The 106256-nt window shown below is 36.9% G+C and overlaps 1 protein-coding gene and 1 pseudogene across 5 annotated transcripts; one reads left to right on the top strand and one right to left on the bottom strand.

The window, feature by feature from the left end:
* Positions 1-5398: 5398 nt before the first annotated feature.
* Positions 5399-71412, bottom strand: PPP4R1 (protein phosphatase 4 regulatory subunit 1). Of its 5 annotated transcripts, none has more exons than XM_016120949.2 (20): positions 71322-71412; positions 68796-68840; positions 47530-47665; positions 46591-46697; positions 39360-39502; positions 38720-38866; positions 36032-36139; positions 35831-35896; positions 34612-34770; positions 32760-32887; positions 25665-26188; positions 20069-20241; positions 18811-18906; positions 16785-16970; positions 14082-14243; positions 11554-11654; positions 8151-8271; positions 7919-8053; positions 7276-7417; positions 5399-6575 (listed from the first exon to the last, which is right to left on the bottom strand). In XM_016120949.2, exons 3-20 carry the CDS (start codon positions 47586-47588, stop codon positions 6412-6414), a joined length of 2721 nt encoding a protein of 906 aa, XP_015976435.1. In that variant the 5' UTR covers positions 47589-47665; positions 68796-68840; positions 71322-71412; the 3' UTR covers positions 5399-6411. The 5 variants fall into 5 exon arrangements, with proteins under 5 accessions (XP_015976435.1, XP_015976434.1, XP_015976432.1 ...); XM_016120948.2 differs by lacking the exon at positions 71322-71412 and adding an exon at positions 69610-69704; XM_016120946.2 differs by lacking the exon at positions 71322-71412 and adding an exon at positions 69610-69628 and having other exon boundaries at positions 47530-47614.
* Positions 18201-18316, top strand: LOC118610090 (annotated as a pseudogene).
* Positions 71413-106256: the final 34844 nt, after the last annotated feature.

Raw genomic sequence — 106256 nt, 5'->3', positions numbered from 1 at the left:
TATTTGAGGATCCTGTTTTGGGGGGATGTTTTTTGAGCCCTTTTGCCTACAGTAGAGCCCTCAATAACAAGACTTTTCTGGCTTTTCTCTCCTTTTCTGTATTTTTAAGTCTATCCACGCTGCCTTAGTTTCAACTAGCAATGGGGCTGATAATGGCTACTACAAAAGGCAAAGTGATCCTAAATAATGTACAAATCAGTTATTACATGAAACAGAAGAGGACCCTATATAATCAAATGTAGGACAAAATGCATGAAAAGCTGACAGTATTAAGTAGGTGGAACTGCGGAGAAGGAAGGATTTATAATTTTTAATGAGGATTTATAATTTACCAGATTTGCCTCTGCCTCAAGTGTGGGGACACTCATTAAGTACATGACACATATTCTGATGCTGATACCTGTGGGTGGCATGTTATTTGGGCACTAAAGGAAACAGCTCTCTAATAAAAGATAACCCAAACAACAGTCTAGGCAGCTAGAGCAAGCAGCTTCACTGATCCTATGACCCTGTACCTGGTGAGTCCTCGCTGCAAGGTGGGTCACCTGCAAGAAAGCTGCCCTTGGATATTCCCGGGCTTTGGGCTTATATGCCAGCTCAGCAGGTAATGCTGCCCATCACCGCTGATGTGGTCATGACCACTTGTCACGATGTCCAGTCACCAAGTGGGTGTCAACACAGTACATCTTAAAGCATTCATTTTTAAATGAAATAAAATGCAAAAATGAATCTTTTTGATTACTGTACTGTTGGAGTTAAGATATCAAAATTATGGAAAGAACATTAATATGGAAAAGGTAAGATCCTACACCAACTGATTCTAATAGGGCCTTGTAAAAAAAATTTCACCTTATTAGGAGTGCTGGGTCTCAGACTCCACCCTCGACCTGCTGGATCACAATGTGCATTTTAATAAGACCCCAGGTGACAGATACACAGTAATACTTGAGTAGCATTGTTCTAAGTTACCAATATTTTACTAGAGATATTTAAAAGTCAAAACCCAGAATAATTTCGGAATACATGACCACCCAAATATTGTTAGAAACAAATACAGCGAAGTTGCAGGATACAAAATCAAGACAAAAATCCATTGCATTCCTACATACTAATAATGAAGTATCAGAAAGAGAAATGAAAATAATCCCGTTTATAATTGCAACAAAAAGGAGAAAATACCTAGGAATAAAAAGAAAGTGAAGGATCAGTACACTGAAAACTATAAGACATTATTGAAAGAAATTATAGAAGACACAAGGAAATGGAAAGATAGTCCATGTTCATGTATTAGAAGAATAACATTGTTAAAATAGCCATTTTACCTAAAGCAATATACAGATTTAATGCAATCCAAATGGCATTTTTCATAGAAATAGAACCACAAAAATCCTCAAATTTGTGTAGAACCTCAAAGACCCTGAATAGCCAAAGCAATCCTGAGGCAAAAACAAACAAACAAACAAAAAAACAAACAAAAACTGAAGGTATCATATTCCCTGACTTCAAACTATATTACAAAGCTACAGTAATAAAAACAGTAGAGAATTGGCAGAAAAAGACACAGAACAATGACACAAAATTGAGAGCCCAGAAATAAATCCATATGCATATGGGCAACTAATTTTTGACAAAGGTACCAAAAACATAACAATGGAGAAAGCCACGTGCAAAAGAGTGATGACCATACACAAAAATTAAAATGGATTAAAGACTTGAATATAAGACCTGAAACAAAATACATGGAAGAAAACATAGGCACTAAACTTATAGATCTTGGTTGCAGAGGGGTCTTTGTGAACTTGACTCCTAAGGCAAGGGAAGTACAAGCAAAAATAAATGAATAGGACTAGAGCAAACTAACATACCCAAACTAACATATCCAAAATAATGTAACTAATTCATACAACTCAACCACACACACGCACACACAAGCAATTCAAAAATGGGCAGAGGATCTGAATAGACATTTTCCTCAAGAAGACATATGGATGGCCAACAGAGAGGCACATGAAAAGATGCTCAGCATCATTAATCTGAGAAATGCAAATCAAAACCACAATGAGAAATCACCTGTTAGACAAGAAATGTGTTGGCGAGGATGTAGAGAAAATGGAACCCTCCCACACTGCTGGTGGGAATGTAAATTGGTGCAGTTACTATGGAAAACAGTACTGAGGGTCCTCAAAAAATTAAAAATAGGAGCTACCATATGACCCACCAATCCTTCTTCTGGGTATTTACCCCCAAAATGTGAACATGTTTATTCGTAAAGATGTACATCGTGTTTTTTGCAGCATTATTCACAAAAGCCAAAACATGCTAAGTGTCTGACAGATGATTAAATAAAGATATTGTACATACATATGATGGAATACTACCAGACATAAAAACAGATGAAATAATGCCAAATGTGACAACATGGATGGATCTTGAGAGTATCAATCATGCTAAATGAAGTGAAATAAGTCAGACAAAAAGGGACAAGAACCATATCATTTTACTTATGTGGGATATAAAACAAAAAGCAACAAATGATCAAAAAACTCAGATACAACAGAATGGCAGAGGAGGAATGAGTTTGGGAGGGAGAGAGAGGAGGGGAAAGGGGATCAAATACATGGTAATGGAAGGAAACTAAGCTTGGAGTGGTGAGTACACAATAGACTACATTACTACATAATACGGTTGTCATAGTATAGTTTTGACCTGAAATTTGTTAACCAATGTTACCCTAATTAAAAAATAAAGACAGCTGATTAGAGTGAAAGAGTCGTATGCTAAAATTACTAAAAACTCCAAGCAATGAATTTTGCCAAATTTAAACCAGCAAAATTTGACCTAAAAAAATAAATGACTTGGTAGAAAGAAACCTACAATAGTGCTGTAAAGTGCCACATGGACTTTTCCGCCTGCTCCCTGCCTCCGCATCCTGCTGGCTCCTGCCAAGCCAGTGCCACCCTCATCTCCTAGCCACCATCTTAATCATTGGGAGATCTAGGACGGGATGTGCCTGGAGGTAGAGGGAAGATGGTAAGTAGGAGGGTCACATTGATGCTTTGCTTGTTCACTGACGGAAGTCCCTTCAATGGAAGCCTGAGAGCGAAGGTACAGTAATTCCAGTGTTGACATCGTCAGGAACCATCATTTGCAGGAAATCAGCTTCACAAAAGAAGCCTACAAGAAGTCCATCAGAGTACATGAAACTGACCAAAAGGAAACTTTGAAACCAGAAAGAGTAAAAACTTTCATGATGGGCTGCAGAACAATTCAAGCGCATCTTGCTAATTTACAAAGAACTACCAGCTTGTTATTGGTGAAACATGAATCCAGACAGCATGTGTTCCCTGGGGGACTACCTGTGAAGATCATGTGACCCCATGTGTGTCAAGTTTTCTAGGTAAACAATCCCCGCCTCAAATAATTTGTTAAAACTAAAACTAGTTTAATTTTTTGTAGAAAACGGGAATCAAATTGGCTTGAGGAAGTCCCCCACAGAAAATCCCTTCATCAAAAATTTATCTGTTGAAATTTTTGTTTATAGTCAAGATGTTCTCTAAGTCACAAACTCCACTGGGTCAAAACAGTCATATTCAAAGGGTCACAAAATTTCCTTAGTTGTGGAGTTTCTGATGGATTTGAGAGTTGGCCTTCTTCCTCACCCTCATCTACAAAGAAATCTGGCATTCCAGTGGGGATATAGGACTCTGCAGGCCCTGACCTACCCAGGTCACTTAAAAACCATGAAAGGCCTCGCCACCCTTCTTGTGAGGTTCCCTGGTCCATCCATCCATGTACTCCAGTGCAAGGAACAGATGGGGGCATGGGCCCAGCCAGCCTCCTTCCTCCATTGGCACCTCCCTCCTGTGGCCAACTCTTTTGGGGGGCCTGCTAGACCTTCTACATCTAGCATGAGTTTATTATGGCTTACGGAAAAAATTCAAAAATTTAAGAGAAACCACAAAGTCTTGCTTACTCTCGTTTATTTCCAGATTCAACTTCTTTTCCTCTGATTTGAGTCAGAGGATAATTAATTTTAAAGAGGCCATTTACTTTGAGTTGCTGGGAGGGTCCTTCTTTTCCTACCTTTTGCTCACTACTTGTCTCCTGGAATTTTGCACAGAATTGTTACCATACACGGAAATGACCACGTTGAGTCCTGGAGCCTGTGATGCAGCACTTTCCTCTAGATGGTCAGTTTAAAAGCTTGCAGCTCTCTCCTGCTGAGGCGCATCTGCGTAGCATCACACCCTCCTGCTTCCCAAGCACCCTGCGCGTGCCTGGTGCTTCAGGCACTCCCTGTCCCCCTGGAAAACTGGCACTGGAAGGGACGTGAGATGCTGGACACGTTTCTTTTGGTATATTCAGCTTCCAGTGCACCGGGAAACACTTATCCCAACAGAAAGTGGGATCTGGACTGAACGATTCTGAGATCAGTAACCGCAGTGCACACAAGTGCCTGCTCAGCAGAGTGAGACTCAGCCAGGACAGTATTCCCTGACAGGACACCGGCAGCTGGGTCAGCTCTCAGGGTGTTAGCACGGTAGCTCTCTCAGAACTCAGCACTTGCCCAATTCAGAGTTAGAGGGTTCTAGAAAAACTACAGGCATCTGGCACCACAGAAATATCCCCATGTCTTATGGACAAATGTCACAGGTAAAAAGGTGACTCCCAAACCACTCCACTGAACAGTCAAATAGGAAGTCTGGGGGCTGGGTAAATTCAGCAAGGGACACTCTGAAAACCCACAAAAGCTTGAACATATTTCTCCCAAAGGGAAGGGCAGCAGAGGCCACAACCCACAAGGCAAGCAGGCTGGTGAAGGGGGTGGAGTGCTCCATGCAGGCCTGTGTGTGTGGGGTGGGAAAGTGGGGGCGCTGGGGCAAGGAGGGGGACTCATCAGTGACCAAGTACACTGGCTGAGGAATAGCTCTAAGTTTTGAAAAATGGTTTTCCTCTTCATCTTGGTTATTCAAAAGTCCCAACACCACAGAATATCTTCTGAGATTAGCTACCCAGTATTAAATACCTATGAGGATAGAATTATTACCACTGTATTCATTTTTTCTACTGTGAAGTTAATACTTTCAGTATGAACTGTTTTGCAGTTTTTGTTTTTGCTTCTTGGGGGATTTCAAAGAACTGGTGAATCATCAATTTTATGATTTGCTCGCTTTTATGATTTGCTGCTTCTGTAAACCCACTTTTTTCCCTTAGCAGATCTGGTATAACGAAAAGCTGCACATTAGACAGGATCCGATGTCCCTTGCTGTTCCCAGGATTTGGCCACCACAGCTCTGTAACACAACCCACGAAGGACGAACCACACCTTAACCAGCCTCAGGGAGCTCGGTGCCCAAAACGCCCCTGGGGTACATATGGACTTTGAAGAAATTACTAATTACAAAACAAATATTTTAATCTAGTTTTCCCATTTTATACTAAATCATTAATGCAGGTCTCAAATTGCATTTATTCGCAGACATCTAGAAAAACAATCAAAAGTGTATATATCTCTCTATACAGATCTTATGAATAAATTTTATTTGGACAAGAGAACTTGTGCCACAACAGTTTTAAACAGCATGATTAAAGACTGCAACACTCCCAAGAGTGGTCACAGACATGTACAGTATATGAAGAAAAAGTTGCACCTCAGAGCTGATCATGATCAAGTTAAAAACACCTGACATACAGTATACGTGCTAATAAATTTCATTCAGGTCATGACCAGCATGAAAAAAATTCATGACATAGATACTCAGCAAACGTTCTGTAAATGTGTACAGCAATATGCTGCATTTAAGAGTTAAAATCAGATTCTACTTTAGTGTTAGCATCAAGCCCTTAGGAGAAATGCAAAAAAATCTCCTTTCCCATTAACACGCGTCAGAAACTATTCACACTTCGGACTGAACCTGGCCACGAGCCACAGGGCCCCACAGGTCCGCACCTGTGTGGGAACAGTGAGGGCTAATACTGAAGGTCTCTCACATCCTGGCTCACAGCCGCCTTCTGGCTATAATTCCATCTATCAGTCATTAAATAAAACCAGGAGAAAGCAACGCAGATCTCCAGGAATCTCATCCCTTCCATAAGGAAAATGCTCTGCCAATTCAAGTTTCATTCGGTCAGGAAGACAGAAGGATTTAAGGCTTCGGTGACAATTATAATCCTCTGAGAAATTATTTTCCCTTAAAGTCAAGATAAGATAATAGTGTTTACTGTACTTTCTCTTGACTCTTAAAATCCCTGGTGTTGGTGTAGGCAACTTGCACCTGCAATTAAGTCTGCAAGAGAGGAAGGTCTCTCCTCCCTAAGGTTGTCCCCACTCATACACGTGTGGAACACGTGTCGAATATGTGTCGAACCTCGGCTTCTAGGAAGCAGGAAAGACACCGAGGTTTAAGCTTTCTAGTATGTTGAGGAAGCTGTGCTCATGGCATCTTCAGAGATTTTGGTACTAGCAGGGTGGATGCTTGCAAAATACTTGACGTCACTGTCACGATCCATCTGAAGAGCCATGACGGTCTGTTCTACAGCTTCCTGATGACAGCTGGCAGAGGTTAAGAAATATTCTGGAAATGAGAAGTGCACAATACAAACAAAATTAGTCTAACATTTCACAGTTTTGTCAAGTACAAGTACACGAAGTTCTTAGTCATTATAAAACATGGTTTTTCTACAAGTATAAACACAGGCTATGTTGAATTATAAACAGTAATCCAAATTGACTTGTTGTATGAAAAACATCCCCGAACATGAGAGAATTATCAGATTTATCTCAACTGTTTTTATAACAGGTTCATGCCTTCAAATATTAGGCATTTTGGGAGGAATTACAATAAATAAAACCACCCAAATTTTGAGGTGCTTATAATTTATAGGACATTTATCTTCTGCCTCATGAATGTAAGGGAGGAAACAGGAACATGCCTCTTAGTCCCCAAACAACATGACAGATGTCACAGGGAGTGTGCCAAAGGCAGCAACTTTTCATAGTCATAAGTGAATGTCCAATTTTTCAAACTACTAAGTTTTAAATTATAAAAACAAAATGAATCAGAACAGAAAGGCAAATAGTTCACAGTCCCTTTCCATGTCATTTAATCTTCTGTGTCCTCTTGCAGAGGGAACCACTATTAACTTACAACATACTCTTCTACCAGGTTATTTCCACGAACATATTACACTTCTGCTTAGGTACTCATCTATTCACGTAGTCTATGAACCTCCTCCCCACCACAGACACTTTTCCTAAAAGAGTCACCTACCTACCTTTTTCTAGTAGAGTTTGTCTTAATGTCTTTGCAAGCAGCACCCTAACATTGGGAACCCTATCATTTGCTAAGGTTAGCAGATGTGGCATCAGATGCGCAGCAAATTGGTCCATGGGAAGGCAATCATCTTCAATGACAGTCTGGGGAAAGGAAGTTAACGGCTTTAGATTTGCCAATTTAGTATACCCAAGCCATAATACTAATTAACAAAGTCTTTCAGTAACAATGTAACTGCTACAGATTATAGTTACTGCTTTTAAACAATATTTCAGGCCCTTGGGAACTCAAAACAAAAATGACGTAACTAAGCCCCCACTGAGAGACAGTTTTCAATGACTCCATGGAAACCTGCAGTGTGCAGTCACATTTGTTTCACGGCTGTGCTGTGGGCCACAGACCCCGAGTGCCCTCTAGGGGGCCCCTGTGAATGTGCCAGCTTTACGAAGAGCTCAGTGGACAGTGGTGAGGAAGGCTGAGCCTGGCAGACGCACGGCTGAGAACAGGGGATTCTGCAGCCAGCCAGCCGGGTGCAAAGTCCTGTTCCTTAAGGACAAGAGTGGTGTTGAGTGAGGCAAGGAGAGAAAGAATAAGTGTAGATCTAGATAGAAAATGTGCCACAAATGGATTAAGTCCTCACTTACCTGGCAGACAAAGACAAAGGCTTGTCGACCAGACCACTTGGGACATCTACCAAAATTCTCTACAAGCTCATTGATGAGGTCCACTCCAAATGTTGGTGGTGTCGCCATGTGCAGCTTCTTCACCATCTCACTGACCTAGAAGGGTGAACAGGGAGAAGTGAGAAACAGTTTCTGTTTTATAATCTTATTAAATACTTTGCTGACCTAAAATTGTAAAAATTTTAACACATACCAACTTGTAGGAAATCCAACGAACCGAAGAAACTTTATCTGCACATAGATTCAGAGCAATGGGACGTAAATAGTCATAAACATCTCTGGGGCTATATAATTCTAGAAGTAAAATCAGCTGTCTACAAAAATGAATTATAAAAATTAATTAAAATTTTAAAATAAGATAAATGAAAATAGGTTAATCATCTGAATAATTTGTAACACTGGATATTATCTCTAAGATGACCACATACTAAGACTAGTGGTTAACCTGGTCTCTTGTGCAGAGAATTAACTCCAGTCTCTATATATCTGGAAATGCATTTAAATACTATGCAAATTCAAGAAGTATCTCTTCTCCTTAGAGAAGAGGTAAAGAAAAAAGGATGCTGTAGAATTCTGTGTCCACAGGGACTGAGGCAGAGCAGAGCGTTCCCTAGTACATTCCACTGGAGCATGGAACACATTTTTCCCATAGTAGCTGTTGAGAATGTGCTGAGAAACCTAAATCAGTTACCTAAATAAGAAAGTTCTAGCAGTTTATGGTAGCCTAATGAGTTGTCAAGGCTCTAAGCAGCTTCTAAGGGAATGACACATTTACTGGAACAACATAAGTAAGTGGTCTTCTGCCAACTGTTTATATGATGCCCGATGAGGCCTGAAGACTAATAGCATCTACCAGGCTAATTTGAGTAGATGCAACAACACTCATGAAGAAATATCTTGAACAGGCATGAAACTTTTGCCTTTCAGATTTTATGTTTAAGATTATTTACATTTATAAGCAGGATATGAACTGTGGTAGCCCCCACTTATCCACAGTTTCCATGGTTTTAGTCACCAGCAGTCAACTACAGTCCAAAAATACCAAATGAAAAATTCCAGAAATAAACAATTCATAAGTTTTAAACTGCATGCCATTCTGAGTAGTGTGATGATATCTTGAGCCATCCCATTCCTTCTTGCCTGGGACATGAATCATCCCCTTTGTCCAGCATCTCCAAATTATTTGCTACTTTATTCATTTAGTAGCTAGTTATCAGACTGATTCTCGTGGTATCTCAGTGATTGTGTCCAAGTCACCATATTTTACTTCATGATGGCCTTAATGCACTATAGTAGTGATGCTGGCAATTTGGATACACCAAAGTGAAGCCATTAAGTGCTTCCTTTAAGTGAAAAGGTGAAAGCTCTTGACTTAATAAGGAGAGAAAAAAATCATATGCTGAAGCTGCTAAGATCTACAGCAAGGACAAATATTCTATCTGTGAAACTGTCTAATTTATAACTTTATCAAGGATATGTACATATAGGGAAAAAAAACAGTACATTGGTGGGGTCTGGTACTATCTCTGGTTTCGGGAAGCCAATGGAGATTTTAGAAAGTATCCCTCATGGATAAGGGGAAACTTCTCTACAATAGCAAATACCAATAATGTAACAATGACAGATGTACCTGCGTATATTCTTAAACAAATCCTCTAAGAGAAATGCACACCTATTGACTCTATTTTCAGACACTGCAAACTTTCTAACTGGCCTCCCTGAATGTACGAAAACATCTGGGGTCAGGAAAGGAAATTGGGTAAGGTGGGCAGGCAGAAAGTGACTAACAGACCTTGGAGGACAGGCGTGAAACACCCTGCACTCCCCTGGGTTCTTCTCTCAGTCAGCACAAAAACCTTAACCTGCTGGTGGAGACATACTGAAGCTGAGGGCAGAGGAAAAGAAAAAACTCTCTAACCCAGGGAGAGGAGCAGCAAACCTTGAGCTAAGACCCCACACTGACACCAAGCAGAAGTCTTTTCCTGCTAAGGAGGGCCAGGAAACCTCTGCCCAAGACTGTCCACAGAGATTACAAGACAGAGACTGGACGCCAGAGGGAAGAGGCAGGAATTCTAAGAGAGTCCTGGCCCACCGGGCTCCCCAAAGACTGAAGCTGAACCACAATAACACAGATTCTCCCCTTTCCCAGCAAAAGCATACCACATTGTAATAGTGGTCTACAGCTTTGGGAAGGGCAAGAGGCCCAGTTGTTTCGCAAAGGTGTAGGAGCAGCTAAAAGCTGAGGCAGAACAGTAACATATGAAGAGGTCTAACAGCACTCCAGCTCCCAAGCTCAGCAAGAAGCAAAGCAGTCCACAGATAGAATTAAAGCTTATGGTGCACTGAAGATAACCACAACAACAAATCTAAATTCAGCCTGTTCCTGACTGGATGGACTCAACCCTCCACACTAATGGTAACAAAGGAGTGTGCCCATTTCTAGTAAGATATCAGGCAAGAAAGAACTCAATGGAGTGACACCTTTAATGTACTGAAAGAGAAACTGTTAAGCCCCAAATTCTAAACCCAGCAAAAGTATCTTTAAAAATGCAGGTGAGGTCTAGAATCCAGAATATATAAAGAATTCTTACCACTCGACATCCCAATTTAAGGCCAACAACCCAATTTATAAAAGATCAATGGACTTGAACAGACATTCCTCCAGAGAATATGTACAAGCAGTCAATAAGCACATTAAAGGTGCTCAACATCACTAGTCATTCAGGAAACACAGGTCAAGACCACAATGAGATGATACTTCACATCCACTGTAATAATGACTATCATTTTTTAAAAAGAAAATAGCAAATGTTGGGGAAGATGTGGAGAAACTGGAACCTTTGTGCACTGCTGGTGGGAACAGGAAATGGTACACCCACTGGTTCCTCAGCAAATTAGACAAAGAATTACCAATGACTCAGCTAATCCACCTCAAATTGAAAACAGGTGTTCAAATAAAACCTGTACATGAATGTAAACCTGTACATGAATGCTCAGAGCACCATATTCACTCATATCAGCCAAAAGGTAGAAACAACCCAAATGTCTATCAATGGATGAATGAATTTTAAAAAATGGTATATTCATGCAATGGAGTATTATGCAATCATAGAAGTAATAAAGCTATGAATAAATTTTGAAATCATTGTGCTAAGTGAAGAAGCCAGACACAAAAAGCCACACATTATATAGTTCCATTTATATAAAATGTCCAGAAGAGGCAAACCAATAGACAGAAAGTAAACTAATGACTGCCAGGGGCTGGGGGTAGGCGTTTCCTTTTGAGATGATGAAATGTTCAAAAATAGACTATGGTAATGGTTGTTTAATATTGTGAGTATGCAAAATGTCACTAATGGCAACTTTGGCTAAGTGTACTTTGCCACAATTTAAAAATAGAAAAAAGAAGAAATAGACTTTGAAAAAGCTGAGAAAATTCACTGCTGGCAAGACCTGCATTACGAGAAATGTTAAAGGAATAGGGTACCAGATAGAAACCTGGATCTATAGAAATTAATGAACAAATCCAGAAAAGGTAAAGATGAAGTAAATATACATTCCTCCAAAACACAGTCTAATAAGTTGTTACAACTTACTCAGCCAGTTCAGCCCGAAAACGCCAATTTCTACTATTATCTGTCACCAAAAACTCCTGAAGTTGATAAAGATATTCTCTTCTTTTGTCAATATGAAGAAGCTGAAGTAACAAAATAAAAATATTCACTAAGACAAGGTACAGACATTACTTCTTTTACCAGACTGCTTAAAAATGCCTAAAAATAATATGGATAATTCTTCTGAAGGGAACACATGTAGAAGGTACAGTTGTTTTAAAAACTGGTATTGAGTTCATTTTCCGATGATAATCCCATTTACCTTCAAGAGTCATTATCTTCTTTTGAAAGATATGAGTCTTAAGCCAGTGCGTGACCTCCACTGAACTCAGCAGTATCTCTGCACAGCTATATTGTAGCACTCATCCACTTTATTCGTGACACTCCCATTACCACAAACTCTTCGAAGATAGTAACTATGCTTATTCATACATGTGAGCCCAGTGGATGGTACTATGATGGCACATGGTAGGTGCTCGATAAATATTTTTGCATGAAGAGAAGAAATTTATCCCAATAATTTCTCTATAAAATTTTAAAAGCAGGTTTATAGTCAACGGGAGGAAACCCAAAAACCTGATATAAGCGAAAGCAAGTAAACATATATAACTATATATCCAATAGATAAGAATCACACACCCAAAAAGTTTAAGTTTGAACTTAGTGCTCTGACCATACATCTTGATTGAATATGTTTTAAGGACAGAAAGTGCTGAAGGAAATCTTGAATATTACTACTCAGTTGATTTGATGTTAACATTATTATTGGCAAAGTAATTCTGAAACTATTTCATGTACGTAGTAGAATCAAATGACTAAATATATTAATGCTCTTAACAAGAGTTTTTACTATGACAGAAAATAAAAAATACAAAGTGAAAAAAGGTATTGGACTGTAAGTGGAGATATCAATACGATCTCAATAATTAAAAACAAACAAACAGCTCTGCCTAGCTCCTACCCACCGAAAAGGCCTAAAAGAAATGACACCCCAGGAGCAACGCGTACAACTAGTGCCTGAATCTTGGCTTCCAAATACTACTCTACAAAAAAGACAAGAGCTCATTGAAGAAAGAGCTGAGTCCAGTCTGGGGTTAAAAAAGAAGGTGGGCCTGAAAAGTAAGGCTGTGTTTAAAAATGAGAAAACAAGTCAAAAAAAAAATATAGGAGGCAGCTTTAAGGGGTTTCTGTCAGCCAAATTTGATGCTCAAAACAAAAGACAAAAATGAATTATATTACACTGAATAAAACACTAATTCCAGAGACCACAGTGACACTAAAAAAATTTCAAAAAAGGAGGAGAAAAGGGAAATGTTATCTTTACATGAGGAAGACAACTTATAAATGCAGAAGGAATTATAAAAATAGAAAATCAGTATTTTACAACCAACACAGTTAACAACCGATTCAGGCAAGAACCGCATATAGATGCATGGATGCAAAAAGCTCTGGGTGAAAGACTTGGGCAGGGGGAAGATGTTCACAGAATTTGAAAGCATCATCTCATCAAGTTATTAACCACAAAAGTGAAAAGTCATTTTATAATGGAGAAAGTGAGCCAAAACCACTATAACCAAGTGACTGACTCAGCATTCCCAGTGTTCTTAAGAGCGAACATCACTTTAGTCCTAATGTGATGCATTCAGAAAACACCTAGTGACCTATATAGACAGGTAGTATTCCTGCAAAGAAAATTTGCTTAACTTGGATCTAACTGTGTAACAGCATTCAGAAAATTACAAATTGAGGGGCATTTCATAAAACAACTAGCTTAGCCTCTTCAAAAATGCCAATGACTTTTAAAGACAAAAGGGGAAACTGTTCTAAATTTAAGAGGACTAAAGATACATGATATTTAAATTCGATATGCAATTCCTGATTGGATTCTGAATCACGGAAAAGAAAAAACTATAAAAGAGATTATTGGGACAGTTATAGAAATTCCAGTATGATCTATATACAATATAACCACATAGTATCAATGTTTTTAAAAAGTAGCATTACAAGAGGTCAAACCTTAGAACTGTGAGAGAGGTAATTTTAAGGCTAAATTCTAAGAAACAATAGTACTCCAGGATTAAACAATCTGTAAAGTTAAGGCTGTTTACCTTAGACACCAAAGATCCCACATCAAAGGAGTGAGGACTAAGGGTAAATTTTTAGCCTCATGAAACACTACTAAAGCCTTTAAATTTAATGTTCATGAAATTTTGTTAACATATATTTAATTCAACAATTTTGAAAAAAAGTACAGATATTTGTAAACTTGTTTTAATGTCATTTAAAAATGAAATTTAGCATAACTATTTTTAAATTAAAAATTAAAATGACATAAGCAAAACTGATCAGAATGGAACTATTTCTTTTTAAATCACAGCTCACTATCAATTTATGGCTACATTTTCTCATATAGAGCATACAGAACCAATCTTGGTGGTAGCGGAAAATCAAAATTTTAGCTCTACAGTAGAATTTTAGTGTGTTTTTATGCAAAAGAATTTAAAAGTTACCTTTAGAAAATCATGCAAGTGTTTAAGGACACCTATCCTGACTTCATCGAGGTCTTTTAAAAATCCATTAAAAATCGGAACCAGATCTGCAGCTGTCAACTGATCTCCAAGAATAACTGCAAGCTCATGGATGGAGAAGGCTAAAGTTCTTCGAACTTTCCACTGCAGAAATAAAAATAACTGCATTAGTAAGGTAATCACAAGTACTTAGTACTTTAACTTTTAGAAAACAATAGTAATAGTCCCCCTCCCCCCGCCCCACCTTATCTGCAGTTTCACTTTCTGAGGTATCAGTTCCTCTGGTCAGCCAGAGTCCCAAAATATTACATGGAAAATTCCAGAAATAAACAATTCATAAGTTTTAAATTGAGTACCATTCTGAGTAGCATGATGAAATCTCACACCATCCTGCTCCATCCCACCTGGGACATGAATCATCACCCCTCAGAGTCCAAGTCTCCACGCTGTGTATGCTCCCCGCCTATTAGTTACTCAGTAGCCATTTAGGTTATCAACTTGACTGTCATGCTATCCCAGTGCTTGTGTTCAAATAACACTTATTTTTACTTAATAATAGCATCAAAGCACAAAAAAAATGATGCTGACAATTTGGATATGCCATAGAGAAGCTGTTAGTGCTTTCTTTAGTGATAAGATGAAAATTCTCTTAATAAGGAAAGAAAAAATCCTATGTTGAGGTTGCTAAGATCTATGGTAACAATGAATCTTCTAGCCATAAAACTGTGAGAAAAAAAAAATTGTTAATAAGCTTATGCTGAAAGCACAGTCAAATAACTTATTATTGTTATAATTGTTCTATTTTATTTAGTTATTACTGTTAATCCCTTACTGCGCTTAATTTATAAACTAAACTTAATCCTAAGCATGTATGTATAGGAGAAAACAGTATATATAGGGTTCACTGCTTTCCATGGTTTCAGGCATCCACTGGAGGCCTTGAAATGTAGTCCCCATGGATAAAGGGTGACTACTGTATATAAAGGCTAATTTATATCTGAATGTTATTAATCTCAAAAAATTAAATCAGAATAAAACTAAGTTATAATAAATGCTAAGTTTTAAGTGCTTACCATGTATCAAAAATTGGAAGAAAAAATTAAAATCTCTGCACAGTATGTATTATCTCCCTTTCACTTATGAAGAAAAAATGTTTGCAAATTTTTACCGGCATAGTTATTTATTTAGTTTATTGAATACTGGATCCCGATTTACTGATGTCCCATACTGACAAAAGGTTGGCTAGTATTATCTTTGCTTTATTATTTTCCTTCTGATTCCTGTACAGCCAATTTTGGATTTAAAAAATATGAAACTAGTTTCTAAGGAACTGGCAATTTAAAAAAGGCAAGAATAGGAAAATCTTTTGTGGACAACCCTGGAAAAGAACTCCTATAAAAAAGTGCCTTACATTTACAGGAAACTTTATGTTAAAAGCATCTTTTTCTTCATGATGCCTTAATTTACAACTTTTTACTATTATTTTAAAAACTCTACCTGATGAGAAAATGTTTATAGCAAAGGTTTTATGCCCACCACAAATACTAGAACCCAATCCTGAAATAAAATTTTATACCCATGTTCAACATATCCAAGAGATGAAGGCAGAGATGTTTTGATGGAGGGGAGGGGACAGGAGGCATGAATCCCTGCCCATCCAGAGCCTTCTTAGTCACCAGGAGCCCTGAGGTACCTGCCCCACAGGAACCCCAAGAGTTCAATGGAATAAAGGTAGAAAACCACTAAAATACGGGATAAAGCACTCTATGGAAACTGGGTCTCCCATCCTATGCCCAGCTCCCACCGAAGAAGTGTGTGAGCATGGGGTAAGTCCGCTTCACCCAGATTCTGGTTTCTTAACCTCACAGGTCAGACGAGGAACATCAGTTATGGTCTCTCAAGGTTACTTTCAACTTGCTGACTCAACAGCACTGATTCCTTAAAAAGTATAAGAATTACTAAGACAAATAAGGGAAAAAACATTCAGATCTCAGTATTAACAGTCTAACAAGACTGCTTTCTTAGAAACAGATTAAATTCACGGAAGGAATAGGTTTTGTGGAAGGCAGAGAAAATTTTGGTATATGGAAATTAGACCTAATGGCAGGGAAAGTTAAGTCAGCAAAGCCTAGGAAAAGAGCCACAAAAAGTCACAGGTATCCAGACAAATGACCTAGAATTAACGTTTCACATGTTGTGCTCTTTCAGAGGGTGTGGCGGTGCGTGGGACGGGAACACACACACACACACACGTTAGCCTTCGCCCACCTGTACAGCAATACTCACGGCACTCTGGACCCAGAACTCAGCAGTGCTGCTAATGCACTTCTATTAAGGTTTTAAAGTATCAAGAAGTACTTACAACACTGTTTTTAGGAAGAAAACTAAATCTTATATTAAGAATTAATCTACACATAAACTTTAGTCAATGGCACATTTGTACATTAGAAACGTAAGATGTCAACTGTGATCATCTCTAATACTTTAAGTAGAAAAGCCACCAAACTGTGGAACTTGGACCATGCCAAAGAAAGCTCTTTGGTGTTACTTTCAAGCTCTTCTGCACATAATTTCCTATCATTTCAGGTACTGGCTAGAACATGAACAGAAAGTCTACTAGGTTTTGAAGGGCAAAATATGCTTTTCATATGCACATTCTGTTAAGTACTTGGCTGCTTCACTCACCTGCATGTCTGATGCAAGAGTCTCATAAGTCTCTCTTAGGCAGTGCCAGTTCTGCCTGCCAAGAGTAAGGGCCACACCTGGAAGGCTGTATGCACAGTGCTTAGCAATTTCAGTATCCACCGTCTGTGCACGAGAGGGGTCAGTCATAGATAAATACTGATCTAAAAGAGCCTGAGGCACAACATCCTAATAAAGAGAGAGAAACGACAGTGATGCATTTTGAGCACTTAGATATAAATTAGGTAAACTTATTTTTAAATATATGAATTTAACACAGCATTTCAAATAGTAGAGAAAAATCAATCTCAAATGTTCAGTTATCTAATAACTGAAAAGAGACAGAAAAAAACATACTAAGGGGAATGCATATTAAAACAAAAACAATTCAAGGAGAAAATAAGATCATAAAATAGAAAACAGCTTAAAAAACAATTAGAATTGATTACTAAAATTTAAAAGATACATTAAAAATAAGACTAGCACCTTTCAATGTTGGCAAAGATGATAAAGTCTGATGTAATCTAGTGAATGTGGGCACTATTACCAATATGTATTTTTAAAAAACCAGCATCTGCCTTCAGATGGAAATTTAACAATTATCTATAAAAGTTTAAAATGTATCTACACCTACATATTTGTTTAAATGTGAGAAAGAAGAATGTATATACTACCTTGATTATGTATATATAATATAGCTTTAGAATGATTTACAAAAGAAAGGTAAAATTGGTTGCTTTGGGGGAAGCAAAATGGATGGTGGAGAAAAACTGAAAAGGAAACATCACTCAACGCCTTTGTACCTTTTGAATTTTGAACTATGTAAACTTATCTATTTTTTAAAATAAATTAAAATGGAAACAATTTCATTAAGAAATTTAGACAATCCATATACATTGACCTGAAAGTATATCTAGAATATAAGTCGAGAAAGCATGTTTTAAAATATCATGAATACTGATTCCACTTTTAAGAAACAGAACCAACAAAAATAAAGAACATATGTCATTTGACCTAGGAAATCTCCTTATAATACGTATAGTCCCAGAAGCAAACAACATGCACAATCATGATGCATTAACATTGCTTGTAATTTCATAACCAATGCTGGAAGCACACAAGGAACTACTGCAGTTACAGCACTTTCTTCTAATGAAGTACGACACCAGGCAGTACGGATGCTGTGCTGCTGTGGGGAGGAGGGAGTCCCTATGTGCTCATACAGAGTGATTTCCAAGACACAATTTATGTTTAAAAAGAGAAAAAGGCAAGACAGACTATCATATTCCAATGATTCCATAAGCATATTTTCCCACAATTAAAATCTCTAGGACTTGGTTCCATAGTGTAACGGGTTAGCATGTCTGCTTTACACGCAGAAGGTCCTGGGTTCATGCCCCAGTGCAGCCATGGTCCATGGTCTATGGCCACGCCACCCTGAACAAGCCCGATGTCTGATCTTGGAAGCTATGCAGAGTTGGACCTGGTTAGTACTTGGATGGGAGACCACCTAGGAAGACCAGGTGCTGTAGGCATAAATAATAATAATAAATAAAAAGAAAACAAAGAAAAAAAATCTCTAAAACTGGAGTGCAACTTATCACTGATGGCACTTAGTAATGGCTTGAAGTCATTTTTTTTTTTTTTCATGTTTTCATCTCTGAAATCGAGCTGTATGTATCTTAGAATTCTTGGCAACTTAGGCATGATGAAATACTTTGGGATCATGGTATGATTCTGTTTATCTTTGAAAGACAAAAAGGGGTACATATATGTTTATATACCCACAATAAACTTATAAAGAAATACAGAAGGAACTGTGATCTGTGGTAACTCTGAATGAAGAATAAGATCAAGGTGAGAGGAAGAAGATTTCTGCTTATAGTTATTATTTTAATTTTCTTATTGAAAGCATGATGTACTAGTCTTAATGTTTTAAAAACTCATTTATAAAAGCAAATTCAATGAGAAATGGTTTAGAAGAGGAATTAACAACATCCACATTAAATAAAGAGTTTTTGACACTTACTTGTACTTTAGATCTTCTTTCCTCATCAGGACTAAAACTATTATTGGTACTCAAGTCTGAATCGGTGTGAATATAGTGAAGGGTGGAGTCCATATTCTGTTAGAAAAAAATATTTACTTAAAGAATTGTCCTGTAAGTTTCCTTCATTTAAACTATCTTACTAAGTTACTTACCTTACTTCCTCTACCTTAAATCAAACTTGCTAAATGTATGAATTCCAGAATGAAAGTAATTAAACATTTAGAAGTACTTTTGAAATGACCCAAATATCTAAAATTAGTTAATTTATAAAATAGTACTTAGAGGGTGCTTTCAAGTCAACTGTTTTAGAGGTCTTGGGATGTCGTATATAGTTCTACTGTTTCAATTCTTATCTGTTTCTAATTTCACAAGTATACTTTTTTCCAACAGCCAATACCCCTCAAAAAACTCCCAAATGAAACACCTTCCAAAATGCAGAGCTATCACTGTATTCAAAACTCCAATGATAATAAGCAGTCAGGGTTTCATTCTGAATCACAGATATTATAACAAGATTTCTAACTATACTAGATGTCATCGAATGGAAAACAAAACAGAAATCCACTAAAAGTCTGAGAACCCTTTTGCCATCCCCAATGTATGTTATGTAGGCACTCTTTTCATTCAAGCCACTACAATATGTAATCATTTCATTCTGGCATTCAGTGGCATATACCAAATGATGCTGCCTTGGTGGGATATAGTAGGAAATTAGGGAAGGATCATACAGAATAGCTCCAAGTACATAGCAAGGATGATGCTAGGAACAGTACCCACCCTCACACTCCACAGTCCAGATAATGTCACTGGCCCTCCGCAACATGGCCTCAAGTCTTGATCTTCTGCTCAGAATACTGTGTTGCTTGCTGCAGTGAAATGGTCCCATCAGAAACAAAGCACCTCTCCAAAAAGAAAAGGGAAGAGTTAATTATTCTTGATAAAGGGCTTTGTTTCCAGTAAGACTATTTCACTGCAGTAAGCTACATTAACATTGAGGCTACTAAAGTCGTCATGTAGACAGGATTGGGATTTACTTTTCGAAGCACTGAACATGACTCTAATGTCACAAAGATAGGATGTGGTGCCAATTACTTTTATTTGATGCAAAAGAGAGAGCTGAAAAAATCAGCAACAAACAGAATGTACTAACTAGAATGTGATTAGCTAGAACTAGTCCCCAATGAAACACTTGATTCAAACTCCTCTCGGGTGATAAATGCTTTACTGAGTTTGTTACCTCAACAACATTGCTGATTAAAGGCACGGAGGCATCATGATTTATTCTACAGTTTGGTAGCTCACTGACGCCCAGCTCATCCTGCATGTCACTTTTCTTTTCTGCATTGCTGGTCTCTTCGTGAGCATCCAGACTAGAAGCGCGGAGTGCGGCAGACAGCACATCCACTTGTGCTATTGGCAGAATAGGGAAAGGCAAATAAGCAGCAGAATTACAATATGCATGTGAGTTCTTTCTCTATTTGCATTATGTTATAAATGAAATGTATACTTTTTTGACACTGCCACCAAAAAGCTGAAAAAAAACCTCTACTGTGGTAAATCATTAGTCCTCCAAAAGAAAAAGTAAAACACTAATATACTTTCATAAGATTAAAAATGTTTATCCACTACAGAACATTATTCCGCGTTAGTATGAAAAGTGCTATCTAATTTTGGAGAGAACTCCAATTTATTAAAAAGAGTCAATTTCAGTGTAAGTTAACTACATTTTGGTAGTGCGTGAATTGAACTTACAAAGCTTACTTACTAAGCTATTTTAGCAGAAGAGCAGTCACACAAACCCTGCCAACATAAAACAATGGTAATTACATAGATTTTTGTTGCAGTTACATTTAAGCATGTCATATCCTATTCCAGGTTATTTTTCTCTCACCCTTTTTGAAAATGAAATCAGTGACTAGTCCCAAACACAGGGATCCCAAATGAGCATTGTCTTGCTTGCGGCAAGCCAAAATGACAACTTACCAAGTGGTTCTTAAAGCTGGCAAATAGCACTGTCTATGTTTTGAGTTTACACCTTCTTTATAAATGATTCAAAACTAAGATAAAGCATTCTTCCTTCCTTCCAAATGAGAAATTTATCAAAAAATATTGCTTAGCTTTACTTCAAATAACAATCTGCCTAGATGTTGAAAATATAAAAACTTATGAAATTTTAACTTCAAGTTCATTTGGTACAAAGATTAGAAAGTGTGCCCCTACTAATGATAAGAAAAGCAATCAGAGTAACCATTTTAATAAGGTAACTACTGCTATACTGCTACATTTATGAAATTCTAGTATATTAGGTACCTGGCACAGGAAACACACAGGATGAGTTTCTATTCTATTAGGTCATTATTTGCTAAACTAAATAAGTAAATTGAAGGTGTTTAATCATGAAAAGTTACTTATGAAAAGTGTTCTCATTCTTTAGAGAATTTCAGCTGCAGTGAGTATGAACCCTTTTAATCACTTTAGCTATTCCTTTTGGAATCTTTTTAAGTTCCCCAAACGAAATCAAAATAGTATTAAAGGAGACTGCACAAAACATAAAGGTTAAAATGTTTTGTCCCACATGAAATGTATTGTGTGTGTGTGTGAGAGAGAAAGAGAGAGAGAGAGAGGGAGAGAGAGAGGGGTGGGGGAGGGAAGGAGGGAGGGAAGGGGAAAGGGGAAAGGGAGAAGGAGAAAGAAAGAGAGGGAGAGGGAAAGGTCAATCCCTAAGGCATCGTGATTCTGGTCCTGGGAAAGTAACTAATAAATCAGAGCTTTTCACAGAAAACGCTTTACAGAGATCATTTATCTCTAAACGAAATACTCTTTTTTTTACATTAATCTTCATTTTTAAATATGTACATCCAAAAAAGTTTGAATTACTTTGAAGTTAGTTCTTCAAAAAATTGACATAAAGATCATGAAGACAGAGACTTGCTGATTCTTCAGACAACCTGATGCTTAAATTTTCCAGCAGAGAATGAGGTGGAATCTAATGCTTGGCTAATGCTGAAATTTTAGTAAGATATACCACCGATTTTAAGAAAACTGAATACATAGGTCTTTATCAAGATCTCCATTTTAGTATAAGCTATATTGAAGTCCCAGAAACCAGAGCTCATTTAACCACAGATTTGTAAAGAAATACAGTCCACAGTGATTCATACTCAAAAATAGAAACCACCTGGAAACTCAATTTTACTTCGAACCTGAGAAAGCTGGTACAGCTGAGCTAGGCCTTTATAATCTCCAACTCTTCCACAAAAATACTGGTGGTTAGTCACAAATTCCTAACAATTTATTGATTTCAGTCAGTAAACAATATGATTTTTCTGACCACAACTGCAGAAGGGACCAATTCTTCCACTGGGCTTAAACTGGAAATAAATCTGTATTTTGTGAGCTTAGGCAGTTTCTCTCATGTAGTCTATGAACCTAACCGTGGTAAAGATCAAGCTGGCATCAATAATTCTACTTTGTCACTACTCAAGTTAAATTCTGAATCTTCCAGGGATTTGAAAATGCCCTGAACAAAGACAGAAAAATCTTAAATTCCCTAGGCAAGTACTTTTGAAAAGAGGATCATATTTCACCACTTCCCTTTTTGGCCTTGTCTGTAGGATCTATTTCTATTCTATAATTGAGAAAGGATTTTCTTTTTCTAACAGCAATATCTCATTCTAGTGCATGGAAACACTTAAATTTTTTGGCTAAAAACTCACCAAAAAAAAATAAAGCCCATCAATGCTTCAAGCAAGGTATGAATGAGATTAGCAAGACTGCAAAGCAAAGCCTGCCTTAAAAGAAAAACACCTTAAGTCTTGCTATATTTTCCCATGACGTTTCCCACCAAACAGTGATGGGGGAAAATAACTAGTGGTACCAGGCTTGCAAAAGCTGAAATTTGCCCTCTGACAGGTAAGCCTAAGGGTGGTTTCTCTGGGCAACACCTCCCCTGATCTTACAGGCAACTGTCAAGAAAAAATTTACACGCAACATAACTAATTTAGTTCCAAGTCAGAACTTAGTTTCCAACTTTGGATTCAAGTTCTGCTTTTCAAAAATGTAGACATTTTCTGACAGTTTGAAGGAAATAACTGCCCACATGGCAGATTTAAAAAAGATATCCAAAACTAAAGGTATAGCCCTTTAAAAAATCGAAACACCCTCTATCTAATACTGTGGAAAATTAAGACATAGTAAATTTCCAATTAACTATGAAATTAACATGGATTAAAAATGCTCTCAGATTTCAATAAAATCAAATACTTAAGAATTCTGTAGCCTAAGCAGAAAAGCCCCAGCACCGCTCATCTATGCTTTTCTGTAGAACATTTAGCAAATAGGCAGTTTCCATACTGTCTCACCCTTCTGTGCTCTTTGGAGCTGGGATTTTTGTCTGCTTTGTTGCTGTTATATATCTAGTACCCAAGGGAGTATCAGGAACAGGTAGGTGCTCAACAAGTAACGCTGAATGAATAAATCAATCAATGAAATATGTTATGAAAATATCTCAATGAACAGAAAGAACATGACAAATTTAGAACGTAGCAGGTTTAAGAAATTAGAAAGAGAATTGATTAAATCACAATATAGTATTTGTGTTGAAATCCCACAACTGCAGCCTGTAAATTTACAATACAATTTTAAGTTAAACATGGTATCAGTCATCTTCTGAAAAGCAAAGTCATACACTAAAACTTTTAAAAAAGCAAATGATGTATATTACTTTTAGGTTATTTGTGGGAAAAAAATAAAGTAGCTAATTCAATATTTCAGTATTAAGTGCCTACTACGTGTCAGAGAATTAGCAGGTATTATAATACAGTGAGAGCTTCTAAATAGGCTCAAAGTCTTTTTCCATAAAAACAGAGTGCAAGAAAAAGTATGAAAGTCATTGAAATTTGATCAGCTGAATAACGCTTAAGGTGATAAATGATCATAAAATTTTATTTAAGCAAAAAGCTGAACACTGAAAAGGCATTTATCAAGATCTGATTATACTCAGCCGTGAATATCTTAGTTTTAAATGTCATTCTCTGTGTCTCAATTCTCATCTAGGGGTGGAAGAGAGCGAAGGGATGGAGGGAGATTACAAAGGCAAGATTCTGATGAAGATTATAATTTATCAAATAAAACAAAACCTCAGTACTTGCTATATCATCAAGTTGTCAGAAAATGCAGAATGCTGTTTCAACAGGGTAAAAATCAATGATAGAAGCCACAACTGAGGAATAAGCAAAGAAAGTGAAGTTGTGCGGTTTTCATGAAAAATAATCTACCATAAGAGAGAAAAAATAGGATATGCTATTGAAAATAGCCCTCTGTTCTTGTTTCAGAATAAAAAGGAATGAACTACTGATACATGAAACAAGGATAAATCTCAAATACAGTAAGCTAAGTGACAGAAGTCATCAAAAAGGTTTGTATCACTTGCGTCTATGTGGCATTCTGCAAAAGGCAAAATCAAAGGGACAGAAAACAGATCAGAGGTTCTAGAGGTTGGGCATGGAAGGAAGGATTGACTATAAAGAGGGACAAGGGAATATTCTGGGGTAATGGAACTGTTCTATAACTCGACGGTGCTGATTACACACAACTGCCTGTGTTTATCAAATCTCACAGAACTGTCCACTCAAAAGAGTAAACTTTATCGATATAAATTATGTCCCAATAAATCTAAAAAAAAGGTTAAAAAAAATGAAACTGACTACCTGCCAGTTAAATTAATGTTCAACATCAAGGATTTAAATTTGCCTTTAATCAAATCATTTAATTTTTCCCCAAGTATAAAATTATAATAGGAAATCTTTAAAAATTCATGATAAATTAAAGCCAAATAAAGATAACTGCTAACGTAAGCACTGCTGATACAATTTTAAAAGTTTAAACAGGAGGTTTTGTATGTTTTAGAAGGATACTGAAGATATCACTTTATCTGCTTAAAAAATGGGTATTTACTAAGACTGAAAAAACCAGTAAGTTTACTGATTTTAGCTTTTGGAACTAACAAGGCCAAAAATAAAAAAAAACATCCACAAAGAGATAGAAATTCTGAAGACTTGTAATTATAGAATTTTTCAAAATTGTTTCTGTTTTAAATAACATCTCTGATTCCACTGCATGATGTTATAAGAGTCACTGGAGGGCCTATCTCTAAAGAAGCAGGCCGCATCAGGTTCTAGCCCAATACCTTAAACCACTTCCCAAGCCCCCAGCAAGCAGAACCATGGAGATTGCTTCACGATGCCCCATTTCCCACGTGGACTAATGAAGACCACATAATCCTCTTTTGATTTTAACACAGAACAGGCTTCAAAGCTGTCATTCACAATGAAAGAAGCTGGGTGATACACACGTAACCCAACTGAAAAAAAGTCACACCTGAGAATGTCATCTAATTGACTCTTGATGTCCACAGCTCTTAAATCATCATATTCCATAGGAAAAAAGTATCTTTGTCTACTGTTAATAAAATGTAGTCCTTTCTTAAAAAAACAACACTGTGTCCACTGCTATTTTATAAAAAAGCTCATGAGACCCAGAGTAAAATAGTTAAGGTAGGACAAGATTTAAAATTGCAATGTAAAACACTGTTTGAATGACAGAAAATTTCAGAGAGTGATTTGTGAATCAACAATTCTGTATAATACTATAGTTATTACACAGTGGTGAGCTTATCTAAATGAAATTTCCTAAAAATCGAAACATATTTATCAAAAGACATAGTGGCAATGGTCAAGATAAATTTTTAAAAGGCAAATTTTTGGGCGAAAAAAGGTCAGAAAATATATTTTATATCAACTTAAGAATAAAGAACTTGATTGAATCTTCCATACCTTTAACATCTGGATCATCAATATGCGGCTCTAGATTTTCTATCATTTCTTCAAGCTCCTTTCTGGTGGCCATACTGATGTTTGAAGAACCTGGCATGGTGACTTCAGTTGCTTCTTCTGATCTCTCTGGGCTGAGTTTATCCCCAGAGCCCTCCTCAAGCTCTATGTCTAGATCTATTTCAGGAAGAGGAGTCCTCCAGAAATGGAAGGAGTTGTACAATTCCTGATCTAAGAAAGCTGAATCTTGTGAACTGGTGCCAACCTCTGGCCATAATGTAGATTTGTAGTTACCAGGTTTTTTATCATTCTCATTACTAGCTGCTTCCTGATGAGAGTCTGAGGACAAAGTACAAAGAAAAGACCTGTCCATTGGAACACTTATTTCACCTGGAGATTTCCTAGATGTTTCAGCACGATCTTCCATTGTGTTTTCCAGTTTGACACTGGAATTATTAATACTGGAATCTGAAGGAACATCCTCTGGCCTGATCTGTACATCTTCTGGGACTTCTTGATCTCTGATCCTTTTATTGTTTCATTTGGGGGTTGGGAAGATAAAAGTATAAAAACAATTACTGAAAAAAAATCAATGAAAAATACTAAAGCATTTAGACAAGTTAAATATTAAAAATTACAGATTACTCATACAAATTTAGTTTACATAAATTACTGATAATGCTTCTTTTTCCATTAGTTGTTCTGTGGTCAGAGATGTAAACATCTGTTAAACCTAAGTCTAGACAGTAAAGCATTAAACATTAGGTGGAGAAGATAACATTTAAGAATCTTGGGATTCTACAATACCATAATAATTTCAATAGTAAAAAAAACCCTACAAAATAGTTGAAAGATAAATTCAGACAATGCATTTTAAGATAGACACATTTTTAAAAGTATCTGAATTTTTTAGGATTATGGTATTGCCACTTTGCTTCAATGACATTGAAAAGCTGAGAATTAAAACCTCTATACAGTATTACAAAAGATCTTATTTACTGTCTCACCAAATATATTACAATCTGCTTAAGTTTTTTTAAGGTATTTTATTTTTTCTATACTTTCCAGTGCTATTCTCAAAAGTTTTCCCAAAATATAACCTAATTGATAAGGATAGTTTAAGTTCCTAAATTAAAACTCACTAATTACCGCCATTATTATAAAACTAAAGCACTATGATAAGTTTTGATATTTATCTCTTCCATTTTGTAAGACTCAATTAAATCTAACAAATATGTACTGAGCACCTACTAGGAGCCAGGAAATGAAACGAGTACTGAGGATTCATATGTGAGCAAGATATAGATCTTGCTTGAGAGATTACAATTAAGAGGCAAATAGGAAAAACAAGCAAATAATTGTCAGATACAATGGTAAGTATGTACACTCAACACAGGAAGTAGAGACGAGAGTTGAAATTAAAAAGCTTTAGAGGAAATGACATGAGTTGTGTTAACAAGAACCAATAAATGTTTATGAAGCTAAAGGGAAGAAAATTTACTGAAAGAATGAGCATATGAAAAGGCAAGGGTAATAGAGGAGGTATATAACATTCAGAAAACAGCAATGAGTTTATTATGGCTAAGAGAAGGAAATAATGGACGATAAGGATGGAAATTTTGCAGAAACCACTGTATTCTATACTAAATACCTTTGGAATTTATCCTACGGCTACAGGAAATAAAGTAGGAATTAAGAGACTTACATTTTTAGATGTGTTATTTTTGAAAGACCATTCTGGAAGCAGTATAGAAAATTGGTTGGAGGTGAGACAGGAGGCAGGAAATATAGAAGAGCAGGTGAAAGATAGTGATGACTTTCTGAATGAAGGCAGTGTCTGTGGGGCTACAGAAGAAATAAACACATTTAAATGAAGACAAAATCAATAGGATTTGTTCACTTATTGCATGCTGGAGATGAGAACAAAAGAGAATTTGGGAAGATTTCCAGATTTCTGGCTAGAGCAACTGATCACATGCTGGTAGCACATAAAAGTGAAAAATGCAGGAACAATTTAATGAGAAAGCTATTAAGTTCCAATTTGGACAGGCGGAGTTAGGTATCTATGTTGGAGGTGGTGGTGAAATCTATGGGAAACTGGTCAGACAGTGGAGACAGATTTGTAGGTCATCAACTCAAGAAGGACGTGTGTAGGGCTTAGATGTGTTTGAAGCAAGAAATATGAATGAAGGAAAACAAAGAGTGAAGGCACTTTTTTTTGTATAAAAGGATGGTTGAAGATGAGCATATTTTTAGGCTTGGAGAAAGTAGTTATAAGAGATGAAGAAACTGGAGACGCAGAAGACTGATGAAGTAACTGATAAAGCAGAAAGATTACGGGTTCAAGAATACAACTGGACAGATAAAGAGACACCTCTTTCTAAGAAATATGAAAGAGAAGTAAGGATAGATATGTAGATAAATTTGTAAGAGGAATGTCGAGGAAAAAAAAAAGGTATTGGTTTGAAACATTATGACCTTTATATAAACACAATGAAAGATATTAAATAGAAGGCCTCCAGGACTGTGCAAATGGAAGGTGTGACATTAACACCTATGTAATATCCCAACTGAACAGCCACCATACCTTCTCATGAAATTATTAACTTCTCTTTCATAAGGCTTTATCTCATAGCAATGTTCTCATTATTTTCAAAAAACACTTTTTAAAAATACATGCTGGTTATATTTTAGTTTTTAAATACAGATAAAAATGTTTAATAAGTCATCTGAAAACATCAATGATAGTATTTTAAATTGTTGCCCTTGCATTCTTATAATTATACAATATATAGTATGCATATATAATAAAATTCTGTTAAGACTATGAAAACACTGAAGTGCAAAAGTTCTTAAAATTCTTATCCCAGCATTGTTACTACATTAATATAAAACTCTAAGCCTTTTTGGGCTCAGATCCACATTTACTCCTTATTCATAAAAATTAGGGACTGGCCTAAAAGATTCTTTCCCTCTCCAAAATAGTTCTCGAAGCTAGTGCTGTTATGCAAAATAAATGTCTTCTATATGTGTATGAGTTATATATTTTCTAATGTTGTTCTTATTAAAAGATAGTCTTTTATTTTAAAGAAAGTGGCATAATTGGTAAAATCTGAATAAAATCTCTAGATTAGATGACAGTATTGTATCTATGTTAATTACTTAATTTTGGTATTTGGACTGTGTGGTTATGTGTTAATGTCTGTGTTTTGAGGAAATACAGCAAAATATTTAAGAAAGGTGAAAGTAATATTATGTCTTTTTAGGGAGTCTTAGCTACATAAAACTTATTCTCAAAGAATTCAGAAAAAATGAGTAATAAAGGAAATAGGTGCAATGTTAATATTTGGAGAATCTGGGTAAAGGGTATATGTGATTCTTGGAGTTTTTATGATAGCTTACAAATTCAATTTTAAAAAGTATGGTAACAAGTTATTTGGTGGAGGTAGAAAGAAAATGGGTAAAATCTGTAAGACTTCATCTATTATTTGATGAAGTTAAGAAAATACCATTTAAAATACATGAAAGAACCCAATTAAAAGGCCAATCAGTGCATAAAACTATTTCAAGGGCCTGAAGTTCCTTGTTCATTATTTCGCCTTAGCATTCATTTAATTTTAATATTAAAATTAATTAAGAATATCAAAATTTAATATTCTTAGCAGAAAAAAAAGAAGAAGAATGGCTATGGCATTCTATTTGATTAATGCAAAATTACTAGTTTGTCCAAACAAAGCTCCCAAAACAACTTTAGAGACAAAAAAATTTCCCTAGTATTAAATTCTTAGAATTACTATATGCATGAATAACAGTTGCTTCAAACTGTCAAAAATATAAATTCTCTAAATATAGATTTCTAGGTTTTTTCTGGAGCTGGATAACAGTCAATTCAAGATTAAGCTGCTAAATGCCAAAATTCTGATCTTAACTGTCTTAACATTATACAAACAAAAACTTTTGAAAAATTGAGATACGATTCTGATTAATGAGAATTATTCTACCTCCTAAGAGGCTATAGGTAACAAGAGTGACTGAAGGTAAAACAGAAATTTCTCTCAAAAAGAATCTTAAGTTTCCTTTACTGTCTACATAAATTTAGAATATCCTCAGAGTTCTTCCGTAGAGACTATGGGCCTAGAAAAATAAGTCTTTGTACATATAGTTCAAGGAAAAAACGACCTACAGAACATCTGGTTAAAGAAGAACACTGTATCCTGAGATAAAAGCAAAGAATAATCTCCAAGATATATCTTTTAGGTACTGCAAATTAACTAACTGAAGTTTTAACAGCAGTGAAATACTTCTGAATTTGTACCAATAACAATCAATTTTAATTTCAAATATTAGCATTAAGCTAAACTGACAAAAAACTAGTGCAAGTGGTTCAGTAACTTAAGGTTTTTGAAATTAAGTATTATTAATTTGTTATTTTCTTATAATAATTAATTCAAGATTTATCATGTGCCAACTATGTGCCAGGCCCAGGGAAGGTGGTGGTATATATAAAGATAAATAGCTGTTCCGAATGGACTTGTCATCTACTAGGGTGATATGTACATATACACAACTGAAAAGATATGATTAAAAATCAGTGTTCTCATTCTAGTCCTACTAACAGTCAAGATGCAAACACTGTGAATTTCCTGCAAAACTCGGGGGAAAGAGTTTTGGAGATAGTTGAGTTTAGAGACGGTAAACATGCTGACATCAACTTTTTTAAATGAAGTATGAATGGAAAAGGAGGGGTTCCAGAATAGAAAAAAAGGAGAGCCCAAAGAACATAATATATTCAGAGAACAATATAATTGTTGGTTTGACTAAATAAAAAAGAGAATGCTTATTTTACATAATTTAGAAATGTAAATTTGAACATTTAACTCTGCTTCTGAAGTAGCCTTCATTAACACCTTCAAAGAATAATTAATAGCCTGATCTAGGGTGAATGAAAGATAAATTCTGTATATAAAGCAGATGTTTATAATCAATAAATGTTTCATGAAGTGTTAAGTGATAGTAAATGTCTCTAGGATCAGATGAAACAATATATAATCAATAGTAGTGGAAGTATATTGCCAAAAACTTGCTTGCTTTGTAAGATATTTAGAAATCTGAATTCTATGAAACTGAGAGGATCTTGAGAACAGGAACCAAATTCTCTATTTCCATTTATAAGGAGCTGGTTCTTAGGAGGTGCTCAATTAATTTTTGCATAATCAATCAATTAATCTTAAATAGCAAAAAAAGACAACAAAAAACCCCACCAGTTTTAACAAAGCTGAAAACAAACACCAGTGCAGTATTTAAGAGAGGGCAAACAAACATATGGTTCTGAGATTAATAATATACAGGACAACTCTTTTTGAAGCTCAGAAGCAAAACTATATAATATACAAAAGCTTTTACAACATTTAGCACAGACTTCTTTCCTAGCCAGGAACTTTCTCTTCTCTCCCTTATGCCACTAACACAATTCAATAAAGTCTAATAATAAAATGAAAATCCAATGCTACAAATAGTATTGACTTGACATTAAGACATACCTCACTACAATGGAAGAGAAATTCAGGTTTGTAGCTAAAAGATAAATTACCTTTAAATAGCTTTCCATTAACGTCCTATACTGGCAGTCAGAAAAACTACTGGCCATGATATCCCCACCAACTATTTTAGTCAGTAAAGAAAGCTTTACTGGAACAGAGACAAACCCATTGTTTATGTAGTGTCTATGGCTGCTACATACTGCAAAAGCAGAGCTGAGTAGTTGTGATGGAGACAGAAAATATTAAGTATTTGGCCTTTTACAGAAAGTCTGCTGATCATGTCCTACACAATTCTGTAATTTTTTTTCACTTACTATACTCTCTCTCGACTTACAAAATAAATGTCACATAATAGTCTGCACAATTAGATAGTGAAAAGGTATGCTGACTTCAAAAATGAAAAACAGGTAACACCCCTCCACCCCCAATCATTATTTTTGTCAAACTCCTTTTGCGGCTGTTTTCAAAAGAACTGACAGACTTTGCTTACTAGGAAGGAAGGTTTAGAGTGATTTTTCTTCCTTTACAAAAAACAGTACCTCAGGTTTGTTTGGCTATTCAGCAGGACAGTAGGAGAACGGGCAAAAAGGTAAAACAAGGCAGCAGAGAAGAAAGAAGAACTGCCAAATCAAAACACCAAGAAAGCAAATATCACAGTATCAAGACCTACAGAAGAAAATGTCCATTAGCATCATGACAAGGGAGGGATAAGACACTACGGTAACTCAAGCATTACAGTTGGGACTGTTTCAAAAACAGGTACTCAATTATTTTAAGTGTACACCTGTAAAAGTTTATGTTTGTTTCCCATGCACCAAGTAAAGTTTGAATTGTTTTTTCCCTAAGTATATATTATTATAAATTTAAAAAACTAAAACTCTATTAAATCTTTTAAATGCAAAAAAATAAAAATCAGAGTTGTCTTTTTTAAGTTTCATTTTAAAATCTGTGGCCCAATTAGATTAATACACTTAAAACTGATATTCTAGCTAGTTAAGTACACTAATTTGGTGCTAATCATTAAAATATTTTCGTTCTCAGTTGAGAGATTATAATCATTATTCTGTAGACAAAAGATCCAAGATACACAATTAAATTTACTGACTGGAAGAAAAAATAATAGTAGGAAATGGACTATACACTAAAACAAACATATCCCTAACTTAGGTTTTACTCCTTAAAAAATTAAACTCTTTAAATGGTATAACCATCATCACCTTATATATTCTCAATGTCGACAGATAGTTTACTAGGAAAATAATTTATTAAATAAACTTATTCCAAACTAGTATCAAGTCTACCACTTAAAGAGTTTTCTATGTGCCTGGCATCAAGCTCAGTGTGTCATGTACATTTTCATCTACTCGTCTAATATAAAACCAATCAAAATGACATTTAACAAATGTATTTAAAATAAAACTCTACGAAAATATTTACCAATTTGTATAATTAAGAGAAACAGTAAACTCTCCAAAAAGAACACTTATTCTAAAATAGTGAATATGAAAAAAATGTTCCCAGGCAGTAAAACTGGAAAGCAAGTTTTAAAAAATTATACCTATTTTTGTCTTCTACTGATGTATCTTCTGAACTTTTGTTTTCTTCTTTAAAATACTGGCCTGAGCTAGATGGATTGGCAAAAGTAGATATGAAAGGTCCCAGAGACTGAAAAGCTGCTTGGCGAACCTATGAAGAAAAAAAGGACAGTAATAAAACATAAATAAACAGGATTATTAATAACCTACTTTGCATATACTGAATGAAGTATGTTTAAGATATAATTTTTTCTAAAAGAAACCCAGATTCAGGAGGTGGCTTCATAATGTAGTGGTTAGCACATCTGCTTCACATGCAGAAGGTCTTGGGTTCGTGCCCCAGGTGGAGCCATGGACCATACCCCGGGTGTGCCCTGTGAGCCTGTGAGAAGAGACGCCCCTCCTTCAGTGAAATGCGAGGAAAAAAAAAAAAAAACCCACCATTCGACACTTCTGAAAATGGTCTTAAGGGCAAAAAAACAATAAGGAGTATCTATCTATTCAAGAAAATCCACAAAAATTCAGTAAAAAAGCTCAGAGCCTGTGGGACTGAACCCAGACTAATTCAGGGAGGCAGAGCCTATACTCCAGACTGCTGCATCCACGAACAGGAGGATCCCTCCTAGCTCCCAGCCGGGGAGCTTTCAATAGTTTCTCACCCTGCCCCCAGCTACTTGTTGCTTCCTGAGCAAGTGTGGTCGAGTGGTAGGGGCTCCCTTCTTCCATCTAACACCCATTAGTGGAATGGAGGCTCTACTTGGACGAGGCTCATAATATTGAGGTTCTAACAGCTCATGTCACAGCTTGTGAGGCCAGGAGAGACAAGCCAAGAGAACTTCAAGCTGCTGTCCCTCCCACGCCCACCAAAACGCTATCACTTCAAGGGTGACTGTGGGCATATCCAAAGCTCAGCCTCCTGGAGTGAGGCGGGGAAATAAAAGTCCACTAAGGTATTCCAATAAGCCAAAATATTACAAGGTATGGAAAGGAAGAGAAAGGAAGAGAAAAATATAATCTATATACTGGAAAAAAAATTAGGTAACAGAAATTGTGTGTGAGAGCAATAAGATGTTGGACTTGACAAAACTGGCAGCAAAAAAAATTACTGAACTCAAGATATATCAATATAAATTATATAAACTAAAGAACAAAAAAAAAAAGAAAATGAGGAAAATGAACAGAGCCTCAGAAAAATGTGGGATACCATTAAACACACCAATGTATGTGTAATGGAAATACCAGAAAGAGAAGAGTTAGAAAAGACAAAGTATTTGGAAGAAACTGATAGTTTGGATAGACTTATAACAAGAGATTATAGAGAAATTAGTAATAAAAAATGACTACCCACAAAGAAAAGCCCAGGCCCTGATGAATTCAATTGCTGAATTCTAATAAATATTTTAAAAAGTATTACTACCAATTCTTCACAAATTATACCAAAACATAGAAGACTAGAGAATACTTCGTAACTTGTATTTTGAGGCCATCATTACCCTGATAACAAAACCAAGTAAAAAATAAAAATAAAAAAAGCCATCAAAGAAAACTACAGACCATTATTTCTTCTAATATGAATATAAAAATCCTCAACAAAATACGAGCAGAATCTAGCAACATATAAAAAATTATTACACTATGACCAAGTGAGACATCCCAGAGATTGAAGGTTTAACATCTAAAAATCAATGTTATATCATAACAGAATGAACATGATTTATATTTATAGAAATTTTGTAATACAACTGTCTATTATCTACTCTTAGAAGTATTAATAACATACCTTAAATTATAAATTATTTCTTAAATTATAAAATCAAAATCATGTTTGCTATAAAATGTATTATTTTATAAAAATAATATTTAACAAAATCCTACCCAACGTGAAGGATCACTGATCAAATTAATAAACAGTGCTGACAATTTAGTCCGTCGGATTTCTTGACATGTTGCACATGAAACTGCCATGAAGCATTCGGCACAAGCCTTCCGGACTCCCCATACGTTATCAGAACAAAGTTGGAAAAACCTGGGCAGCTATGCAAAATGATAGTGTTTTGTTAGGCAGATTAACAGAGTAAGTCTTAGTACAAACATACCTCATTTTCTTATGCTTTGCTTTACTGTGCTTCACAAATGCTGTGTGTTTTTTTTTTGTTTGTTTGTTTGCTTTTGTTTACAAATTGAAGGTTTGTGGCAACCATGTGTCAAGCAAGTCTGTTAAGGGCCATTTTTCCAAAAGGTTCAGATGATGGCTAGCATTTTTTAGCAATAAAGTATTTTTTAATTAAGGAATCTACACTCGTATTTTTTTTAGATATATTAAGTATGTTATTGCACACTTAATAGACTACAGTATAGTGTAAACATAACTTTTGTATGCACTGGGAAACCAAACAATTCATGTGACTCTCTTTACTGTGATACTTATTGTGGTGGTCTGGAACTGAAACCACAGTATCTCCAAGGTATTCCTGTAGTTACTTTTATTTTCATTCACAGTATTTTAAAATATTAGATTTTCTTAACAAAATGTAGAAGACCTGCTTAGTATTAATATTCAGTAATTTTAAATAAATTACACCCAACTCATAATATTATTGGCTATGGAAATGCAAAACAGTGCCAACAGATAGAGCTTGAATATTATCCAAGAGCATATCTAAACTTATTTTGCGTTAACAGATGGTTTCAGAAATTCTTAAAAATGTTAACTTGTACATTAAACATATATATCCGACATACTAACCATTTAAAAATAACCTGCTGTAGATTTAATTTGTCCCTAAAAGACTTGAGGATTGCAATAAAATTAAAGTTTCATTTGAATAAGAATGGATTTGTTTGATAGAAATGGAGAGGTAAAAAGGATCAATGGTCCTTAAACATATCTGCATTTTAACAAACCTTCTTTATCAAAACACAGTGAAGATTACAGAAATTTAAACTCCTAAACTCAAAGTCTTATTATCTTTCTGGTTTATATTCATGAAATTGTGTTAATAAAATTTGGGGGTAAATATATGCATTTGAAACTTTATGTGCTACTTTGTAATGCACTGCTTACTTTATTATTCCTTGTTTCTGTAATACTTACCAACATTTCCTCAGTAGCTTGCTGGCCAACTACACTGCAAATATCTCCAAAATTGGCAGCACAGACCTGACAACAAAAGCATTACTGACATTTCAAAATGTTGCACATAAAGTTCTTTAAAAATAATTTTTTAAATTTCACATATCAATACTGTAACTGCTAGAACCATGTGTTCGTAAACAAAACAGAGACTAAAAATACCTTTCGAACATGAAACATCCTGCAATCACAGCACATCTCACAAAACCTAGGGAGGATAAGACGCTCTGTAATGTCCTTCCCAACCATAGGAGCCATTTTGCACATTATCTAAAACAAATAAGAAAAAAACACACTGAAAATATCTTCAAACTAAGACTTTTCCAGTTAAGTGCTAACTTATTAGAGTATATACTTTAAGGATACATAAAATGATATGGCATCATCATACCACATACATTACAAAAAAAACATCCACCTTATTTATCTGAGTTGAAGATGGAAAAATAGGCATTAATTACAACCAATAAAATCAACTAATAATTACTAAATGCAGAGTAAACCCAGAAAAAAACCCTAAAAATTTTGTTTTTGTCTATAGTTTCAATCTTAATCATTTTGCCTGATAACCTGAAAAGTGAAAAAACTTTACATTTTCCCAATAAGAAAAATAAATGGTGACTGATCCAAGGGAAAGGTTTTCCACAAGAAGGATCCAGAATTAGTATATCTGTATTGTTAAGAATAGAATACACAGAGGCAGTCTTTACCTTGCAAAGTACCTGTTTTAAATGAAACTTGTGCCTGTTGGAACTGCGTCCTTACTTTGCAAAGTCTAGGTTCCAAGAAGTGCAAAGTTAAGGACACGGTTCCAATATGCACTCGTTTCAGTTAATGCAGTACCAGGCAAAGCAAGGATGAACTATGTTTGACAATTAGCCCAACATTATTTAAATTCCCCCCATAGTTGGTATAGAAAGAAATCTGATGATCTGTCATCATTTATCTGTTACATCTACTCCTAGTCATGCAAATATGACAAGTAAAAGGCATACATATTGGAAAGAAAGCAAGCTCTATTCATTATGACATGATTGTCTTCATAGAAAATCCCAAGGAATCGAAAAAGAAGCCACTAGGAAAAATAAGTGAATATAGGAAGTTTGCAGGACATATGTCAGAATACAAAAATCAAATGCATTTCTGCAAATCAGCAATGAACAAGTGGAAACATTTAGTTATTCACGATTGAGTTAAAAATATGAAATCTAACAAAATATATGAAATCTAACTATATATATATGATATCTACTGAAACTATAAAACCTTGATGAGTTACGTAAAAGACCCAAATAAATGGAGAGATCTACTATGCTCATGGATTGTTAGGCTGGCAATTATCCCCTCATTGACCTAGAGAAGAGTCAACACAATCCCTATCAAAATCCCAAAGCCTATTTCATTTTTTGATGCCATAATGTCTTTAAGCATTTCCAAGCTTAGGTTAAAGATCTAAAGTTATGCTGTATCACTGATTCTATCATAATTAAATTTATTAGAACAAATTATTCTCTCAATAAAAAACAGATAGGAAGCCAGGGAATGAAAAACATGACAAAATAAACATAAACCAACTGTAAAGAATCATGGGTTTCATACTAGCACTGGATATAGTATTTTTATTGTAAATATAACATTTTACTTGTTAAATCCCATCAAAAATTATAATAGAGCAAGTTTAATTCTGCTCCATATAAACAGTGATGCCAAAACTGATTTCCCTTAATGAGAAACTTGTGAAATTTAAAAAAACAAATCTGTTTTAGAATTTGATAGAAGTGGTGGTTGTACAACATTGTGAAAATACTAAATGTACTTAACTGTACTTTTAAATGGTTAATTTTATATTATGTGAATTTCACGTCAATAAAAATGATATCATTGGGGAAAAAAGTACCTAAACTTATTAACTGGTACCTGAGCATCTAAAAATAAAATAATGAAATCAGAGAATTTTCCAGGAAGAGAGACTAGAGAGATGACTGAATTCATCCTCCAAATGATTCAGAAGCACTGTGAATTTTTGTTCTAATTTTTTTCTTATCAATAAAGATACAATTATTTAAGGTTTAAACAGTAAACTCTCAATATGCAAATAGATTTGAATAAATTTTCAGACAGATTTACCACTTTTCTAATTTATTATCAGAATTCTTATTGTCTGAACTCAGGAACCATAGATGTGAAGTATATAGATATTACTACTATATATGCCAATTCATGCCCTATTTTTGAAGACTATCAAAATATTTGCTAACCATGTCAAAAAACCCCAGGAAATTTACTATTATTATACTTGACTTTATTATGTGCGCAATGAACTTAATCTGTACATTTTTCTAGTAATCATAATTTATATCATATCATAGTGAAATTATTTGCCTGACTATCCTTCTCCCAAAGCCATACTGCCAGGGGCAGGAACTCCAAGTATTATTTTTTTTTTTCTACTGAGCTTACACGAAATTGTACCTAGAAAAGTGTTCAACAGCAGCAATCAAAGGGGTTCAAATGCTTCTTCATTCAATACAGGTTTTCTGTGTGTGTGATTTTTGAACTGCACTGGTTATTTCTCCCATCTGATTTTTCCATTTTGACACAATAATGAATTTAGTTAGTTTTCTTGCTGTATATCCTGCTTTTCAGAGCCCAACAATAGACCCAACCAATTCCTAGTTACTTGGCATAATAGGGAGCCCACAGAAAATGCACCTATGTCCCTTTCTAACCTGGCATTATATTTTGAATTCAATGATTTGTGGCTATGCAGCATAATATTTAATGAGCACCTCCAATTAGTCAATTTCGTGACTAATTTTTACCTAAATTGAAAAGTCATGTTCTACTTACAGCCACAGCTTCTGTTTTTACATCGTCGTTGCTATCTGGGGCAGTCAGCTCTATGAGGACGGGGCACACTTTGGTCTCCACATCAAATCGCTCAATTAACTCCTGCTCCAACAAAGCCAGCAAAGCTGCCTGACTGGTTTTTCTTACCTAGGAAAAAAATTAACAGTATAAACATAGTACATACACAATATAGTAAAATTCTATTACTGGATTTTTACAAAATTGAAGACTTCTCAACTTAAAAGGGATTCATTATTGGTAAACCATGTAAATAAAAATCTGTGGCTATTTTCTTCAAGTACTACAAAGATAGAACCTGGTAGGTTGTGTTATAAAGAAGTGAAACAAAAAAGACATCTTGCAAAAGATGTTTCACAAAGGACTTTTTGAGGGATACCTTGAAGGTACCACATAAGGATGCAGCTATAAGGCATTGTCTGTAATGGCACTAAGGAGACCTCCTAGATTTGCCAGACTCAGCATATCTTGTCTAAGATAAATGGTAGTTTTGAAAAACAGAATAACAAAATAACAAAATCAAAGAGGAAAAAACATTCAAATGAGACCACCTAGGGTAGGCCATTCTATATACATCATACTACATACATTTCCATTAAGAGCATGTGAATGGCACTCTTACCTGATTATTCTGATCTGCAAGATACCTAACCACAATAGGTAGTAAGTATTTGGAAAAAGCATATGGGATTGAAGGCCGGTTTTCTTGACAAAACAATGCAATATGGGGCACCTGTTCCATCAGCTCTGCTCTCACAGTTGGTTCTATAGAAATAAAAGAAATGTGAGCAAACTCTCTTACAGTAACAAAATCTCTGCCTGGGCTCAGGACTATTTAGAAATAGGCTTTCATCCTCAGCATAAAAAGGACTCATAAGATGTTCTCTAACTCTGTGATCCTTTACACAATTGTGTATACATGGGTCAACCCATGAGTTAAAGGAGGAACTTAGCCCACATCTTAAGCTTGTATTTTCATGGAATACACTGAGTATGCAATCATTTCTTATAATGACTGAATTTATTCATAACCACGGTGTGCTAAGGGCGAAACATCCAATATTCACATCAACTATAATATGGTATTATTTATAAACTCTACTATTTAAAAACCTCCTAGGATAAATCATAAGGACTAGCTTAGCTTAAGTTTAAACTTATCTAAGTTAAGTTTAGTCAATGAATAGAAGACTTATAGTTAGATATAACTGACTAAAAAGGGTAAGTGAATATTAAAGTATTAAAGGAGACAGATTTAAAAAAAAAAAAACCTGAAATGATCCAAGTATATGCGGCATATTTAAATGTGAAAAATATGGCATTTCAAAATTCTGAGTTTCAAAATAATAAACTACCCAATAAGTACTGGTAGCAAAATCAGCTAATTATGCGAGAAAAAAAAAGGTAATGCATTGTACATTTAATTCTAGCTGAATTAAAGTTCCAAACTTTCACCTGTCAGAATACCTATCACCAATAAATCAAAAAACAACAAGTTTTGGCAGGGATGTAGAGAAAAGGGAACTGTTGGTGGGATTGCAAATTGGTACAGCTACTATGGAAACCAGTTTGGAGGTCCCTCAAAAAATTAAAAATAGAACTACCATTTGACCAAGTAATTGCACTTCTGAGTATTTATCCAAAGAAAACCAAAACACTAATTCATAAAGATCTATGCACCCCTATGTTCACTAAATGTTCAACAACAGACAACTGGATAAAGAAGTTGTGGTACATATATACAATGGAATATTACTCAGCCATAAAAAAACCTTATGATTTGCAACAACATGGATTGATCTAGAGGGTGTTATGTTGAGTGAAATACGTCAGACAGAGAAAGATAAATACCATGTGATTTCACTTATATGCGGAATCTAAGGAACAAAAGGAACAAACTAAATGAAAGCAAGACTCACAGGTACAGGAAACAAAATGATGATTGCCAGATGGCAGGGGGTTGGAGGGCTGGGTGAAAAAGGTGAAGGAATAAAGAAGTACAAATTAGTTACAAAACAGTCACAGGGACGCAGATTATAGCATAGCATAGGGAACATAGTCAGTATTATTGTAATGGCTGTGTGTAGAGCCAGATGGGTGCTAGAGTAATTGGGAATCACCTCATAAACCATATAAATGTCTAACACATTGCACTGTACACTTGAAACTAATATATTTCCAAACTTTTTAAAAAAGATCAAAAGCACTGAAAGACAACATTAAAAAAATGTTTAAGCTTGAGGTGGAAAGTCCTTTCAAGACAAACAAATCGAAAAACCAACTAAAAGACAAATTTCACTTTATAATAACTTCATTATAAACAACAGATACTATACTCAGTTAAAAAGGCAAAAATGTCTGGGAGAAAATATGTGTAAAGTATTAATACCTAAATATACCAAAAACCCACTATTCAAATGAATATAAGAAAGAAAAGGATACAGATAGGCAATTCACAGAAGAAATGCAAGTGATTGACACACACACAGACATGATTTTCAATACAAGTCATTACATCAGACTTAATTATTACTGTGGCACCTATTAATGATATTAAAGAAGTTACCTTAAAGTAAACGTGCATAAATGTGTACAGAGGAACTTTAGATTTCAACAAACAAAAATTAATAAAACTATCATAAAATGTACTAGCATTTTCCAAAGCTAAGAGTCTTATCGACAAACCAATATTTGAACAAAATAAGTGTGCTGACCTAATATTTAAATATATTATGAAGCAAAAGGAGGTGACAACTTAGTTTTAATTAAAAATAAAATCAGTAACTTTTCTTTTTTTTGAAGCCCTGCTTAGGCAAATAGACCAATGGAACAAATAAAGTGCAGAAACGGACCCATGCACATACAGACAACTGATTTACTAAAAGCTGAAAAGAGAAAGATGGTTGTTTCAATAAAGGGTGCAGAGTCAACTAGATACCCACATTTAAAAATAGAAACAAAAAGAAACTTGTCCCCTACTTCATATCATACACAAGAATAAATTCCAGGTGGAATGTAGATCTATACGTCAAAAGAAAAAACAATAGTTTCTAGATTAGATAATATAGGAGAAAATATTCATGACTTTGAGGTAAGAAATTTTTTAAGCAGGACACAGATAAATAGTACCACCTATAAAATAAAATAACTTATTTAACAAGCACCATTAAGAGAGTGAAAATATAAGTAGCAGAGCAAAAAAAAAAAAAAATCTATAATACACATACAAGACTTAAGGCTCATATCCAGAATACAGAATTCCTGCAAATATGTAAGAAAAAGACTGCCAGTTTAAAAAAGGGGGAGACAGGAAGAGATTTAAACATTTATTGCAAAAAGGATGCCCAAATAGCCAATAAGCATATAACCAGGTACTCAGCTTTACTGTTCACTGAGGAAATGCAAATTAAAACTATAATGAGATATGAATTTCAACCCTTACCCTTTCAGAAAATTTAAAATAAACAAGTTTTTGTGACGATGTGAAAGAAACCACAGGAACTCTCATACATTGTTAGTGGGACTAAAAATTGTTATACCACTCTGGAAAACATGATGGCATATCAAAGATGAATATATGCTACCCTATGATACAGTAACGCCAATTCTAAGTAAATACCACTGAAGTGTGTGCACATGTGCTCCATGTGACTCCTTGGCTCACAGCAGTATTAAGAGCCTAAAGCTAGAAGCAACCTGTATATCTACTAACAGAATAAAGGATAAATAAGTTGTAATATATTCATATAGCACTGCAGTACATTCACACAGTAATCACTGTATAGTAAGCTTTTGGTATAACAACTTTTAAAAAATCTATAAATATAGTTACATGCAACATAATGAGCTTTAGAAGTATAAAAAAGCTAGACACTAAAGAATACATTATGATTCCATACAAAGTTTAGACAGGCAAACCTTTACATTTAACGGAATAAAAAAGAATAGAACCGAAACTTGGAGGTGAGATGATTTCTGGGATGCTCATTCTATTTCTTGATCCAAGAACTAATTACATGGGCCTTTGTGATACTTTGTGATACTTCAGGGAACTGTACATTTTTAGTTCATGTACTTTTTATAGTGTTATATTCAATATTAAAAGAACTGAAAAAAATCTGCTTCAAGTATGTTATTTCTAAAACCCTGAGAATATACTTTTAAGTGGTTTGAGTTCCAAATTATATACCCAAGAATAGTTTGAAAACTGCCCCCTCCTCCTTCTTTCTATCTTCTCCCCGCTCCCCAAACAATTACAAACACGTGCATGCACACACACATGAGAGAGAGAGAGATTAACACAGAATTTAATTTCTCTTGGTTGCTAACAACCCTGAGCCTGGTAGAACTCAAAACCACTTGAGGGACACTTCCACGATGAAGGCTGACCCAAAGACCAAATACCTATGAATTCAGACCAACTAAAGATTATTAGCTCACAATCAAAAAAATAAAAAATAAAAAATAAAAAGACAAGGAAATGATCTTTCAGTAGCAAAAAGATTAAGATACAACAGGATTATAACACCAAGAACTTCAGCTACTATAAACGATTTTTAGATGTTATATTAAAGATTCTATTTTAAAGATATAATAAAAGGAAATACACTGCAAAGAAACAACACAGAAAGAAAAACAAGAGGTTATAAAAACAAAGCCCTTTAAGACTCTTGAAAATAAAAAATAGAATTAATGGCAATGAAATATTCAACAATCAGATAAGAGGTTAGAATTTGGTAACAAATATTTTGCAGAAGGGAGATAAAGGACTGGAAAGGAACAAGTAACAGCTATGGAAAATACATTTATCTAATAAGAGTTCTATATTCTGAACTACGTACAAAATATATACTCAAACAAAAAAAGTTTGAGATGAGTGAGTGGTAATATTTAAAATGGTATAGGTTGAAAGTTTCCCCTATCTTAGGGAAAAGATATGAATCCTCAATTTCAAGAAGCAAGGCAAAATCCTGAGTAGAATAAATAAAAATAAACCTGAAGAATGCCAAGAAAAAGAAGTCATAAAAACAATCGGGAAGGAAAAATAAGATTACTACAAGGACTAAATTAGATTAGAAGACTTCTCAACAGTAACAAGAATAAGATGAGAACAAAATAATATTAAAAGTATCAACTAGATTTTTACACTTGGCTAAATGATAATTTAAGAGAAATGGTGAAATAAAATCATTATCAGACAGGAAAAAGGATATGTCACTGTCAGCTCTCATCGATGCATGTTCCCTCAGAAAGGGGAAAGTGAACCAGAAAAGTATCACATAAAAGATATACTGAGGGGGAAAAAAATTGGAGTAAATTTCGTAGTAAATCTAAACAAGCATTTACTATACACATATCCTAAAAATATGAATGTTAAATTTATGGAAATAAAAAATCAAAATACAAGTTGATAAAAATAAGGCAGACAGAACAAAAAATTAAAGGTTCTAAACTTTTTACTTCTTTAGGAGGATAAATAATATGCATTAACTTTAGAGCTGTACATTTTTCAACTGTCTTTATCTTATTTGAACATCACAATCGACCCAGCCTACCAAGCAAGTTAGAACCCTCAGGATCAACTCCTCTCTTCCTTCACTCCCTTCACCCATCACAGTAGCTCTGAAATCCCTTTCTAACACTTTGATTACTCTCAACAACTCATAATAATTAGTAGTAGAGTCTCCTGACTAGTCTTCCTGTTACCGATCTTTTTTATTAAGTCTATCCATACTGCTATATTATTTTCTAAATCACAAAAAATATAAAGTCTCTAGCATGGCACAGTATAAACCTTTATAATCTATCCTTCAATTATTTTCTTTAACAGCCTCATTTTTCTAAAACTGTAGCTTCAGTAAATGCTATTGAACAAATGGACCAACATCTTGAACTCCTCAAGCCTCTACACCTATCTTTTCCTTGCCTGAGTATGTATGCTCTTTCTCCTCTCTGTCTATATCTCATCATTCCATTAAATCTAAACTCAAGTCACTAATTTTCTGAAGCCACTCCCAGCCCACTCCATTATAATTTATTGTTTATATGTTGGTTGCATTCATTAAACTGTTAATTTGATGACAGGAATTTCTAGAACCTGGCATAGAGTATGCACTATTTTATGTTTAATGAGTGAATGGAAAGTATAAATGTCAATAGAGATATTTACCATAAACTCAACAACTTGAGAACCTATTTTTTAAAAATATGCACACACACATTTTATAAAACCCAGCACTATGGTTGGTCAACAGGTAAAAGAAGATAAATATAAATTCCTTCTTAAAAAACACCTATGTTTTTACTAAAAAAGGAGTAACCACAATGGGAAGTACCGTTGCCAAAAATTTAAGTTAAATTGTACCTCTGCCAAATAATACAAATTATAGTTCATGAAACTTTCCTAAAACCATTCTGGAATAAGCATATACATTGAGCAATTATGTACACAGAATGTCATAATGAGAAAGATTATTAGGAAGCTTACCCATGTTTTTTCCACCTTATAAGGATATAAAATTTAAGACTTGTGTAAATAATAAATATATTCCCATAAAATAAAAAAACTTCTCACCAAAAGATGGGTTCATCTAAAAATAAAAAGACTGCTGACATGCCAAAAAATTCATTAGAAATTGTCAGATACCATATTTTCATGAAGAGATAATGGATTTAAGAAAAAAATTTTAAATTTATTTTTGAATTGTTTCTAAAATCAAATATAAAAATATGCTTGACACTTAGCATTAGATTAAAATGGTAAATTTTGTTATGCATATCTTACCATAATATTTTTTTAAATAAAACTTAATATAACTGTATCATAACCCTCAAATCAAATTCGTCTCTTTCTTTACAATAGCCAAGATATAGAAGCAACCTAAATGCCCATCAACAGACAAGTGGATAAAGAAATTACGGTTCATATATATATAATGGAATATTACTCAGCTATTAAAAAAACTGAAATCCTACCATTGGCAACGACATGGATGGACCTAGAGGTTATTATGCTGAGTGAAATAAGTCAGAGTAAGATAAATACCATATGATTTCACTTATATGTGGAATGTAAGGAACAAAAAGAACAAACTAATCAAAAACAGACTCACAAATATAGTGGACAATTTGGTGACGGACAGAAGGGAAGGGGTTTGGAGGGCTGGGAGAATGGGGTGAAGGGTTAAAGAAGTACAAATTAGTGGTTGATGGTTGGTCACAGGGATGGGGAGCACGGCAGAGGGAATGCAGTCAGCATTAATATGATGGCTAGGTGGACGGCCAGGGGAGGGAGGGAGCAGTTGAGGGGATCATTTTATGAACTATATAGATGTCTAACCAATGTACTGTATACTTGAAACTAATTTAAATAAATAAAATTTAAGAATATCAAAAAAAATCAAATAAAATTCATCTCTTTCTTAAGCAGACCCTCCTATCTTCACTTTGGAGACAAACAGCTTTAGTTTTATAATGGGAGATTAACATTTGTTGCAAGTGAGAAAGCACACAAAAAAGAAAACATTTTATATATGCTTACAAAAATTTGTAGCCCACTCCATCCCTTTTAATTTATTCAAAATAATTTTTAAAATTTTTATTAATCCTAAAATATTAACATACATGATGCAAAGCAATGTTCCTAAGATTTTTCTGTTGGGAAATTTCCAAAATTAAATGAAATGGGCCTACTATAAAATGTCTGGGTCTTAGTAACAGGTTTTTATTTTCTTGTTACTAAAATGTTTGATAATTAATATAGGAAAAATTTTAAAGAAATCACATCAAGTTTTTCATTAGTTTTAAAAACACATTTTTTGGTAAAAGAAAACTTTCTCTACATAAACATATACCTGAATCATCAGCTAATCTGCTAATTCTTTCCAAAACAGCAATACAATCTCTTTCATCATCGCAGACTTCCCTCAATGTATCCAGCAAACTCCGGGCCACCATTTGTCTACACACAATAAATAAAATTATATAGTGTTCAGAGGCATCAATAGTTAATATTCAGAATTTCGAAAGGCAGAATGCATATAGTTTTAAAAAAAAATTTTCTTATATATAACATATATCAAGTTCCTAATTTACAAAGTGACAAATGTCAGCATGGATTTTATTTTAACAAGAAACTGAACATTTACTCAACCCTTTTCATCTTTATCTAACTGATTTAACAAATTTCCAAGGTGACTGAAAATTCATTTCAGTTATCTTCAATTATAATAATGGCAAAATTTACTCATTCTTTATTATATAGAACATTATTTTTATACATTTTTACTAAATGAGTTTTATACACATACACTCAAAAAATTTAAGCAAAGACTTTCAGATTTCCCAGGAAAGTCTGATATAGGTGGTCTTGGGACCATAGTTAAAGAAACAATGCATTTGGAAGAATGTTAGCCTTTGTCACTGTCACTGCCATGTCCCAATCCCCTTGAACATTATCTGGCAAACAGTAGGTATACAACATTATCTGCTGGAATAATAATATACTCCTCGGTAATCACTTTACATGAATATCAAAATTACGCCTAACAGTAAAAACCAATAGTTCGGTTTTGTTGCCAAAATGCAAAAAAGAGTGCTTTATAGTTATTAGGATCAAGGAGTAAAAAACTATAAAAGAGGATGGCTGGGATTATTAAGAAAACCTGGTAACTCAGACTGCATATGTTAATAAAACCTACTTTAAACTAAGTAATTTTATTTTCCCTACTGAAATTAATATAATAAAAAATGATCCTTCCACTTCCACTTTAAAGAGAAGAATATGTACATACCTGTTAAATACGTTCTCACTTGCAGCATACTTGTCCAATCTCCCCAGTGGCGTCAACATTTCATCTTGTGAGACAAAGTCCAGGGCTGAAGGTATAATAATCACATCAGACTCTGAGCTGTAGTCATCCACACCAACTATCAGAGACATCAGAAATACTCCTTATAACACTCTGAAACTAAAAAGTACCCCTTGTTTGTCTGAAGCATCTGAAGTAAAACTGCCCTTAATGAATCTGGACTGGTACAAAGAATCATGGGAGAATCTTAGAGTTAATTCAGGAGCCATGAATGAGTGGAGGATGGTTCCTCTGCCTTTTTTACATTCTAATTGCCTCTAGAAGCACAGGGGTCAGAGGCTGTAGAAACTCAGTATGGGGGTTATCACAATACAGAGTGATCAGAAAAGAGTGGTTAGAGACCTGAGAGAACTTACATGTTCAATCAGAATACTAACAACTTGTAAATAAATAAAATGTCAAACACTAATAGTTAATTCTTCAATGAAGTCAAAGAAAAGCATTATATACAGAAGAGCAAGGAATTACAGCAAATTTTTCATCAGAATATAAGCCATAAGACAGTAGAGCAACATCTTTACAGTACTGAAAGAAAAAAACAATGTCAACCTACAGCTCTATGCCCAGTAAACAAATCTGTCAGATATCTTTAAAATTAATATCTTTTAAATGTAAAGGTCAAATAAAGACTATTCAGACATATAAAAGCTGACAGACATCATCACCAGCAGACCTGCACTATAAGATTAAAGGAAGTCCTTCAAGCAAAAACAATTTTTATCAGATATGAAAATCTGGATTTATAACAAAGAAATGAAGAACATCGGAAATGGTAAATATGTGAGTAAATGCAAAAGCCTTATTTTTAAAATCCCTTAAAAATTGAAGTAAAATGTCTGACTACAATAGCACAAGGGTAGGAAAAGTGTAAAGTATACTGTCCAAAGGTTCTTACACTGTATGTAAAAGAAACATATTACTTGAAGGTAGACTGTAATAAGTTAAAGATATATACTAATTATAAACTATTAGCATTCATTAAACATTCAAAAAACCAACCAAAGACATATAAGGCCAACAAAGGCCATAAAATGAAATCACAAAAAATATTCAACCCAAAAGGCAGAAAAAGAAGATAAAATGAGGATGTAGGATAAATAGATGGAAAATAGCAAGATGAGAGATTTAAACCCAACCATGTCAATAATCATATTAAGTGCAAATGGTCTACATAGCCCAATTAAAAGGTGCATTTTCAAACTGGATTAAAAATAACATCTAAAATGAAATAATCGCATTTAGTACAGATAAGTTTTATACAGGTTATTCTAATCTCCAATAGCAAAGCACCTTAATTATGAACTAGAATTGTAAAAAACATTCAGATACTCTCATTTGGCCTCCTGTAATGTGAAAATGTTGAGCTATCATGATCTTGAAGGTACCTTATACAAGTTCTAAAATTCTATAATTATGACCGAACTGTTCCATCAGTCTCACACTTGTTAATCTTAAAGATAAACATTAATAATATTGATCTGGTCTATAGAAAGCCAGGAGCAGTGGGGAAAACTCTGAGATCAGTGGTTGTCAAACATAACTATTTAAGACGAGCTTGGAGCACTTACCTCTAAAATGCAGATTTCCCAGATATCACATGCAGACACTGATTATTCAGGTTTGGAGTAAGGCCCAGGAGCATTCATTTTCAATAAATACCCACACTAATTCAAATGCTGATTGCTGAACAAACATATTTGAAAAACACTCCTAGAGGGTAACAAAGTCATATTTCTGCTTCAACTTTTGTCTCCACTGTCTATCATGGTTGACAGCTACTTTGATACAATAGGAGATGTTCCACTCTAGAAGAGACAGTGGGGACAAAGGTTCATTTCTATTCCCCAGTACTGCCTGTCATTATCTTTGGAATCATTCTGGCCTAAATCATCTGTTTTGAATTCAAGATTTCCTCATCAATTCTTGATTGGACTAATAAAGCTCTGGATTTCATCTTTATGGAGGCCACAAGGATACTGCACACTTAAGCCTTACACAGTCATCCTGCAAATGCCTGACACAGTTTACAAGGGGAAACACACACACGATCATCATAATGTAAATCCTACAGCATATACCCTAAATGATGGCACAGTCGATAATATCCTCAGATAAAATACACAGCATAGGAGTAAATTTAGCTATACTGCTACGAGGATCCTACAGCTTACATAAAGTTGTACATTAACTTTAAAAAGATATGATAAATTAAAGATGCAAATAACTATGTAGGAATAATTTCTATAACATGCAAGAAAGGATAGCTAAAGTGCCAATAGAGGAATTAAATGGAATACTAAAAAATAGCATGTGCAGCATGATGAAATCTCAAATTGGTCCTGCTCTATCCCGCCTGCTGTATCCATGTTGTATACGCTTTCCAACCACTTAGTAACCTTATCATCAGGTCAATAATAGTCTAATACTATCTCACAATTCATCTTCCTTCATCTCATCATATAGGCATTGTATCAGCTCACATTATCACAAGAAAAAGGGTGAGTAAAGTACAATAAGATGTTTCGAGAGAGAACTCCATATTCACATAATTTTTATTATACTATGTTATTACAACTGTTCTACTCTATTACTAGTTATTGTTGTTAATCTCTTACTGTGCCAATTCTTAGAAGATACAGGAGTTTGCCATGCAGGACAGAGGGCTGGAAGAGGGCATTCTAAGCAAAGAAATCCAAAGACAGGGAGTTGAGAAAAACCATGTCACGTTTAGAAAATTACAAGTAATTTAGTACAGGTGGGGCACAAGGTTCACACAGACTTGAGGCAGTAGGGGAATGGGACCAGCAAAAATCAACTTAACCTTTTAATTTTTAAAGAGTAAACTATTACATTTTGAAAAATCCCCTTGGCTGACTAGAGAAATCACATTACCACCCTGTAATCAGGACTGGCATTTGAGGTTTTGTAAGCAACAACTTAGTTAAATTCAACAGTTAACTCCTTTAAGCGACAGAGAATTCCTAGCAGTGTATATTCTTATTCAATTATGCTGTAATAAAATTTGATTTGAATTATGAAATATTCATTAAAACCATCATTTATTTTAAAAATTAAGAAGCAAAGATCATGATGGTTTTTCTAAGCCAAACAAACTGTTTTTACACAACATTCTTGGAGAACCCCGGGCCTCATTTCACATCTCTTTCAATTATCCTACACTCTTAGTTATCAAAGAGCAGAGGAGGGAAGGAGTACATAGAAGCCCTAATCCCATCATCAGCAGTGTATTTGAATTCAACAGAGATAGTTCAAGTTCTACTTGCATCAATACTATATAGTAAGCCTCTTTTCTATTCCTCATTAACAATGCTCAGATATACTACAAATTCATGCTAATTTCATGCTCACTCAATAAGAATTTTAAATCTATTATTCTTAAATTTTACAATTCTCTCAGATGTTCCAAATTCCTATTCTAAGTCCCAAGAACTAACCTCCAAACATTTACATCCATTCCTACCTTATGCATTTGATATGCTCTACAGTGCCAAGGTAAGGGGGGGAAAAAGTGCCAGCAACCAGAACAAAAGCAAGGGAGAGAATAGTTTTGACTGGTACACCTGACCCTCATTCTACTCCACGACCATATATATACTTTAAAGCAGTGGTTCCCAAAATTTTGGCACTAGGGACCGGCACTCCTATGAGAATCTAATGCCTTGATGATCTGAGGTGGAGTTGAGTTGGTGATGCTAGCACTGGGAATGGCTGCAAATACAGATGAAGCTTTGCTCCCTTGCCTGCTGCTCACCTCCTGCTGTGAGGCCCTGTTCCCATCAGGCCAGGACAGGTACTGGTCTGTGGCCTAGGGGCTGGGGACCCCTGACATATACCCAATGTTGCCTTGCTGTCTTTGGAATTTTCATGCATATGTGAATTCCCTATGCACATGTATTAAAATTCTGATTTTCTCCTGTTAATCTGTCTCGGTTAATTTGATTATTAGCCCACCTAGGAGAAGTTGGAAGGTGGGAAGAAAAGTATTAAAATTTTTAGCTCTACACTTCTTTGAATTACCTGCAGTCTTGAGGGCCCTTGCTTTTACTCTGCCAGCAATTGCAGTGTTTGAGTTATTTTTTCCTTTTTTTTTTCACTTTCTTCTACCTGTCCTCAGCCCCCCAAACAGATAAATTCTTAAAGACAAAGACTGTCTTGCCAATCTTTTTATTACCTAAAAAAGAGTCTAACGTTTCTCATGAAGAATGCACACTCATGTTAATAAAAAGGTAGTCCTTTAGAAACACTTGAGGGGACAAGAGTCTAGTAACCATGTTTTATCCTACCCTAAGACAGTCACAACCATTATCACACCAAAGAGAACAGATTAATTGGTACAACCTAACTTTTCACTAAGCTTGGTCAAAATACCTTCTATTCCACATACAGCCTCTAACGATATCCTCTAAAAAAGAAAAAAGCTGATAGGGTGTCTTGACCTACAATTTTTTCCTTGATACAGCTTAGGCCACAATAAACTTGCCGTATTTTCTGTTTCCCAAATCTTTATACCTTAGAAAATGAAAGATAATAAGATACACTATAGAGATTTAATCATTATTACAAGAGCTACCCTAAGACTTGGGGTTTAAAAATAATTTTTAATAAATAAATAAACCAATAAATTAATAGAGAGGGAAGACGAGCTCTTCTATAAAACAGAACGCCAGCCAGTAAATATAATTGATTCAGGTAAGAATCATCAACACATTCTAACATTACTACGTACAAGTTTTTTTGGGAATGGGCTGATTCCCCAGTGTTATATTATTTCCCTTACTAATTACAAAAGAAAAAAATTGAATTTTTAAGTGGAGAAATCTAGACATCACTTAACCAAGTGGTTTAAATTACCACCACTAATAACGTGGTAACATCAGGTGCCTCTTGAGATGAGGCACTGGGAAAATCAGCCTTACATAATATTCCTATCCCTCCCTGCAAAGCATAACCCGAATCAAATCATAAGCAAATAGATAAAACCACACTGACTCTTCAAAAGTATCAATATCATGAAAGGTAAAGGCTGAGAAATTGTTCCAAATTAAAGGGACATGACAATTAAATTCAATGCAGGAGCATGAATTGACAAGATAATCACTATAAAGAACATTATTGGAAAATTAGTGAGATTTGAAAACACTACATGTTACGTAATTCAATTGTATCAATGTTACCTTTTCTGCATTTGATTGCTGGTTTTGAGAATGACCTTGCCCTTAGGAAATATAGGGTAAAGTTCATGATCTCTACAATTTATTTGCAAAAGGTACATCAAAGAAGTCAAGATCAAGAATAATGGGAATAGAAGAGAAAAGCAAGAAGGGTGAATTCACTCTCTGAGTTTAGACATCCATCTTATTCTGCCCTAGGACATCAGTGTTCCTGCTTCTCGGGATTTTGAACTCATGTCTGAACTTACAACATCAGCCCCCATTCTCAGACCTTTGGATTTGGATTTACTTACACAACTGACTTTCCTGGAAAAAGACAGATCATGGAACTCTTGGACTCTATAATCACTGGGGATTCAAGATGGCATAGATCAGGGATCCCCACTTCTGGGCCAGGAACCGATACTGGTCCATGGCCTGTTAGGAACTGGGATGCACAGCAGGCGAGCGAGTGAAGCATCTGTATTCACAGCTGCGCCCCAGCATTAGCATCACCACCTCAGCTCCACCTCAGATCATCAGGCATTAGATTCTCATAGGAGTGCAAACGCTACTGTGAACTGTGCGGTGAGGGACCTGCGCTGCACGCTGCTTATGAGAATCTAATAATGCCTAGTGATCTGAGATGGAGCTTAGGCGGTGATGCCAGCACTGGGGAGTGGCTGCAAATACGGATTAATGTTAGCAGAGAGGTTTGACTGCACAGAGACCATAATAAATCAATTGCTTGCTGACTCATATCAAAACCCTTTCAGTGAGTGGCAAGTGAAAATTAAGCTGCACAGGCAAGTGAGTTGATGTACTTCAATTGTACAGCTGTATCTGGTGGCAAGCTTTAAGTCAGAATCCAACACTTACTTGAGTTCACGCATGGCCTGCTCATTATTTTATTAACCACTTCTGTCTGCTCCTCACTGAGCACTTGTCTCAAAGTTTTGTAAGCCCACAAGCTAACCCTAGCCAAAAGAGTAGAAAACAAACATCACTGGAGAGCTTCTTTGGAAAGGGGCAAAGACCCAATGATGAGACAGCAGGAGACTCTAAGACTGCCAACAAAAGGAAAGCAGCTTTTAAAAGAAAATACCAAGAGTCTTACTTAAATTATGGGTTCATTGTAATAAGTGATTCACATTCTCCACACCTGCTTTGTATAAAATGTGGCAACTAGCTATCCAATGAAGCCATGAAACCTTCAAAACTGCTTCCCCATATGGAGAAGAAGTATTAAAAGAAAAGTCTTTGGAGATTTTCAAAAGAAAAAACTGTGAACACGAAGAACAGAAGAAATTATTGAAGGCCACCACTTCATCAAATGTGTCTGCACTGCAAACATCATTCTTAGTGGCTAACTGCATTGCTAAAGCTAAGAAGCCCTTTACTATTGGTTAAGAGTTGATCCTGCCCACTGCTAAAGACATTTGTCATGAACTTTAGGAGAAACTGCAGTTCCAAAGGTGGCACATGTTCCTCTTTTGGTCAACAACAAAACTAGACAAATTGATGAAATAGCAGAAAATACTGACACACAATTGTTAGAGAGGATTAATGAGTCACCACGGTACACAATCCAGGTTGACGAGTCTACTGATGTTGACGACAAGGCAACAATATTGTTTCTGTGTGATCTATTTTTCAGGAGGATGTGCATGAGGATACGTCATGTGCACTTTTGTTGCAACACTATGGCTGCAGAACTATTCAAGTCTTTGAATGATTACATATCAGGAAAACTGGATTGGTCATTTTGCATCAGTATATGCATGGACAGAGTGGCTGCCATGACTGGATAGCTTTCTGGTTTCACTAATTGGGTGGAAGAAGTCGCTTCTGAATGTGAGTCTATGTATTGTGTCATCCATAGAGAAGTGCTGGCTAGTCGAAAAATGTCACCTGAACTTAACAACATTTTGCAGGATGTGATTAAAATGATCAACCATGGTATAGTACATGCCCTTAACTCACATCTGTTTGTGCAGCTCTGTGAGATAGATGCAGAGCACACACATCTCTTACATTACACAAGAGAAGTGAGATGGCTTTCTAAAGCCAGATCACTGGCCTGAGTTTTTGAGTTATGAGAGCTGCTCCTGAGATTTCTTTTAGAAAAACAGTCATTACTGGCAGTACATTTCAGCGACACAGAATGGGTCACAATACTTGCTTACATGTGTGTCATATTCAACCTGCTTAACTCAGTCTGTCACTTCAGGGGAGGATGACAACTGTGTTCAAGCTGGCAGATGAAGTGGCCTCATTCAAAGCCAGACTAGAATAATGGGGGCAATGAGTAAACACTGGGATTTTTGATGTTTCTAAGCTGCTTAGCAGAGATTTTGAAAGAGACTGAGCCAGGTCCTTCTTTCTCTCAGCTGGTGCATGATCACCTATTTTAGCTTTCAGAAGAGCTTCAGCATTACTTCCCAACCACCAAAGACCCCTGAACTGGAGAGAAATGGATCCATGACCCATTTGTGAATAAGTCAGGTGAATCGACTTTGTCCGTGCTAGATGGGGATCAACTGCTTGAGATCACAAATGACAGCGGCCTTAAAAGTGATTTGAGACAACTTTAAATCTCCATACGTTCTGAATTAGAATCAAGGCGAATATCCTGAGATTGCCACAAAAGCACTTTAAAGCCTGCTCCCATTCCCAATACCCTATCTTTGTAAAGCAGGGCTTTATGCAGTGACAGCCACCAAAACGAGATTACAGAGTAGACAGGACATAAGCAACACAGAGGAGACCATCTAGTTGCAGGGAAAACAAGCTCAAGGCTCTCACTGATTCTGCATTGTGGTGAGCTGTATAATTATTTCATTATATATTACAATGTAAAAATAGAAATAAAAAGAACAGTAAATTTAATGCACTTGAATTATCCCAAAACCATCACCCCATCCCATCTGTGGAAAAACTGTCTTCCATGAAACTGGTCCCTGGTGCCAAAAAAATTGGGACCACAGCTGTAGAGGGTAGAGGCAGTGCATGCCCCCTCTAGCAACCACATAAAATTATAACAAAACTACAGAGCAACCAGTACGCAGATTCACCTGAGGTCTGGCTGAACAGAAGCCCTACAACCAGGTCACCTCGAATAACAGGTCACTTCAAAACAGTAGGAGGGGCAGAGATGCAAAATGACTGGTCCAACAACTGCGTGTGGCAATCAAGACTGAGGAGGGCTATCTTGGCTACGGAGCCACCTCCTCCACCTGAGGAAGGTTCCCGGTCACATACTGGGCTCCCTAGCCCAGGGTTCCAGTGCTGGGAAGAGAAGTCCCTACAATGGCTGTGAAAACCAGTGGATATTGCAGCTGAGTGAGACAGAGGGCTGCAGGAAGTGGAGACCTTCCTCTTAAAGGGCCCACTCCCGGCCTTACTCAAACTCGCTTACTCTGAGCTCCAGTGCTGGGGCAGCTGCTACAGGGGCACCACGGACATATGGGGAGGTGCAGAGTTGTGCTTCAGGGTAAGGACTGGAGGGGTGGCTTGCTCCCAGACATAGGTACATGCAGAAGCCATTGTTCCTGTGTTGAGCCCTTACCACTCCTAGCCTGCAGACACAGGTGCCGTCAACATGGATAACACTGGTCTCTTTGTCCAGGGGATTCCAGACTCAGCCTCTCTCAACTTGTGGGCCTATCCAAGTCACCTCCGGTGATTTACTCCTTATCATTGGCTGTCTTGACTCCTGCTGCGAACTTTCATAAAATCTCTCAATGGCTCACAAAACCCAAAACAGCAGCATCTGGCCTTGGCGTGCCCTGTACCTCTTGCTGAGCAGCCCCAAGCCCTACACCAGTGGCAGCCAGCCTCCATTTCTGACTTGGCCCCTTGAGGTGCCTATAAGCCTAGCATGGGTGGCAGCCGTATGTAGATGGCTTGGTGAGTCTTACCAGGTGGCCCTGGAGGTGCACAGGCTGTGGCTGAACTTGGCCTGCAGCTGGACCTCTCCCAGGTCTGTGCTAAGGAGCCCCACAGCACACCTACTACTTAAAATCACTCTGCTAATAAGACCGGGAGACTTAGAAACCCTGCCTAATACACAGAAACAGACACAGGGAAGCAGCCAAAATGGGGTGACAAAGAAGCATGTCCTACATGAAAGGACAAAACAAAGCCTCAGAAAAAGAATTTACCAAAATAGAGACAAGCAATATATCAGATGCAGAGTTCAAAACATGGATTATAAGGATGCTCAAGGAAGAGTAAATGAACTCAGGGAGAACTTTACCAGATAAAAAATACAAAAATGGAGATGGACAACATAATAAAGAACCAGTCAGAAAAGAATACAATATTTGAGATGACAAGTACATCAGAGGGAATAAATAGAGTGGATGAAATGGAGGATCAAATCGGTGACATAGAGAATGGGGCTGCAGAGGACACCCAATCAGAACAGCAACAAGAAAAAAAATCCCCCCCGAAAACAGTTTTAAAAGCCTCTGGGACATCAAGCATAACGACATTCACATCATAGGGATATGAAAAGGAGAAGAGTGAGAGCAAGGAATTGAAAACCTATTTGAAGAAATAATGACAGAAAATTTCCCTAACCTGGTAAGGGAAATAAATTGTCAAACAACCCCAGGGGAAATAGACATACAATCCCTGGAAGTTTAGAGCCCCAAACAAGATGAACCCAAAGAGTCCCACACCAAGACACATCATAATTAAAAATACAAAAATGATTTAAGATTCTTAAAAGAGAGAATCTTAAAAGCAGCAAGAGGAAAGCATTTCATTACCTACAATTGAGTTCTCATAAGACCAGCAGCTGATTTCTCAAAAGAAACTATGCGGGACAGAAGGGCTTGGCACAAAATATTCAAAGTGATGAAAACCCAGGACCTACAACCAAGTAATTACACTACCAAGCAAAGCTACCAGAGTCAAAGGACAGATAAAGAGCTTCCCAGACAAGAAAAAGCTAAACAAGTTCATCAGCACCAAGCCAGCATTATGGGAAATGTTGAAGGGACTTCTTCAAGATGAAGAAAAAAACATGTATCAAAAGTCTAAATATCTATCGACAAGTTCTTCAAATGAAAAAGAATTAAGTGCTCCAATCAAAAGACAGGGTGGCTGAATGGATAAGAAAATAAGACCCTTACAATGCTGCCTACAAGAGACTCACTTCAGATTAAAAGACACATAGACTAAAAGAAAGAGGATGGAAAAAGATACGGCATGATGGACCTAGAAGGTAGTGTGTTGAGTGGAGTAAATCAGAGAATGACAAATGCCATATGATTGCACATATGTGTGGAAACTAAAGAACAAAATAAAACAAACAAACTCATAGATACAGAGAACATTTTGAGGGTCACCAGATAGGAAGGGGTTTGGGGAGGTTGGTGAAAAAAGGGGTAGAGATTAAGAAGTAATCTTCTTACTTGTAGTTACAAAATAGTCACAGAGACAGAAAGTATAGCACAAGGAATATAGTCAATAATATTGTAATAACTATGTACAGTATCAGAGGGGCAAAAAATTTATTGGGGTGACCACTTTGTGAGTTATATAGATGTCTAACAACTCTGTTGTACACCTGAAACTAATATGGTATTATATGCCAACTATAACTGAAAAAGTTATTAAAAAATAATGCATACATTACATTGTATATGTGTATATCAAAAATTATACAAAGAAAAGTAGAGCAAACTGGCAAAATGGTAACAATGGCTGAATATAAGTGAGTTTTGGGAATTAACTATAACTTAACCTGTGCAACTTTGTGTAGGTCTGAAAGTTTTTCAAGTAACAAGTTTAATTTTAAAATAAATTATTTTACTATTTCATTGCAAGTTAAATTGATGGTCTTATTTAGCTTGGCCAGAGAAATCAAGATTCATCTCAGCAAGTATGTGGTGAAAGTCTACTATGTGCTAGGCACTCCCCTATGGATAAAGAATAAAGATGTTATACACCTTGGACTTATAGTATAGTGCTGGGTCAGCAAATTATGGCCAGCAGGTCAAACTGGCCCATGCCTGTTTTGGTAAATTAAGTTTTATTGGAAGACATCTATGTTCATTTATCTCTATGGCTGATTTCCCCCTACAATGGCAGATCTGAGTAGTTACAACAGAGCACATGACCCACAAAACCTAAAATATTTACTATCTGGTCCTTTACAGAGATTTTCCAACCCCTGGTCTAGTGATATAACAACAACAAAAAAACCCCCAACCAAACGAAAAAAAGATAGAAAAAGATAAATAACAAATTTCAAGAACTTTATTGTGTCAAGCAACATGTATATCAAATTTCAATTTGTACTCTGCGATAATATAATTTTATCAGAAATCTTGCCTTCAAATATAAATACTAAAAGTTCACTAAATCTTTAGAAGCGATCTTTAGTAAGTATAAAATTGTCCTATAGCAATGTTTAATCTCATAATTGAGTTTAAGCAAGAATAACTTCCTAAAATTCATTCTATGAATATTTCAAAAAACATTTCCCTAAAGAACACAGGTAAATAAATAAGGCAGTGGTATTTATTTGGTTTCAAATTAGTTACCAAGATTATGCTTTCTATACAGTATTTGACAGCCAGAGAAATATGAAGTATATCAAAGCACTTGCAGGTGTGGATCTTCTATACATCATAGATGTGTTTTTGTTCTCTTCAGCAAGTAAACATTTTCCTTAGTCTAGTAATCCTTTTTTCTGTAAGTAATCCAAATATAAAATTTGACCTAATCCAAGTCCGAATTATGAATCACCACTAATAAATGAAGTCTTGAATTTATCTGAAGTCTTGAAAAGTTATTTCTAGAAAAAACTAAGTTGAAAGATCTAAATGTACAAATAATTTATATCAAATCTGCCTTTGAAAATAAATTTAAAGCAGTATATAAGTTTAAATACAAATTCAGCAGTAAGATTTTGGAATGACCACTTCAGGTCATTCCTAGTAACAGGATCAAGACACATCAGATTACGTTGCTATTTTTTTTTAATAAAATTTTTAAATTTTCAATTATAGTTGGGATACAATATTATATTTTAGGTGGGTAGAGATCTATATAACAAAGTGATTACCCCGATAAATCTAGTATCCCTCTGCTCCCACACATATTTATTACAATATTGTCGGCTATATTCCTTATGCTATACTTTCTATCTCTGTGACTATTTTGCAACTACCCATTTGTATTTCTTTATCCTTTCCCTCTTTTTCACCAACCTCCCAATCCCCCTTCTATTTGGTGACCCTCAAAATGTTCTCTGCATCTATGAGTTTGTTCTTCAGATTCCATATGTACGTGAAATCATATGGCATTTGTTCTTTACCTGACCTACTCCACTCAGCATGATACCTTCTAGGTCCATCATGCAGTCTCTTTTTCCATCCCTTTACTTTTAGTCTGTGTGTGTCTTTTAATCTGAAGTGAGTCTTTTGTAGGCAGCATATGTAAGAGTCTTGTTTTCTTATCCACCATTCGGCTACCCTGTCTTTTGATTGGAACACTTAATTCTTTTTCATTTGAAGAACTTGTCGATAGATATGTAGTTATTGCTATTCTTTATTTAGACTTTTGATACATGTTTTTTTCTTCATCTTGAAGAAGTCCCTCCAACATTTCCTCTAATGCTGGCTTGGTGCTGATGAACTTGTTTAGCTTTTTCTTGTCTGGGAAGCTCTTTTATCTGTCCTTTGACTCTGAATGATAGCTTTGCTGGGGTTTTCATCACTTTGAATATTTTGTGCCAAGCCCTTGTCCCGCAAAGTTTCTTTGGAGAAGTCAGCTGCCGGTCTTATGGAAGCTTCCTTGTAGGTAATGAAATGCTTTCCTCTTGTTGCTTTTAAGATTCTTTGTATTTAACCTTCGGCATTTCAGGTAATATGTGTCCTGGTATGTGCCTCCTCGGGTTCATCTTGTTTGAGGCTCTCTAAGCATCTGCGCTTGTATGACTATTTTCTCTATCAGTTAAGGAAGTTTTCTGAAAACCTATTTCTTCAAATAGGTTTTCAATTCCTTGCTCTTTCTCTTCCCTCCTGGTAGCGCTATGATGCAAGTGTTGTTACACTTGATGTCCAACAGTCTCCTTAAATTATCTTCATTTTTTTCAGAATTTCTTCTTGTTACTGTTTTGACTGGGTGTCCTCTGCTACCTCATCTTCTATATCAGTGATTTGATTCTCCTCTTCATCCACTCTGTTGATTCCCTCTAATGCAGCGGTCCCCAACCTTTCTGGCACCAGGGACCAGTGCTCCTATGAGAACCTAATGCCTGATGATCAGAGGTGGAGCTGAGGTGGTGATGCTAGTGCTGGGAAGCAGATGCAAATACAGATGAAGCTTCATTTGCTCACCCACTGCTCACCTCCTGCTGTGTGGCCTCGTTCCCAACGGGCTATGAACCAGTACTGGTCTGTGTCCCAAGGATTAGGGACCCCTGCTCTAATATGGTCTTAATCTCGGATATTATATTTTTTATTTCTGACTGGTTCCCTATTATAATTTCCATCTCAATTTTTATGTTGTTTATCTCTTTGTTAAAGTTCTCACTGAGTTCATCTACTCTTCCCCTAAGTTCACTGAGCATCCTTATAACCAGCGTTTTGAACTCTGCATCTGGTATATTGCTTAACTCCACTTTGTTTAGATCTTTTTATGGAGCTCTGTTCTACTCTTTCATGTGAGACATGGTTCCTTGTCTCCTCATTGTGGCTGTCTCCCTGTGTGTGTTTCTACGTACCATATAAAGCTCCTAAGTCTCTCGGTCTTAGTAGCGTGGCTTTGTGGGGCGTGGTGGCACAGTCGTGAGAGAGATTCAGCTGCAGGTCAAGTTTAGCCCCAGCCTGTGCCCTTACAGGGCCACCTGGTAAAAGTCAGCAAGCAATCCACAGATGGCTGCCACCAGTGTTGTGCTTATAGTTCCCTCAAGAGGCCGCACCAGAAACCAAAGCAAGCTAGGCCACTATGGGGCTTGGAGCTGCTCAGCAAGGGGCACGGAGCACGCCAAGGACACCACTGGATCTTGCTTGGGTAGGGCCGCAAGTTCAGAGGGACAGAGTTTCAGGGAATCCTCTGGGAGGAGCAACTATTATCCATTCTGATCACCTCTCATCTATGGCAGCGCCTGTGCTGCACGCTGGGAGTGGGGAGAGCTTAACCAAGGACCAGTGCATACTGTCAGCACTTCTGCCTTGGAGAAAGAGCCCCTCCAGCCCTTGCCCCAAAGCCCTACAACTCAAATGTCCCCTCATCACGTCCCTGGCGCTCCATTCCCCCAGCAGCCACCCCAGTGCTGGAGCTCAGGACAAGCAAGTCCATCACTATGAAAGTACGGTCATGATCGCAGCCCCTTTAAGAGGAACATCTGAACCTGCAATAGCCTCTGTCTCACTCAGTCCACATGGGACCAGGGAGCCTCATGTCTCTATCACTTCCTACCGTTCCAAAGTGATTTCTTAATTTTCTCCCTAGTAGTAGGGCTTCTGATCCCATCCAGACCCCAAGCGACTCTGTTTGCTGTTTGCTCTGTGGTTTCATCACAATTTTGGTACAAAGCCTTTACCCTCTACGCCATCTTGACCAGAACGATCCTTATCTACTTTTACTCCTAGCTCTTGATTTCAGTAACTGTGGGATCACTGATTCACCCACCAGAGGCATAGCACAACTCAAATTTTAAAAGTTTATGTGATCCTCTCGATCATACAGCAAACCAATTTAAAATATAAAATTCAACTTTTGTTTACCAATATTCCTTTGTTACCATTAAGGCTGACCTAAAAGGGTGAAATGTGCTTTAGCAAGATAAAAATAATAAAGATGTTGCTTCTCTTAATCTGGTGATCAATATGATTAACATGAAAGTGGTTTTAGTAATTATACAAATGTGCTTTATTATAGTTGAACCAGCAAAGCAGATGTTTAAGAATTTAATCATTTAAACTTTCGTAAACACCATACCTAACCATAACCCTAGATGTCTTGTTTATAGACTGGAGCATCACACTTCAAGTATATCCCTTGTGAAATATTTATAGTTAAAATAAAATGACACCTGATATGTCTTTAAAGTACTCTGGCCTCTGGCTAACCCCTTCCTCACTCCCCTCCCCCACACCCAACAAGTTCAGGTGTTAGAAGGAGATAAATGAAAGGCGAAGCTAAGTGGTGGGTATATAGTGGCTCATTAGCTTTTGGGTGTATTTGAAATTCCCACTAAAAAAACAATATTTACTTAAAAAAAAAACAATGTAATTCATCATAATAAAAGACTGAAAAAAACAATAGATACAGAAAAAGCGTTTGACAAAATACAACGTCCATTCCTAATTTCAAAAAAGCTCTCAGTAAATTTGAGAACTTTCTCAATCTGATAAAGGGCATCCATGAAAAATAAGTTGAACGTCGAAATTCAAAACTTCTGCTCTTCAAAATACATTAAGACAATGAAAAAAACAAGTCACAGACAAAATAATATTTGCAAATCACATATCTGAGAAAAGATCTGTACCTGGAATCTACAAAGAACTCTCAAAATAAGAGGAAAACAAATAACTCAATAAAAAATGGGCAAAAGATTTGGACAATTAACCAAAGACGATAAATAGATGGTAAATGAACACATGAAAAGATGAATATTAGTCATTAAGGAAATACAAATTCAAACTACAGAGAAAAAAACCACTACACACTTAACAAAATGGCTGAAATGAAGACTGCCCACGCCAAGTGTTGGCAAGGGTGTGGAGCACCTGAACTCTTACACACTGCTGGTGGTGTGTAAAATCGTACAACTATTTTGGAAAACACTTTGGTAGTTTCTTAAAAGGATAAACAGCCATTTCATTTCAAGGTAAATACCCAAGAAAAAGAACATAATACATCTGCATCAAGACCTATACATGAATGCTCACAGCAGATTTATAATAGTCAGAAATTGGAAATGATCCAAAAGGCCATGAAACAATTTAAAGACAATAGCTGATAAAAGTAACCTGCTCAATAATATACAATGAATAAATGTCAATGATCAGAATTTGAACCCAGGTCTAAAGATTTACAAAGCCCAAAGCTCCTTCCCCTTACCCAAAACTATATTGGGATATATTTCAGAATCATAGTATGATGAATGCTCAAATACCAACCAAATTGATATCAATTAGACCAAAAAACAAGTCTGCTTTAAGTCTAGGGGGATAAGGAGCAAAGAAGACTTAGGCGAGTGGGGGAATGGATTTGGAGAAGGGGAACCTAAGGTGATCTGCCAGCTGAAAAGTTCTGTACAAAAGTACCTACTAAGAAGTTATAAGGAATGCAGGCCTTTAAACCTCCTTAGTGAAAATTCCATAGGTATGCCACCTCACTCTTCTTCCCAAAACATTAAATTAGTTTTATTTTCAGATCCAAGCTAAAAGCAAAACACCACCCTAGTTTTAAGTTTAGGGACTGCTCACTTCATCATGTAATGATGGCAAAAATTGTTTGCCATCAAGAGAAAAAAATCCAAAATTCCAAAATATAAGGTAAATGTAGTAGTAGTAAACATAATTTAATAAATTAATATGTTTTGATGAAAAGAGGAACTGAGATAAAAGGACCAGAAATAATAAACCAGTGATCAAATAAATGTGGCAGACTAATGAACTACATGTGGTGAAAGTATTGATCTTTTATGGGCAGAAAGAATTAAAAAATCCTATGCACTTAGGTGGGTTTTGAATTTTGCTGTTCATGCATCTACATACCAAGGTAGCCAACATGTATAATTATATTGGGTTCTTTATACAACCCCGTCTTTTTTAACCCATTTCCCGTTTACCTTGAGAATACTCACCAACAGTGCTTGCAGCTGCAGCGTTTACACCAACATAACTTGTAGACTAAAGTCCTAATCTTACCCTCAAAGTTTGCCATAAAATATCTCACTTTTATTATTATTTTCACATCACTCTACTATATCAATAGTCTTTGGAAACAAATGGCATCATTCTATTTATAGGATTCTACTTTTAGTAGTGGTATTTCCATTTACAAAATATAGTTATTCTCGATCGCCGAAAATGTCAAATAGCGTTCCTACACATGATGTTAACACTTCTCCAATGGTTATTAGCCAAAGATTCATTTGATGAATCTTATTTATATATACATTTCTGGAATATTCAGATTAGAAATGAGTTCTGTTTAGAAAAAATCCAAGAACAGTTTTTATATTTTGTTTTCACATTGAAAACTAGTCAGATTTGCTTCAGCCTCAAAGAGCATGTTTATGTAAAATTAATTAACACTGACAGCGAGCTGAACTTTTTTTCCAAACAGGAAATGGGTTAAAAAAATTCGACATGGAAAACTGTCACACAAAGTATCATTCATTAACTGATTCTATATATGTGTGGGTACTGCTAAAACCATTTTTAAGTACTCTGTTGTAGGATATCTATTCTCTCAAGATTTCTCCTGTCCAGCCTTGTTGGTAGCAATTAAAACATGTGACCAAGTCTCATGACTCACTCTTCCAAATCCCTATTTAACATCACTTTTAAATATCATGACTTTCAAAGGCACCTTCCTAGGGTTGATTCCCTGGCTGGTAATAGATACAGCCCCAATTTTTTACTTCTCACTTCCCCAGGTGGCAAGGACTTCAGGAAGCTTATCAAAACTGGTTTTTAAAAAGCAGCTGGAGGGCTCAGAGACTCTTTCAAAGGAGAGTTGTCTAAGCAGTTACACCTAAGTAGCTCTGGATCATTAATTCACTCTATTTCACCACTGCCCTCAACCCCAAAAATCAATTTTGTGTAAAACGGTCTCAAAACTTAAATATAAAAAATGTAGTATGCCATATTCCATACTACAGCTCCAAAAGTTTAACATAAAAGTTAACATATTTGTAAGCTGTATTACACCCAAGCTCCATTCTAATTATCTCTAAATTAAATTAAACCATATGCAGCATTTTGCGTTGCCACCCATTATTCAAGAAACAGAAAGATTTTACCCAACCCTAGTCTCTCTGCTGAGATACCTGTTCAAACAGTCACTGGCTTGCTTTCACTTTGAAATTCAAAGTGTTTCATGATACAGGATTGAAAGTATCACTTCTAAACTAAAACAAACTTACACTTTTCCACTGCATTATTTTCCTAAACTTAATTTTAACAGTACCTAATAGTCATTTTATTTTACTTACCTTTATGACTTTTTGATATGTACATACAATATGTGGCTGTTCCATCATGTAATGGTTAGCACTCTGGATTCTGATATGTACATACAATGCACCATTTTTGACATACCAGAATTTTATTTCTTTTTCTCCCAGGGTATCTCTAAAGTTAGTCCTTCACCAACACTTTCCCTTATTCTACCTACTCTTCTACTGACTCTATACATGGACTTAGGGGCTGAAAACAAATCAAAGCAAAAGACCTGACTGAGATGCTTACCAAGGTATGGTAACATGCCCCTTTCAAGATCTAGACTCTAGCAAAGGTCCTCCCTCTCTTCTGCCTTAGTCTAGATTCTGCATTTAGGAAAGGCAACCAAGATTCTAGAGCCTGGCTAGAAAGTAATTTCTTCCCATCTCCAGGGCCCACTTAGAATTTGTATCCCACTTTCTCTGCTACCTGTGAACTGCTTTGGAAAATCCCAGATCCATCTTTCTTCTTTGTCCAAAATGTCATCTACAGATACCTCATTTTGCCAAACCGTCTTTGGAATTTTCATACATATGTGAATTACTCATGTGCACATAATAAAATTTTATTTTCTCTTGTTAATCTGCTGTATGTCCTTTGACTTATTTGACCAGCCAGAAGAACTAAAGGGGTAAGGAGAACGTTTCCCTTGGCCATGACAGTATCACATGTAAAAAATAACAACTGAAAAAAAATAAGCAATTATTCTAACAAAATCTTCAACAACATTATAAATATGCAAATAACTATTTGTGCCTTCACAAGTCTGTTTTATCCTAAATTAAAACACAATGAGAAGAGAACCTTTAAAAAGTTAACTGCAGCATTAGCAGCATCTGTTAACTATATTAATTCTGTAGTGTGACGTTCAACATTAGTTTTTCCTGCTCTGGTCTTCCTTTTAAGCTTTCCTTTTACTTTACTCATAAAAACATTTAATAGTCACTGTTTACCAGGTACTGTTGTAAGTGCTTTTTATGCATTAATTTATGAAAGGCTCTGAACAATTCTATAAGGAATGTAATATTATTATGTCTATTTACAAAGAACAAAACTTAGGCACAGACAGGCTGACTGAGTTACAAGAGCCCGTTCAAAGTGACAATGCAAAGACTAGAACAAAGCAGTCCGGCTCTAAAGTCTTGTCTATTAACTAATGTGTTGTATTGCCTCTGATGCCTTCATTATCACACATTAAAACTGCTTATAAACCACTAGAGGGCATAAATTGTGACCATGCTTTGCACAGCAAATCATCAGTGTGATGAATTAAATCATTGCTGAGTTCTTCACAGGTATGTCATGTTCCCCTCTAGACTATGTTCCTTAAGCGATGTGACAGGGCAGTTCATCCTTTAAGAGTGCATGGCACCTAAGTGAAAATAAATGAATATGCAGAAGTTCTTGCTCCAGACATTCCTAAACATCTGCTGAATAAATACATGCCTCTTCTATTTACAAAGTCTTGAACCAAAATATAAAAATGAGAAGCTCCTGATTTGCAATAACGACCAGAGCCACCTCTCTAATCCTAACTTTGCAAGAAATCAATAGCTGTCTTAAAAAATAATCTAAACTTACTAGTAGGCTAATAAATGGCCTAAGGTAAAAAATTTAATTAAATGTAAAAGCTGTCCTTCACGGTATGTGACTGTTCTCTTTTGCTCTAAAAAAACAAAAACAAACCAAGACCTAGCAAAAGTTAAGCATGCAAATGGTTCATTAACTTTCAAAATAATCATTTCATAGACGCCTTCTAAATAATAAATTCTCCTTCACTCTAAACACCAGGAATTTAAAAATTAAGTGTAATTTGGGCAAGGGAAACCATATTAGACATCTCGAAGGATTTACACAGTATTTAAAAGAGCAATTTCAATCAGTAGCCATCTCTAAATCACTTATACAGATAGTGGCCACAGTAAATCTCAGCATCAGGCAGGCTTTTTCCTCTGAATACACCACAAATTCTATTGTGGTTATCATTTCTACTCAGAACAATTTCCAAATTACCTCCTGGTGGTAGAGAAATGCACATATGAAACCAACAATTCTTTTCTGACACTATTCTGGAAGCAATGTAATGTCAACGTTTATTGTTTTTTCTAAAAAAAAAAAAAAGAATCAACTTTTAAACTTCAGTATCTCAAAGTAAAGCTGAAATTTAATATTTAAGGAGATATGGGTAACCTGTAATACACAAATCAAGTGGATACAGAGCAATGTAAAAACTACTAGGAGCTTAAAGTGAATGAAATTACAAGTAACCTCCAAACAATCAGAAACAGGGCAACTGAGCCGAGGAGGATAAGAGGGACCAGGCTACCCTACAGCTGGCCGCTGTGCAAAACTTGCGAGCAACTCTAAGAAAACACACCTTCCTTCCTTATAGTCTCTTCCTTCCTCAGGAGGGCTGAGGGAAGGGGGGCGGCCCCCGGAAGGCACTCAAAGAGGAAAAACGCACCCCAAATTCCCATTTCAAATGTCTGCCTACTAGTTTCTTCTTCCGAAACAGACGCCCGGGCAGTTCCCGAGCCCACAAGAGATTTGAGGGTGATAAGAGGAGTGGGCGATGGGGCCGAACCCGAGCTGCAGCATTACACTGGGCATCTCTCTCCACCAACGGAACGGGGGTTACACCGTTTCCTTCGGCAATAGCAATTTTCTCTCAAATTCGAGACCTCGGCCGGCCCAGGGCCACGCCTCGCCGAGCCTGTCGCCCCGTCCGGCCGGGCCCAGGCCGCCGCCGCCCGTCTTTCCTCCCCAGCCGCTCCCCGCGGGCCGCCGGCGACGGCGACAGCAGGGCGGGCGCACTCACGTCCGTCAGCGTCCTCCTGCAGGTCCTCCTGGAGCAGCGAGAGGTCTGCGCCGAGGGGAGAGAAGAAAGGCCCGATCAGCGCCCCCGGGATCCGGCGCGCCTCCCCCGCCGCCCGCCCTCCCGGCCCTGCGGCGCCTCCCCGCGCCCGGACCCCGCGCCAGCTTCGGCACGGCCGCCACCCGGAGCAGCAGCGGCGGGCGGGCGGGCGAGCTCGGGGAGGGGCCGGCGCCGCTGCGCCGCCCGGAGAATAGGGGGCCACGTACCCGCCATCTTGTGGTCGCCCCCTCCTCCTCGGTCTCCCGGGGATCCGGGGCTACATGGAGCGGCGCGAGCCGGGGAGCCGGTGGACGCGCGCGGGAGGGGCGGCGAGGAGGAGGGACGGGCCGGCGGGGGCGCGCGCGCGCAGGGCGGGCCGAGGGCCCGGGACTGGGCCGCGGGCGGGGCGGCTCGCGGACGCCGGGGGCAGGCGGACGCCGCGGGCCCCCGGCCTCGCCCCGCCTTGCCTGGCCGCTCCGTGCGGCCCCGGGACCGCCGGCGCTCCCTCCTCCCGCCTCCCTCGCTCCGGGCCCAGCGGCGCGCGCTCACACCCTCGGCCGGAGGCGCCTCACGCCGAGCGCAGCGGACGAAGGCGCGCAAGGTGCCGCCGGCCCGGGACCCTGCGGCGTGTGCCCGGAACCGGGGCCGGGCGGGGCCTCCCTCCTGCCCGGCCCGCTTTGTTGGGTCACCGGCCTTGCCCACCGCCTCATCGGCCGTAGCCCTTCCTCGCTGGCGCGCCGTTCGCCGCCCCGCGCCCCCTTCCCAGGGCTGCACGTACGTCCGCGGCGATCCGAGGCCCGGCGGAGGCCGAGGGTCCCACCCTCCGGGTGGAGGAAGCGCCGCCTCCCCGCGCGCCGGGGGCCTTTGCGAAGTGACTGGTAACAAAGCCCAGGGCCAGGCTGCCTGGTTGTGGAGCGACAAGGTCATCCTTGTCCTGCCAGCTTTCGCGCCCGGCACGTTTGACTTAGACACAGTTTATCACTCCCACGTCCGCTAATCCTGAGCCGACAAAGCGGAAGTCTTCCAGCGAGAGCGTTGGCAGGCCTGGGTTCAAATTTTGATTCTGCCGTTCACTTCGTGGGCGAGTGACCCATTTGGGAATATAACTGCCTCTTTGGATTGTTGGGATTAATGAAAAATGTAAGGAACCTAGCACAGTATTTGATTTCAAGGAGGTGCCTATGGTTCGTTTCCTCTCGCCCCCACCTTTAAATAATTAAATAATTTTGGCAGCTCTTGAGGTGCTGCTCAACTGAAATATACATCACAGGTTTTATTATCGCCCCTCTTCTTACGTGTGTTAAGTGATTAGCTCAAGCTCCCAAGTGCACAGTGGGGCTAAACCTCGGTTTTCTGATTCTATTTCACTGTCCTAGCTCCTTGACTAACCTACCTCCAATTTTACCCAAGGCCTCCAAAATGGTAATCTCTTCAACTGGAGACCAAAACAAGGACTTGTTTTGTTTCATTGATGCCACTTTGAGGGTCTGGTCTGTTGGGGAGGAGAGGGAATTCTAAATAGTTAATCAGGTTGTTCCTTTCTGCATTGTGAATCATCCTCTGAAATTCGTAATTCTGTGTAATAAAATAGGTTCTACATAGCTATTCCCAAAACTTCTCTTTCGGATGTTGCAAGATGAAACACGTTTTGTATGGTATGTATTAAATTCCTGAGAGTACTAAAAATTGGAATACAATCTACAACTCCAGGTGTGTGTCTGATTTTTCAAATACAGAATAATTAAAATTAAAGGCTCAATTGTCCTATCATATTTCTCTCCTTCCCTTGCCAAATGCCCTTATGTGAATTCAGCTGACACTCTCAAAATGACAAGAAGTTAGATATTCACAAACTAGGAACAGAAACCAGTCCCAATTGATTCAATCTGAGTTTTGCCCTCCTGTGATACTTGTTGACACTTAGCAATTTCACAATCCTAGATAGAAGGGAAGAATATTTGACTCTACACTAATTGGTGAGTGCCAACTATTTTTCAGCCACTAGACGTACAAAGACAAAACTATCTGGACAATCTACCTAGTATAACTCTCAGTGATCATGATAAAATAGACGTTATGTATCAAATGCTAGCCTGGAATATGGAATGACTAATTCTGCCTTTGGTCACTAGGCCTCAGCAAATTTTATCTCGCTATTCTCAGGGAAGACAGCAAAGGAGGAGAGTCTCTGTAACTTTGTCAGTATTTCAAGAGCTATGTATTTGGTTATCATACATGCATTGCACATTTATAGCAGGTGCCTTAAGGAGATACGGTTTTTAGACATTTCAGTGAGGGCATCTTCATTCACAGTTCAGCACGGTACATGTTATTTACATTTGATTTTCTCTCACCTTTCTCAAAGATAAGAGCGATGATTTTTAAAACAATATTTATAAAATGCACTCTGTTCCTTCCTTATAAGAAATGTTATCTAACTGAACAAATGGCAATAATTATTCTATGTAGCCTTACCCCAGTTTCACTTACAATGTGGCCTGTGGATTCCAGAAGCTGTGTGTTGTCTAGTGGTCAGTGTACAACATGAAGTTTGAATTCTTAAACTGCTTTGCCGCTCAAATCTGTAAAATAGAGGAAGTGTCACAAGTCAACTTTTTAAAAAGTATTATGTGACTAATAAGATCTGAATGTTTCAGAATAAGTTGTCTTCCAAATGATAGTGAAAACTTTCATTAGCAGCCAAGGAACCTTGGAAATTGTTGAATTTGGTTCTTCAAATGCAAACAATAAATATGGGGAAAATATTACAAAAAAATAAATGACTGCATCAGGTCCTTTGCATTGACTGTTCCTTCTACCAGGAGTGCTGTTCCTCGCCTCTTGTGTGTCTCAGCTCAAATGAGGACTTCCTTGACCTTCCCAGTTAAGACAAGCCTCCTAGTCCCACATATTGTTCTGATCCTGATCCATTTTTATGTATTACAAATATTTTACCTGATGTTATTTTGTTTATTGTTTCTCTCCCCATTGGCAGGAATTCCTGTCCCTTTTGTTCACGACTGTACCCTAGCTGAGCACACAGCAGCTGCATAATACATACTAGAGAACAGAAAAAGAAAAAACAAACCTACCTGACATTACTTGATGCTATCCCATTTATTAATTTTTATGTTGATAATGACTGTTTACTTTTTTCTTCAAAATGATCATTTCTGAAGCTGAAAGTACATAAAAGGCAGATTATCAGTATTGTTTTGAATAATAAATGAATTAATATGAAAATGGAGAAATAAATGATAAAAATGCTTTTAAAACAAATAAATTTTTAACATTTATTTTCATTTACCTCAGTGGGGGTTTTTTTTTTTTTTTTTGAGCCAGGTTGATGAGAAGTCAGTCCCTCACAGACTGCCATTCCAAAGCAAAAAAAAACAGATATACTTTTCATTAATATCCAATCTCTTACCTAAAGCCTCCTACATATACTTTGGTGAACTGTGTACAGGTAAATATTTGTGTAACATTTTTCTCAACTTTATTTTCTATACTTGTAGCTCCTTTTAAAGCACCATATCAAGATGACATTCTAAAATGTGAAATTTTAGCCTTTTCTGGAGCTTTCAAGTTTTGTTTTTCAAAGACACTGAGTCTCTTTTTATTCACATCCAAGGAAGGAAGGAAAGAAGGAAGGAAGGAAGGAAGGAAGGAAGGAAGGAAGGAAGGAAGGAAGGAAGGAAGGAAGTAAGGAAGGAAAGAAAGAGGGAGAGAGGGAGGGAGGAAGAGAGGGAGGGAAAAGGGGAAGCGGAAGGGGAAGGGGAAGGGGAAGGAAAAATAGCTACAAAACTGAGCCCTATCCAGAGGTATCCTTATTCTGGCTGTTCTTTCACCATTTACAAAAGTTGAAGGCAACCCATAGAATGCAGCAGAACATAAGCTCTGTCCCATGGTCAGCCATGGCTGCAAATTTCTTAGCAAAGGCTTGTTCTGACCAGAATAGTGCATCCTATTAGAATTGCACTGTAAACTGAGTATAAAGAAAAATATACCCTCTGTTTCTTATCCAAATGTTAAGTACGCCAGTGCTTTTCACTGTGCTCCAAGATTAGCAGAGCCAAAAGGATTCTCGAGTAAGCAATCTTGTAGTTATTCCAGCAGAGGTAAAGCATCATATACAATTAGTTTCACCCGTTTTAATTTCATTAGAAAAACTCAGCATTAAATGGATTAAAATGGCAATGTTGATTTTCTTAATGCCTTTCTCTTAAAACGCAGAAAGCATTAGTTGCAATCTCATTCAAAGCAATGTGGAACGGCCTACCCCAACCTTGCCCAGCAGAGTATGTGCTGAAGAAATGCTTATTATTCTAAATTTGAATGGATGAGTCAAGCTGAACCAGGAAAAAATCATAAGCAAACCGCACATTCAAACCCAGATAAGCTAGGTGATTACACTATGCCTTGATTCTGAGGTCCTTTCATAGTTATGCTGTCCTATTTGTGGTTTTACCACTTAACAGAAATTGCTTCCATTCTAATTTCATCTTTCTTTGTATCTTTGTTACAAAACTGTTGTGTTCCAGGTCCTTTATCCCTCCTTTGGTAAGAAAAATATTAGCACAATGATACAATACGATTCATATACAAGATAGCTAAAACATTTTTTTAACTCTTTTGATTTTGAAATAATTACAAATTCACAGGAAGTTGCAAAAAAAAAAAAAAATACAGAGAGGTCACTGAGTCACCTTTCATCCAGTTCCTCCTAGTGGTAAGATGGGTACATTTTGAAACATTTCAAGACCTATGTACTGGGAATCGTGCTATGTGCTTTTGTGTACTTTCTGATTTAATACTTAAAACAACTCTGTAAAGTAAGTATAGATATTTCCATTTTAAAAATAAAGGAAACTGAAGCCCAAAGATGTTAAATATTTTGACAAAAGAAAGAGTGGAGAGGAAGGGGAAGGAGGAAGAAGAGGAAGAGGAGGAAAAGGGAGGGGAGGAGGTTGGGGAAGAGTAGATAAAACGGAGGGGAACAAAGAAAAGAAGATGTTTACTTGACTTAATTTGATTATTTCATAATTATTTTGCTTTTTGAAACAAAGTTCTGTGAATGAGGTAAACTTTGCCTTTCCCAAGGCAAATCAGAGAAGCCAGTATACACCCTTTCTTTTATTCCTATCTTTTCTCTCTTACACTTTATTTCTTTCCTCCCCTTTAAGTCTTCATCCCACTTTCCCTCAGCTGCAAGTTTAAGAATCTCAGTCTCTCCCTGCACCTCCAAGTTCCCCGAGAATCCTTGGATAGAAACCACCGGTGAAATTCCCCAAGCCTGAAACTTGAGACAGAATCCCAATGCCAGTTATAAGACAATCCTTCCATTTTCCTTGACTCACACCCAGGCCACATGATGGCATCAGTGGGGCCTGGACTCTGCATCCTGGCTTTGCCACTCCATGTCTCTGGCTTTTGAGCAATTGCCTCATCTCTTTCTGATTTGGTTTCCACATTTGTGAAATAGAAATCATAAGATAAAAGTGCCTTTCTCACGTGTTGTTGTGAAGTAATACCTGTAAAGTGCTGAAACAGTAGCTGGCACATGGCAAAAACTCAATAAGTAAACTAAAAAAAAAAGTATTAAATAATCATCCATTTTGAGCACCTCAAATTACTGATGTAAATAGTAATGTTAGATTATATAGTTGACTTCCAATTAACTTTGCCTTTCGTTGCTTTTTATTTTTAGCGCTGTCATTGCTCTTCAGAAAATGGAAATGACAGTCTGCAAAATTTAACAGCACTTTAGAAAGACGGGGATCCCTATGATCACAGAGCTCTTATTTCTATCTTTTTGCTGTTTTAGAAATAAATAATGCATATATTAGAGATACAATGGCACTTGACTTGAGCCTTGGTACTCAGCTCAAATCTGCTATTTAACTTCAGCTTTGATTTAAGCCTTCGGAGAGCTAAACGGCCCAGTGCTCGCTTTGATGTCATTTCTAGCATTCCTGAGATTATTCTGCTTATTGACCATATGTGTATATATAGGTTCCCATCGCGTCTAATTGGTGTGACAATCTCCATAATAGAAATAACCATGGCACAGATTGTTGTTATTATCTGAAGATACCCTTTTAAATACAATTAAGCATTCTAAATGTAACTTAGAGGAAAATCTCCTTATGTGCTTCCTTTGTTGAAATTCTATCAATTAAAATTCTACATAAATTTGTAATTGCCAAAGTAAATGCTGTAATATTAATGAATATTATGAAAGCTATTACTTAAAAGAGTGTTTAAGATAGTTAATTTTAGAAGACAACATTATATATTTTGGAGCCAAAAAATTTTTATAAAAATTTAATTACTACCATAGGTAATAGAATAATGATTACATCATGATTCTAATCTTTTCAGAATTGTTTATTGTACAGTATTCATAATTCTGTCATTAAAGATAATAATCTGGTCCTAGGCACAGCAATCAGACAAGAAAAATAAATAAAAAGCTTTCAAATTTGAAAGAAAGAAATAAAACTATCATTATTTGCAGATGACATGATACTATATATATAGAATCCTAAATAGTCCACCCAAAAACATTTAGAACTGATAAATAGATACAGTAAAGTAGCAGAATACAAATTAACTTTCAAAAATTGGTTGCATTTTTATACACCAACAATAAACTATTAGAAGAGTTAAGAAAGCAATTCCATTTTCGATTGTATCAAAAAAGAAAACCTAGGAAGGAAGTTAACTAAAGAAGTAAAAAAACCTGTACTCAGAAAAAAAATTGAAGAAGAGACAAATTAATATAAGCACATATCATGTTCACAACATTAACATGTCCATATTACCCAGAGCAATCTATAGATTCAACGAGATCCTTATCAAAAATAGCAATGGCATTTTTCACAGAACTAAATCAAATAATCCAAAAATATATATGAAAAAAAAAAAGACTTCAAATAGTCACAGCAATCTTGAGAATGAATAAAGTTGGAGGTATCATGCTACGTGATATCAAACTATACTATAAGGTAACAGGATTCAAAACAGCATGGTGCCGACATAAAAACACATACATAGATCGATGGAATAGAATAGAAAGCCAAGAAATAACCCCACACCTATATGGTTATTTAATCTATGACAAATGAGGCAAGACTGTACAATGAGGGTAAAGATAGTCTCTTCGATAAATGGTGCTGGGAAAACATACATGCAAAAAAAAAAAAATGAAACTAGACTACTTTCTTACACCATATATAAGAATAAAATTGAAATGGATTAAAGACTTAAATGTAAGACTTGAAACCATAAAACTCCAAGAAGAAAACATAGGCAGTAAACTCTCTGACATTGCTCTTACTAATATTTTTTTGGATATGTCTCCTCAGACAATGGAAACAAAAGAAAAAAATAAACAAATGGGACTATATTAAACTAAAAGGGCTTTGCACAGCAAAAGACACCATCAACAAAACAAAAAGACAACCTACTGTAAGAGAAAAGGTATTTACCAATGATACATCTGATAAAAAGTTAATATCCAAAATTTATAAAGAACTCATACAACCTAACACTGAAAAAAAACAACAGTCCAATTAAAAAACGGGCAGAGGACCTGAATGGGCATTTCTCCAAAGAGGCCATACATATGGCCAATAGACATGTCAAAAGATTCTCAACATCACTAATCATCAGAGAAATACAGATTAAAACCACAATATCACCTCACACCTGTCAGATTGGCTAACACCAATAAATCAAAAAATAAATGTTGGCAAGTATCTGGAGAAAAGGGAACACTTGGGAACTGTTGCTGAGATTGTAAATTGGTGCAGCCACTTATAGAAAACAGTATGGAGCTTCCCCACAAAATTAAAAGTAGAACTACATTATGACTCAGCAATCCCACTTCTGGGCATCTAATTGGAAAAAAAAAATCCAAAACACTAATTCAAACAGATATATGCATCCTTATGTTCATTGCAGCATTATTTACAATAGCCTAGATATAGAAACAACCTAAGTGTCCATTGACAGACAATTGGATAAAAAAGATGTACTACATATATACAAGGGAATATTACATGGCCATAAAAAAGAATGAAATTTTACTATCTGTGACAACATGGATGGATAGAGGTATTATGTTAAGTGAAATAAATCAGACAGAGAAAGACAAATACCATATGATTTCACTTACATGTGGACTCTAAAAAAAACAAATTAACAGACAAAACAGACAAACTCAGATACAGAGAACTGGTAGCTGAAAGTGGGAGGGGTATTGGAGGGCTGGGTGGAAAAGGTGCAGGGATTAAGAAGTATAAATTGGCAGTTACAAAATAGTCATGGGGGTGTAAAAAAACAGCATAGGGTATATAGTCAATAATATTGTAGTAACTATGTATGTTGTCAGGGGAATACCAGACTTATCAGGGGGATTATTCTAAGCACTATGCTGTACACCTGAAACTAATATATTGAATGTCAGCTGTAGCTAAAAATTTTTAAAATATTAAAACAAGAAGGAAAATATCAAAACCACACACACACAAATAATTACTCTCAGGTTTTTGCTTTTAGCAATTGGGTATTTCCTATCGAGATTTTATTTACTGAGGTGGAAAGGGCTGGGGGCTAGCAGAAGGAGGTATAATAGAATAAGAATTCAATTCTGGATATGTTAAATCTGATATGCCTGTGAAATTGCCAACTAGAGATGTTAAATGGGAAGTTTGTTAGGCCGAAGAAGGTCTAAGGAGGAGGTAGAGAAACAAGTGTTGGGTAAGGTGTGCAGTGACCACAGAGTATTGAACACTAATAGCGCAGTGGAAGTCTCCTGATTCCCAGTCCAGTGTCTTTGTCACCTCATACGAATTGCCTAGCTAATGACATTATAGCATCATTTAAATTAGATATAAGAGAGTACTTTCATGGGTCATACTGAGAATAAATGCACAAGTTCCTCTACAGCACATCAAAAGACATAGATGGATGAAGAGTAGTGAAGTGACATAGTGTCAAGAGCACAGAAATAAGATCCGGAAGGCTTGAAATTTACTTTTAGCCTTGCCACTTACTCGTTTAATTCTCTGAAAAATGAATTAACAGTGTTAGATGATATCTAAGATACCTATGAGTTTAAAAATTTTACAACTCCCCAGCAATTGCTGTTACAGGTACATAAACGAATAATATCTTATACATGTGTCCAAGAAGAAATGGACATGAATCTCATTAAAAATGTTGTGTAAGGGGTAGTACCATAGAGTACTGGTTAGCATGTCTGCTTTACATGCAGAAGGTCCTGGGTTCGAGCCCCAGTGGAATCACGGTCCATACGCCGGGTGCATCAGGCACTGGGTGCACACTGCAAACGCGTAGGAGGAGACACCCTGCCTTCAGAGATGCAGTTCTTAAAGGGAAATGGCAACATCCGTAGGTCAGGAGTGAAAGTGTGGGGGAGAGTTAAAAAAAGAGAAAATGTTGTTTAAGAGGGGGAAAAATGGCATAGATGATAGAAGCTTTGTTCATCCTCGCAACAAAATCAAAGTTGTGACAGAAACATGGAGCAAATAGCAAGGAAAGTTGCCTGGGATCTAGATGAACAGAAACACTACAACTAGGGAGAGAAATAATCAATCAATCTGCAATGGTAGAAGGTAAGAGGGGGCAAAAAAGTGAGGCTGCTGGGTCCTAAGCCACTCGGTGGGATAGAGGCTACAGCAGCAGGCAGCTGGCAGCTGCAGATAGATGCCTCTTAAAGGAGCCGTGTCTGTGAGAGGACTTTCGTGGTGACAGACCTGCTCCTTCTGAGCACCAATGTCAGGTCAGCTGCATGGGGAACACCAGGGACATACAAAGGGACACTGAGTTGCTTGGGGGAGGCTGGAGGCGAGGATCTCTCCTAGACAGAAGTGCCAGTGGTGTCTGTTTTTCTTCTGTTAGGTCTTTGCCCCTCCCAGGGTGTGGACTCAGGGTCATCATAGCCAGACGTCATCAAACTAAATAACAGAAGTTGCTCTGCCCAGAGAATTCCCTGAAACTCCGCCTCCCCCAACTCATGGTCCCACCCAAGCCACACCCAAGTGTATATTCAGCGAGACAGATGCTCCTCGCTGAGAACCTAGACTCACTGGAGGTAGCTGGTCTCGTTTTCTGGTGTGGACTTTTGAGGAAACTGTGGATTGCTGGCTGAATCTTTTTTTTTTTTAGGTGAGGTGACCCTTGGTTGACCTCACAGATTGCAAGGACCGTGTCAGTTTACAATCCCTTATTTTTTTTTTAATATATTTTTTACACCTACAGCACCTGGTCTTCCTAGGTGGTCTCCCATCTAACCAGGCCTGACCCTGCTTAGCTTCCAAGATCAGACAGGATTGGGCTTGTTCAGGGCGGTGAGGCCGTAGACTTGCTGGCTGCATCTTAATAGGTCATCCCAGAAAGGCACAGGCTAGAGCTAAACTCGGCCTGTAGCTGAACCCCTCTCAGGACTGTACCACTGGACACCCACTACACAAATCCACACTAATAAGACCAGGAGACTTAGGAGCTTTGCTTAGTAAATAGAAACAGACATGGAAAGGCTGCCAAAATAGGAAGACAAAGAAGCAGAAACTATATGAGAGAACTGAACAGAGATCCAGGAATAATGGAGTCAAGCAATCTAACAGATGCAGAGTTCAAAACACTGGTTATAAAGATGCTCAAGAACTTAGGGGAAGTACAGATGGATTCAGTGATAACTTTAACAAAGAGTTAAAAAACATAAAATGGAAATGGAAATTATAAAAGAGAAGCACTCAGAAATGAAGAATACATTATCTGAGATTAAGAGTGTATCAGAGAGAATCAACAGAGTGGGTAAAGAAGAGGATTGAACAACCTATGTAGAGGATGGGAAAGCCAAGGACACTCAAGCAGAATGGGAAAAAATAAAGAACTCAAGACTATAATAATAATTTAAGGAGCTTATGGAACACTATTAAATTTAAAAATATACATATCTTAGGGGAACCTGAAGGAAAACGAGACGTTGAAGAGCTATTTGAAGAAATAAGGTTGGAAAACTTTCCTGACCTGGTGAAGGAAATAGACATACAACCCGAGGAAGCTCAGAGAGTCCCAAAAAGATGAACCCAAAGAGGCCCTCACCAAGATACATCATAACTAAAATGCCAAAGGTTAAATACAAAGAAAGAATATTAAAAGCAGCAAGAGAAAAGCAATTAGTTACTACAAGGGAGCACCCATAATATTGGCAGCTGATTTCTCAAAAGAAACTATGTGGGACGGAAGGGCTTGGCACAAAATATTTGACATGATGAAAACCCAGGATCTACAACCAAGAATACTTTATCCAGCAAAGCTCTCATGTAGCGTCAAAGGACAGATAAAGAGCTTCCCAGACAAAAATAAGCTAAGGGAATTTATCATCAACAAGCCAGTATTATAGGAAATGTTGGAGGGACTTCTTTAAGAAGAAAAAATATGTATCAAAAAAAGGAATAAAGAATGGTAATGACTACATTCCTATCAACAAGTACCTCAAATGAAAAAGAATTAAGTGCTTCAACCAAAAGATAGAGTGGCTGAATGGATAAGAAAACAAGACCCCTACCTATGCTGCCTACAAGAGACTCACTTTAGATTAAAAGACATACACAGACTAAGAGGAAAGGGATGGAAAAAGATATTGCCTTGATGGACCTAGAGGGTATTATGCTCAATTAAATGAGTCATAGAGAAAAAGACAAGTATTGCATGATTTCACGTATACGTGGAATCTAAAGAACAAAATAAAAAACAACAAAAGCGGAAATAAACTCATAGATACAGAAAATATTTAGAGGGATACTAGATGGGAGAGGGTTGAAAGGACAGCAAAAAAAAAAAAAGGCAAAGGAATTAAGAGGTACAAATGGATAGTTGTAGAACAGACATGAAGATGTAGAATGTAGCATGGGGAAGATGGTTAATGATGTCGTAATAAATATGTAGGGAGGAAGAGGAGTACTAGATTTAGTGAGGTGATCACTTTGAAAGTTACATGGATCTCTGATCACTATGCTATACAACTGAAACTGTTAAATTTTTGTATGCCAACTATAATTGGAAAAAAAACTCATTGAACTGTACAATGCAAATATGAGCAACTAATTGTCTGTTATGTTTCATAAAGCCATAAAGCTGAAAAAAACCATTGTTTAAGATAGCAAATTTAAAGGAACTTAAGCACCCATCAAAATAAGTAAATAAAATATGCTATATTTATGTGACAGAATGTTATTTAGCTGTTTAAAAACGAACTAGAATTATATGTATATATAATGATCACAAGAACAGAAAGTTGAATGAAAAAAAGCAGATATTAGAATTATACTTGAAATAATTTACCTCTTATTGAAGCATGTGTATGTAAAAATGCTAAAAGTAGCTAGGAAAGATACAATTCTGGTTAATTATTAAAATGAGGAGGGAAACAAGACAGGATGGGCTATAAATAAAGCTTCGATTTAAAGTTTTACATATATTTGAACTACATAGAGCAGGTTTAAAAAGGATTTTGTTACACATTATATTTTGTATATTTGTATTAACTTTATGACTCAAAAAAAAAAAAAGAAAATAATCTGTAAGAACTGCATTTGATTTTAAGTTCTAAAAGATTCTCTTTAAGCTAAGAATTTTTCATAAAAAAAAGTCCTTTGGAAACCTCTTTGCATCTCATGAGGATGACATTAAAATCATAATGTCAACTTCATCATCTCAAGTTCACAGAGAGAAAATAAGTCCTAGACAATACACAATAAATCTGTAATGAACTATTTTTAATCCAAATAGAAACATTCAATAGTGGGGAAAAAAGAGCTATTAGAGAAAAAGTAAGTATCTCAAATATATTTCGTTTCTTCTAATCAACTTAAAAATAGATGCCACAAGAATACTTATAGGAAAAAAATTCTTATAGATTTTGTCCATTGGAAACTCAACATTAAAATTGAAGGGGACCAACGTTCTGCTGCCCTAAAACTGCCTTTTGGGATATTGATTTTTTTAAAGTGGATCGTTAAGAAACGAAAGAATCAGGAAGAACATTTGACTCATCCCCTTTCTTTCAAATGGAAAGATCAACTCCAAGAAGAAAATCTTAGCAAATTCACCTTAGTCTAATTTGAATTATGTCTGGTAGCTAGGAAGGCTCTAAGCAGGGTTCAGTTATGTAGATAACCACTGTGTCTCATTGTTCGAGTTGCTTAGCAAGAATTTGCCTTGTGTGTTTAGCTCATCTTCATATACCTGTAAATTGTCTATTTCCTTTGAAATCTCAGACCCCTGACCCCTTCTCTCCCCTGTCCACAATGACATATAAACCTCAACTGCCCAATGAATTTTGGGATATTGTATCTTATGACTCCCTTTCCCTCCGCATGTATATCCATTGTGAACTTTAGGTATTTTCTCCTGTTAACCTGTCTCTGTTTATTTGATCATTAGCACAGCTAGAAGAACGTAGAAAGTGTGAGGGAAAGTAATTTTTTTAGACCCCACAAAATTAAAAGCTTGTCAAAATGTTTGCTATGGTCTGCCAATCATTTTTTGGTAATTAAAGATGAAGGCATTTTTGAGATTTTTCTAGGTGCACAGTTTCTTTGAGGAAATACAGTACTGAAAATCATTTTCCCAAATTATATTCTGTTATGCACAAAAGATTAGTGTCATTGTTCAATGTGGTGGTGCCAATTTCGTCTCATGAAAGTGCAGTAGAATGACTACAGAAGTGATTTCACAGATGACAACATTGACAAATTTTTTTCCTGCACTATAATGTCAAACTTCAAAATATTGGTAACTAAAATATTTAATGGTAAAATTATAACCTTAATTAAAATTTTGACAACATGCCATTTATTTCTGTACTCCAGAAGGTTAATCTGTGATATTCAGCTTCTACTTCAGCTTTGAGTGACTTTGAAGCTCTCCCAGCTTTGGTTAAACATTGTTTTTAAGATTTAGTAACTTGAAATTTGACCATAATATAGATTCAGTACACTGCTCAAATGTACATCATGAATAAATATAGCATGTACATGCATATTTACATGTATGTCACATGAGTTATCTATTGTTTCTTTATATTTTTCTCAACATTTCCCAAATCACTGTGAGCTGATAAGGGACACTATCCTGTGATAAGATGAAAATATTTTGATATATATTTGAAAACTATAAGAAACGGTCTCACTTGAATGACAGTAAAAAATCTTATATGTACATAATAGACATAGGACTTAAACAGATATTTCTCTAAAGAAGATATGGCCAACAAGTATTTAAAAAGATGTTCAATGTTACTAATTATCAGGGAAATGCAAATTAAAACCGTAATGAGATATCACTTCACACTCATTAGGATGGCTATAATTTAAAAGAAAGAAAGAAAGAAAATAACAAGCATTGGCAAGGTTGTGGAAAAATTGGAACTCTCATGCATTGTTGGTGAGAATGTAAAATGGTGCAGCTACTATGGAAAACAGTATGGTGGTTCTCAAAAAAATTAATTGCCATTATAATCCAGCAATTCCATTTCTGGGTTTGTTCCTCAAAAAAAAATCGAAAGTAGGGACTCACACAGACATTTGCACACTCATATTCATATCAACATTATTCACAATAATCAAAAAGTAGAAGCAACCCAAATGTCCACTGATGAATGGTTATGCAAAATGCGGTATATACATACAATAGAATATTTTTCAGCCTTGAAAAGGAAAGATATTTGGATGCATGCTACAAGAGTAATGAATCTTGAAACATGTTATGCTAAGTGAAATAAACCAGTTATGAAAGGATAACTACTATGTGATTCCACTTGTATGAATTACCTAGTATAGAGTGGATTTCATAAAGACAGAAAATAGAATAGTGGTTGTCAGGGGCTGGGAGGAGGGAAAAATGGGTAGTTAGTGTTTAATGGGTACAGAGCTATTTTGGGGAAGATGAAAAAGTTCTAGAGAGAGTGGTGATGATTACACAACAATGTGAATGTAGTTTATGCCACTGAACTATGTACTTAAAAAGGGTAAATTTCATATCATGTTTATTACACGATAATAAAAGTTATTTTATATTTAAAATATTTATAGGTAGTATATATGTTTATTTGACTACAATGTACAGTGAGCAGGGTGAGGACACAGTACTCCTGAAGAAGTAAATGGGCAAAAGAACACAGATCAGGGTGCTTTGACTTTGGAGATAAAGCATTTTCCTAGTGTGCAGTATGATATGGTAGAAAGAATTTCTTTGAAAATTCTTATGACCCTCATGGTTCAGCATTAGCCAGTGAGCCAGGGCCCAGGGTTGGGATTCAAGCTGGGACAAATACACTACTTAAGGTGACCTAAGACCAGGAGGTCTTGGGGGCTCACACCAGAGCCTTCAAGGGGTAGGGGATCGTCACAAGGTGAGAATCAACCTCATGCAAATACCGAGGCCAAATGGGCCTTGATTGGATCACGGTTTGAGGGCATTAAATTGGAGACTGGATGGGAAATGGTAACAAACCCAACCATGTCTGTGGCATATATCTGTGTATTACTTCACTGTATAATATTTTTCCTACTGAGATAAGCCCTTGGAACACAGCCAGGTGCTGTGAGTGAAAGTCCTCATCAAACATTCAAATGGTTAGGCATGTTAGAAAAGCTGTTCCTTATTACCCGCAGTCCTATATTCAAATGCAGTCCATCTTAGTGATGGACAGAGCTGCAGATAGTTGATTGAACTAAAAAGCAGTAGAGCACCTAACAACTTCCAGAGTATAACTGTTATATGCAGTTAGCACATTTAGGGGGCAGTACTGGGCTGGAGGCTTTGTGGATCCTACCACTTGAGAGCAGAGCCAGAGAAAGGCCCCGTCTCCCATGCTTGAAGCTTTTCCGCCCCCTGGCTTCTATGGTTTTCATCCCTTCAGCTTGTACCTAGAGCCTTTCTCTCTGATTTTCCTCTGGGTGGATGGATGACTCTTTGGCGGGTCTACACCTCTCAAGGAAGCTGTATCTTGGGTCTATTATAGGCCTCTGGAGTCAGGCTCGGAAATGCCGTACACCAATCCAGACTAGTGAAAAGAATCAACATTTTTATATCCTGAAGCTGCTTTTTAGGATATTGATTTAAAGCTATTTATTAAGAAACAAGACTCAGAAAGAACCTTCAATCCTATCCCCCTTTCCTGCCCAAGAGATTCAGACAGAGAAACCCGCTCTTCAGGAATGGAGCCTTGGCCCAATCATCTTAAGAATCTTCATCCTAACATGAGTCAGAAAGACTCCAGTCCTGTTAGCTAGATACCCTGTGATCCTTTCCACTGTTTCTGAGTTGCCTAGCAAGAATTTTCCTGCCATGTATGTTGCCCTCTTCCTCAACTACTTGTAAATCACTCATTCTCATTTCTGAGATCTAATACCCCATTCCTCCTTTTCTCCTTTGTCCAAAAATGTCATACATATTCAATGTTTCCTCACAGTCTTTGGAATTTTCATGCCTATGTGAATTCCCCATGCCCATGTAGTAAACATTTGATTTTCTCCTGTTAATCTGTCTCTGTTAATTAATTTATTTATTAGCCCAGCTAAAAGACCTTAAAAAGTTGGAGGAAAAGTATTAATTTTTTAAAACCCCATGCCAGCATGCCTAGGATTCCATTCATCTTTCTCGGACAAAGTTTAACATTGTTCTTCTTATCTAATAGCACCAATGCTCACTGGAGATGCTGATGGGCGAATAAACTTCTACCTTGATCTCAATTTATTCTCAGGAAGTTTTGCCCTCAGACGGAGGCAAACGTTCGAGAACCAGGCCTACTACATGAGTATCATTCATTTATAAAAATATTTACTGAGTTCCTTCCATATGTATTAAAGTTTTATAGGAAAAAGTGTTCAAGGAGGCCATAGTCTAGAGACAATAAATAGTAAAACAATTGTAATAAAATGCGTTAAGTGCTCTAATGGAAGGTGGCAGAGGTGAATCTGAAAAGACGGGCAAACAAAATACTTGGTCAGAGGTCCTAAGTAAAGCATGCTCCCTGGGCAGTGCCTGCAGCAATGTTCCAGGGGGAGACCTTCTTTCTTTGTGAAATCTGGTCACCTAGTAGCAGGTCTCAGTTTGCTGTGTTCACTCTGTGTAAGGGGTATGGAATTAGGAGGAGAGGGTTTAGTGTTTGCCTGAGCTATCTGCAGGTGATGGAGTTTATGAACATAAGGCATCAAAGATGACATGATCTAACTCACAACTACCCATTTACAGGCACCCAGAATCTTGTCTCCAGCTCCCCAACCTCTGCGAGCAAGCCCTACCTAGTTCAGCTCAAAGGTAGTCTCTGGAGGGCAGTGAGCCTATCAGTGTTGGTCACCTCAGCCTGTAGCTTAATCATGAGATTCTGCTGAAACTCAAACAACTATCATGAAAGAGCAGTCAATGAGGCAAGGACTATGGCTGTTCGCATGTGACAGATGAGGAAACTGAAGCTAAGAGACCACATGTAACTAGGGTCTTCTTGGCCATACTATTTATGTCCCAATGAGCCACTAGAATTAGTAAGTCTTCCAGGAAAACATTTCCTGGTTGCATAAGGGAAGTGTCACATCTTTCTGCCTCTCCCAACAAACAAGACACTTAAAATGCCAATCTTTTAGTTCCCCCCCCCCCAAATTATAAGCTCAAATGTCAACGGAGAGCTGTAGCTGCATCAAAAAATATGCAGTCACCCGATATTTCTAAACAGGGGAGAAGGAGGTAACTGAGGACTCCAATCCAGATTCAGATGAGCAAGTAGGACGAGAACAAGAAAGGACCTCAAGGCCACTGTGAAAGATGCCAAGCACCACATCTTAATTTTATCAGATGGACAGTGTGATGTATGGGCACATGGGGCTGACTCGAAGGGGGAAAATTGGGCTGCCAGAAATGATATAGACCCGATTTCCAATCATAGCTCCCTACTTATTGTAAGTGTCGCTCATCAGCTTGACTTTACTCAGATGTAAAATGGGAATAGAATTGCTATTAGTGTAGAACTGGATAGCAGTGTCACAGTGCTACCCAGGACACAGGGAATCACAACGTGGTCGGTGAGACTGCTGTTTAATCAGTGTTCCACTTCCTCATTATCTACTACTAGGCACTGCCTACAAAGGACATTTAATAAATATGACTGCCTGAGTCCAGAAATGCCAAGTGCCAATAGAATAATCTTTTTTTTTCAGTTTATAGTTTATAAAACTCCTTTCTGTCTCTATTATTAATCAAAACAATCTTGTGAGATGAAAAGGCAGGTGTTAGCTCCAATTTAATAATGATTAGGTAGAAACTTAGGTCAAGCCTGGTGGGTAGTCCTTCTGGGTTTCAAATACCCAACCCTCCTTACTCAGTCAGAACTTTTAAAGTTGGTACAAACATTTTAAAGTAAGTACATAGGCAACATTGAAGAAAAAGGAAACCGCATAATTTTGAATTTAAAAAAATTGTCATCATTTCTAATTTACTTTCAATCTGTGTTTAATCTACACAGACCCATTTGTACATAGATTTTTTTAATGTTATTTTCCCCCATGTTTATCTCATATAAATATTCTCATGTAAGCTAATTTAAAGAGACTTAATGAGATTCACTGAGGGCCTGAGTTCTTTGCCTGTATGTATGTTTGCCTCTAGGGAGACAGTTTAGCAGGATGAACGAATTCCCTATAAACGCATTTGTGTTAATCCCAGACCACTGACCCACAGTCACAGCCTAATGTGAAAACTCTACTGAAGCAGCACACCTGGCATTTGTCTGCCGGTCTGGCCACGCAATGAACAACCACAGATCGCCGTCTGTGGGTTTGTTTCTGTTTCGGGCCCTGGGTCTGCTGGCTGTTCTGCCACTGACATTTCTATCATATTGGTCTCTGTCCAGAGTACTAGCATGAGAACGTGTGAATTATTTCTGTAGCATATTTATTTAGGTTGTATTTGTTGACTAAAGAGATGATGTTTATTTAAGGACATAATATCTTTCAACAAGTTTCATACTGAGAAAATTATATAATTGACATCCTTTAGTTTACCACGAATTCAATTGCCCCCTAGGGTTAGGGAGCTTAGTTGCCTGCTGAGTGTGTTGCATAATTCTTCTAAGAGTACTTCTCAAATTGCAGCTTGCTTCCGAATCCCCTAGAGGGCTTTTCAAAGCACAGATTGCTGTGCCCCTCCCCTCCAAGAGTTTTTGATTAAGAGCCCTGAGAATTTGCATTACTGACATATGCCGATAAGGCGGTTCTGGAGGCCATACTCTGGGGACCAGTGACATAGACAAAGTTCATGGTGAAAGCATGTACAAATCTCACAAATTTGCATTAAATAACAATTGCTTCTTTTCAAATGTTCAAATTGCCTCTTCTTAAATAGAATAAATACTATACTGCAGTGAAAAAGTTTAAAAAAGAGAAGGGGTGTCATCTTGAGAGATTCGCAAAATTTTGTATAATGAGAACATATAATTGTGTTCATAGAAGACACCTTTGTGTTGAAAGAAAAGGGAGCAATAAACTTAGAGGCCTGCATTCTTGAACCCCTGAAAACCCTGCTTAGCAGCTAATGGTTTGGAGAAGGCTTGAGAGAGGTTGCAGGATCTGGCCAAGGCACCACGACCAGTCCTTTCTCCTTCCTTGCAGGGGAGAAAGAAAGAAATCTCCATTTTTTACAAAATTAAAGTACAACGATACTGATCATTTTGGTAAGTTTCAAGTGAAAGACACACAGTGTCTGAACCAAGTCAATCATTTGTGGAGCATGTTCTTAAGTCAACGAAGGAGGAAATTCCCTTCCTTGACAAGCTCCCCAGATTACTTGTCTTTTATTGAAAACCTTTCCTTGAAGTCCTGCAAATCAAGGAATGAGGCTGAGTTTTTTGCTGTTTAATAAAACAAACAATCTACTGATTTGCCCATTTATAATAAATATAGAACACATGAAATGTGGAGGTGAAAGAAAAACTGGAACATAATCTTAACTCTGCTACCTATTAGCTGTAGGACTTTAACTTAATTTGCTAATTCATTTAGAAAACAGTTATTAAGGGTTGCTTATTTTCTGCCAGGTGCATAGCTTACAAAAAGGACTTACACTTTTTTCCTTTGTTAAATAGGAATCATACTAACCCATCACCCAGTTGCTGGGGACCATGTACCCCAGAACCTTCAGGGGCTCTGTGGATCTAAGGGTCCTCTTCTGTCTCCTGATGATGAGCCACCCCAAGAGAACCACTCCTGGGTGCTTAGCTTATTCTATGTTTTGTCTAGTGATTGTGGCCTCCCTCACTCAGTGGTACTTCCCAAACTTTAGGTGTTTTGAGAACCAGATGAAAAACAAAGTAGTGAAAGTGTCTGGAAACTACTTCCTCAGCTATAGGATACTAAATACATGAAACCGTTTTTAAAAACTTGGAATACTAGGCACAGAATACACATTAACTTATTTCGTCTTCACCCTTACTTTTTTGCAGAATCAGCTTGACATTGTGGGAACTAAAGAAAATAATTTCTACTTTTTCTAAGGTCTTCTAGCTGGGCTAATAATCAAATTAACAGAGATAGATTAGCAGGAGAAAAGTCAAATGTTTAATGGGCATGAGGAATTCACATAGGCATGAAAATTCCAGACCGTGAGACAACATTGAATATGTATGACATATTTTTGGACAAAGGAGAAAGTGGTAGGAGCGGGTATGAGGTTTCAGAAGTAAGAATGGGTGATTTACACGTAGTTGAGAAAGAGGGGAATGTGCATGGCAGGAAAATTCTTGCTAGGCAACTCAAACAATGAGATACAGGGGGCATCTAAGCTAACGGACTTGGCGTCTTCTCAGCTAATACTAGGATGAAGATTCTTTTTTTTGGTGAAGATTTTAATTTTTAATTTTTTAATTTTAATATATATTTTTTAACTCCTACAGTATCTGGTATTCCTAGGTGGTCTACCATCCAAGTACTAACTAGGCCCGACCCTGCTTAGCTTCTGAGATCAGGCAAGATCGGCCACGTTCAGGGTGACATGGCCATAGACTAGGATGGAGAGTCTTAAGATGATTGGGCCAACGCTCCCTTCCTGAAGAGCCGGTTTCTCTGTCTAAATATCTTGGGCAGGAAAGGGGGGAAGGGTCAAAGTTTCTTTCCGAGTCTTTTGTTTCTTAATAAATAGCTTAAAATCAATATCCTAAGAAGCAGCTTCAGTGTGTAAAATTTTTGGTTCCTTCCAGCATTATTACAAAATTAAAGCCCTCTTTCTGCCACCACAAAGATTCTAACAAAGTCCCCTACACTGAGTGGGAGATCAACTATTTATTGGATTGAAACAAGCACCCTCAAATTTAATCCTTTTAAGCAGTTATTGTCAAAAGGAACTTGTTAAGAAGTACCTAATAATTTTCTCTCCTGTGGCATATTCCCCTTTCATATTTGAAACAAACAAAAAAAATTTCTCTTGAATTAAGCATAGAATAGAATATATTCTATCTCATGTTGACTCCATCTTTAGAAGTAAAATTATAATTTATTTCCATGGAAAGGAAAATTTTTGTAGGAGTGCAATTAAGGAGAAAGATGTGAAAGGTTAAATCTTTAAATTCCAGAAATTAATTTTTTAGTAAATTCTCTTATAAATAGTGGTCAACTCAGCTGATTGAGAATAGTTTTAATAAAGCCAGACCACAGGTTTAATTTTTGTACAGTTAAGTCTTCACTTAACATCATTGATAGGTTCTTGAAAACTAAAACTTTAAACAAAAAGACACATAATGAAACCAATTTTACTATAAAGTAATTAATACAAATAAAAATTGAATTCTTACGGCATATTTCTGGTCACAGAAGATCACCAAACTTCTAAATAAAAACTCAAAACACTTCTAACATTAAACATTGAAATAAATGTGAGCTATACATACATTTAAAAAGGATTAGTACAAATAAGATAATGATTTTCTAACCCACTTATTCCACTATAGGGTCATGATGGGTGGCCAGAGAACAACTGGCAGTTCAGGGTGCAAGGGGGTCCACCCTGGACAGGACACCTTACCATCACAAGGCACACTCACACTCACACCCACACACACACCCACACCCACACTCACAGTCACTGAGTCTGGGACAAACTGCATATCTTTGGGTGCGGGAGGAAACCAGAGTACCTGGAGAACCCATGCAGACATGGGAGGGTGTGCACATGCCACACAGACAATGGCCCCAGCTAGAAATCAAATTTCTTCCTCATCATTATAACAAAACAATGTTGAACAAAATGATGTTATTCGAGGATCTGCTACATAGTGCTCAAGCTATGCAGCAGCTGCAGATGCTTCTTTACCCCAAGCAGCTATCGATCACGGAAGGAGCCAGGCTAAAATTCGAGCCGGCAGCTGCGCAGACCACTATGTATGTTTGGAAAAACAACCAAAGTTCCTTTTGCTGACAGATTAGTAGCACTTTCCTTTTCATTCTTATAAGAGGAGCCTTATTCCTTTAATACACAAAGTGATTGGAACATGAATAGTCTTCAAATAATCACTAGGATATCCAGTCTTGTGAATAATGCAGCAAGAGGGGAGAGCCCTATTGATGTGTCTGTATAAGCACTAAAACCTGTCATAGCGTGCCCCATCTCCTTTAACAATGTATTTCCTGGTTTCTCAACTTCCTAAAACAAAAAACCGCTGACAAAGCTAAATGGATAACTATTATGGGTAAGATTTCTGTCCAGAGAAATCAAGGTGATACAGTAGAGTGAGAACATGTTTAACCTGAACATAAGCAAGTTCTAACATTTAACTTCCAGATTACTAGAAATACAGGGGAGTCAGGAGCAAGTTAAACAGCATCTTCCGAAAACACTATCTGAGAAAGTGGAAGATTAAACGAAACAGCAGGTCACTTCAGCAAGTCATTGTCAAGACCAAAAGCAGAGGAGAGGACCAGTGCTCCTATGAGAATCTAATGAGAATGAAAAAGAAAGCGCTACTAATCTGCCAGCAAAGGGAACTTTGGTTGTTTTCCCAAACATATATGGTGGTCTGAGAAGCTGCAGGCTCGAGTTTTGGCCTGGCCCCTTCGGTGACTGGTAGCTGCTTGGGGTAAAGAAGTATCTGTGGCTACTGTTTTAAATTAAAAGAAAAAAATTAAAACGACCAAATGTTAGGTATAACCTCACCTGAAGTTCAGTTTGAATAAACTAGCTAGCAAAGAAAATATTCATGCAATTGAGGAAATTCGAATATAGGCTGACTATTCACTGATGAGAGGGAAATAACTGCTAGTTAGGTTTGGTGTGATAATGCTACTATAGTTATGTAAGAAAATGTCCTAAATGTCCTTATTTTTCAGAGTTACAGTCTAAGTACTTAAAGATGAGATGACATACCTATAATAGAAAATTTCTTTAAAAAGGAAAATAAAAAGAAGCAAACATGTTGAATATTAATTGTTAAATCCAGTAATGGGTAGCTTGCATTATACTCTTCCTTGTACTTTTCTGTTGTTTGAAATTTTTCAAAATAAAAGGTTAAAATATATTAGATTTCGAATTCATGTTTAAAGACTTTCCTGGCTTTTTCATTTATTAGCTAGATCAGTCCCCAACCTTTTTGGCACCAGGGACCAGGGCTCCTATGAGAATTTAATGCCTGACGATCTGAGTTGGAGGTGAGATGGTGATGCTGGCACTGGGGAGTGGCTGCAAATACAGATGAAGCTTCGTTCATTTGCCAGCCGCTCACCTCCTGCTGCGCGGCCCAATTCCTAACAGGCATGGACCAGTACCCGTCTGGGGCCCAGGGGTTGGGAATCCCTGAGCTAGATGAAAGTTGTTTGAACTCTCTGAGCCTCTGATTGCTCATTAGTAAATTGGTGATAATAACAATAAATTCAAAGTTACATAAATATTCAATAATATGTATGTGAAAATGCATTATAAATGGGCAAAGCTCACAAGTTTTACTCCTTCTTTTTCATACATTCAGATTTTTAAAGTCTTGAAATAAACTCTAGATTGCAAGGAGGGAGATTCATTATCACTCAGTGATGTAGGGGCTTGTATTAATCATATACATGATATCCGCTCAGTTCCATTTTAGCATATATCAGGATGTATGATTATATATCTATATATAGAGAGAGAGGCAGAGAGACAGAGAGAGGCAGAGAGACAGATTTATTTTAAGGAACTGGTGATTGTGGAGCCTGGTAAACCCAAAATCTGAAGGACTGGCAGGCTGAAGACCCAGGGAAGAGACGATGTGGCAGTTTGAGATCAAAGGCAGTTTGCTGGCAGAATTCTCTCCTCTCCCAGAGAACTCAGTCTTTGTTCTATTAAGACCTTCTGCTGATTAAACGAAGCCCACCCACATTTTAGCAGGTAATCTGCTTTAGTCATGTATTGATTCAAATGCTAATCTCATCTTAAAAATACCTTCACAGCAACATCTAGAAGAATGTAGGCCAAATATCTGGGTACTGTGGCCTAGCCAAGTTAATACATAAAATTAATCATCATAGTGTTTAATAAATAATTGATTAGTGAAGTATCTAGGGTTTGCTCTAAAGAATTCTGTGCAGTTGCAATAAATTGACCTGCTGTTGGTGCCATTCTGAGTCATTCGATGCCATAGCTTTCTAACCAGCAAGAAATATTTAGGGTTTTTAAAAAATATGCTTAAATCGAATGGGTGTTTTTCCTATAGCTTCCTATCTAAAATTTGCCCTCAAACAGAATATAGTAAATTTTTTATTTTCCATGATAATAATAATGTAAGACCCATGAGAATAAGGTTCTTTCTGTCTCTTTATTGCTGTAGACTTGTTAACTAGGGCAGTGCCTGGCAGAGTTTGGGCATTCAGGAAGTATTAATGAATTAATCCATGATGATGAAACTGAGCAGATATCAAATGTGCAATTAGTAAAGTGTGATCAGGATATCACATATATCCATTTTATGATAAAATTTAGCATCAGTCCACGTGCACAGAAGAAATTCTATTTCAATTTAATCGGAAACATTCTACTTCTAGCCTGGACATTTGGAGATCAGGTTTATTAAAGTAGTGAGTGTTATATAAAATATGAAGGTCACACTCAAATACATTCTGCATAGACTCTTTCATATGGATGGAATGACATGCTAGCCATTAAAGTCATCATCATTTAACTGTTTTTTATGAGAATTCTCAGTGGAGCCAGCCCTGCAACTTAGTACTGGGCAACTATAGAGTGTGTGGGACTGCCTTTCCCAAAATATCTCCCTGACTATCATCTCAAGGCAGAAAATACACAAAGTAACACCATTTGGGATGTATCCCTTTGACAGTTCCAGCATTCTCAATCAAAACATAAATACCTTACAAAGGATAATATGTTAAAACTGTCATTTTAGTACTTTACTTTGGCAGGAATCAACTCAATCTAACAATCAAATCATCAATTAGCAGATGTCCCATGTTTCTTTTCCATAGTGATTATTTTTTTTAAATTTTCATAACGAATTCTGCCTTTATCACAGGAATCAAACCCCATCAAAGTCATAGTGTTTATATTTAGTTCTTTTTCCCTCCTATATATATATATAGTTAGTTAGCTTTACGTTAGAAATCATCTAATTGTTTCCATATTTGTAAAAGGGAAGAGCAATGTTCCAAGCTCCTGATGCTCAGGGTGAATCATGGGTGAGGAATGCTGCTGGATGACTTTCCGGGAACACACTCTCTGTGGTTGCTAGGGCACTCTCCTATATGTTTACGCACTTATATAAAAATGACCTAAGGGATGAAGAACAAGCACAAGTACTTCAGGGATTTGGTGATCATTTTTACAGACCTGTTAGATTTTTCTTTCATCAATCCTTCCAAAGTTAAAACCACATATTTAATAGAAAACATAACCAGGAAATATTTATATAAATTCACAGTTGTACTGTTGGATTCTGATAGAATACTATCATTTGAGCAAATATAATGTTGGGAAATGTAATTTTAAAAATAAATAAACCAAAATCCTATAGGAATAGTTTAATGCTCCCCAATTGTATGTTAAGGTCTATTATGAATGTTACATACAATACCTGTCATGCAAATTATACACCAGATGATACACAAAATATATCAAAATTTACACAAAGATGTTGCCAGGAAACTTGCATTTTGACCAGAAAAACTCCTGTTTGGTTTCCTTTCTCAGATAAAATTTCACGTCCCTATATTAGTTTTAAAATCACTCAAGGTACAAATAGTTTAACAATAATAAAGTTGTATTCTGTAACAAAAGGATTTCCATGCCCTCATTCTATTCTTTTGGTAACGGAGATGTTGGAAATTGATAGAAATAAGTGTCTTATCTTTGATACACCCAGAAGTAGTACAAATAACATGTTTTCTAGGGCAGCTCCTAACCACATATCTCCTAGTTGTGAAAATTAAATGGAAAAATGTATTAGAGTTCCAGCAAAATGCCTGGAATATTTTTGACACTCTCCAAATATTAATTTCTGTTGCTTATCCTAAGTGATTTTAAATTTGTATATGGAAGATTTGAAAAGTAAAATGATTATATAGCTGAGAATTTTTATAAATCAAGCAAAATTCTATTACAGGTCCATTAGCTTTCTTGTGTTTATATTTTAAATTAAATCAAATCTATTAAAACATTTTCTATGAAGAGACTGAAACCCTTTCCCTTCCCTCTTCTAAAAAGGCAAACCTGTTGTGTTGTAGTGTTAAGATGCTGTCAAGATAAAAATCACATTATATACTACATGTTGAAGGATATGTCTATAAAGCAAATGTGCCTATAATTAGTAAGATAAACATTATTTGCTAGGCAGAAATATAACTGTTTCCTTCTTCAAACTGATAGTTGTTTTAAGAAATGATGCATTTAGAAGGTTAACAAATTACTCAAAGAATTAGGTATCCATTCTAAGTCAATAAGTCAACAAGATTTTCTTTAAAAATTTAAAACAACTTTGGAGTAGAATATCGGACTTCCTTATTATATATTCATACTTACACAAAACCACAGGCGTTTGTGGAAATCTCTTGCCCTTTGCAGTTCTCTTCTCACACTTTCTTCTTTGCTACAATTTTCGTGTGGCTATTCTGATGGATGTGTAATCTCTTAAAAACCTTGTCTGCGTTTCTGAACAATTCATTTCATTAAATGAAGGTTTGAAATCTTATTGGTCAACATGGTTTTGCCTCCCGTTACAAAGATACTGAGCTATCAGTACCCTCTCTTTCACAAATGACCATTGTTTCTCACTGACCAGCCCCCAAACTCTGCTTCCAGAATTCAGGCCCAACAATGCCAGAACTGTACTGCTGGTAGTTACCTAGGTAATTTCAAGATGGTCATCTTTTAGAATGTTGAAAAATGGAAGTTCCTAATATGAGATTCTCTCAAATAACAGAAAAAAAAAATTAGGCAAGATACTGCCATCTCAATTTCTGTAAAATAGAACCTAGGCACTATCACAGATAATAGACTGGCACCAACATGCTGTAACTTGGGACACCAAAAACAAAGCATTTATATCTTCCATAGAAGAATATTGACTTTTGTCCCTTTAAAATGTGTGATACTGTTTGACATTTACAGTTATCTTGTCTGATTTGTCCTCTGTATTAAATTTTTCCTTTGCTCTATTGCATCTACTTATGTATCTTTGTTTCTTTTAAACCTTGATTGATAATGGTTCTTCACATAATTGTATCAGTTTTTTTGTTGCTCCGATTGCGTCAATAACTGAAGACTACAAAAGTCCACTGAGCTTGAGCACCAAGGACAATTAAATTGCTGGATATCTTTTGTGCCTTATTTACTCCCTTCTGGTCAGGCGAATATAAATGCTTGGCACCAAGTGTGCTCCAGGAAATTCCAGGCTATTAGAAGCAGTACCGAAGGCCATGAGGCTGTGCCATGTATTGCTATCCTGTGAAATCTCAAAGTCTAAGGCAAATAATAGAGTGAGCAACATTGTTGCTTAACAGAAAGTCAAACTTGAAGTGACTCAGAATTGGCAATGAGCAGTAAATAAGTGGGCTGGAGAAGCTGAAGTGGCCGCTGAAATTAAGGGGAAGCCACTACAGTTGTTTTCAGTCTCCTCCTACAAATGGCAACTTGTGTTAATGCAAAGAAAGTGACTCTGGGGATGCCCACCACTTCCTGATACCTTGGGACCAAAACTCCTTCCAGGCCAAAGACTCGATAAAAAATATACAAAGCTGGATGATGTAGGACGTACAATCCCAGTTTGGAATATCATTTTGGACGTGAAGAGATTGAAATATCATTTACTGAGTGTGTATTGTAACTCAGACTTTATACACATTATATTTAGTGCTCACAATAATACTATGGAGAAGTGCTATCCTCAATTATAGAAAATTGATGAGAAAATTGAACTGTAGAGAGATTAAGTAGTTTGCTTAAGTTTGTAGAGTTAGCAAGAGTCAGAATCTTACTCAAATCTGTCTGATTATGAAGCTTTAACAGCTTTAATTGCTAGAAGCATGACAAGGTGATGTAATAGAAAAGGCAGTCATCAAATGGACAGTTTAAGTGGAGCTCTGGTTTCCTCACCCATCATCTTTTCTTTATCCCCATTTCCTCCCCGCCCCCGCTAGCATTTTCAGTGTTCAAGCAGGATCTTTAGCTAACCACTCAAGTTTTCTGGGCCTGACTTCCCTCATTTATAAACTGAGGTGACCAGATGGTGGCACTGACTCCAGTGTAGCCAGTCATGGTGGGACCCACACACAGCTTTGCTTTGCTGAGGACAAGATACTTGTTAACATTCTGTGGCACTGAGTCAGGGTTTTTTGTTCTGATTGGACTTCTTTAAAAAGCCTTCCTACCGAGAGAAAAGAAAAGTGGCATTGATGATAGAGGCTCTGTTCATCCCTCTGGCAACCAAATAAAGTTGTTACAGAAACAAGGAGCAAATGGTAAGGAAAAATTGCCTGGGATCTAGATGAACAAGGCATACAACTAGGGAGAGAAACAATTAATCGACCTGCAATGGCAAAAGGTAGGACGGGAAGAGGACGCAAGGCTGCCTGGTTCCAACCAGCTGAGTGGGACAGAAGCAGCAGCAGCGACCGTAGCCTCTCGTGAGTGGACTTTCTCAGTGACAGACCTGCTCGATCCGAGCACTAGTGCCAGTTCAGCTGCACAGGGGGCATCAGGGACTTACAGGGGGACACGTAGTTGTTGAAGTGAGGGCCAAGGCAAGACTCGCTCTGTACTTCTGAAGTGCCAGTGGTATTCATTGCTCCTCTGTTGAGCCCTCCTCTCTCCCAGTGTGCATCTCAGCTCTGCCATAGCTGTGACGTCATCAGACTGGATAACAGAGGTTGCTCCGCCCAGAAGAGTCCCTGAAACTCCACCTCCCCCAAACTCATGGCCCCACCCAAGCCACATTGTATTCTGTCCTGCACAAGTCTGGTGTTCTTTGCTGAGCAGCACCAGGACTCACACTGGAAGCAGCTGGCCTCAGTTTCTGGTGTGGCCTTTTGAGGCAGCTATGAGCACAGCATCTGTGGATTGCTTCCTGAATCTTAACAGGTCATCCTGGAGGGGCACAGGCTAGGGCTAAATTTGGGCTACAGCCGAACCCCTCTCAGGACTGAGCCACTGGTCACCTACTACACAAATCCACACTAAAAAGACCAGAAGACTTAGGAGCTTTAGCTAGTATGTAGAAACAGATGTGGAAAGGCAGCCAAACCATATGAGAAGCGGAAACCATATGAGAGAACTGAATAGAGCTCTAGAAATAATGGAGTCAAGTAATTAACAAATACAGAGGTCAAAACACTGGTTATAAGGATGCTCAATGAACTTATGGGAAGTGTAGAGGACTTCAGTGAGAACTTCAACAAGAGATAAAAAAAAAAAACCATAAAAATGGAAATAGAAATTATAAAAGGGAACCAGTCAGAAATGAAGACTACATTATCTGAGGTGAGGAGTATATTAAATGGAATAAACAAAATGAATAAAGAAGATCAAATGACCTATATAGAGGATGGGAAAGCCAAGGACACTTAATCAGAATGGCAAGAAAAAAGAGGTCAAGACTATAATAATAATTTAAGGAGCTTATGGGACACTATTAAGGGTAAAAATATCCATGTTATAGGGGTACCTGAAGGAAAACAAGATGTTGAAGAGCTATTTGAAGAAATAATAATGAAAAACATCCTTAACCTGGTGAAGGAAATAGACATACAACCTGAGGAAGCTCAGAGAGTCCTAAAAACTAGGTACACAAACAGGCCCACATGAAGACACATCATAATTAAAATGCCAAGGATTAAATACAGAGAGAGAATCTTAAAAGCAGTTAGTTACCTACAAGGGAGCACTCATAAGACTGGTAGCTGATTTCTCAAAAGAAACTATGCAGGACAGAAGGGCTTGGCACAAAGTATTCAATGTGATGAAAACCCAGGATCTACAACCAAGAATACTTTATCCAGCAAAGCTCTCATTTAGCGTCAAAGGACAGATAAAGAGCTTTCCAGACAAATATAAGCTAAAGGAATTTATTATCAACAAGCCAGTATTAAAGGAAATATTGGAGGGACTTCTTTAAGAAGAAAAAAAACATATCAAAAACAGGAGTGTAATAACCACATTCCTATCAACAACCACCTCAAATCGAAAAGAATTAAGCGCTCCAACCAAAAGATAGAGTGGCTGAATGGATAAGTAAACAAGACCCCTACCTATGCTGCCTACAAGAGACTCACTTTAGATTAAAAGACACACACAGACTAAAAGGAAAGGGATGGAAAAAGATATTGCTTTGATGGACCTAGAGGGTATTGTGCTGAATGAAATGGGTCGGATAGAGAAAGACAAATACCACATGATTTCATGTACATGTGGAATCTAAAGAACAAAAGCAGAAATAAACTCATAGATACAGAGAATATTTAGAGGGATACTAGATGGGTGGGAGTTTGGGGGGACAAAAAAAGGCAAAAGGATTAAGAGGTACAAATGGATAGTTGCAGAATAGACATGGAGATGTAGAGTTGGCATGGGGAAGATGGTAAATAATGTTGTAATAAATATGTAAGGGGAAGAGGGGTACTAGATTTAGTGGGGTGATCACTTTGCAAATTATATAGATCTCTAATCACTATGCTATATAACCGAAACTGGTATATTATTGTATGCCAACTGTAATTGAAAAAATAATTATTGAATTGTACAATGTAAATACAAGCAACTAAGTGTCTATTATATTTCAATATAGACCAAAAAAAAAAAAAAAAAAAGAAACTTAAAGAAAAAAAAACCCTTCCATTTTAACCCCTGGAACACTGTATAATACAACATGAACTAGGTAGTTGTTTATCCGGCTCTTATCTTGTTCTTAAAAATGTATAAAATTTCTCTCTTTAACAAGTGCCATTTTGTTTCAGACCACTTTAAAACAAAACAATGTTCTGGTAATGGCTCTTAGGCAGTGATTCAGGCCTGCGGTCATGAGCCCTTATCTTGGCATTATAACTATCCCTGAACCACACCTGTTCTAGTTCAACAGTAGTGGGACAGGCCTCAGGCAAAGACCAAGACGCCCTGTGTTGTTTAAGATTAACAAGGCATGAAAAGGAAATTGATTCTGCCAACTCCCTACCATGCCCGTGGGGATGAAAACTCAGGTGTCCCATTCCCTACAAAAAACGTACCAATTCCCGTAAGAAAAATTCCCAGTCTAAGATAATGACATGTATTGATGGAAGTGCTCTTTGTTTTTTAGTTTTTTTGATATTGGATTTTATTTTTTTTTCACTTTTAACTTTCATTTTGAAAGTTAAAGGAATGACTCTTTCATTCGTAGCAGTTCAAGGGTTTCCAAGGCAACCTTGCTCCAGATCTAGTAGTAAAGATATTTAAATACAATGAAGACACTCTCAGTTACATTGATCAATATTAAATTTCTGGTAGCTCATTTTTTCTGAGAGTGAATGAATGACTTATGTTTAATAATTGTGTGATCCCACACAAAGTTACCAACCAGTATTTACTAAGCTCCTACTCTGCGCAAGCCCCAGTGCTCAATACTGTGGAGTGTACGAAAAATGATGGTCGTAGACTAGTGGTTTCCAAAGAGAAAGAGGGAGGTAGACAGGGTAAAGGTGGTCAAATATGTGGTGACAGAAAGAAATCTAACTATGGAAAGTGAACCCATAGTGTAAATATATATATATATATATATATATATATATATATATATATATATATACCTTACAGTTAAAAAAAAAAAGGTTCACTCAAACCCTCTCCTTTTACAGTAAAGGTAAAAAGAAAAAAAAATGATGGTCATGATATCCTCTTAATGAAATCTAACTTCTTCTTGGGGGAAAACAGTGAACAAACCAAGAGCTGTCATAAGGAATATGTAATATAATTAACTGCTAGAGGAAAAATGTAAGTGTGATTTAGAAGTTCTGAAGAGAGGTGGATCCCTAACAAATTTATTTCACTCTATCACCAATTCATTCACTCACTCAAACAATGAGTATTTTTTGACTGTTGTGTTTAGGTAGATTTCATGATGAGTAAGAAAGGGACTTGGACTTATAGTAGACAAGCTAAATCATACACACAGATAACTATAATTTAAGGAAGAAAGTAATATGTGCCACAAGAGAGGTAGAAATAAATGTGTTAAAATTTCAGAACACAAAGGGATAACTCAGACTGTAGCCAACCCAGGAAGGCTCATAAATCAGGTATTTAGACTGAGTCTTGAAGACTGGGCAGGATCTGTACACGTGGAGTTGATTAAAATTACTTCCGTCAGTGGTGCATAGACAATTTTTTTCAAGTTGACCATTGGTATTTGGAACACATTTTGCATAGAAACAATATTCTATATGGTCTTTGGTCTCCCTGGTCTGTCCACAAAAGCCGAGTTAACCCACAATGTTACCTGAAGAGTATTATATATTCTTCCAATGACAAATATATATATATATATATATATATATATATATATATATATATATATATATATATGTCAAGGTTCCCATGGGAATATTCAGGCTGTTCAAACATCAAGCTACACACACCACTTCCTGCTGCCCCACCTTGGGGTCAGGGCATTCTCCTCAGCCTCCCTCCTGGCTGGAGCTCCCTCGGGTCTCAAGCTAACACGCAAGGACAGTGAAGGCTTCTGTAATGAGGGAAATTTGCAAGGGAGGATCCAGCTTATGGGGAGCTTACAGAACTTTGGGGGCTCTATTTAAGAAAAAGAACTTAAAAATCACTTGCTTTCACCAGTTTTACACAAATTTAAGTCTCTGTGAGTATACTGGTAGGGCGCCTCCCAAGGCCTTGCAAGAGTCTCTGCAAGTGAGATAGTCTGTAGTTTGAGCTTCATTAACTTTCTGAAAAATGAAACTCTGAGATTTTAAATGCTTGAAATCCATTTATTCTCTGTTCTTCACTAAAATATGATGAATATTTTTGTATTAGAGGGGAAAAGGCCTAGAATTCCGTTAGCCAATTGCTTTTCTGACCCTTGGGTAGAGGGAGAGGATGATGGTGAAGGGTGAGGGAAGGGAGCCTTGGCTTGGGAGGAAACTTGGGGCACAGGCATATGAGCCAGACAGACCTGGACTGGTATTCCAGAATATTCCAGAGTTGATCCTGGACAAGTGACTCTACCTTTTCAATACTGATGTTTCTTATTTGTAAAAAGAAGGAAATTATCATTATCATTTAAAACAGTACCAACTTCAGAGGATGGTTTCAATAAAACAGCATGTCTAAAATACCTAGCCCAATCCAAGGCTAACCACAAGCATTAAACAATGTGGAGGAATGAGTCATCTGGAAATTGTGATGTATCTATTTCAAATAGCTTTGCCAACCCCATTTTCCTGCCTATAAGTCTAGTTCGCTTGTTTCTATACCTGAAATGAAGAAGGGACTGCAAGAAATGTTGCCAGCGTTAGTTGGAATGTAAAGCATTCTGGAGAAGGTAGATATACATATGCCTTAATTCTTTGTAAATTTTAAAATTCTATTCATAGGGGAATTAGTATTCATATGGGTTTGGCTGTCAGAGGTAGTTCACAGATTTCCCAGCTGTTAGCCAATTACAATGTTTTCAAAGGATGAAATTAAGTCAGACTGCTGAGAATCAGATTGGGCAAGAGAAATGAAACAATTTAGCATGGGTATTTCTATTAAAAACTGGTCAGGTAGCGTCCTTATCTTTTAGAGACAAATACATATTTACAGATGAAGTAATATAATATTTGAGACTTGCTTTCCCAAGGGCAAGTAATTGAGGGTGCAAATAAAATTGGCCTCTCTTTTTTGGTATATGTCTGAAATTTTTCATAGTAAAAAGTTTAAAAATGACCAGATAAATAAAATTACTTATTATTCTATAATTGGGCAAATGTCAAAATGTATCCTCTGCTGTGGTTTCACACTCCTCGCCAGCAAGGCTAACCTAACTAGAGTCTTTCTAACACATCTCACTCAGTCCTACCTCTGTGCCCTAAGAGTGGCTCTTTTTCCAACAGGGAGTGTGTAAGAGGCATCTTGGCTAATGAAGACAGTCCTTTACTTTAAAGGCTTCCCTGTGGGGGGTGCCCTGTTTTTGCTGTCATTATCTTTTTCCTAGCTTCTGGCCCTGCCTCGAGCTTCAGGACTCCTGTATGATCTGTTTCCTGGTCTCACCTGCTTGGCCAGCTGCCTTGCTGAGATCTCCCATACCCATGTGTTTCCAAACTTCTGACTTCCCTTTTGAATTGGAAGCTGGTGTTTGAGTAACTACCAGGTTCAATCATACCTGGTGCTAATTTTTCTCCCCTTTCTTTCAGTTTGGACTTCTCACCCTCTCTCTGTGATCAATTAGTGCTCATAGTGACAATGAAAGATGAAACAATTGCATTTTCAACTCAAAAGAATAATGTAAACTTCATTTCCTTTTATTCTGGAATTTTTAATTTAGCATTTCTTTTGCATTAAATTTATCAGTTTTCAGCCATGTTAATGAAATCAGCATAGTCAATTTCTGGAGCGTTAGGATAATATCATCTACTAGTTTTTATGCTGCTGGTACAAATTACCTCAAAATAAGTGGCTTTAAACAACATACATTTATTCCCTTATAGTTCTGAAGGTCAGAAGTCTGAAATGGGTCTGAGTTAAAACTGAAGTGTTAGCATGGTTGTGTTCATCTAGAAGCTTCAGGGGAGAATCTGTTTCCTTGCCTCTTCCAGCTTTTAGAGGCCACTTGCATTTGTTAATTCAAGTTTCCTTCCTCCATCTTCAAAGTCAGCAGCCTAGCGTCTTCAAGTATCTCTCTGACTCTGAGTTCTTCAGCCTCCCTCTTCTACTTTAAAAAAAATCTTGCAATAACATTGGGGCCACCTGGGTAATCCAGAGTCATCTCTTTAAGACCAACTGATTAGCTATCTTAATCCCAACTGGAACTTTAATTCCCCCCTTGCCATGTAACCTAAAAAATATAGTTTCTAAGATATCCTTGGGGTGGGGCCATTATTCTGTCTACTACATACCATATTAGAGATTAAATATCACTTTAAGGAGATCTGGGGCAAAAGTTATCCCAAGAATGAGGGGCTTGGTTTAATAAAAACCATACAGATGACCAAGATACTGTCCAGTTAAATTTGTCTAAACAAATTGGTGCTTGAACCACTCATACTTCCAACACCATTGATTTCCAACTCAGCTTTTCCATAGACTCCAGATTTCTAGGAAGTGTACCTTGTGATTTGGGGCGAATTCCTTCTTGATCATATGAAGCCACCTTTTAGATAACAGAATAAATGACATACACTTATCGTTTATTGCTGTTGGCCCAGCACAACCCTGGACTTGTTCTCTGCTCAGCCCCAGGGTACCAGTTGTGCTGCATAAAGGCATTTGTCCCAGGCATATGACTTCAGTGTCCAATGCAGTCCAACCTCAGTGACTTCGGGGTCTGACATTATGATGGGAACAGGAAACCCAAAAGCAGAGAAGAGAATTCTGAAGGTGGAAGGGAACCTAGAGATCATTTATTTTCTTTTTCAGCTTATCTTACAGATGAAGAAAAAGAGGCCTCAGGTTGCTAGGTGACTTCAAAATGACTCAGTATCAGAGACCAGCAGCAGAAGTGGATCTCTGAAAGGCCAGACAGAACTTACCCTGTTTTTTCCTCCAAATCACCACTGGTAACATCTAGAATTCTTTTAGAATGATATTTGTTTTTAATAAGGTCAATGTCACTTAAGTGTTACAAGACTAGAGCCCCATGATAATAGAAGGATAAAAGTCCTTTGTTCCAAAAGCATAAGCAAGATAAGATGTAAGGAAGAAAAGTAACACAGTGAAGATAATGACTAAGCCTGTATCAAAAATAGCTACTTTCACATGTTCGGGCCAAGCTTAGGGAGGTGAGATATCTTTCTAAGAGTTCTCCCAGATGTGGCAGTGGGGACAAAAAGGGATGTGTCCTGATATGCGGTAGGGACTCATGAGGCCAGCTGCACCTCAGCACTGGTGGTCTCAAGCACTGGCCCAAAGAAACAGAGACACACAGACTATCTAAGCATTTCTCTCCATGCCCTTGCTCATGCTGTCCATAGTCATTCCTTCATTCATTCATTCGTTTATTCTCAGTCAACAAACACGTAATAAATACCTGCTCTGAGAGTCCATGCAGCAGGGAACGAGGAGAATGACAAGATGAGTAATCCAGTGGGCCCTGACTTTATGGAGACTCCTGTCTAGTCGAGCTGTTCACAGTGTTAAACTTTCATACAATAGAGTTCTGAGTTTCAAACTGAGTTTCAAACAATCCACGGAGGTAAACGCCTTGGAAGTACTGCAGTTAGAGATGTTTGAGTGCGCAGAAGGCAGAAGGTCCAGGGCAATCCTGAAAGAAGGCAGACTCTGGGACCACCACCCTGAGAGGGCAGACCTAGTCCACCAGGGCAAAGGCAGAATATTGCTCAAGTTTTTAGAGTAAAGTATGAGTTTGTCATGCTGCTCAGAGCTATTTCATCATACCCTGGAAACTATTGTTACAACTCAATGGATCATTTATAACCTGTGCATTTTGGTCTTTTGAGTTAGTCGATTCCACCAATTCTTAGGCAAGCAATCAATACATGTATGTTTATTGCTACATTGGGCCCTGAGGTTAGAATGTACAGGGTGCTTCCTTATTTAACAATTTCATTTGTAAATTAACCCAAATTAACAAAAGGGGGAAAAATGGTACACTTTGTGACATTTTTGAAGGGATAATTAATTAATGGTACGACTTTTCTTTTTAAATAATGCACTTAATGGTGAGGCGTTCTCCCTAGC

The sequence above is a fragment of the Rousettus aegyptiacus genome, unplaced genomic scaffold (assembly GCF_014176215.1).
Source record: "Rousettus aegyptiacus isolate mRouAeg1 unplaced genomic scaffold, mRouAeg1.p scaffold_m13_p_12, whole genome shotgun sequence".
In the NCBI taxonomy this organism is placed as follows: Eukaryota; Metazoa; Chordata; class Mammalia; order Chiroptera; family Pteropodidae; genus Rousettus; species Rousettus aegyptiacus.
Note: the sequence above shows the minus strand (reverse complement) of the source record. Positions and strands in the feature narration are given on the sequence as shown.

Bases quoted from the DNA above. Each gene is read 5' to 3' on its own strand.
- PPP4R1 (XM_016120942.2), bottom strand. The intron at 38,867-39,359 runs GTAAGAGTGCCA...TTTTTTTCCTAG, and splicing joins TTGCAGATCAGAATAATCAG to GTAAGAAAAACCAGTCAGGC. The intron at 6,576-7,275 runs GTAGGTAGGTGA...TCTCATTTCCAG, and splicing joins ACAAACTCTACTAGAAAAAG to AATATTTCTTAACCTCTGCC.